This window comes from Hibiscus syriacus, unplaced genomic scaffold (genome assembly GCF_006381635.1).
Source record: "Hibiscus syriacus cultivar Baekdansim isolate YM2019G1 unplaced genomic scaffold, ASM638163v2 tig00110933_pilon, whole genome shotgun sequence".
NCBI classification, from domain to species: domain Eukaryota; kingdom Viridiplantae; phylum Streptophyta; class Magnoliopsida; order Malvales; family Malvaceae; genus Hibiscus; species Hibiscus syriacus.
In genome coordinates this window covers 168,865-289,954 of record NW_024062919.1, presented here as the reverse complement: position 1 = coordinate 289,954, position 121,090 = coordinate 168,865, and the positions used below count along the sequence as shown (strand labels likewise).

At 34.5% G+C, this 121,090-nt stretch overlaps 13 protein-coding genes, 1 long non-coding RNA gene, 1 other non-coding gene and 3 pseudogenes across 15 annotated transcripts; 10 read left to right on the top strand and 8 right to left on the bottom strand.

Annotated features, from left to right (window-relative positions):
- Nucleotides 1-24,030: 24,030 nt before the first annotated feature.
- Nucleotides 24,031-25,968, top strand: LOC120147149 (40S ribosomal protein S26-1-like). The gene is made up of 5 exons (XM_039160589.1): nucleotides 24,031-24,137; nucleotides 24,244-24,336; nucleotides 24,422-24,506; nucleotides 24,603-24,736; nucleotides 25,756-25,968. The coding sequence occupies exons 1-5, from the start codon at nucleotides 24,135-24,137 to the stop codon at nucleotides 25,825-25,827; spliced, it is 387 nt and encodes a 128-aa protein (XP_039016520.1). The 5' UTR covers nucleotides 24,031-24,134; the 3' UTR covers nucleotides 25,828-25,968.
- On the top strand, nucleotides 25,518-25,618 carry LOC120147250. Its single transcript, XR_005518275.1, has one exon. It is a non-coding gene; the product is annotated as a small nucleolar RNA snoR99 (small nucleolar RNA).
- A 3,170-nt stretch (nucleotides 25,969-29,138) lies between the features above and the next one.
- Nucleotides 29,139-33,825, top strand: LOC120147143. Its single transcript, XM_039160583.1, has 9 exons — nucleotides 29,139-29,513; nucleotides 30,458-30,637; nucleotides 31,262-31,354; nucleotides 31,729-31,911; nucleotides 31,987-32,089; nucleotides 32,173-32,358; nucleotides 32,444-32,955; nucleotides 33,041-33,432; nucleotides 33,512-33,825. Exons 1-9 carry the CDS (start codon nucleotides 29,202-29,204, stop codon nucleotides 33,564-33,566), a joined length of 2,016 nt encoding a protein of 671 aa, XP_039016514.1. The 5' UTR covers nucleotides 29,139-29,201; the 3' UTR covers nucleotides 33,567-33,825.
- A 750-nt stretch (nucleotides 33,826-34,575) lies between these two features.
- Nucleotides 34,576-36,192, bottom strand: LOC120147071 (WRKY DNA-binding transcription factor 70-like). The gene is made up of 3 exons (XM_039160530.1): nucleotides 35,836-36,192; nucleotides 35,174-35,275; nucleotides 34,576-35,002 (listed from the first exon to the last, which is right to left on the bottom strand). The coding sequence occupies exons 1-3, from the start codon at nucleotides 36,180-36,182 to the stop codon at nucleotides 34,576-34,578; spliced, it is 876 nt and encodes a 291-aa protein (XP_039016461.1). The 5' UTR covers nucleotides 36,183-36,192.
- Nucleotides 36,193-38,916: 2,724 nt separating this feature from the next.
- LOC120147070 lies at nucleotides 38,917-40,887 on the top strand (annotated as a pseudogene).
- Nucleotides 40,888-43,390: 2,503 nt separating this feature from the next.
- Nucleotides 43,391-45,925, bottom strand: LOC120147145 (beta-glucosidase 44-like). Its single transcript, XM_039160585.1, has 11 exons — nucleotides 45,700-45,925; nucleotides 45,535-45,593; nucleotides 45,385-45,460; nucleotides 45,232-45,303; nucleotides 45,071-45,158; nucleotides 44,730-44,982; nucleotides 44,543-44,658; nucleotides 44,238-44,455; nucleotides 44,038-44,069; nucleotides 43,846-43,948; nucleotides 43,391-43,761 (listed from the first exon to the last, which is right to left on the bottom strand). The coding sequence occupies exons 1-11, from the start codon at nucleotides 45,923-45,925 to the stop codon at nucleotides 43,484-43,486; spliced, it is 1,521 nt and encodes a 506-aa protein (XP_039016516.1). The 3' UTR covers nucleotides 43,391-43,483.
- Nucleotides 45,926-48,238: 2,313 nt separating this feature from the next.
- LOC120147152 lies at nucleotides 48,239-49,862 on the top strand. Its single transcript, XR_005518266.1, has 2 exons — nucleotides 48,239-48,384; nucleotides 49,739-49,862. It is a non-coding gene; the product is annotated as an uncharacterized LOC120147152 (long non-coding RNA).
- Nucleotides 49,863-51,057: 1,195 nt separating this feature from the next.
- LOC120147146 lies at nucleotides 51,058-54,638 on the top strand (annotated as a pseudogene).
- Nucleotides 54,639-54,922: 284 nt separating this feature from the next.
- LOC120147148 (thioredoxin H4-1-like) lies at nucleotides 54,923-56,040 on the bottom strand. The gene is made up of 4 exons (XM_039160588.1): nucleotides 55,904-56,040; nucleotides 55,407-55,556; nucleotides 55,191-55,313; nucleotides 54,923-55,105 (listed from the first exon to the last, which is right to left on the bottom strand). The coding sequence occupies exons 1-4, from the start codon at nucleotides 55,922-55,924 to the stop codon at nucleotides 54,965-54,967; spliced, it is 435 nt and encodes a 144-aa protein (XP_039016519.1). The 5' UTR covers nucleotides 55,925-56,040; the 3' UTR covers nucleotides 54,923-54,964.
- A 492-nt stretch (nucleotides 56,041-56,532) lies between these two features.
- On the bottom strand, nucleotides 56,533-59,197 carry LOC120147144 (probable inactive receptor kinase At5g58300). Its single transcript, XM_039160584.1, has 2 exons — nucleotides 57,542-59,197; nucleotides 56,533-57,408 (listed from the first exon to the last, which is right to left on the bottom strand). The coding sequence occupies exons 1-2, from the start codon at nucleotides 58,749-58,751 to the stop codon at nucleotides 56,792-56,794; spliced, it is 1,827 nt and encodes a 608-aa protein (XP_039016515.1). The 5' UTR covers nucleotides 58,752-59,197; the 3' UTR covers nucleotides 56,533-56,791.
- Nucleotides 59,198-62,526: 3,329 nt separating this feature from the next.
- On the top strand, nucleotides 62,527-70,743 carry LOC120147151 (chaperone protein dnaJ 10-like). Its single transcript, XM_039160590.1, has 11 exons — nucleotides 62,527-62,698; nucleotides 63,050-63,109; nucleotides 63,277-63,359; nucleotides 63,470-63,629; nucleotides 65,100-65,229; nucleotides 65,751-65,824; nucleotides 69,224-69,308; nucleotides 69,525-69,703; nucleotides 69,798-69,878; nucleotides 69,999-70,160; nucleotides 70,340-70,743. Exons 1-11 carry the CDS (start codon nucleotides 62,612-62,614, stop codon nucleotides 70,421-70,423), a joined length of 1,185 nt encoding a protein of 394 aa, XP_039016521.1. The 5' UTR covers nucleotides 62,527-62,611; the 3' UTR covers nucleotides 70,424-70,743.
- Nucleotides 70,744-72,437: 1,694 nt separating this feature from the next.
- Nucleotides 72,438-73,123, bottom strand: LOC120147147. Its single transcript, XM_039160587.1, has 2 exons — nucleotides 72,573-73,123; nucleotides 72,438-72,527 (listed from the first exon to the last, which is right to left on the bottom strand). The coding sequence occupies exons 1-2, from the start codon at nucleotides 73,060-73,062 to the stop codon at nucleotides 72,505-72,507; spliced, it is 513 nt and encodes a 170-aa protein (XP_039016518.1). The 5' UTR covers nucleotides 73,063-73,123; the 3' UTR covers nucleotides 72,438-72,504.
- A 440-nt stretch (nucleotides 73,124-73,563) lies between these two features.
- On the bottom strand, nucleotides 73,564-77,286 carry LOC120147069 (putative disease resistance protein At1g50180). Its single transcript, XM_039160529.1, has 2 exons — nucleotides 76,248-77,286; nucleotides 73,564-74,006 (listed from the first exon to the last, which is right to left on the bottom strand). Exons 1-2 carry the CDS (start codon nucleotides 77,284-77,286, stop codon nucleotides 73,564-73,566), a joined length of 1,482 nt encoding a protein of 493 aa, XP_039016460.1.
- LOC120147150 lies at nucleotides 76,076-85,277 on the bottom strand (annotated as a pseudogene).
- Nucleotides 85,278-94,201: 8,924 nt separating this feature from the next.
- On the top strand, nucleotides 94,202-95,392 carry LOC120147068 (G-type lectin S-receptor-like serine/threonine-protein kinase SD2-5). The gene has a single exon (XM_039160528.1). The coding sequence runs from the start codon at nucleotides 94,202-94,204 to the stop codon at nucleotides 95,390-95,392; it is 1,191 nt and encodes a 396-aa protein (XP_039016459.1).
- Nucleotides 95,393-96,897: 1,505 nt separating this feature from the next.
- Nucleotides 96,898-99,778, top strand: LOC120147212 (protein TRIGALACTOSYLDIACYLGLYCEROL 4, chloroplastic-like). Its single transcript, XM_039160646.1, is given in 5 exon segments — nucleotides 96,898-97,609; nucleotides 97,939-98,296; nucleotides 98,528-98,642; nucleotides 98,644-98,857; nucleotides 99,350-99,778. Coding segments are annotated over 5 exon segments (1,392 nt in total). The 5' UTR covers nucleotides 96,898-97,102; the 3' UTR covers nucleotides 99,548-99,778.
- A 1,739-nt stretch (nucleotides 99,779-101,517) lies between these two features.
- LOC120147025 (CBL-interacting serine/threonine-protein kinase 1-like) lies at nucleotides 101,518-105,425 on the top strand. The gene is made up of 12 exons (XM_039160496.1): nucleotides 101,518-101,736; nucleotides 101,824-101,886; nucleotides 103,103-103,174; nucleotides 103,256-103,363; nucleotides 103,463-103,543; nucleotides 103,626-103,805; nucleotides 103,882-104,094; nucleotides 104,190-104,294; nucleotides 104,364-104,480; nucleotides 104,638-104,700; nucleotides 104,829-104,903; nucleotides 105,125-105,425. The coding sequence occupies exons 1-12, from the start codon at nucleotides 101,536-101,538 to the stop codon at nucleotides 105,197-105,199; spliced, it is 1,353 nt and encodes a 450-aa protein (XP_039016427.1). The 5' UTR covers nucleotides 101,518-101,535; the 3' UTR covers nucleotides 105,200-105,425.
- A 2,438-nt stretch (nucleotides 105,426-107,863) lies between these two features.
- On the bottom strand, nucleotides 107,864-112,540 carry LOC120146959 (histone-lysine N-methyltransferase ASHH3-like). The gene is made up of 13 exons (XM_039160433.1): nucleotides 112,519-112,540; nucleotides 112,215-112,272; nucleotides 111,652-111,781; nucleotides 111,362-111,470; nucleotides 110,291-110,390; nucleotides 109,826-109,904; nucleotides 109,548-109,719; nucleotides 109,376-109,456; nucleotides 109,036-109,211; nucleotides 108,665-108,694; nucleotides 108,493-108,583; nucleotides 108,025-108,073; nucleotides 107,864-107,947 (listed from the first exon to the last, which is right to left on the bottom strand). Exons 2-13 carry the CDS (start codon nucleotides 112,230-112,232, stop codon nucleotides 107,876-107,878), a joined length of 1,107 nt encoding a protein of 368 aa, XP_039016364.1. The 5' UTR covers nucleotides 112,233-112,272; nucleotides 112,519-112,540; the 3' UTR covers nucleotides 107,864-107,875.
- Nucleotides 112,541-121,090: the final 8,550 nt, after the last annotated feature.

Below are 121,090 nucleotides of genomic sequence, written 5' to 3'. Positions count from 1 at the left end.
TGAAAAGAGAAATTCTTTGCTAGTGGTTCAAATTAGGCGATGTGTTTTTGTTGTTATATATGAAAATGGGCCCTGGAAAGCGAAAGGGGAGAAGTAAACACTAGTGTCAATTCTGAAAAAATTATCGATCGAGTATTCAATTATAAAATGATATCTTAATTATAAAATATTTTTATAAGTTATTCAATTATTAAAAATTAAAATAGTTATTAAATTATTATATATTTTAAATTCGTTCTTTTCTGTTAAAAATTAGAGACCGTCTGAGTTGAATATTAAATTTTATTGAATATGATAAAATTTGTTCCCGAAACCGTTTGAGGTATATTTTGTGGATCAACTCTATATTTACATTATGTCATAAAATTAGTGCTTAAAACTTATATCATCGAGCCAATATTTGAAAGAAACGACAGTGTCAGTAGATATCATTAAAACATGATTTTATCATATCATAATGAGTAAGTTAACGTCTATCTCAGACGATCATCATTTTTCAAAGGAAAGTGAGTTTGGAACATATAAATATCGAGTGATCATTTTGTAACTTCGATAGTTGGAGGATTCAACAAACTCGAGGGACCATTTTGTAACTTTTAATAATCGAAGAATTCACAAAGCACGTCTATAATTAGATACCATTTGCATTATTTATCCTAAAAATTAAATTTCTTAAATTAATGAATTATATTATCACCCAAATATGATTTAAAGTTTTATAAAGAAATAGTATCAATTAAATAATTTTATTTGAGTTAGAACGAATATTTAATTATATTAAATATGATTAAGTGGTCCTATAAATTCTTTTACATGTTTGAGAGTCCAATTTATAAATAAAAATCATTAATAGCATGAGATATAATTTTAAGTAGAAATTGCTTAATGTAAGTTAAAAGTAATGGATTTAAGAGGCTTTGATTTGTACACGATTATTATCATTTAAAAAAACTATATTTTTATACTTGGTTTGGAGTAATTCTTATGAGGGAAAAATCATTATCAATAATTAATTGTCAAATTATCTTTGAAATAATGAATTTTATTTGTATTGATCTATTTGTTGCACATCTTTAATTAGATAACTAATTATTTGGAGTATAAATTTATTAATAAATTTATTTTATATTATTTTAATATTTAACGGTGTTACACATTTAAATCTAGGATGAACAGTAGGGTGGTGGGGCATATGCCTCCTAAAAATTTTATAATTATCATATATTTTAGATTTTTTATGTATTTTCTATTAAAAATATATTTTTACCTCTCAGGATTTAATAAGTTGGCCCTTAACAAAAGTTGTGCATCCTGTCCCTGGTTTAAATAATACTTTGATATTTTATTGATATTGTATTTATGATATCTATTTTTAAATATTATTTAAATGTTTAGGTCATAATGTAAATTTAATTAAAATATATGAACTTATTCAAGTTTGAATTTTATTTATTAGACGAGCGTTTGACTTGTAACTATGACAATGAAATTGTCGTCTAAGGTAAATTTCAACTCTAAAACATTTCTTCAAATAACTGAAATAATTATTTCTTCAATATTTATTTATGTAATTTAAAAAAATATCATTTAATATACAAAATTATATTACTAATATATATAAATATACTTTTCTAAACATACATTTATTGTATGATTGAAGACAATATTTATACACGTACGTCGTTGTTGCTGTCAGATCAACTCGTGCAAATACATGTCAAAGACCCGTACTGCAGGGGCGAAATTAGAAATTTATTAAAATGGGGTTAAAGTTTTTATTTTTCATAATCTGCAAGGTATTTAACTTTTAAATGATTAAGAGTCTTGCGAACGTATATTACGTTCACCTTAACTATTCATTTTTTTATATATAGGTTTGTATTATATGTTTTTTCATTGCATTATTTTTTAGATTTTAAATACGGGTGACAAGCACAATATAAGAGAAAAGAAAGGTGGCTAAGAATTTTTATTATTATTACGGGATCCGATCCCACATTAATTTAAAAAATAAAATAAATGCAATTAATTTATGAAAAGCATTTTTTTTAAAGAAAATTCTTATTCTTCAGCACTAAATCCTTCTCCACTTTCTCTTCGTAGTTAAAAGTTGAAGCAATTTGATTATTCATTTAAGCCTAATGCTCATCTTTATTTTCAGATAATGACAAACGTGTTTTATTAACTTTATACTTTTAAATAAAATAAAATATAATGCTATTTAATATTTTATTTAACATTTACCCATTTGAATAATTATTTCATCAAATTTTATTTTCTTTTTCCTTTTACCAACTTGTGGTAAGATAGTAATATGAATTTAGTGAAATTATTCAAGTTTTTTTAGTTCATTTGAATAATTATTTCGCCATTTTTACCAAGTTCTACCCACTAATGAGAATGATAGTGAAATTATTCTCTATATTTTTATAAATATTGTTTAAAGGTATAATGTCAAAATTAACTCTCAGAGTTTATTAAGATAATCATTTTAACCCTATTTTTTGACCCATAAGATTTTATTTTAGGGCAAAAGGCCTCGAATATTTATTTGGATAGTCATTGTGGTTCTTATTCTTTTTTTGAGTATTTTAACCTCCGGTATTTTATTTTAGAGTTAAATACTCATACTTTCAAGCGCTAACCGTTTATTAACTAATAATTTCCACCCACATAATAACATTTTTGTCTCAAAATAAAATATTTAGGGTAAAAAATATAAACCAAAATAATTATTTTCGTAAACTTTGATAGAGTTAATCCTGACATCACATGTTTTCTAAATTATTATTAAATTATATGTAATAAATATATTATTTTGGACCCTAACCTATGTTTCACACAACAAAACACTTGTCCCTCTTGAATTTGATACAGACCAACTGCACCAATTGATGTTTTTATGCCCCTCATCTTAGCTACTCATGGACTTGACCATTGCCAACCTCAAATTAATTATGTTGATGGAATATTTATCCATGCTTTAAAATACAAGTCTCGTGTTACATTTATTATCTTATTAATGAATTAGTTTATTAAATTTAAGTTTGGGTTGAGAATCACTTTGATGATGATGACTATCTTTATATTTTCTTTATTAATCGTCAATATTTAATTTGAATCAGATATTGTAAAGATTCATTATAAAAGTGGTCATTTTATGTAATCTTACGACCAGTATACTTATACCAATACAGGTTATAGATATCACACGATCTACTTAAAACATTTCTCAATTCAAAAGTGGTTTGATTTTTTTTCTAATAATAATAGAAAATATAAAATAATAAATCACATAATTTTTTTATATAATATTTAAATATCATATATGTCCATTTACAAAAGTAATACTAAATAATAGCATCCATGATGAAATAGAGTAAAATAATTTAGTTTAGTCATTACAACAATTTCCAAAATAGTTACCAAAACAACTAGAACATTTATAAGTACATGCCACTAAACAAGTCAGAATTACATCAAATGATGTCTTACTGGTATTGTATTATACTCCTCGATGCTTGATGTTGCTCAGTACTCCTTACTTCTACTCCTGACGTTTACCTACGCGTGAAAATCATCACGCTAAATATATACTTAGTGAGGCAATCAACAGTAATAAATCGTGCACTACATCATTAATATACAACCATATGTCATAGTCAATGTAGCATGACCACTTACCTGTATAACCATTTAATTACTATAGAAAACATGGTAATAGTGCATTATAAAATATTTTCAATAAACCATAGCATAATATGTAAACCTTGGGGACCCTAGGTACACGAGTCAATATAAATAAACACCGTAGTGCTAACCCGAGTGTGATACATAAAGTCGTGTCCACCATCTGTACTAGGTATACTTAAGTGCAGTCTCGAATATGACACATAAGATTGTGCCCACTATATACACTAATTATACTTTAGTGTAATCCCGAATATGCAGTCTGCTGCTGGACTCTATGGCATGCCAACTATACTCCGTCCCTCAATAATTCACTTGGGCTTATAGTCTATTCTTGATTCATCCATAATAATATATCCATCACATTCACAAATTGAGCAGTTCATACCCAAAATACATTCACATATATGTTTCCACAAGTGATCAATGCATTATGACTTCACACTTTGACATATTAAGGTCATGTCGATATTATGAAAAATGACATAATAACATGGTGATATAAACAAGGTAGACTCATCGCAAGTCTTTCTGATGATGTATAAAACATCCATGTATAATGTCATGCATGTATTGCACTCACCTTGACACTTTAAAATTTTCAAAAGATTTTTCCTCACTATGCTCCAATTTAGTCCTTTTTATATTCGATTTGCTTTGAACCAAAGTCAATCACGATCTGTACAAAATTATAAATTCATATTGATACATATGTTAGTATTGTACTAACATAAATACATTTCCAAAATAAACTCCATAATCATACATTTAAACATTACTCTTCAGCTTCTAATCTATTTCCACTTAAAATCTAAAATTTTCATATTCAGACAACTCACACCACCTTTAAAGAATCAGTAACATGTATTTATATACACACTGAAATTTAATTTCTTTTCTTCCTCTGAAACCTAGACTCGAATACGAATCTATCCATATAAATAACTCCTTCAAGTTCATTTTGTACAATTTATGGTAAATTTTCAAAGTTGATCGACCGAATCTGTTTTGTGCAGAAACTGCTGCCCCGTTTTCTGACCTTTCATCGGTTAAAATCCATATATTTTTGTATATACCTTGAAATTGATTCTCGTTTGTTTCAAACAAAACTAGGTTGATATAAGAACACGATATATAAAAATAAACTCCAAATCATTGTTATATAATTTCTGGTGAATTTTCAAACTCACTGCCAGATTAAAAAATGTAAACTGTTTTCTTTAATTTGCATACTTAGGTTCTTCATCAATTCTTACAACCAATTCTTTAAAATCACTAAACTCTTTATAGCCCCAAATCATAAAATCTAATCACATATTTATCTTCACCATGAAATTTTGGTATCAAATGATAGAGAATTTAACGTAGAATAATTTTTTATTTTACGGCATAACGTGAAATCCAAAGAAAATTGCTCAAAAACGGAAAAGAATTTTTTTTCTCTTACCTTTGAGATAGCTCACGACAGGTGCTGATGAAGATTAAGAATTTCTTTTGAGAATTCTTCATCTTTCTTCATAATTTAATGAATTAAAAATTCATTAAATGCTAAATTACCAATTTACCCTTAAAATTAAAATATCTTTCCTAATTTACCCTTAATGAACTTGATATTTACATTAACACCACATAAACCTTATCATCCTCCACAGTTAAAGATGAATCAATTTGACTTTAACTTACGAAATTTCCCATGTAATTTTCAAAAATTACATTTTAATCACTAAATTCAACTGTTTCGGTCAAATCTGAAAAAATTGTACATTTCTGAGCCAAATTTCTCTGATCTAAAATATTAAAATAATATTTCCTACCATTTTATAACATCCTTCAAATTTTTGTAAAATTCCAATTCGATCCGAATATTCTATTTCAATTCTGAACTTTACTGCTTTATAGCTTTTAACACAATTCCCATACCAAAATCTGATTTCCTACTAAAATCTCTGTTTTAATCCAAACTGTTCAGGCTAAAAGAATATATATAACTTTTAAAAATTACAATTTTGGTCCATAAACTTTTCAAAGTTTATACTTTAGCCACTAAACTTTCAAAACTTCACTTTAGTCACTAGAGAAAATTTGGGGTATTACAATTTAATTCAGTTTGTTCTATTTACAACATTATAATATGAATTTATGAACTTACTTAAATAATTTAATACTTCATATCACTAGACGAATTGATTGTTGTTATGATTAATTCCTCGATAACACAATATGGACTCAAATCACATATCCAAGAATAAATTACACTCATGACCCTTTTTATGGAGAGATTTTAGTTTGATCATAAATCTTTTAATTTTGTTAATAAGGTTATTTAAAGATTTAAATGATATCAACCAAGTTATCTACCGTTAACATTTAATAGAAGAGTTAAATTGATAATAAAATCGATATATTACATATTTTATATTTATTACTTATATATTCTACCGACAACAATAAGGTTATTTGATCTTGATAATTTAAGAAAATAAACAAAGTTGTAAAACAATAATATCGATTTAAGGATATAGTTTACACTATATCTTTTTGGGTAAACTACGTGTTTAACTACTTAACTATCACTTTGATTCTATTTTGGTTATTTAATAATTTTTTTTAAATTATACATAATATTTAGTTTTAGCTTTATTTTTATATATGTTGTAGACATTAAATTTTTGTCTATTTTATTTTTATTATTATAATTTTTATAATTGTTATAATTATTATAATTATTACTATTATTATTATATTTTTATTAATAAATATTATTATTACATATTACAGGCCCAATACCTGGAGCCCAATTACAATAGTACCCAATATTCCAGACCCAATACCTATAGCCCAGTTTTGGCCCAACTGAGCTAGCCCAATGAAAACCCTAAACTGATTAGGGTTTGATCTCAGCTCCAGCCACCAACAATCATCCACCGTTGGATCTGATAAGATCCAACGGTCCAGAAGCCTCCAGCTGAAACCCTAGGGTTATGATACCCTAGGGACACGCGGCCGCCGCCTCTATTGCCGCCGCTCTACTCCGCTTCATATACTGCCACGACGCCAGCCGAGAGCCTCCAGAAGATTCAAAACCAACCGTCCACGTTAAAGGCCAGTGTGAGTCACCACTAAAGTTTGGTGACTCACCAAACTGCCACTCTATTATCCGGTCCAAGATGAGCGCCAGTGATGGCTATAAAGCCATCAACCGAACCTGCAAAGAAAAACCAGAGAAGGAATGAGCAACCTAGCAACCATAAAACACCAAAATAGCAAGAAAAATACGAGGAAGCCCCGCCATTCACACGAGCCTCCAAGCATCACCAAAGGCCTTCGAAAACCCGAAGGTATTTTCGTAGATTTGCTCCAATCGGGAGATTTTTAAGAAAAACGGTCACCGGAACCGTTATTAGGACGGTCCGACATTTTGGTGTAAAATAAAATTTTCCGGCCACCGCTGGTCAACGCCGGTAGACGGCTGCCGGCCAGTGTCATATCTCTCTGTTTTAGAGAGAAGCGAGAGAGAAATTTATTCTCTCAATTTAGAGAGAGAATGAGAGAGAAGGAAATGAAGGCTTTGGCCTTAAGGCCGTTTGGTCTTGGGTTTAAATACCCCTCCCCGAACGGCGTCGTTTTGGGGAGGGGTATATGCGTAATTACGTAAATTGTTTTAGGTAAAATTGTACCCGCTGCCATCACAGTTCTCTAATCTTACATTTTAGTCACTAAAGTAAATTTTAGATCTTCTTAATTCAGTATTTGAATTTTATATATATTCATTTTAGCCCTTTACATAAAACAATATATATTTTAGGTAAATGATAAATTTAGTCCTTTGATTTTAATAATTAATATTTTAACCCCGAATAACATGTTTTAATTTATTTTAATTTGATATTCGAATTTAATATAATTTTATTTTAGTCCCTAAATTAAATAAATGAAAAATAGCATGTTTAATCCCTGTAATTTTAAATAAATTAATTGTAAATAAGATATTTAATTTTAATATATTCTAATTTAATCATTAACTTTAAATTATTAGTTTTTATTATTTTTACTTTCATTTATTATAGTTATTGTTTAAATTTTATATAATTATTATCAATATATTTAAAATATTATTATTATTATAAATATTTATTTATTTTATTTTATTAAATCCTTTATATAAATTATTTTTATTTTAATTAAAGAAAAGGGTTGTATTAAAGCACCTAGAAGTCCGTTTTCTGACATTTTTATCTTATAAACTATATATTAATTGTTAAATATTTTATTAAAATTTATTTATTTTTTAATATCGAAGAAAGGAACTGTCTTAAAGCACCTAGAAGTCCTTTTCTGATATTTCTAAATAGATAAATATCTTATTTATATTTAAATTAATATATTTTCATAAAATTATAAATTTGAAATAACAATATTATAAAATAAATATATCTTTGAATTTTTAAATTTCAGATAATAGAGACAATTTATAATTAATGAGTACCAAATTTTAAGCGTTATAGGGGTGCTAATCATTCCCTAAACGTAATCGACCACGAATCATATTTTACTAAAATTTTTGGTTATACGCATATCAATTTTATCTTTTAAATTATGTTTTATTCAAAACTATTTTAAAAGATTATTTTTAGGTATTTGACCTACCTAACCCTAAAAAGCCAATGGCGACTCCAAAAATATTTTTTAAAATCATTTATTTATTTGTTTTATTTTTTTTACGCCAAGGAAAAATTCGTTCCCGGACGAAAACCCGTTACGACAGCTTGGCAACTCCGCTGGGGACCGGTCAAGCTTTAAAATCAATTATAAATTATCTCTATTATCTGAAATTAAAATTTCATATATTTAATTTATAATTCTTTCTTTTCAAAATTTTTATATACTTATTATTTTCATAATATTTATATGTATATTATTTTAATAATGTTTCATTTTATTTTCAAGTATTTTATTTAATTATTTATTTTTCTGTCAGAGGTTTGAACATTTCTCCTCACACACAACACATGCATTGCATAACATAAGCTTTTTAATCAAGCTTGTCCCTTTTAAGTGAGAGTGAACGCGACGTCTTCGTGGTTCATATGCTCTATGTCTTCGTGGGAATTTATTCTCCGTGTCAGGCATAGAGAAGTGTATCCCCTCGAATTGAACTCGATTCACTTTAGTCTGCGATGGACTAGGATTGAGGGTTAGCAGTCCAATGGGGCACTAACAAGGACAATTCGGGTACCTTTACTCTTAGAACTGAAACTCTACTTATAGTAAACCTTAGAAACTCTTCTGATCTGAAGCCATGTCGAAATTTTGTCCAAAATAGGCGTACACAAAGGAGAAATGATTTCTAACTTTTTCCTTTATTTATTTATTTTCTTGCTAAATAAATTGCATGAAAATTTAAATTATTTTAAAGCATGTTTAATTAGAAATATTTGGATAGATGTTATTAAATTAATTATGTGAACTAATTCATTTCTTTTTGTGTGTTCTGTTTTCATAACATCATACAAGATTAAAGGTATTGATCCTAATGTTAATCGTCTCATTGGAAAACCTTTATCTATGAATAAAAAGTGTTCAAATCAAATAATTCCAAACTCAGAAGTAAGACAGTGGGCTGAGGACTTACAAAGACAAGGGGGAGACAGTCTGCAAGATGACTATGTATCTGAGTTAGCCAGTTATGCTCCGGTTTCGCTAAAAAAAATGATATGCAAGATTTGCGAGGCATTTGGGAGAGATGAGACTCAAACAAAAAGTTACAGTTTTATCAGACTTACGGGGACATCCCATATTTGCTCTATGTCGAAGTTGATGATGACTTACTTCGAGCCCTAATTCAATTCTGGAATCCCGGTTATAATTGTTTCACTTTCAATAAAGAGGACTTGGTTCCTACTATTGAAGAGTACACAACTTTACTAAATATAGAAGGGGCTTTGGAGAATCGAATTTATTCAAGGTCAATTAAAACTCAACCTTTTCGAGTTAAATTAGCAAAGATTGCTGGAGTACAAGAGGAATGAATGGTATCCCATACAAAACAAAAGGGCGAAAGCGAAGGCATTGCTTGGACCAACATTAAATAACTTATTCAGAGTCATCCAGATGATAAAGTATGATTCGATCTCTTTGCTCTGGGTATATATGGTATGGTCATCTTCCCGAAAGTATTGAGATATATTGAAGCTGCAGTAGTAGATTTGTTTGAGCAGCTACCAAAAAGGGTCAATCTTGCTTCTGCAATTCTAGCAGAGACTTTCAGATCGTTAAACGCTTGCAAAAGGCTAGGAGGTGGACGATTCTCAGGATGTGCCCAATTGTTATATGTCTGGATCCGTAGCCATTTTTGGAGGACATAAAAGGTTTCATACCGGCGCTTTAGTACGTACTACACACCATTGAAAGAATTTCTGGAGCAAGAATGGCCCAAAGAAATTACGAAAGATATGTGGATCACTGCCTTTCGAAATCTGCAAAGCGATGACATTGTTTGGCGAGCCCCGTGGCAAATCCAAAGGGAATTGTTTTACAAATGTGGTGATTACAACTGGGTGATGTTGCTCGGATTATGGGGAGGAATCGGATATGCACCATTTCTGGTTATAAGGCAATATGAAGGTCGTCAATTTATTCTTGTTACTGCTGTATTACATTTGTCTGAGTTCGCATTCCACAGCAAAAATTATAAAAGAAATATCATGGAGGCCTTTACAGCCTGGAAAACAACTTTTTGTATTCGAACTAAAGCAGCAAAGGTAATGTTAACTCCTGATTATGAGGAATGGAGATCTGTCAGGAAAAATGAAAATATTCCCATACCAGACCAAAATGAGGATATCTCTATGGAAGATCGCATTAAGGTGGTTCCATCAGAGATTGAAATCCTGAGAGCTGAGTTTGAAGCATAAAGAGAAGGTTGGTCAAAAGAATTAGAGAAAATGAAATGAGATAAAGCTATGTTGGGTGTTGACGTTGACTTTCATTTAGCACAATGTGCAATGCTGAGGGAAAACAAAGAAAGAGTTGATGGTGAATTCAGAACGTTAAAGAAGAATTACCATGAGCTACATAAATCCCGGAAAGCATCAGGACCGAGCAGATCAATAGTATAGATGGCCAAAGAATTGACATCGAGAAAAGCCGAGTTGAAAATTTGAAAGGAAAGAATAGCCGTCTACTCAAAAGCCTCGATAAAGGAAAGCAGAAAATGGAGGATTTTAAGGTTGACTGAAGGGAGCGAATTATAAAGCATAAAGTTGAAAGCCGCGAGATCATGAATGAAATACAGAGAGAAAGGGATCGAGCCAAAGAATTAGAATATATGAAGAACGGCATGCATGAGAAATTTGAAGATGAGAAAAATACCATGTTCAAGGGATTTGAATCTGAAATGAACAATTTGATTGCCGAACTTGAAGTCAGGGGCCAAAGGATTGAAGAATTCAATGTTGAAAAAGAAAAATGAGAGCTGGAAAAGAAGAATTTCAACACCAGACTTGAGGTAGAGAAAGAAGTGGCTAGCATTTGGATGCAAAGATGCAGAAACAAGAATGTTCAAATTCAGAAGCTTAGTCAAAAGACGCAAGAAGCACGAACAAAACTTGAAGAAGATCTGGATCAGTCTAGAAACAAAAACTCAGAGTTTAATGCTTATATTTTGCAACTTGAAGAGTCATTATTTCAAGAAAAGGTTCGTCTAGGACCTAGTGATCTTAAAGAAAGTTATGAGGAGAATGCTTCACTACGAAGACGCATTAGAGATCTTGAAAAAACTCTGCACAATTGTCAAGTCAGAATCACTGAGTTAGAGCAGACTCTCGGGGGAACTAATGAACGATGGAAAAAATCAACTGATTTCTATGTAGAAAGAAGTGAAAAAAGAAGCAATATGGTATTCGAGGCCATGGTACAAATGAGTGAAGTTGCCAGATATATTGGGGAGTTAGCTACTGAAGTAAATATTATTGAGCATCACGTTGATCCAATTTCTAAGTTCGGAAAGAAGATGTCATGGCTGATGAAAGAAATAATAGAGCTTAATAAGAAAGCTACGTCGTATATGTAGTTATGAATTATTATAAAGAAACTTTTGTATGCCGATGGAAGTTGTTCTATGACAGTTAACTTTATAGGATCAATACCTTTTACATACATGCATTTTGCATACATTCATTATTCATTGCATTATTTTCTTTATGTATAATTTTTATTTTTCATTAAGATAAACATTCATTAATTAAAATTTGAAAAAATAATATCAAAAGAATTTTCAATCGCAGTTATTCTGGCCAAACGAGAAATATAACATCACTACGGTACTAGACAAGCTACTAAGAAAATCATAGAGGATAAAATACAACGTATTGATGAACAATATAACAAAGAACAAGAAGAGATGGGAATGAAGCTAGAGAAAATTGAAGCCAGTAATGCAAACTCACAAGACAACATGATGCAGAAAATAGAAGACATGCTCAAAAAGAAGGCTACCATTGGAAAAATTCATGAAAATCCCGTATATTTCGACCAAGAACCTATGTATCCTCTAGGTTTCCCACCGGAACCAATTTATCACTATGGTACTACACCTATACAAATCCATGCCCGCACATCAACACTTCAAGAGGCCAAACCACATGAAAATCAACAAGTGGATCATGCATCTTCAAGCAAAAATCCACTTATATCAGATGAGAAAACAGGGGATTTTAATGCTGAGCATCTAATCCCAGATTTGAATGAGCTGAATGAGAAAGAAAAAGTAAATGAAGAATTGATCAGACAGATCAGAAGCTTAGAGGAACGAATGAAATCCGTAGAAATCACTGAATCATTCTATGGGTTTGACGCTAACGAGTTGAGTTTGGTTCCAGACTTAATCCTCCCCATCAAGTTCAAAGTTTCTAAATTTGAGAGATATGACGGTACCACATGCCCTTCATCCCACATTACTATGTTTTGTCGCAGAATGACAGGACATGTGAAAAACGAGAAATTGTTAATTCACTGCTTTCAAGATAGTTTGACAGGACTAGCTTTAAAATGGTATACTCAACTGACCAAAGCCAATATTAGATCCTGGAAAGATCTGGCAAAGGCATTCCTAGAGCAGTACCGCCATGTGACAGATATGGTCCCTGATAGATGGACTCTCCAAAATTTGGAGAAAAAGAATAACGAAACATTCAGACAGTACGCTCATAGATGGCATGACACAGCAGCACAAGTTCAGCCACCTCTATCAGAAAAAGAGGCCACATTAATGTTTGTCCATACTTTAAAGGCTCCTTATTTAAGTCATCTAATGGGGAATTCAACCAGAAATTTTGCAGATCTGATCATTTCTGGAGAACTCATTGAAAATGTCTTGAAAAGTGGCAAAATTGAATCCAACGAGGGGACTAGTTCCAAAAGACCTATGTATCGGAAAAAAGAGAACGAAGTCAACAATGCAAACTCTTATAACAAGGATACTTCGAAAAGTGTTACAATAACCCAGCCAAGGGTTAAGAAAGAAGAAACAAACACTAATCGAGTAGAGTCCAAAGGATCTCGAAGGGAAACTGAAAGGTTGTCTTTTACACCTTTACCAGTATCCTATGATGAGATCTATGATTCTCTGTTAAAATAAGATGTCATACGACCCTATCCGTTGGTTCCCATCCAACCACCATTCCCTCCATAGTATGATATAAAAGCGCATTGTGTTTACCATGAAGGAATTACGGGTCATTCTATTGAAAACTGTTTGGCATTCAAAAGGGTGGTCCAAAATTTGATCAACACTGAAAAGTTGGAATTCAATTCACCAGCTACATCAAATCATCCGCTGCCAAATCATGGAGATAAAAACGTTAACACAATTCAGGAAGAGAATAGAAATAAAGCAAAAATTGACGTTTAGGAGATTAAATCTCCTTTTGGTTGGATATTTCAACAACTCTCCTTATCCGGTATGATTCCACAAGAATTCAAGCCAAAGCATAAAGAAGGCAATAATTATTGTGAATATCATCAAGAGAAGGGACATGAAATTCAACTATGCCCTGAATTTAGGGATTTGGTGCAAAAATTAATGAATAACAAAGAGATAGAATTCTTTGAAGAATAACCAGGGAAAAGAGAAGATGACGTTTGCTCATCAAAAGATTCTAAACCTAATCAGAGAACAAGTGATCCCGTGATTATTAATGTGAAATCATCTACAGTGAATCCTGCACCAACAAAGCCGAAAGTGGTTATCACGACTCCTTTACCATTTCCATATAAGGATACATGCAGGGTACCTTGGAATTATACTACCAATGTTTCAATGGTAGGAAAATATGTTTCTCTGGGAAAAGCAGAAGAGAAAATACAGAGTGTGGATTCGACGTCTGAAGCAGCGAGTGAAGTCGGATTCTTTACAAGAAGTGGGAGATGTTACTCTCCCGAAACATCAAATGCATCAGAACAGGTAAAAGCAAAAGAAAAAGCTACGATAATACCCCAAAAGGTATTTGATGATGAATCCCCTCCAGCATTCAATGCGCCTGTAACAGAAAAACAAGCGCAATAATTTTTGAAATTCCTGAAACATAGCGAATATAGTGTAGTTGAACAGCTACATAAATAACAAGCGCGAATTTCTATTCCTGATCTATTGATGAATTCAAAAGCACACAGAAATGCCTTGATGAAAATGCTTAATCAAACCTTTATCCCTGAAGATATATCCCTCAACAAGCTTGACAGAATTGTGGAGCACATAGCCGCTGATAATTACATCACATTCACTGATGATGAAATACCAGAAGGTGGAATGAGGTCAGTGAAAGCTTTGAATATTACCACACATTGTCATGGTCATGTTTTGCCAGGAGTATTGGTTGACAATGGATCTGCCCTTAACTTGATGCCTCTGGTCACACTTCAAAGAATGCCGGTGGATAAATCGCACAAGAAAAGCTATCAGAATGTAGTGCGAGCTTTTGATGGAACTCAAAAAGAGGTGCTTGGAAAAATGGAAATACCACTGTTGATAGGACCAGTTGTGTACAATATTAATTTTGTGGTAATGGATATCCACCCTACATATAATTGTTTATTAGGAAGGTCGTGGATTCATTATGCAGGAGCTGTTCAATTCTTCATTGCATCATAAATTGAAGTTTGTTGTTGATGGACAACTAATATGCGTAGGAGCTGAGGAAGAAATTATTGCGTCTATAATAAGTGATGTTCCGTATATTGAAACCAATGATGATGCTCTCGAATGCACCAAGATTGCTTTGGAATTTGTTAATGCAACCTTTATTGCTGAGGGAAGAAAAATTCCACATCCCAGATTGTCTGATTGCACCAAGATAACTGTACGACAGACTTTAGGCATTGGACCTAAAACTGGGAAAGGTTTGGGAAAAAATCTTCAAGGGAGTTCAGTTCCTGTAAGTATGAAGATGAAGAAAGATCGTTTTGGGCTTGGATTTAAGCCTAATTTTCAGCAAAAGAACAAAGAGATGAAAAGAATATGCGAAGATAGAAAAGCAAGGTTGAAAGGAGAAGAAATCCCTTGGGAACACATATTTTTCCAGAAGTTGAAGACCACGTTAAGATCAGGAGAAACGGTTAATGTAGAACAACAGCTTGTTGAGGCCCTTAAAGAAGAAAAGTTGACAAAAGATCAAAGCATAGTTGAAGAAGCTATAGAAGGATTATTTATCAACATGATCATGAATGACAACAAGACTGGCAAATACTTGGCTAAGATTCTCCCTTGTTTTCCTGGAGAAACACTCAACAATTGGACTGCTGAAGACCTCCATGTAGTTTTTAGTATTAACACAGAGTAATATTCAGAACTAATCTTTATGTTTAGCCCAAGAATATGAAAACTTTTTGTTATCTTGTAAAGGAAATTATGTTAAGTTCACCTAATATCAAATATAAGAAGTTTTCTTTAAAATTCTCAAATGGCAATCATTCTTTACATTTTTACATTCATTATTTTTCATTTATTTCAAAAATTTACTATATTCTTTCGGAAATATGTCCGATTTAAATTTGTAGGTGTCACAATGTTAATAGCATGTTTATTCCTAAATTTAATCAAGAGATAAATTTAGAGCAGCCCATATGTCTGAAGGAAATCAATGAGTGTGAGGGTGAAATAGAATGTGATGTTCCTACTGAATTGTTAAGACTGGTAGAAAAAGAAGACAAACAAATGTTACCTCACAAAGAAGAAGTTGAGAATGTAAATCTGGGAGCTGATAAGAAATGAAAGAAGTGAAAATTGGTACTACTTTATCAGCCCAGATAAAACAAGAATTGATAGATCTTCTCCAAGAGTTCAAAGATATCTTTGCCTGGTCTTATCAAGATATGCCTGGTTTCAGTACGAATATAGTGGTCCACAAACTTCCAATCAGTTCAGAGTATAAACCTGTTCAACAAAAGCTCAGACGAATGAGGCCAGAAATGTTGTTACAGATCAAAGAGGAAGTAATGAAGCAAATTAATGCAGGTTTCCTGCAGGCAGCCAAATACCCAGAATGGGTAGCCAACATTGTTCCAGTACCAAAGAAAAATGGAAAGTTCGAATGTGTGTGGATTACAGAGATCAACAAAGCTAGTCCGAAAGATAGCTTTCCATTACCTCACATAGACACATTGGTGGACAATACTGCAGGACATGCATGGTTTTATTCATGGACGGTTTTCAGGATATAACAGAAAAAATGAATCCTGAGGACATGGAAAAAACAATATTTGTAACCATGTGGGGCACTTTCTGTTACAAAGTAATGCCATTTAGATTGAAAAATGCAGGGGCAACATATCAGAGAGCAATGGTTACTCTGTTTCATGACATGATGCACAAAGAGATTGAAGTATATGTGGATGACATGATTGCCAAGTCCCGAATCGAAGAAGAACATATTCAAAATTTGAGAAAGCTTTTCAAAGATTGAGAAAGTATCAATTAAAGCAATCCCGCTAAATGCACTTTTGGGGTGACATCAGAAACTTTTGGGATTTGTAGTCACCAAAAAGGAATCGAGATTGATCCAATAAAGTAAAACAATTCAAGATCTTCCCCACCCAATACAAAAAAAGAAGTTTCGAGGCTTTTTGGGAAGATTAAATTATATATCTCGGTTCATTTCTCAATTAACTGACAAATGTGATCCATGTTCAAATTACTCGAAAAACAATCCTGAAGTCTGGAATGATGAATGCCAAGAAACTTTGGATATTATAAGAAATATTTATCTAATGCTCCCATTTTAGTGTCACCAGTGCCTGATAGACCGTTAATTCTTTACTTAACAGTCATTGAAAATTCGATGGGATGTGTACTGGGACAACATGATAAATCTGGAAGAAAAGAGAAGGCCTTTTATTATCTGAGTAAGAAATTTACTGATTGTGAAATTCGATACCCACCAATACAAAAATTATGTTGTGCCTTGGTGTGGGCTACTCGAAGGTTCAGACAATACATGTTATATATACCACTTGGCTGATATCTAGATTTGATCCTTTAAAGTTCTTGATGGAATCACCAGCTTTGACAGGCAAAATGGCTAGATGACAGATGTTATTATTCGAGTTTGATATTGTATATGTCAACCAAAAAGTAATAAAAGGAAGTGTCATAGCTGATTTTCTGACCATTCACGTATCCGATGATTATCAGTCTCTAAGCCTTAATTTTCTAGATGAAGATTTGTTGTGCATATCCATGAATGAAGAATTCAGAACAAATGATGAATCATGGAAGCTTTATTTTGATGGAGCATCCAATGCCTTGGGACGAGGAATTGGAGCATTACTAATTTCTCCAGAAAATATTTATTATCCTTTCACAAGCAGACTGGAATTCTTTTGCACCAATAACATGGCAGAATATGAAGCTTTTGTCATGGGATTGAAGGCAGCCATAGAAAGGAAAATTAAATTTCTCACAATATACGGAGATTCATCATTAGTGGTGTATCAATTACGAGGAGAATGGGAAATAAAAGATCCCAAATTGCTGGAATACCAAAATTTTACCCTCGAATTAGTGAAATAATTTGAGAGAGTTACCTTCAATTATCTCCCTCGAGAGGAAAATCAAATGGCAGACGCTTTGGCTACATTAGCTGCTATGTTTCAGGCAACTAAGAAAGTGGATATGATGCCGATCAAAATGCAAGTATATGAAGTTCCTGCACATTGTTACAGTGTGGAAGAAGAGGCAGATGGCAAACCATGGTATTATGATATCCTGCAATATATCAAATATCAAAGTTATCCACAAAATGCATCTGAAATTGATAAAATAACCTTGAGAAGAATGGTTGTTGGATACTTTCTTGATGGCAAGACTTTATACAGAAGAAGCAATGACCAAATGCTATTGAGATGTTTAAATACTAGCGAAGCCAGAAGCATTATTGAGGAAGTCCATAGTGGGATATGTGGTGTCATAAATTCCAAATATATGCAGATAAGATTCATGTACCCCCATCGCCTTTCCATGTAATGACAACACCCTGGCCATTTTCTATGTGGGGAATAGACGTCATTGGGGAAATCACACCAAAAACATCGAATGGACATTGTTTCATCCTTATGGCAATTGACTATTTTACCAAGTAGGTTGAAGTTGCTTCATATGCCAATATTAAGAGGTCTACAGTCTGCAAATTCATAAAGAAAGAAATAATTTGCTGGTATGGGCTACCAGAAAGGATCATTACAGATAATGTTTTAAACCTGAACAATAAAATAATGACTGAACTTTGTGCACGGTTTAAGATCAAGCATGCAAACTCAGTAGCATATCGTCCAAAGATGAATGCGGCAGTTGAAGCGGCAAATAAGAACATAAAGAGAATCATTACAAAGACTACTGAAACTTACAAAGGTTGGCATGAGAAATTACCTTTTGCTTTATATGTATATCGAACTACTGTGCGAACATCTACTGGGGCAACGCCTTTTTCTTTAGTCTATGTGATAGAAGCAATCTTACCGATTGAAGTTGAGATTCCATCACTTCGAATTTTGAGAGAGGTAAAATTGGATGAGTCTAAATGGATCCAAGCTCGATTTGATCAATTGAACCTTATTGAAGAGAAGAGATTGAAAGCTATTTGCCATGGACAGATGTATCAGAAACGGATGATGAAGTCTCATGACAAGAAAATACATCCAAGAGAATTCCAAGAGGGTGATCTAGTGCTGAAAAAGATCTTGCCTATACATAAAGATTTCTGTGGGAAATGGATGCCTAATTGGGAAGGGCCATACGTTGTAAAGAAGGCCTTTTCCGGAGGAGCGTTGATCTTGGCAGAAATGGATGGAAAAGTTCTGAGAAACCCAATAAACTCAGATTCTGTCAAGAAATATTATGCTTGAAGAAGAAAGAAAAAAAAGAAAAAAATGAAGAAAGAAGAAAAAAATAAGGGAAAAAATGTTGAAAAAAGGAAAAAATATAAAAGGAGGGTAAGGATGAAAACCCGCAAAGGGCGTCTTGCAACCAAATGAAGAATTTTAGTTGAAAACCTGAAAGGGCTACTCAAATGCATGTTGGTATTAGGCATATGGAAATTAAACCTTCTTCAGATTTTGATAGTTTGGGAGAAACTTCACATCTACAAGCATTCTGACAACGTTTGAGATCTTACAGACAAAAGCTTACTTCAGTGCTCTAAATTATATCAAGTTGATTAATTTAGAAATACTTGTGCTAATAATTTGTTGAGTCATTTGAATTTTTATCATTCCTATGATTGTCATGACTTTAAATATATTTATCATTTATTACAAGTTTATCTTTTTGAAATTCAATTTATTTTTAAAATTCAATTTGTTTCACATAAACATCCTATAAATAGATTAATATAATCTTAAAAACAAACAAAATATTTCTGGCTATTACTTCATGATTAATACTTTTAAGTACATGGAATCTAAAGTAAGTCTTATCGACATTTGCAATCACTGTTGAAAAGCAAACAAGTTATGTCCATCATAGAGTCATTTGGAAGCGGAACAAGAGGAAATATGTTATCAATTGTCAGATTATGAATATAGCCATTTTTCCATGCAACACTACAAAAATGCTTCGAATCTACAAATTCTGGCTCTACATCGTATAAGTACTGTGACATTTCAGCCAAAGTACAACTGGAGTAAATGTTACATTCTCGTAGTAGAAATAAAGAGGCCCAATAGTATCTTCTGGAAGTGTTCTTTGGGTTATCTGATCTGGTTCAGTAAGAACTCCAAAACCAATCATTGGATTAGGAAGATGAACTACATGATCATCTTCATTAAGAAGCTTCTTTTCAAGTTACGTATGTTTCTTCTTTTTCTAAGAAAATCATAGCCCAAGTTTCGCCTTTTCTTGTAATTGGGATCATTGCATAATGGCTTCTTATCTTTTACCGGAATAAGTGCGTCGGCAGCCTTAACCATTTGAGCAACACATATAAAATCTGTCAACTCTACAATTGATGAATCAGGACCACATCTCTATAACTATTGAAGACTTAGCATTTGAGTATCCCATTTTCGTCAAGTATAACAGTTTACTCTCCTCATCAGAATTAGAATTCAGGATTTCCTCGGTATCAGAATAACTATCAATATCTGTGAAATCATCTTGAAAGATCACTTCATAATCAGATGAGTAGTTATCAAAATCAACATGTTACATGAGTGCAAACGTTTCAAGAGCCTGTGCCATTGAGTTTTGTTCTCAAGGGGTTTTGTGACATTATACAAAAATAAGGCATATCTACATCTACACTCTTCAAAGATGATAGATTCTCCGTTCGAAGAGGAAAGATTTATTGGATTTCTACACAATTGAAGAAAGACTAAGTTCGCCTCTTTGAAATTAAATAAAGATGAAATTAACATTCATGCATCATATTTAGGCATTTGCAAAATAGGTGCATTTTCATCCATGTTAAATATTTGACAGGAAATTCAAAGATTTTAGCAAAGATTCGAATCCATCATTTGATGGATCAACATTTCCAGAAAGAGTTCATAATAAGAAGAACTCGTCTGAAGAAGGAAGAAGAAATTCATAATGAGAAGAATTTGTTCAAACCTTTTGTTTGAATTCATCATTCGATGGATCAACTTTTCCAGAAGAAGTTCATAATAAGAACTCATCTGAAGAATGAAGAAGAAGTTCATAATGAGAAGAGCTTGTTTAACCTTTTTGTATGACTCTATCACAGAAGGAGATAGATCAACATCAACTTTTCCAGAGAAGTTCATAATAAGAATAACTCATCTTAAGAAGGAAGAAGAAGTTCATAATGAGAAGAGCTTGTTCAACCTTTTTGCATGACTCTATCACAGAAGGAGATAGATCAACATCAACTTTTCCAGAGAAAGTTCATAATAAGAAGAACTCATCTGAAGAAGGAAGAAGAAGTTCATAATGAGAAGAGCTTGTTCAACTTTTTGCATGACTCTATCACAGAAGGAGATAGATCAACATCAACTTTTCCAGAGAAAGTTCATAATGAGAAGAACTCATCTGAAGAAGAAGAAGAAGTTCATAATGAGAAGAATTTGTTCAACCTTTTGTATGATCTATCACAGAAGGAGATAGATTAGCATCGAGAAGAGCTTGTTCAACCTTTTGTATAATCTATCATAGAAGGAGATATATTAGCATCCACATTTTCAGAAGTGTTTATAATGAGAAGAACTCATCTGAAGAATAAGGAGCATAACTTGTTCAAACTTTTTGCTAGATTACATCACAAAAGGAGATGAGTTGACATCCCCATTGGAATAATTCATAATGAGAAGAATTTGTTCAACATTTCCATCTTAATCAAGAGAAGTCAACTGAACAAAAATTTATTGTCTTTTCGTATTTGCCTTATTCTTTTTAACACAAGAATGTACAAAGAGGGGCAGCTGTAGACATTAAATTTTTGCCTATTTTATTTTTATTATTATAATTATTATAATTGTTATAATTATTACTATTATTATTATATTTTTATTAATAAATATTATTATTACATATTACAGGCCCAATACCTGAAGCCCAATTACAATAGTATCCAATATTCCAGACCCAATACCTAGAGCCCAGTTCTGGCCCAACTGAGCTAGCCCAATAGAAACCCTAAACTAATTAGGGTTTGATCTCAGCTCCATCCAACGGTCCAGAAGCCTCCAGCTGAAACCCTAGGGTTATGATACCCTAGGGAGACGTGGCCGTCGCCTCTGTTGCCGCCGCTCTACTCCGCTTCATATATTGCCACGATGCCTGCCGAGAGCCTCCAGAAGATTCAAAACCAGCCGTCCACGTTAAAGGCCACTGTGAGTCACCACTAAAGTTTGGTGACTCACCAAACTGCCACTCTATTATCCGGTCCAAGATGAGCGCCGGTGACGGCTATAAAGCCATCAACCGAACCTGCAAAGAAAAAACAGAGAAGGAATGAGCAACCTAGCAACCATAAAACACCAAAATAGCAAGGAAAATATGAGGAATACTTACCGAGGAAGCCCCGCCATCACCGGAGTTCACACGAGCCTCCAAGCATCACCAAAGGCCTTCGAAACCCGAAGGTATTTTCATAGATTTGCTCCGATCGGGAGCTTTTTAAGAAAAACGGTCACCGGAACCGTCATTAGGACGGTCCGATCTACATTTTGGTGTAAAATAAAATTTTCCAGCCACCGGATGTGGTGGCAGACGGCTGCCGACCGGTGTCATATCTCTCTGTTTTAGAGAGAAGCGATAGAGGAATTTATTCTCTCAATTTAGAGAGAGAATGAGAGAGAAGGAAATGAAGGCTTTGGCCTTAAGGCCGTTCGGTCTTGGGTTTAAATACCCCTCCCCGAACGGCATCGTTTTGGGGAGGGGTATATGCGTAATTATGTAATTTTTTTAGGTAAAACTGTACCCGCTGCCATCACAGTTCTGTAATCTTACATTTTAGTCACTAAAGTAAATTTTAGATCTTCTTAATTCAGTATTCGAATTTTATATATATTCATTTTAGCCCTTTACATAAAACAATATATATTTTAGGTAAATGACAAATTTAGTCATTTGATTTTAATAATTAATATTTTAACCCCGAATAACAGGTTTTAATTTATTTTAATTTGATATTCGAATTTAATATAATTTTATTTTAGTCCCTAAATTAAATAAATGAAAAATAGCATGTTTAATCCCTGTAATTTTAAATAAATTAATTGTAAATTAGATATTTAATTTTAATATATTCTAATTTAATCATTAACTTTAAATTATTAGTTTTTATTATTTTTACTTTCATTTATTATAGTTATTGTTTAAATTTTATACGATTATTATCAATATATTTAAAATATTATTATTATTATAAATATTTATTTATTTTATTTTATTAAATCCTTTATATAAATTATTTTTATTTTAATTAAAGAAAAGGGTTGTCTTAAAACATTTAGAAGTTCGTTTTCTGACATTTTTATCTTATAAAATATATATTAATTGTTAAATATTTTATTAATATTTATTTATTTTTTAATATCAAAGAAAAGAACTGTCTTAAAGCACCTAGAAGTCATTTTCTGATATTTCTAAATAGATAAATATCTTATTTATATTTAAATTAATATATTTTCATAAAATTATAAATTTGAAATAACAATATTATAAAATAAATATATCTTTGAATTTTTAAATTTCAGATAATAAAGACAATTTATAATTAATGAGTACCAAATTTTGGGCGTTATAGGGGTGCTAATCCTTCCCTAAACGTAATTGACCACGAATCCTATTTTACTAAAATTTTTGGTTATACGCAGATCAATTTTATCTTTTAAATTATGTTTTATTCAAAACTATTTTAAAAGATTATTTTTAGATATTTGACCTACCTAACCCAAAAATGTCAATGACGACTCTAAAAATAATTTTTAAAATCATTTATTTATTTTATTTATTTTTTTTACGTCAAGAAAAAATTCGTGCCCAGACGAAAACCGGTTACGACATATGTCATTGAAAAAATTATAGTAATACTGATGTGTTATCGTAAGATAATACAATTTAATCGTTGAAAAAAATAAAAGCTATCGTGTCATTTTTCAAGTATGTAGATTATGTATAGCTTCAATTTACATTCAACTATGACTTATTACGTTGATTTAGATTATCTTTGTACTTATCGATTCTCAAGTACATGTAGATTATGGTTATACTTGTACTTATATCCAATAAAAAAAACTCGAATGGTTTAGAATTAAATTCATTCAAACTTTTGGGGGCACATTTGAAAATAAAAAAGTACAAAGGTCTAAATAAAAGTTTAGGGCTTCAAGCTTCATCACTATACTCGCCTATAAAGGCATCATTTTTGTCAAAAAAAACCTAACTTTCGGCAGCCGGCAGAAGCAAAGAGCCTACGCTTAAATCTCAAACCATGGTTAGATTTCGTTTCATCTGTATTGTTCTGCATTTGTGTTCACTTCAATGTTTAATATTTTTTTTTAAAATTTGATCTCTCTGATTGCGGTTCTTTTTGTATTTAGACTTTCAAGCGTAGGAATGGTGGTCGCAATAAGCACGGCCGTGGCCACGTCAAGTTCATCCGCTGCTCTAACTGTGGGAAATGCTGTCCCAAGGTAATTAACACATAATATTCGCATCTGGGTCCCTGGGTTTTTCTACATTTTTGTTTTCTATTGATTTTTTTGGGGAATGTAATAGGATAAGTCAATCAAGAGGTTTCTTGTGAGGAACATTGTGGAGCAAGCTGCTGTCAGAGATGTCCAGGAAGCCTGCGTCTATGACTGTAATTTCCATTTAGTTTCTCAATTATATGCTTAGCTTAGTTTCTAATACTATTGCGTGTAGTTGGATTGATGATTGATTGGTTGTTTTTATGTAGCCTACACCCTGCCGAAGCTGTATGTGAAGATGCAATATTGTGTTTCATGTGCCATCCATTCTCATGTTGTCAGGGTTCGATCCCGCACCGACAGGAGGAACCGTGATCCACCCCAGCGCTTCATCAGACGCAGGGTATGCCCTTTTATAACCTATGATTTGATGCTTGTTACTGTCAGGGATCTATTTTGATGTGAATAATAGTTCCTCTAGCTTGCTTTGATTGTACATCATTTCCTTGTATTGGATGATAAAAGCTTTGAAAATGTCTCATTTAAAGGTATGCTTTTGTTATCATGTAGTGTAGGGCTGTAGATGGAATTTGAATTACTGAAATCCTTTGTAGATTTATTGATCAATGTTGTATAGAATGATAGAAGGGTACTTTGGCAATTCTTCAGGTTTGCTCCATAGGCAGAAGTTTTCTGTTATATCGATGCACTAGTTCCTAATAGCTATCCGAATCATATTGTTAGATGCCCCCTTTGGTGGTTTGTTTTGATTATTATGGGAGTGAAAAATGCCTTGAATCTAATAAAACTGATATATGGGAGTCCTTCATAGGTGCGGTAGTACTGTGAACATTTTGCTTGTTTTGCTCTATGGCCATCATTTGAATAATTCTCTAGACTTATTTTATAGGATGCAATTCATTAGGAACTTATGCTAGCCAATTCTCCAGGTTTTTTTAGTGCTTGAAGGATGAACAAGTCCCTCATGTTCAACAACAATATAAATCTATTAGTTGCATTTTTGGTGGCTTATTGAGCATTATGGGTGGGAGATGCCTTAGAACTTGAATGTAAGTGATGTGGACTGTGGAGGCCATCCAGAGAGTAGACTTCAGTTACAGCTGTAACCTAGAGAGTCACTTTTCTAGGGACCGCATATATTGTCCCTGCAGCTGAAATTTTAAGTTCTTTAGGGATACACCGGTTCCTTATATGTAATATCCATCTCTCACTTTGTCAGCTGCCTTTTTGTGTGGCTTGCTGATCATTATAAGGTGGAAAATGACTGACTTGAATGTTATTATTCCTTTGGGTTTCTTAGAGGTTTGCTTCTATTTGTTTGTGTTTATTTGTTTTTATTGTTGCTGAAATGCTTCCTTTCCATTCAATAGCTTCATTAAAATATAATCTTTATTTTATCAGGATGATATGCCAAAGCCTGGGCAGCCTGGTCAGGCCCCACGTCCAGGTGTTGCTGTTCCTCCTCGTGCTTAAGGCTCTTCAAGTTTTGGATCGATTTCAATTCTGTGTTTTTCTTTAAAATATGTACTTGAGTTTGTAGACTTGGAGTTGTGTAGGGAGGTTTTGACTGGTTAAAAACTTGACTTGTTAAGCTATAAATTGTTGAGATAACTAGTTGGAATCTCGTAATTTTCTATTCAGTCTCTGTTTCTCTATACTTGAACAGCACTTGCCTATTGAGATATAATAAAGTGCTACAAAAAATTTACGGTTCATCTCAAATTTGAACGTTGCTGGCATCTGTATCCTACATGCTTGATTCTCATCGGTAACACATTAGTTCTGTAGAATGCTCCCGGGGTTTGGAGCTTCAGTACCGATAGATGTCTGTTCAGAAATCCGATGAATTCACCTGCCATGGAAATTTGATTGCATCGGAGACTGTCTGTTGCAGCATAACCTGCTGCTGGTTTTCAGGGAGGGGGGAATTTCTCATTTTCTACAATCATTATCGAAAATTTTCAGTGAACCAAGTTAACAGATCATCATCCTGCTTAAAGCTCTTGCTTGCCTAAGCACTATGCCTTAGCTACACCAACTTTATTTTCTTTTCTTTTAAGATTTTTGGTTTCCGGTAGCTAAGTAAGACGGAACTACTTCGAAGGATGTACTACTGTAAAGATTTCCGATATCTGATAATTAAAACTACATTGAATTGAACTCGAATAGAAAAAAAACCTCTTCTAACGATTAGTTCCTTCATTTACAAGATTAAAATTCGAAACTTGACCAAGAAAAAATGAAATTATTTACCCTTAAGACAAAAAGTTGTTGCAGGGGAACAATGTTGGGCTTCGAAGATCTTGCCTGGGTTCTACTGTTTAGATACATATGCAAAACACGTGGAAGTTTCTTTCATTTGTTCCCATGGGAGAATGCCATGTCATCACCCTCCCAATATAGGGAGGCATGTTAGGTGTTGGTTCATTTCCATTTCTGTTTTTGGAAAGGGTTAGGGTTTGCTGTTTGTTGATAGATAGATTTATTGACTGTAGCATCATCATCATCTGTGTTTTTGTCTTAGCTTGAGACAAAGAATCAAAGTTTATCCTTTTGTGGCTTCTTCTTCTTCTTGCCTGGGTCCAGTGCAGTAAACGGAGAAACAGTGTTCAAGCAGTTTCCCATGAAGCAAACCAGAAGAAAGAAAGCAAGAACCAATTTGATAACTTTCTTGAGGTATTGATTAACAACTTTGAGACTTGTCTTATTAGATTGCTGTCAAAACTGAAACTTGATGTTTTTCTTCGAAGTAGTGTGAATTAGTTAGGTTGAAGATGCACTCTGGTTTCACATTTACATACCTTTCACCTGAAACAAAAAAGATGTCCCCTTGATTTTTGATTGTGTCATTTGCAGTTTCACCATTGCTTTGATTGCTTATGGTGTATGATGAAAGATTCAACGTTTATCTCATGGAATTGGTATTAGGATAGATCTAGTACATATACTATGTGGGTAGGGATGTGGAAACGTAAGAATAAGGAAATGACATGCACCTTCGGTACCGGAACTTGGATCAATCGATCCTTAGCGTTATTTTTAAGAGACGACATTTAATAGATTTGAAATCAAAATCGTATCATATTTATGTGAATGACATAGTATTAGGCTTTGTCCATTTGGCATACCATTATGTCCATTCGAACACCTACATTTGATTTTTCAATCAAGCATACATAAGAGTCTTGCCAGGCATATATTTTTAATAGTTTGGGCGATTAAAAGGTAGTATTTGTTCATAATTTTTTTTAACCTTTGTCAACACATACACATCCTTAAGACGCAACATTCCCTTTTTTTCTGAATAGTCTTGTCAAACGTATTACGTTTTTTTTAAGTTACGAATCCGAGAAAATATTTTTGAGATTTAGGAATCTATTTTCCGTAAGTTTGCACAAATAAGACCAATAGTGTGATTACTAGGCAGGATAATATAGTACGGAATCCCGTGGAAATCAATGCAGTCCATTGTGATATTGGTAATAAAAAGAGGGTATACCACACTTATAGGTAACCATTGTGTTTGACTTAATTATATAACTAGGGGCTAAAATGAAGAATAGTCAAGAATTTAATTTTGTAATTAATACTGGCTATTACTTTGATCCCTATATGGCACTATTATGATCTTTCTACCTGTTTGACCAATTCCCTGTTTTGGCCTCATTACTGAAGAAAAATATAATTTTGCCAAGATAAACTCTGCAATTTGGAACAAATTCATATGGTTTTGGACCCTTTCCATTGAATAATAAGTGTGCTATAAACTGCTAGCTGTATTTACCATTTGTTCTACCCCCTAGTTTTTCTCCACTACTGATCCCTTTTTGGAGCTTCCTTTAATGGTGAGATTTTTTGCTATTTATTTCCATATTTGAAGAGTCTTGACCAAACTTTCTCTTTTGTGGAAGAACCTAGTTTTGTTGACTTCCCAATTATTTAATTTTTGAATTTTTCATATGTCCATCTAATAATTTGATTTTGTTAACTTGTATAAGCACATACTAATGAGGTTATGCATCAATTTACTAACTGTGATGAAAATATTGTAACAATTTCTCTTTATTACCCTGACTTAAATTTGAGTATTGGATAAGGATATGTTTTCTTTTTGAAGTTTTTATAGAATGTATTGAAAAGATCGGATCTTTATATCCATGTTCCTATCGAAAAAGGAGAAACTTCCCATAGGATCACTTAGAAATATGACTAAAATCCCAACCAAAGGCGAAGAATGCTTCCATTATAGTGTTTTATATATGTGTATATATATCAATTTACGAACTTCAATTTGAAATTTAAAAACTTTGATTGTGTAGTGGATAAATTTCCTTATTTTTCTCCAATGTCTTATTTTACGCAAAAGGTAGAATATTTTCATTTGGCCAAACTGGTCCCAAAATTATGCATGAAATTGCAGTTACGCCACAAATTTTGATTTTGTATAACCCCTTTCGTGTTTTCCAGAGTGCTTTATGAAGAGGACAAAAGAGGTTTTCAGGGTGTGGTCACACTAGATGTCAAAACCGCTTTGCAACATATGTTTCAAACACAACTGATGCTGTTTTTTTTCTCTTTCTTCCTGTTTCATCTTTCTGCCATCTATGCACATGGTGCTGCTCTACTTTGTCAACACTTCTTAATGCCCTTTTTGCTCATTTGAACGGAAATAACATGTCTTGCTTCTACCCTTCATTTGTCTCCCCATGTCACAAAACTCCATGCCATCGGTTTCTTGTTTTTCCCTTTTGATTCTTCTCTAAAATTGCAAAGATTTGCAGATTTTGGTTCCAATGGTGGATGTTTTCATGTTGTTTTGAGAGAAAGTTGATTTCTTTATTTTGAGAATGGATTGTTTTCAGGAGTGTCTGTCACCTTCTTCCTCTTTGTCTCTGTCATCTACTTCCTCTTCATCGCCTGTTCCTCACCCATCATCACCTTCTTCTTCTTCTCTATCTTTGTCTTCTTCTTCTTCTTCATCATCTTCTTCATCTAACAGCCCACGTCCATTGTCAATTGATGATGAACTCTGGCTTTTGGCTGAGCAAAGAACCCAAGAGATTCTTTGTGTCATTCAACCTGCTTTGGGTTCTGAAGAAAATCGAAAAAGTATCATTGCTTACTTTCAGAGGCTAATCAAAGGTTACTATGGCAGTGAGGTAAACTCAATTTCCTCGGATTTTTAAGCCTTAGAGAGTAAAATTTGGACAAGTTCTAGCAAATGTTGGTTCTTGTTTTTCAAGTGCCTGTTTGAATTCTTAGGAAAATTGTTCTAATTTGATAGATCACTGGAAGGGTTTTATAATCTATGTTTGTTGCTTGGTATATGTTGTATCCCTTTTAATGTTTAGCAGGAATGGGGTTTCCTTTGGCTGTGAAACCATTTAATGAGTAAATTTTGCTTTGTATCTGACTAACGTTCCTTGTTTGGTGTTGTTAAAGACTAAAACTGAAACCCCAAATCTCAGTGATTGTTTAGAAGTGTGATGAATTAAGATCGATTTCGTTTTAAGTCTTTTCGAGTTAGATTTGAGTAGCTTCTTAATGCAGTTTAGCATGTATCTTATGGTCTGCTAGTGATGGTTGGACATAGCTTGGCGATTGATTACTTTATGAGAGAAAGGTAGCTCGTGTAGCTTTGGATTCAAGTGCTCGGCTCCAAAGAGTGTGGCCGTGTCGGATTTTATCTAGTCATATAACTAATTGTTTCCTTAAGTTTTGATGCAGTTTGGCATCAGTTCTCAAACCTAATAGGCTGCCTTACTCCTTTTAATATCACTTGCTTTTGGTGAAGTAAACTTGCACTAAAGAAATAAAAATGTACAAGTTTTTGTTTACAACGGTATAATTCGCACTAAAGATAGGACAGAAAGAAAATAAAAGTCATAACTAGTATAACTTAGTAGCGGAAAGATAAGTCTCGCTTTTGATAGATTGAGCTGCGTCTTAGTGCATATATGTTTTCAATTGTACCTCAATTTATCACAATTTTTTTACGGATTCAAAGGAAAATAATCATTGGAGAAGAACAAATTGTAGTTTGTTATATATTTACAGTTTTTCATTCTAGTGCAGTTCTTTTACCTTCCTACTCGCTTTTCAGGTGTTCCCATTTGGCTCAGTTCCCTTGAAAACCTTCCTTCCTGATGGAGATATCGATTTGACTGCTCTTAGTCATCAAAATATGGAGGAAAATTTGGCAACATATATCTGTTGTATCTTACAAGATAACCAGCATAACCCTGATTTTGTAGTGCAGGATGTTCAATATATACGTGCTCAGGTTTAGTTCTTTCTTATCGATTCTCTCTCTCTCTCTCTCTCTCTCTATATATATATATATATATATATATATTGTTTTTAGTGATATTTAATAATTCAAATAAAGATTTAGTAAAACTTGCTCTTTGATAATCTGCATTTTTTGTCGAATTTGCTACTTAACAATATTCATTGTTGTCCCTTGATGTTAAGTTGACATCGCCATTTTCATTTCTCCAATCTTTCAAATTTGAAAGATTACTAGACTCAACATATCCGGTTCCATGAAAAAATGAACCCGGATATATGTAGGATTGTTCATCATAGATGAGTAAGTAGACAAGAGACCAACCCATGCTTTGTATCTAAACTCAGGTAGTATCTTCTACTTAATGTACCTAGAGCGTACAGTTAGGTGCTTAATATCCTTTTATGCGTATGAACTTATGTGGGATAACACTACATGACAGCGATTCTCGCAGATGCATGACATCGACCACTTTTGGTGATACGATGCCGATAGAAAAATTATAATACTAGGATAGTGATATATTGTTTATAACATATTGATATTGATACATGTTGTTCCTCAAATCACCTGGTGTTGATTCCTGTTTTTTGTTGCTGTTGGAATTTTTTGTGTCAGGTTAAGATAGTGAAATGTACTGTCAATGATATACCTGTGGACATCTCCTTCAATCAAATGGCTGGTCTATCCGCACTATGTTTTCTCGAGAAGGTATCGTCTATTTCTATCTAAAGTTGCGATGTTTTGAAATCGTTTCCAACTGATGTAAGATTGGACAATTACACCTGTGAAGTTAATTTAAACTCTAGTTTTGTAAACTCAGCTCAGTTGTCCTGAACGAGATAATCCAAATTCATATAATGGACTCGATGCAGAAGACAGAAGTAAAAAATAAAAGTGGGTTTAGAGTTTCTTAATATATTAGTCCTGCATCATATTTCGTATAAAATCCTCCATTTTACTTTTTCTCACTTACTTGCTTGAATTTACCTTCTTTTTCTGCACCCTTGAGTAAATCCTGTAGCAATGTCGAGGGCGACAAGTTTATTTCACCTGTGACTTCTTTTTAACTGTTTCATTTTCAGGTTGACCAACTTATCGGAAAAGATCATCTTTTCAAATGCAGTATCATCTTGATCAAGGCCTGGTGCTATTATGAGAGCCGAACTCTTGGCGCACACCATGGCTTGATTTCTACATATGCATTAGAAACAATGATCTTGTATATCATTAATGTCTTTCATTCGTCATTATGCGGTCCACTCGCTGTGAGTTATTCTCTAGCATTTTCCCATATCATCTTCAGGAATTTGAACAACTAGACCTTTTACGTTTGTTTACAGGTCCTTTACAAGTTTTTAGACTACTACAGCACATTTGATTGGGCAAATTACTGCATCACTATAACCGGTCCAGTTTCCATATCCTCCCTTCCAGCAGTTTTCGGTGAGGACTAACTAGTTCATTATTCTCGGTTCATGTAAATCTAATCGGTTCAGTTATAATCTAACATTGTTTTAATTTTGCAGCTGAGACTCCTGAAACCGATGTGGATGAACTACTGCTTAGTCGGGACTTTTTGAGTTATTGCAGAGAAACGTATTTCGTGCCAATGCAATCCAATGAGATCGGGGCCAATGTTTTCCCTGTCAAGTATATGAACATTGTGGATCCTTTGAAAGTAAACAACAATCTAGGCCGAAGCGTTAGCAAAGGTATAATGATTTATTTCGAAAAAATGAGCGGTGTTTTGGTAGTCTTTTAATAAAAAATATTAAGCAAACATGTATTCCCCTGCAGGTAATTTCCACCGAATTCGATGTGCTCTTACCTATGGGGCACAGAGGCTCGGTGAAATCCTGATGCTACCCGGTGAGAACATGGGTGTGGGACTCGAAAAGTTCTTTGTTAATACTTTGGATCGGAATGGAAGGGGACAGAGGCCAGATGTACAAATTCCGGTGCATGCCTTTGGCACTGGCAAATCTGAAGTTTCTGATCTGAGTGGTGACTATGACGGTTATTGTAACGGTCTGCTATATAGTCAATGGTATCATTACTATGCCGTGAATGTTCCTGTGCAGCCAACAACCACTGTATCATCATCTTCTCAGACACAAAAGCACAGTGCATGGGATGCCCTACGACGTCTTGTTAGGTGCAAACGTAACATCTCTTATCGTAAGGGGACGAATGTTTTTATCCCGAGACAACCATTCTCTCATCCTAGTGCTCTCCGGTTACCAGCTGCTGCATATGGTATTGAAAATATGACAAAGTCGAGAGGAACCGGCACATACATCCCCGACATGGTACGTTAGTTTCAACACTAGATCTTGTTTGCTAATAAGTTAATGGCCCAAACTGAAACTAATATTGGTCGAACATTTATTGCAGACCCATCAGTCTTATAGAGAGATGCAAGCATGTATAAGCGCTCGGAATCACGAGTCTTATGCTCCAGATTCTTTGCAGAACTCCCCGAAAGAAACTGACCTCATTGAAAATGATTGTGGAAATGGCAACTGTCATGGTCTTGACCTTTCAACAGAACAATTCCCTCTTCTTCCATCTACCAAAAGGGCCACAAAAAACTGTCAATCTAGTCTGCCTGCACCAAAGAGTCCAGAGCTTGAGAATGGCTCTCAATGCTCCGTCATTAAATTCGGTGCTTATGAGTGTCCATCCCCAACAGGTATGCATTCACCACCACCTCTGCTGACTGAACCCGGGTTATGCATGCCTTCGATCGAAAAGCAGAAGCAAAAGGAGTTTTGCGAGCTTAAAAGGTAAACACGTCATAGAAAATTCGAGGCAGTCGTCAATTTTTATTTTTCATGTCCTAACTGCTGACCTGGTATACTGCAGGGAACCTTTCCAGCTGCAAGACAATAAAGACTTCCCTCCTTTACTATCTATGTGAACAAACATTCACCGGAGACTGCAACCGCAGGTCGATTGAAGGAACAATTGACGTATGAGAGTGGTACCTCCGTTTGCGCTATCACAAAGTTGTAGACACACAGTTTTGCTTACCTCTTTTGGGTAATCTGGAGGGACAAAACCAATGATGGACTTTGTTCATCATAAACTAGGCTTTTAGGGTGATTTTAAACAGACACTAACAGTTAATAACTCTTTTGTTTATTTAATCTGCTATACAGATTTTAGTTTGATTATCAGTTAATAACCAATATTGTATGAAAATGAACTTTTGGATATTGGGGATATGGAGTTGCCATGCATGGCTTAGGGGTTACATGCATAGCCCCAAACATGGGCTATGTCTTTCCATGCATCCTCATCCCGTGGATGCCATGCATTGGCTGTTAGCCTAATGAAAGTATCTAATTAAAATGATATTGGTTTTTGAAGGAAACCATTAGAATAATTTGAAACTAGGGAATACTTTATAATATGGACAATAGTTTGGGAGCAGCCGGTTAAGTTCCTCTCCTGGCCCCCTTCCGGATGTCATCGGCTTTGCCTTGGTTGTCTGAGGAGCTGCAGTGGTTTCCCAGGGATCATCATCGTCGACTGCTCCACTCGGTTTAAGCTGTGATGCGGGATGCTTCTGAGCTTCCTGAATTTTTGCCAAGGCTAGAGATGGCTTCGGCTCTTCGAGAGGTTGGATACCGTCCCATCCGTCTTGTTCTTTGTTCTCAAACACTCCGCATGTTTTGTTGATGATAAAATGTAGATCATGAGATAATAGATGATTCATCTCTTCTGATTTGGATAGAGAATCGTAGTTGATAATTTTTATAGAATAATATGCTCAAGATGATGAGTAGTATAAGGATGATAGAAGAAAAGAGAGTTCTAGTCCCCTTATCCAGGGATAGAGAATTGTTCTCAAATATTAATAATCATTTATCGAAAGAGAATTTTGATTATTGACGATATTAACTTTACAATAAGCCAAGAGTTTATTACACAAACTCACAATCATCAAATTCAAAACCATCGTCAAGCCCTCTAAGTTCCAAATTCAGACAACTGATTTCATTGCAAGAATACATGTTGGAAACAACATCTCCACACCCGGATCCAAAACCACCTACTGTTACATCCTCCCACATTGTCATAGAATCCAACTGTGTAGCATAACTCGGTGTCATCTCTTTCTCGGATTCACGCTTTAATGTCGGATTCGAGTCATTGAATGTGCTCGAATGATGTTTCTCGAATGGGATTTCGGAGTTGTTTGAAGGGATCGTACCATGAGGGGATGAATCTATGCAAGTGTGGGTGTCAATATAAGTGATGTGATACATTAGAGAACCATCCTCCATTTGTTGGACTTGTTTCACAGCCCGGCAACCTTGGTCGGACTTGTGCGTGCATCTGAAGTAACTCCTGTCGACGGTAAACGAAGTAAATCATTAGTTTCAATTTTTCTATATATAGTTATTTTGATGATGTGTCACTCTTATATCGAATTTCATAGTTCATATCATTAAAATAATTAAAATTTTAAATTTAGTGATCAAATTGAAAAATATCGTCTTTTAATTTTTGTCTGAATACCTTGGATGTTTACAATTAAGGATACTTTTTTGTCCATATTTCCTCCATGCATGACCATCTTCCATTTTATCAGAAACAATTCTCCATGTATCAGCACCCCTCCTGCAAACAAAAACATCCTGTTATTACCAGAAATCTCTGTAAGAACATTCAATAATTTACTTTGGCTATAAGGGAGATGAATGGGAAAATTATAGTTTTAGTCCCTTTACTATGATCAAATTTAAGATTAAATCTCTATACTTTAATTTTACATAATTTAATCTATATACTTTTATAATGTCATTAGTTAGCCCAAATAGTCGATCTTTAATTATTTCATGTGGCAATATAAAGATCAAGAAGCTATGTTAAATTAAAAGGTAAAGTACACTTGATCATTGAAGTTTTAAAAGTTATAAAATGATCACTAAACTTTACCAAACTATTACAAAATGGTCATTAAAACTTATCAAACTATTACAAAATGATCCTTATACTTATCAAACTTTATTATTATTTTACAGCATGTAAGGACTATTTTGTAACAATTAAATAAATTTAATGACCATTTTGTAATGTTTGAAACATCAGTGACGAAAAATATTATTTTTGCTTAGTATAATGACCTTTAAGCATACTAAAAGTACCAAAACCATAATTTGACCATAAAAGAAGCTTACTTTCTCTTATAACAGCCTCTTCCTTCCTTAGAAACTGCAGCAGGAACCTTGCTGCTCTCACTAGAATCTTGAGACTGGCAATCATCCCTGTTCTGAGAACCGGCAACATCCACGATCAGCATCGAAATTATTTGATCTAACGATCTCAAGATCCTGTGCACAAGTTCCTCAGCCGATGAGCCTTGTTGACAGTGCTTTTGATTAACAATTGTTTGAAGCTTAGCAGCACATTGTTGCCCTTCAACAAGCTCTTCTATCACCCTTCTTCTGTTGCTCGACGGTGTTTGATCACGCCATGCAATACCAGATCGAGAGATAGTTTTGAGGGTCGGTTTACTTATAGACATCTTTAATCACCTTTTGATTATAATTTATATACGAAAACATAATCAATAAAATGAATAGCTAATGGTAGAAAATTCAAATTTCAGAAAACACACTTACCTACACTGAATTAAACATGCATCCGTCAGGGTTTATAATTGTCTATAAGCTAGAACAAAACAACAAAAGAGTTAAAACCCACTTTTTTTTTGGGTTGCTTTTCTCCTAGTTTGGGTAATGTGTGTGTATATATAGATGTGTATATGTGAAGATGGAGATGAAATAGGGGGCATAAGAGATAAGACTGTAAGCAGCCTTTTAAGAAAAGGAAAGAAAGAAGATAGGGATGGAATGAGGAGAGTGGGTGACGACATTTATTTCTTAAAAATTAAAATTATCGTATTTTTTTTATTTTTTTATAAATTTTTTATTAAAAATTTATTTTTATCATCTAAAATTTTATAAATCGTCACTTCCTCAAATTTTAGAAATTCATATGTGAGGAAGGGGAGGAGAATGTTGTTGGAAATTGTGTGGAAAAGGTTAAATAATAAAAGGAAGCTCTTCTTCAATGATCATTTTGATGACAACACCAACATGACGTTTCAAACATGATGGAAGGTTGATGCTGACTTCTTTCACCCTCTCAATTTTTATATATTTTAAGATTAAAATACATGTTTAGTATTTTCACTATTACTTTTGGTTCATTTTAGTCATCTAACTATTTTTTTAAAAATCATACCTAACGTTTAGTTTTGGTTTCATTTTGGTCACCCGTCGTTAAAAAATTAACGGTGATGATGATGTATCACCATAAGGTAATGTCATATCATCATTGAAAAAATAAAAATACCACATTAACAGTTCTATTAATTTTTTAACGGTAAGTGACCAAAATAAAACCAAAACGTAATGTTACATAAGATTATGAAAAAAAGTTAGATGACCAAAACGAATAAAAATGATAATTGAAGTACTAAATGTTTAGTTTACCCGTTTTTTAATTATCATATGAATTTTATATTTTAGAAGTAACTAAAAATAATTAAAAATCCAAAAAAAATATAATTTTCCAGATTTAAATTTCTTAAAATTTATTGATATTTTAAGAAATTTTAGATTTTTTCTTTAGATTTTTTAAAAAAAATTTAAACTCATAATGTTTAAAAATTATTTTGACACGTGATAATATCTTATTGGATCAAAATAATTTTTTGAACGACTGCAACGAGAGATTAAAGTGATAGATAAAATAAAAATAGAGACATTAAAATGTCTAAAAATAGTATAATTAACAAAGAGATAATTTTACTACAATACATGAACTAAAATAGATAATAAACCTATTTTTTTAATTAATCACTGGTATCTGATCTATTGATAGACTAATCCAGTTTGGGTACGACAAAGGCGAGGGCATCCCTCCCAACCCAGTTTGCTCCCTTCGCAAACGTTAGGATTCGAACCCCTGACCTTGCTTAAGGGATTTAGTGTCTCATTGCACCAGACCAACAATGTTATTCATTGTTATAAAAAGTATTGTTTTACTAAAAAAAAAAAAAGTACTCCAAAAATATTAGTACTAGTTGTATATTAGAGTGACTAATGAATCAATCGTACAAGAAAAAGAAACTTAATGCAAAGGCTCATTGAAAAGTTATATCCCAATGATAATCTTTTCCCTGTACCATGTAGATATTGTACGTGGAATTTAATATTATAATGAAAATATCTTGAACACATGTGACTCACGAGCATATGCCATAAATGAATACCAGTTGATATTGAATATGACAATATAAAATCAATGAATGTTGGTTGAATTATTTGATTGCTCACTGTGTTTTGTTTATTTTAGACTGTTAAAATTTTAATTTCTGTTTTGTTTATTTTCAATCAAGTATGACAGATGATGTTACAACTTCACTCGATCTGGTTAAGAAGAATGGACATTTGGACCTATTAATCTATAAGCCAATGGTCTGAACGGTCCAACCACCTTTTAAGTTGAGAACAAATCAAACTATTAATCCGTCAAAAATAAAGATTATTCTAATACTATAAAATTTCATTTGGTAATTGATTGACTTGATCAAATTCTATTTTTATTTTGATTCACTTAGTTAATATTATGGTTATTTTTACTTTATTTTCATTAAGAAAAATTATTTGATATTAGAATCCTCATCCTTCACATCTATAAATACGTGTTGAGAACAAAGGGTTTATATTCATTAAAAAACCAAAGGTTAAGCTGTTTGAAGATGTTAGTTATTTCACTAATTTTCACTCTTTAGGCATAGCTTTGCATGGAAATGCAAATGCCAATGCCAATGAACAACAACACTTTGACACCGGAGGGTTGAGTAGGGATAGTTTTCCCGATGGCTTTGTGTTCGGAACAGCGGCATCGGCGTATCAGGTGGAAGGAATGGCGAGCCAAGATGGTAGAGGGCCTAGCATATGGGATGCATTTGTTAAAATTCCAGGTTAAAAATTAACATCAATTCATTTCATTTCTTTTCCTTTAATTTGTGAAATTTGTTACTCTGTTTAGCTATGAGTTTAAATACTAACGCTAAATGAGGTGATATCACATGAAATAGGACACATTGCGAACAATGATACCGGTGAAACTTCTATCGATCAGTATCATCGTTATAAGGTATAATCGGTCCTAGACCTTAAAACCTTGAATTTCTAATCTTAATACTATTCTTGAGTTCTTCTTGTTTGCAGGAAGATGTTGATCTGATGCAGATGTTGAATTTCGACGCGTACCGGTTTTCGATCTCATGGTCAAGAATTTTTCCAAGTATATAAACTATCTACTCTTATTATATCAACAATTGAAAATGATTATCATATACATTTGATCCATCATTTGGGGTGTAGATGGAACAGGAGAAGTAAATTGGAAAGGAGTTGACTACTATAATAGATTGATTGACTATATGATAGAAAAAGGTACATATCTTAATTTACTACGCTATTGTAAACTATGAGAAATACATACATGAGTTGTGTGGAATCACTGCAGGAATCATTCCCCATGCAAATTTGTATCACTACGACTTGCCACTTGCCCTTCAGGAAAGATATGGAGGTTTGCTCAACAGACAAGTTGTGTAAGTTCAAATACAAACAACATTTTTTCAATGAAAAAGAACTCTAAACCCTATATCGTAAACCCTTAATTTGTTTGCAGGAAAGACTTTGGTGATTATGCAGAGTTTTGTTTCAAGAGATTTGGTGATAGAGTAAAAGAATTGGATGACATTCAATGAACCAAGAGTGGTTGTTGCTCTTGGTTTCGACAATGGCGTCAACCCTCCTAACAGATGTTCAAAGCAATTCGGGAATTGCACTCATGGAAGCTCTGCCACTGAACCTTATATTGTTGCACATCACTTGATTTTGAGTCACGCTGAAGCTGTTAAAAGATATCGTAAAAAATATCAAGTAATAATCATTTTGATTTTTATTCTGTGTATTTATATATACTTAATTGAATGATTTGGATCTTTGTTTAGGCTAAACAAAATGGAAGAATCGGCATTTTCTTAGACTTTGTTTGGTATGAACCTTTAACAAGATCATTAGCAGACAACTACGCTGCACAAAGAGCAAGAGACTTTCATATCGGATGGTAATTACCCTTTAATATCACCAAAGGATATTGTTGTTAAAAGCACAATGCTCAAAGTATATTTGATATTATTTATGAAATTTATAGGTTTTTGCACCCTCTGGTATATGGAGAATATCCAAGAACCATGCAAAAAATTGTGAGAGAAAGGCTTCCCAAGTTCACCAAGAGTGAAGTGAAGTCAGTAAAAAATTCATTTGATGTTCTTTGTCTCAATCATTATACATCATACTATGTTTACAACCTACGTCTGCCTCCAGCCAATGTCACCGGCTATCAACAAGATTGGAATGCTGTGTTTGAATGTAAGTCACCATCCATTCATGATTCATGATTAAGAGTTTACGGTTTTAGATTGTAGGATTTAAGATTAAAATCGAGTAGATTGTGGACTCTAAATTTTACGTAAGATTGTGTATTAAATGATTTCCCTTCCATGATATATATTTATCAACTTTTGTTTGCAATTAACAGATAAACGCAATGGAATGCCAATTGGTCGCCGGGTAATTATTATATCAATCATATCATTAATTATGTCAAACTATTACTTTTATACGACAATAAGTGTTAATACTAATGCATAAGAATCGCAGGCTCATTCTCCGTGGCTATATGAAGTTCCATGGGGTATGTACAAAGTTGTCACGTACGTCAAAGAACGTTATGGAAACCCTAACATAATTCTCTCCGAGAATGGTGAGATAACAAATCTAGCGACCCCTAATATAATCTTTTCACTTTGCCCTATTTTTCTCATTTTGTTTTGTTAATTAAGCGCAGGAATGGATGACCCTGGCAATCTAACATTTCCTGAAGCGTTGTATGATATCAACAGAGTAAATTTCTATAGGAGTTACTTAAAGGAATTGAAAAGAGCCATGGATGACGGAGCCAATGTTAAGGGTTACTTCGCTTGGTCGATGTTTGATAATTTTGAATGGTTATTAGGATATACATCAAGATTTGGGTTGATTTATGTTGATTACAATGATCTCAAGAGATACCCCAAGTTATCAGCATCTTGGTTCAAACAAATGCTTGAAAGAAAGAATACATAGGATTAGTTAAGACTGTTTTTTAGTGTGGTTTTAAGTTTGTTTGGATCATGCTTTAGGGTTTGGTATTTTGTTGTCTAGAACAATTCATCTAGAATAATTGTTTTAGGGTTTTTAGAATAAAATTATTTTGTGAGACAAAGTCTTGTAAAGTTCTCGCTCGTGCATTATTAGATTTTAATTATTTTTTATTTTATTTAATATTAAATATTAATAAAATTGTCATATCGTATTAAAAGTAATAATAAAATAATTCATGTCATCAAAGAGAGATTAAAATAGAAATAATTATAAAGTTTAGTAATCAAATTTAAAAAAAATTAAAATTCAGTGACTAAAATAGAAATGAAAACATAATTGAGTGATGAACAGTGTAATTTATTTTATAATATAATGCCAAACGGGGGATCTAGCCTAATGGTTAGGGCGCTCCAACTTGCCCTCAAGATCCCATATTTTATTCCGTTTATTATCATTCTTCTTCATTTTATTTTGATCTATTGTGACCCGTGTCTTTATTTGATTAGAGAATTATATTTATTAAATTAAATTAAAATTAGGATCAAATCAATAGAATGTGTAATTGACATGGGCCAAATGTGTAATTATACCAAATTGTTTAATTGCCACATCACTCTCTATTAAATGTTAATATCCGGTGCCTTGATTTACATAATTTAATTAGTCAAACGGTTAGATTACCAAAACTAAAAGATCAATGATCATATTAGAATTCTTCCATAATTAAGTAATCACGGGTGTAGTTTGCCCTAAAAATAAAATTCCTCTTTCAAAATCCATTGCCCAAACATGTTGCTTCATCCCAAAGTGATACCTTAATTATGGTTCATGGGATAAGCCCATCATTCACTTGTGTTCAAGATTCTTTTTTCCAAATACAATATTGAAGTTTCTATTGTAATACCTAAAAGGAATTGATAAAAGAATATGTGAGAATCAAACTGGATAATGTTATTTTCAATAGGACTGATGTTAATAGACAATTATATATAAATTCAGGGATCAATAAATTAAGATTGTTGTGTATCAATTTTTTTGGTATAATCATCAGTATCCGATCTATTAGTCAACTAATTCAGATAAGATATTATAGAGATGAGAGAAATCCTCCTAACCTAGTTTGTTCTATTCACGAACGTTAAGATTTGAACCCTGACATTTCTTAAGAGATCTAATGTCTCATCCTATTTATTAGGAATAAATCTAATGTATTTTTTTATATATATAATATTAAGTGTTAAGAGTAGATAAAGTGTTAGGCTGTTAAGGTTGTCTATCATTGAAGATATTACAGGATTTGTTAATAAAATAAATGGAGCATTGCTCCTCTTTCCTACACCTTTCTTCATTGATTCTTCACTCTCCTTCTCGTCTCTATTTGCTTCATAACCTTACTTTTACTCTTTGAGATTCATCTACAATCTTGGTCCTATGCGAACTCTTCATCAGCTTAATTTGGATCGAATCTTCTAGAAGAGCAAAATCAAAGGAATGATTCCGAAATTAAGTCTAATGTCTGATCACCAGTATTCTATCTCCACAAATATAAATATTTTAATAGATTAGATAATGAAATAATCAAATTAGCGCTCGACAAGTACTATCATTTTTGTATTTTTAAAATTTTATGTTAAAAAATTAAACTAAAATCATCAATTTTCTAAAAGATCCCACAAATACATAATCTCTCATCTTTAAATCCTGTATGCCATTACCGAATTAAACAACATCGGTCACCCCTTCTATTGTAGTACTCCCACCGGTCAATCGTCCCTTTGTAGTCGCCCGAAATTGTATGTCATAGCACATCGTCCTTAAAAGCCGTCACAAAAACCATCGCCTATTCATTGTTGTCACTTGTCAGCTAGGCTAGACCATCATCAAAACATAAACCGAGCCGCTCATACCTCCGATTGTGCGCTCGCCACCTGATCTTCGATCTTGAAGGGGATTTTGAGATTAAGGGAATTTTGAGAAATTAGAAATTTTAAGATTTTTTTAATAGAAATTTAGTGTTTTTTATTTTTAAAAAAAATAAAATTAATCAAAAATTAATAGCACGTGTCAAGAAATCATTAGTTGAAGGATGACCTTAAAATGGTAATGGAATGAAACTTTAACCACTTTAAATGGTAACATTGAAAAGCGTTAGGTACTCACTTTGAGGGGGGGAAAAGATTAGACACCTAAAATCAACAAAAGCTAAAAATAAACTATAATATATGATACAATTTAGTTTCTGCTGAGACTAACATAGGTAAAATTTGAAGGCTTAATTCACAATTCGACCCCTCAACTTGATAAATTTATTTTATCAAAAATTTAACTTTAGAATTAATTAAAAATTAGTTATTAACAAAACAAAGTAAGATTATTTAACCCAGAAGTTAGGAGAACACGTGATAGGAAAAGGAAGTAAATCTTGCTGAAAAACATTTTTATTTCATTAACTTTGTCTCACAAAATAATTTTATTCTAAAAACCCTAAAACAATTTATTCTAGATGGGAATTGATCTAAAAAACAAAATATCAAACCCTAAAGCATGATCTAAACAGACTTAAAACCACACTAAGAAACAATCTTAACTAATCCTATGGATTCTTTCTTTCAAGCATTTGCTTGAACCAATATGCTGATAGCTTGGGGTATCTCTTGAGATCATTGTAATCAACATAAATCAACCCAAATCTTGATGTATATCCTAATAACCATTCAAAATTATCAAACATCGACCAAGCGAAGTAACCCTTAACATTGGCCCCGTCATCCATGGCTCTTTTCAATTCCTTTAAGTAACTCCTATAGAAATTTACTCTGTTGACATCATACAACGCTTCAGGAAACGTTAGATTGCCAGGGTCATCCATCCCTGCGATTAATTAACAAAACAAAATGAGAAAAATAGGGCAAAGTGAAAAGATTATATTAGGGGTCGCTAGACTTGTTATCTCACCATTCTCGGAGAGAATTATGTTAGGGTTTCCATAACGTTCTTTGACGTACGTGACAACTTTGTACATACCCCATGGAACTTCATATAGCCACGGAGAATGAGCCTGCGATTCTTATACATTAGTATTAACACTTATTGTTGTATAAAAGGAATAGTTTGACTCAATTAATGATATGATTGATATATGATTACCCGACGACCAATTGGTATTCCATTGCGTTCATCTGTTAATTGCAATCACAAATGGATAAATATATATAATGGAAGGGAAATCATTTGATAAATAGACTGCATAAAATGTAGACTCTGCAATCTACTCGGTTTTAATCCTTACTCCTACGATCTGAAACCTTTAACTCTGAATCATGAATAATGAATAGATGGTGACTTACAAGCAAACACAGCATTCCAATCTTGTTGGTAGCCGGTGACATTGGGTGGAGGCAGACGTGGGTTGTAAACATAGTATGATGTATAATGATTGAGACAAAGAACATCAAATGAATTTTTGACAGACTTCACTTCACTCTTGGTGAACTTGGGAAGCCTTTCTCTCACAATTTTTTGCATGGTTCTTGGATATTCTCCATATACCAGAGGGTGCAAAAACCTATAAATTTCACAAATAATATCAAATATACTTTGAGCATTGTGATTTTAACAACAATATCCTTCGGTGATATTAAAGGGTAATTACCATCCGATATGAAAGTCTCTTGCTCTCTGTGCAGCGTAGTTGTCTGCTAATGATCTTGTTAATGGTTCATACCAAACAAAGTCTAAGAAAATGCCGATTCTTCCATTTTGTTTAGCCTAAACAAAAATCAAAATCATTCAAATATGTATATATAAATAAACAGAATGAAAACCAAAATGATTATTACTTGATATTTTTGACGATATCTTTTAACAGCTTCAGCATGACTCAAAATCAAATGGTGTGCAACAATATAAGGTTCAGTGGAAGAGTTTCCATGAGTGCAATTCCCGAATTGCTTTGAACATCTGTTAGGAGGGTTGACGCCATTGTCGAAACCAAGAGCAGCAACCACTCTTGGTTCATTAAATGTCATCCAATTCTTTACTCTATCACCAAATCTCTTGAAACAAAACTCTGCATAATCACCAAAGTCTTTCCTGCAAACAAATTTAAGATTTACGGTTTAGGATTTAGGATTTAGAGTTCTTTTCCATTGAAAAAAATGTTGTTTGTGTTTGAACTTACACAACTTGTCTGTTGAGCAAACCTCTATATCTTTCCTGAAGAGCGAGTGGCAAATCATAGTGGTATAAATTTGCATGGGGAATGATTCCTGCAGTGATTCCATACAAGTCATGTAGTATTTCTCATATAGCATAGTTATACAAGTAAATGAATAAATGTACCTTTTTCAATCATATAGTCAATCAATCTATTATAGTAGTCAACTCCTTTCCAATTTACCTCTCCTGTTCCATCTACACCCCAAAAGTATGGATCAAATGTATATGGTAATGATTTTCAAATGTTGATATAATAAGAGTAAATTGTTTATATACTTGGAAATATTCTCGACCACGAGATCGAAAATCGATAGGCGTCGAAATTCAACATCTGCATCAGATCAACATCTTCCTGCAAACAAGAAGAACCCAAGAATATTATTAAGATTATAAATTTAGGGTTTTAAGATTTAAGATCGATTATACCTTATAATGATGATACTGATCAATAGAAGTTTCACCGGTATCGTTCTTCGCAATGTGTCCTGTTTTATGTGATATCACCTCATTTAGCGTTAGTATATAAACTCATGGAACAAATTTCACAAATTAAAGGAAAAGAAATGAAATGAATTGATGTTAATTTTTAACCTGGAATTTTAACAAATGCATCCCATATGCTAGGCCCTCTACCATCTTGACTTGCCATTCCTTCCACCTGATACGCTGATGCCGCTGTTCCGAACACAAAGCCATCGGGAAACCTATCCCTACTCAACCCTCCGGTGTCAAAGTGTTGTTGTTCATTGGCATTTGCATTTCCATGCAAAGCTATGCTTAAAAGAGTGAAAGATAGTGAAATCACTAACATCTTCATACTGCTTAACCTTTGGTTTTCTTAATGAATATAAAATCTTTGTTCTCAACAATTATTTATAGATGTGAAGGATGAGGAGTCTAATATCAAATAATTATTTAAAAAAATTACTACTTTATTCTTTCAAATTATATTTCTATTTAATAAAATTTAAAACAACCATAATATAATCAAAGTGAATCAAAGTAAAAACAGAATTTGATCAAGTCAATCAATCACTAAATGAAATTGTATAGACATTAGACATCTTTATTTTCGACGGATTAGTAGTTTGGTTTGTTATCAAATTTTCTTTACTGCATTGTATGAAAATCATGAAAACAATAATATCCTAATCATTTTTTTTTATTTTTGTTCATTTTTAGATTCATTGACTTTTTTCAATCATTTTATCCTATCAAAATTGAACAAAATTTCAAGATTTTTAAACTTAGAACGGTTGTCAGACAATTCAAACTATTGGTTCTCATATTAATCGATCCAAATATTTAATATTCTTAGTCAAATATAGTAAAATTATAACATCTCTTATTCATATCAATTGAATATCGGGCGGGAGATATCATCTCATACAAATAAAAACTTCAACAATTCGAATAAATAAAACATATTGAGGAATCAAATATTCGTCGATATCGGATTATCATATTCTATATCGACTGATGTTCATTTTGCAAATGTGGGAGTATTCTTGGTGGTTTAATCCATAATAGGGGATAGTTAGGTACCTTTGACAAATGGTTAAGTTCCTTTATATAACCTTTCATCTCTTCAATAGACGGTGTAGATTAGTTTGATCCTACAATCCATATTTCGTTTCTATAAATTTTTATATAAATCTAGAATAATTTATGCCTGGAGAATTCTCCATAAACTTTTAAAATCTTCCACGAGTCTCTTCAGTATTTTAGAATCTTCTTCATAGTTCTAAAATGTTCTATGATGTTTCAAAACCTCCATAATATTCTAGAATATTCTATAGTATTCTAAAATGTTCAAGAGTATTATGAAACTTTTCATAATATTCTAGATAATTCCACTGTGTTTTAAAAATTTTCATTGTATTCTAGAACACTCTACCATCATCTTCATTTTTTTAGTTAATCATGAAAATATAGATGAAAATATTTAGTTGTGACATTATACGTTAATTTATCTTAAAATTTAGATTTTATTAAAAAATAAATGTTTAAACTATACATCTTGTTTACTTTAGATTTCTAAAGTTTTTATGTAAAAGTAGGTGTTTAAAGTTTTCAAAGTACCATTTTAAGGTCAATTCCATCATGGTCATTCAAAAAAGTGTCACTTACTCAAAATGTGACGCATATCACATTTATAATTTTTTGAAAAATTTATTTTTTAAATTAAAATTATTATTTTAAAAAATCTCATATTTCTCTAAAATTCAAATAAAAACTCAAAAATCTCTAATCTCAAACTTCATTACCACAGTCAGTCACCATTGTCTTTGCCTAATATCGACCTATCTGTTGTTGGACCCCTACTATCGACTAACTAAATTTTATCGTCCCAATCTCCTAGATCCTTAAAACTTAAATCCATAAATCCCCTAAACCTTAAACCCCTAAATTATTAATCTCTTCCTCCTATAGTCGTCCATTCTCTCCCTGAAAACTCGTCGCCAACGAGACTCTTCACCATACCCTATTGTCGATGCACCCCTATTTCGTTCACCCACATTTTTCTCTCTCTCTCTGTCATTGATTGTTTGTCTGAACCCATCATGAAACCAACGTCATTGCCCTTCTCCCTCTTCTCTTTGCACTGTCAATCGTTGTTCGATCTACACCATTCACGAAAAGGGTGCCAGTGGTGGTTGATTAGAGATTTAGGATTCTATAAAATTTGAGTTATTTGGTGAAAAATAGAAAAAATAAGTTTTTTTCAAATTTTTTATGAATTTTATTTTTAAAAATGTAACAAAAATTAAAAATTAGGTCATGTGTCAAACAATGATTGATTAATTGATTTTTAATAGATTTTTTAACGATTGTGAAAGAATTGAACTTAAAATGACGATTTTGAAAGCATTAGCCCATATTTTGACTAAAAAAACTTTAAGCACTTAAAATAGATAAGAAATATAATTTGTACACTTATTATTCAATTAAACCAAAAATTTAATATTACGTTTCCCACCGTTGACGAGAAACTGAAAGAGCCAATCGTAGGGTCCAAAACAATCCCTAGACTAAAATCCAATGAGGGAGCAGAATTGAAACATTGACATTCAAGCATTTCAACAAAGGGATCATTTACAAAAATAGTTGGGGTTTTTATTTTGAAATCGAATTCGTTGGGATCTTAAGGATATGGCAGGAGAAAGGGCTTTGTTGAAGTTTCTTAAGCCTGGGCTTCGTCCACACCCCGCTGATGTCCAAGCCGCCGCCATGTGGGGTGTCGCTGCCACTACTGGCGCTCTTTGGTTCATCCAGGTTTAATTCTTTTTCATAGATTTTTTTCTTTTATTTCTATTAGATCGATAGAAAAAAAAATTAACGGTCTATCACTAGAAAAAAATATCTGTTTATCACTAGATTTCCCCCTTTTATTGTATAAATTGGTTTGGGATCTATTTTTGTGATCAGCTTATCTTAAAAATTAGACCTTTGAATTATGATATTTGTTCAATAATGAAGGAAAAAAAAAATCTTTGCACCATCTCCCTTCGATCTTTTGAGCGAAATGCGGCAAAAATGGAAGGAAAATCCATTGACAAATCCCATCGTCACCGCCTACAAGATCATCCCAAGGATCCCTTGGGTATGCAGGGATCGTTGACGGGACATAGAATTCTGTTAAATTAAGTGGAATGCATTAGCTGTCTGCTTTCATGTCTGGCAGTTAGGGTTGGAGAAGAGCAATAAATACACTTGATGCATATCTTATTTTACCCATAGGTGCTATATTGGATTTGAGTTAGATTTCGGATCAATCCATCTTGATTGACCGCTTCATTATGTTGTTGCTAGCGAATGCCGCTATTTTTGGTTTTCGATCTTCCTAACATTACTTGCAGGATATTCGGTCCCTTTTTTCTGATCATTCCATAAACATTTTTGGAATATTAGGAACCTTACTGCCTTGAATAGTGACTTAAAAGTTGAATTCGAGGCTTTGTATCTTAGATATGGTTTAGTTTCAAGGGGTTCATGATTGAACATGGATTGCTCTAAACCACCCATGGAGTGCAAATTCTCTTTTGTATCATATTTTAATTCGGAACAGTTTAACATCATCGCATACTTTTGCCCACTTTTTGTTGTCCTTACTGATGCAACACCCTTGTTTATCCTAAAGCATCATCTTTGGTCTTGTGGTTCCAATCAGATAGTAATATGTTTGTTTATCATTAAACATTTGATCTACAAATACAACAAGGTTATATACGATCTGCTTACATTTGTTGATGTTTGTTTTATAAAGGTTGTTGTTAATTTGAACATTCAATCAATTAAGTGAAACTCGTTGCAACGCTGTATTTGGTTGGTTAACTAAGTGGATCCTTGTATGTTGGAAAAATTCTGGATACTAGTACATCTTTCGAAGTAAAACCTGTTATTTAAGATTTTATCATTTGAGAAATTCGCTCTATACGAGTGGATTTATGAGTTATGACACAGCTAGAGTGTTTTTTTCTACGATAGTGAATTGCTTCATTATTTTACGAGAAAGAGAACTTGATGTTCAGAGTTCTGCCTGTTGTTGAATCTGTCATTAGATTGCTGTAGTTTTATGAGTTAATGAATCGTTAGCTAATGCTTTAAGAGTTTCTTTTGTCTTTGGCAGCCGTTTGATTGGTTGAAGAAGACCTTTCTGGAGAAACCAGAGTCGGAGTAGAAGCGAACGGGACTTCAATGTCTTCTAACTTGTTGCGGTTTTGTAGGTCAGGTTTTGCTGATGAGGGAATCATAAAAAGAATAAAAACAATAATATTGTAGTAAGTGTAGTTTTGTGGTTTATTGTTATGAGAATGAGGCTTCTTTGCTGTTGGCATCATTTACAAGAAGTTTTAGACCCTTCACCTTCATTTTGAACTGAATTCATGCATTCATGAAGAATTTTAGCTGAGATTCTAACTGAAATGTAAATCAAAAGGGAAATGAATGGTATTAATAATCGAAATTCAGATGTTTATTTTAAGTTTGTTGGTGTTATGTTTGAAGTTCGAATCTTGTGTATTAAATATAAAAATATATATTTTTGTTTAGAGAGACTTGACTTTCGCCACTGCACACTCATTATTTTGATAAAAATGTTAAATTTAGTTTAATTTGTTAATTAAAATAAAAAAAATAAAAAAATTTACATACCCAAAATTTTTAGAATATGAGCATTAAAATTTTGGACCCCCATTTTTTAATTTCTAGATCCGTCACTGATTGGTAATAAAATATTACCGAAAATGATATTCCCGGCCAACCAAACATGTTCCTTGAACCAAACACCCCCTAAGATCAAACGTTAATCCATAGTTTATATTTTATTTTAATTATAATCATGATATATTTATATCAGTATGATTAATGGTTTTATTGGCATTCGTTTTAATTCTCAATTTTTGAAGAATTTTTTCCACAAATGTTTTAAATTTATAATATGATATCTGGTTTTTTTTAATCTATAGTGATTAATGGTTTTATTAGTATTTTTTAAAAAAAAATTTAAATGTTGGCCAAAAGTTTTGGGAAGTCAAACGATCAACATATGTGGGCGTTTTGTGTGATAAAATGGTGTCAAGTCACCGATTTAATATGCCACATGAATATTTTGTTACCTTTAGTAATTACTGTTAACGGCAAGTGATCAATTTGTTATAAACCAATAACATTAATGATCAATTCTTCAGTTTTAAAACTATAGTGTAGAAAACAAAAGTTTATTTAAAAATTATTGACCGTATATCATATATGTAGCTTACCCTTAAATCAAATATTAATTCAGTACTGTTGGAATATGCCCATATTCCTTAACGCAAAGCCTTAGAATTCTAACTTTACCTAGACCAACCATTAGAAAACTGCCACGTAGTGTAAACTACAGCAATCAGATCGAAGCAGGTTTTCATTTTAGTACATAAACACGGCACGTTTCTCTTCAAAAGTTCCCTCATTTTCTTCCAAGGAAGAAGCTTTCGTTTCGTCTCCTCGTTGTTGCCTCTGCAGCCCACTAAAGGTCTCTCCTTTTTTTCTCTGCTTCTCTTAATTTACATATATTTTACTCTCTTCTTCTTAGTTTTTGTTTATTTCTTTGCTCAATTGTTTTCTTTTGTGTGCGGGGGATTGGAAAATCACGTATTGATTCAACTTTTAATTTATTTTCCGATTTTTCATTGGGATTGGTGAGTTTTATTTCTTATTTTATGAATTATAAATAATAATGCTTTTTTAGACGAAAAAACTGGGCTTTAAGCTGCTTAGATCTAGTTGTTATTTCGTTGGTTCTTTTTGCATGTTGAATCATACGTCTTTCAGTTGGATGTGTTAGATTGGTTTTGGATTGGATCATTCTGGGTCGGCATAATTTTGGTTTAGGTCAATTTTGGTTACTTCGGGTCATATTCGGGTTCAGGTTCAATTGTCCGGGTTTAGGGTTGTTGACTTTTATGAATAAAGCATGTTGGGTCGGGTTTGGATTTCAGGTTCGGATTGGTCTAATTATTTGTGACGCTTTTCCTTGTTTTCTGCATAACTTTTAAGTTAGAGCTTTGAGTTGACTTGAATTTTTATCTAAATCAAATAGGGAAAAATGTGGTTTTGTGTGAACATTATTTGTTAGATGAAAAGGTATATAAATGATAGAAGTTGATATTTAAGAAGACGCTTTCACTATATATGCAATTATTGAAGTGAATTTTGCTGGATAAACTCGTTCGGTTTGTTACAGTGTTTTGAGTTTTGGAACTTAGTAGACATATTAGCTACTTAATGTCTGGTATTCACTTCTTCACTTCTTTGTTTGTTGTTCTAAGACGCCATCATGTGTGCGTTGTCATTCTTTTTATGTGGAATTTACCTTCCTCTGATGCCACCTTTGCTCTATTATGTTTAGGTGATTATTAGGACTTTAATTTTTAGCTGGAACTGACTTTGTGTTGCCTTGGGCTGCAGCTTTGTGAACCAGATCTTAATGAATTCAAGAAGAACTGTTGCATCCACAGTTTCCTGCAAATCGGGAAACAAGAACGACTTTCCCTTCTGGATTTTGGCTTGCTTGCTTCCTAGTTTCCTGGGAACCCTTGTTGCATATGTTAACTTTCAGCTTTTTAAGGCCATTGTACACTTCCCCTCTTCATCTATTTGTATCTTGGAATCTTTACAACCATAGCCTCAAAGCCTTTTTAAAGTAATCTTGCCTCTTTTCTTAAGAGCAGCATGGTTTCCTCTCGCTTATCTAGTTTAAATGGGTCCCGCATGCACAAAGGCTTCCAGAATCAGTTGCTTTTTCCCAAGGGACAACCTGAGACCCCGACCTCTGATCATCTTGAGTTTGATTTCTCTGATGTGTTTGGACCTGCTCCGGTTCAAGCATCAATGGAAATAAGCACAGAGAATCCTAAAAATCTGGCTGTTGCAACTGAAGCAAATGAACTGCTTTATGATGATCCAGCTGTCATCTGTAGTCGCTCCCACTCCTTGGTTGGCCCCTCATCTTATGTTAACCAGTCACTGAAACTTTGCAAGCTTACATTACGTGAAATTGGGGAATCCTTGGAACTCGTTGAAGGAGTTAGGGATGGGGCTCAAAATGAGTTTGGGAAACCATTGATTGATGATGTTATTTCGAAGAGCTCTCATGGTCATGCAGAGAGTCATCCCTTGGAACATCAGCTTGTAGGACTCAAAGATTTTGAAGTTTTGAAGGTTATTGGCCAAGGTGCCTTTGGAAGGGTTTATCAAGTAAGGAGTGGTACCTCAGACATATATGCAATGAAAGTCGTGCGCAAGGATAAGATTATGGAGAAAAATCACGCTGTATATATGAAATCTGAGAGGATATATTAACTAAAGTGGATCACCCCTTCATTGTGCAGCTCAGATACTCGTTCCAAGTACTGATGTTCTCGTAGAATAAAGTTTGATATTTCTGGTTGCTTTATTCTCTTATATTATTCTCATGTTTAGATGGTCCCATGTGGCAGTCCAATTTTTTTGAGTCTCATATTTAGGATAAATACAAATTTATTCATTTATCATTGCCTGCAGACCAAATATAGGATGTACCTTGTGTTTGACTTCTTTAATGGGGGGCATCTTTTCTTCCAGCTTTATCGCCAGGGCTTGTTCAGGTACTCCATTGTAAGCTGTGACAGTTTTTTGTATTTCTCTTTATGTTGTAAATTTCTGGACTTGACGAACATTTTGCATTTCCATCTCTAGGGAAGATTTGGCTCGCATATATACTGCAGAGATTGTATCAGCTGTTTCTCATCTCCATGCAAATGGCATAATGCACAGGGATCTCAAACCTGAAAATATTCTTCTAGGCGCAGATGGACATGTAAGAGTGCAAAACACCGTTTGTGCTTGTAAATGGTTGGTTTTTGTGGTTGTCACGACCTATGTGATTGCATGATTGGTCATCTGTGTGCATTTCTGACTCATGTTTAACATCGCTTTGATTGATCTCTAAACTATTTTTATGGTGGCTGGTGCTACCTGTCTTTTACCAGGTTATGCTGACTGATTTTGGCCTAGCGAAGGAATTTGACGAAAATACAAGATCCAATTCCATGTGTGGAACTTTAGAATATATGTCACCAAATTGTTCTTTGCAAAGGCCACGACAAGGCTGCTGATTGGTGGAGTGTAGGAATTCTACTGTACGAAATGCTTACTGGGAAGGTTGTTTTTGTGATTGAAGATCTCGATTTGTGCTTACGTCCTCTAGAAGTTCAGGGGTAGTGGCCTGTGCTTCTCATCCATTCCTGAGTCATGCTTAGCTTACTTTTTGTTTCTTGTTTACTATTTTACAGCCACCCTTTTGTGGTGGAAACAGACAGAAGATCCAGGAGAAAATAATAAAGTAATAGATAAAGCTGCCTGCATTTTTGTCGAGTGAAGCACACGCGATCCTCAAGGGGGTAACTCACTTTCTTACATACTTATGCCTTTAAGCTCTAACCTTTACCGTATGATTCCGTGCTCTGAAATGTGCAATATTTGCCTATCGGCAAACTTAGTTTTTCTACTTATACAGAAAAGTGTATAAACTTGTACTGCTCTAGGTTGATGCTGCAAATAAATAAATTTAAAAGAATTTTGTTATTTCCTTCAGCTGCTGCAGAAACAAGCAAGTAAGCGTCTTGGCAGTGGACAAGGCGGTAGCGAGGAGATCAAATGGCATAAGTGGTTCAAGTCCATTAACTGGAAGAAATTAGAAGCTAGAGAGATAAGGCCAAGTTTTCTCCCCGAAGTTGCAGGGAACCAATGTGTTGCAAATTTCGACGAATGCTGGACTAACATGACAGTTCATGATTCTCCGGTTGCTAGCCCAACTTTCGGAGATAATCCGTTCAAGTGGTTCACTTATGTGAGGCCTGCGGCTTCATTTCTTAAATAGAAATGCTTGAGATCCGACTGTAGGGCCATCAGCAGGCTTCCTATTATGAACTTATATGTTTCTATCTGTTCTTTCATGTTTCTCTAATTAGAACACTATCTGCAATTAAACATGTTTGTTGAGATGACACCAAAGGAACTTAATATTATTTTCGTCGAAAGTTTTTTATTTCTAATATATTGTCCGACATTGTTAATTACTCAAAACTCAACATGTATGATCTATGTTCGGTGCGTGTAAGTGAATCTGTTCGATGTGTGTGCCACAGATAGAACAGGGATCAGAAACATTAACTACGAAACATAAAAAATCCTCAAACAAATACAGTAGTAGCATTAGGATGATACAAAATTAGGGTTAAAAGCTATTCAAACATAGGGTTAAGAGCTAGTGAAGAAACAATTAGGCTAAAAAAACAGACAAAACACCACGGTTGTGTAATGGAAAATGTGGTCAAAACTTGCTGGCAGCAACTGCTGCCATCTTCTTCTTGAGTTCTGCCTTGTCAGCACCCACAAATTTGTCCACTTGCCTTCCATCTTTAATGACAATGAATGTTGGATTGACACTTACATCCCATGAATTACTAAATTCCTGTATATTGTAACTCATCAATGACCGTTTCATGCACAAACTTGAAAATATTCAAGAAAAAAGAAGGGTTTCTTTTTTCACTTACTGCAAGTTCGCCGACATCGACAGTTACGAACACGAGAGAAGTATATTTATCCGCAAGTTCGCCGTAGACTCGTGCTATTGATCTACAAGGAGCCGACCATGGTGCACTGAAATTTGCAACGAGCTGTACAAGAAGCATGCATGAAAGCAATGAGGAACACACAATGAAGGACACTCGATGCATATATATTGATCCGAAAAACGTAAAGGGGCTTACGATCTTTCCGTCTCTAGTTGCCTCTGTTAGTTTTTCCTCCCAGCTCTGTTTGGTAGTTATATGGTGAACGTTTTTGCTCGTGTGTTCCGGACACAACGCCTGTTGATCCTTCGTGCCTTCTCCTTTACGACACTTGAAGAACTGCAAGAACTGTACACCACAAGTGATTAAACACGAATTAAGCTATATATATACACGTATATATGCACCATCTTTACCACCAACAATCATCTGAATAATGATTTAACAACATTCCTGCAACCTACATGCCCTTTGCCAATCATATCCGTCAATATACAATTGCAAGGTGCACTTGACAGGATCGGTGCCATTTGGGAACTCGGGATTGTTCAACATACATACACAATGCATTTGTATATATGAACGAAATTATGTGAACGACAAATGATCGGCGGTCATAATTCCGTAGCATGTTATGTTATCGATGAAAAGCATTGTTTTCGGCACCGTACATGGTTTGTTTTCGAAGGATTCACCTTGCTCCACCACTGTCCCATTTTCCCAGCTGACCCTTATCGATGAAGTTACAGCAGGCCTCTACAAATAGGACGAAAATCAGTTTATATGACTCGAAAAGGAGGAAACGAATCCAGCATGCAAGAACATCATTCCTGATTTCAAAGCTCAAATATCCTACAATCTCTGCATATATTTCTGCATTAAAATTCTTGATCTTTCGGTTATTCGATCTATCTTTTCCCCCTCAGATTACATTTGATGCATGTGTCATATCACATGGTCCAACAACAATGCGAGGAAAACAAGATATTTGCAAGCAATCTACATTCGACCAGAATTGATTAAATTTATCATTGTATGAAGAATCAATTGAAAAAAGGAAGAAAAACATATACCTTGGGATCCTACAGGGATTTGATGTTCTATGTAATCAAAGCATTTTGATGTTCCATGTGATTACGGCTGTTGAAGCCGAAAACGGAAAAGAAAGAAGAAGAACAAAGAATATGAAGGAGGGAGACAAAACAATGGATGCGAACCGAGAATATAGGATATTGAGATGACCATATGAGTTTGTTATTATTGTTAGTTATAAGGAAATCTTTTATAAGTAACAAGGTAAATTTGGCATGGTGTTACAATCATGTCTATGGGACATAAGTTTTTCCATTGAAATCAAGCTTTTTGGACATGTTATTATGTTTTGCATGATTTAATAAACTTTTGAGGACATTGATGAATGCAAGTCAAGGAACATATGGAGATATCGGAAAAGTAATTTCCGAGCTAATCGAAGAAACAAAAGCTTATTGTCCCAAAGGTTTTCTAGACAAGCAACCTTAAGAAGGACTAGAGAATTGAACATTTGAAATCCAAAGAGAAACAAGTTTTTGCTTTGAAGCAAATCATGGTGTTTGGATGTTTGATTCGGCCTCCGATGATGTCCGGTTCTTGGATTCGGACTGCCGAATGTCTTCTATCATTCTAACGGTTTCATCCATTGTTGGACGCATATCAGGTGTTTTCGCCACACATGCTAGTCCAATCTGAAGCATCTGCACCATCTCTTCTTGGAAAGTTTGGTATCTCAACAGCTCTACATCGAAGACTTCAGCGGTCCATTCCTCCCGTACGACGGAACGGACCCATCTCGGAAGATCGACCACATCATCATGCCCTGATTGCTGGAGAGGAGCTTTTGCAGTCAACATTTCCAAGAGGAGCACACCGAAGCTGTAAACATCGGACTTTTGAGTTATCTTGCGTGTTTCAATCACCTCTGGAGCACGGTACCCAATGGTGCGAGACATGGTTCCAGGAGCATTCAATAGAGGAGCCAAGCCAACATCGGAAACACAAGCCTCGAGTTCATCAGTGAGGAGGACATTCGAGGACTTGATGTTGCCATGGGTGCATTTACCACCACCCTCTGTATGAATGTTTGCAATCCCTCGAGCAGTTCCGAGGGCGATCTTCATTCGCAATTCCCAGTCTAATGGTGTTCTCCCTGAATTCCTATTTCCTACCATTGTTGGAGACAGATAAATAGGCCTAAAACGTAAAAAAAATTTCCATACCAATGTAACAAACAACCATTCTACTTGGCAAACTAATAGGTCCAATATGATGTTAATGGAGATAAGCATACTGCATACCGTGCAAAAGTGCAAACAAGCTACCGGCGGGCATGTAGTTGTAAACCAACAGCTTCTCGTCCTTCGAATAGTAATAAGCACGAAGCGGTATGACGTTTGGGTGTCGTCCGACCCTCTCAACAAGTTCCATTTGCTGCTCAAACTCCTTTTTACCAACTGCAACTTCCTTCAATCTTTTCACCACCACCTGTGTCCCTTCCTCCAAAGCAGCTTTATATGTTGTTCCGTTACTCCCCTTACCGAGAACTTCGGCTGAAGCCTTCAACAAATCCTCGAGATCGAAGTTGTAAGAGCATCCTTCGAAGAAAAATAATTTGTTCTTTTCAGCTTCTTGTACCCCACTTCCGAAGTCATTAGGCTTCTCATTCTTTCCAACTCCAGAGATTTTGCTCTTCAACATCCCTCTGCTGCCACTATTTTTCATCTTCAAACAGCATATAAAGATTACGACAAGCACTAGAAACACAAATGCTAAGCTCCCAACGACAATTGCAACGATAGAGCCAGTGCCTAGTTTGTTTTTCGATTTAGTATGTCGGCTTTGAGAAACTATTTGCGGGATTGATGGAGAAGCGGAAGGTGGAGAGGAGACTGTGGAGCAAGGCCTTAGAGGCGAACCGCATAACAACGGATTCCCGATGAATGCAGAAGGGAATCTGTTGAGTGAACTTGGAATGGAGCCACTCAAGTTATTATAGCTGAAGTTCAAAACTTTGAGCCTCGGGAGATTGAGACTCGGGATGGTCCCGGATATAGAGTTGTAGGAAAAATCCATAACTTTCAAACTCGGAGAAAGAGACGTGGGGAACAAGATACTAGACAAGTTGTTGTGTTGGAGAAACAGGAACTGAAGTGAAGGAATGGAGGGGATATCAGAAGGCAAGCTTCCATTGATGTCGTTGGACCGAAGGCTAAGGACCCTCAGATCATTAAGCTTGCCTATGGTCTTGGCTGGTATGGTGCCATAAAGTCCAATACCTGGAAGCCGTATGGCAATCACACCAGTACCATTTGTATTGCAAGTTATGCCAACCCAAGATGTGCAAACCGGTGTCTCCGCATTCCAGTTCAGTTTTCGAACATGTGGAACTGCAGCTGCAAATCGAAGGAGAGCTTGCTTATCGGAATTCAGATCTGCCACAACATGAACAAACACATACAGGGGCAATAACACAAGCAAAAGGAAGGCAATCAAGGGATGGAACTTCATCGAACTTTCGAGTATCGTCTCTCTGCTGCTTTTCCTCCTGGATTCGGCTATAGAACACAATGCAACATAGTATGAATCAGAATTCAGAGCAGGCTCATACACTAATGCAAATATAATAAGATCATTGACATAAAAGAATGGAGTTTCTATTGCATTAGTACAGCAAAGCTCTAACAAGAAACAAAGTAAACTGGCCCCAAATTTAAAGCATTTACAGGTTTAAAAGATGTAAAACAAAGGGGTGTTTCAAATTTTCAAAAGCAAACTGGTAAAGCAAAGCATCCAAGGGGGGGGGGGAGAAAGATAAAGCAAATTCATAAAGAAAAAGCAAAAGTTGCAAGCATTATTCTTTGTTACACTGCACTGGAAAAAAGCAACCCTCTTTAGCTCTCAGGCAGTATAGTTGTCACCAACTTATGCAGTATCTGTCATTATATTAACATATATGTATACAAATATATAATTGATTCATTTTACTAGCTTTTGAGATGATATCTTCCAGGTTGGTAGATGGAGTGGACTGGAGAGCAAACTTCATTAGGAAACTTCAACTGCAAGAGGTTTTGCCTTGAAAATATATAGGGATCAAATGTGAGAATAACTCTTGCAATACATGCAATGATTAGAGATGGTCAAAATATCCTACGAATTTCAACCCTACTTTATAAGGTCGCTTTTTCAATTCATATTCAAATCAAGTCCGATCATGAGGGTTTTGTAGGGTTGAGTATCAAGATTGGGGCAGAGTCGGTTTTAAGTTGAAAGAAACATTACCACATGTCGGGACAAGACAAGAACAGATGAAAAGCTTTAATTTTCGAGTAAGGGTGGGACGACTAAAAGTTGATCCGCCTCATCCATGTCCATCCCTAACAATGATACATCTATCAATAGGTCTAGTTTTAGTTTTAGTCCCTTTAATACGATAGAATTTGAAACTTAACCCCTCTACTTTAATTTAGTCCTTCAAAATTTTATTAAATGTGTAAACTAATACAATAAAAAATTAAACTTCGACTCCCATTAAGAATTTAAACGTAAACTTCACACCCTAAAAAATTATGGATTCTCGAAATTCGAGGGACTAAATTCATAACCCTACCAAACAAATGGTGCTGTGGGGAGGGCCTATTAAAGGGTTTAAAGGTCCATTACAATGGACCGTTGGTCATAAAAGCTATGGTTGCTTTCCCTATCACTACATCTTTTGTTTGCTTTTACATGCATGAAAGCTAAAGGGGTTTTCTTTTTCTTCTTTATTTCTTTTTAATGGATCAAAAGTGAACCAATCAGGCAGGGATTTAACCTAGAAATTTAAAATTAGAAATAAAATCTTGTGTAATTAAAATAAATTGGACTGGGAGAATCATCGTATAAATTTTTTTGTAATATCAGATTCAGATTAATTGATTAATGAATCGGATATTATTAATTAGATTTAAAAAATATTACTTGTTAAGGTGTTGAATTTGAATATAAGTCTAGGAGATAATGATGAAATTTATAACACAAGGAGAATTTATTATGATTAAAGGCTTGGACTTGGAATTAACTTTGATAATCAACAACAAATGTGCTAATAATTCAAAGGGACACTTTCATTCACGGGGTGCAGTCCTTTTAGTTTCTTTGTTTGTCTTCAACTGTAAGTTGTTTGACATAATTCTGGATTTGACTCCCCGGTTTCGATTCAAACTCGAAAGTCTTATTCGATTAATCTAGTTCAAACATAATCTAACCTAATTTGATCATTTATGGCACATTTTGCTTTGGTGTCTTTAGTAGGAAACCATTGGCATCCATAGGATGTGTTGGTAGTGATGGACTCGACCAGTCCTGGACCGGCTCGATCATGTTCGGGGCACCAAATTCGCTCCGATTTGTATAACTGCGTTCTTATTGTTCATTATGCACGGTGCTTCAAAGGTCAGGTTTATTTGCTTCAGCAGGGACATTTGTCTGCAATGCTTTAACTATTTGGCAACAATGGACATTAGCCACAACTCACGAGCAGTATATAATGTCGGGTCAGTCCTAGTCGAATTGAGCCATCCGGCATTATCAAACCTCAAGTGAAACCTTCAGGGCGAGAACAACACCTAGCTAGCAATCATCGATCGACATCGTTTTTGAGCTTCTCAGTCTCTTCTCCGTGCGTTCTTTCATCCTCTTGAAGTTGTCGTTCGACATCCTCATCGTCCTCTATCTGGTCACGATCTTCGAATTCTTCGGTTGCTGTCATTTCTCTCACCACGGGATCTATCTGGTCGGGTCTTGATGCCATGGGAATGTCTACTGCTAATAGTTTCATATCATGCTGCAAATAAAGATTACATAGACTGGGATTCGATGATCATCCAAGGATGAATTCATTATTAGCCATGAGTTGACATTCACATTATTTGCATTCTAATTTTTCGTTACCGATCCACATTTATGGTAAATTTTGTTCATACAAATAATGATCTGAATTATAATTTTTCGTTCTTAATAACTAACTGATCCATATTCATGATAACTTGTTCATATATAGTACAAAATCCACATTCATGATGAAATTTATTCATATAAGTATCTAATTTTTAACTCTTAGTATCAGACCGATCCACATTCATGATAAAATTTGTTTATATGGGAGGCGATTGGCATTCTAATTTTTTGTTCCTGGTACCAGACCGACCCACATTCATGATAAAATTTGTTCATACAAATAGTGATTTATATTCTAATTTTTCATTTCTAGTACCGAATCGATCCACATTCATGGTAAAATGTGTGCATACGAGTAATAATTTGTATTCTAATTTTTCGTTCCTAGTACCTATCCACATTCATGATGAATTTTGTTTATACAAACGATGACTTACATTTTAATTTTTCGATCCTAGTATCGGATCGATCCAAGTTCATGATAACATTTGTTTATATGCATTAATCGAAGAATGTATGGACAATCAACTCAACCTCAAGCAACCCAGAAAAACAGAACTCGACAGTATCAGTTCCTCTATAGTAAATCAATTAAAATCCCAATAAACAATCCAAAAAAGATTGCTTACAGCAAAAGCAGCCATTGAAAGGTAAAGAGCAAGAAACCAAAGCTTAGCCAAAAGAGGCCAACAATTACAAGAGTGCTAGAAACACCACACATAATCCTCCATAAAATGTTAATTTTATATAATCAAATATGTTTTATCCTAAAATAAAATGTTAGATGGCCAAAATGCTTAAAAAATAGAAACCAAAATAACTATTTTATCAAACATTAAGGATTAATTTTATCATTGTACCAACTATTTTGGAGACCTAAGAACAAAAAGCTCGAAAGTATGTCGATTCTTTAGTAGTACATAAAGGATTACTAGTCCGATATTCTTAACAACACATCATATCTAAATCAACATTTAATGTCAAACTGAAGTCGATACAATTGAAAGGATCTGATTGAAAAGCAAAAGATTTAATCAGAACGTTTTGAAATTTTAAAATCAATTTAGAAATAGTTTGGGGACGTCTAGTGCGATTTACCCCAGAGAGGATAGTGGCTGTGCTGCCGCGGCAGAGACGCAATAGTCAACGCTGCAAAGGAATTGAATTTGGGATGAGATCGAGAGGTGTGAGGCTGCGCGTGGAATGAAGCCAAAATTCGCGGTTTTTCATTTCCATTTCATTGAATTTTGGAATATTTCTTCTCCTTTCTCCATCGTTTTCGCATTTTTTTTCATTTTTTGATTCTGTTTTTTCATTTTTTTTTCAATTTCACATTCATTCCGATCATAAAACCAAACCATTTCTTTTGAATTTATATTTTTTCCAGAAAAAATTACTAATCTCTGCAAAATTCTGGATATTGATCGGCAATGGTGAAGGAGACTGAATTCTACGATATCTTGGGTGTCAGCCCTTCTGCTACAGAGTCCGAAATCAAGAAAGCTTATTATATGAAGGTTTAATCTAATTTCCCGTTTCTTCAAATTTCATAATCTGTTTTAATTGGGTCGTCTATTCAGGATTATACATGTCTCATTTGGTAGATCCCCTTCCAATTCAATCTGATTGTAATAATCACAGTTTCTTTTATTTATGGAATGTCCATCAATTCAAGTTTCCCTGTTTCCTTTACAATTTTCGAATTTCATAGTCTTGGGAACTTTGAGGAATCAAATTCAAAATCTGGGTCTAGATTTATTCTGGGTTTGTCTGTTTAATGCGTATAAAGTTTGATTCTGATAATAGATTGTGACCTTAAAGAAGAACAAAAAGAAGACAAACAAATTCAATTTCTTTATTGTATGCAGGCAAGAAAAGTGCATCCGGATAAAAACCCAAATGATCCTCGAGCAGCTGAGAAATTTCAGGCAAGCCTTACATTTTTATTTCTGAGGCCATTTGTGATTATTCGAGGTTCTCTTTAATTAAGCCTATATCATCGAATCCTTTTGAACATTGTAAGTGTTGAGGTGCAAACTACTTGACTCTGTCTGTACGATATGTTCATTGCATTGGATCTCGACCATAAGTTCAGGTGTTGGGAGAGGCTTACCAAGTATTAAGTGATGTGAAACAGCGGCAAGCATATGATGTTCATGGGAAATCAGGAATCTCGACGTTAGTTTCCTACTCTGACTCTATGAATATATCAATTTTCAAGGCTCATACACATTTTTTTAAAAATTGAAAGGAATATAACCTTCTCTCATTCTGTTTATTTTTTGCAGTGAGGCAATTATCGATCCTGCAGCAATATTTGCAATGCTTTTCGGTAGTGAACTTTTTGAGGAATATATAGGAAAACTTGCCATGGCATCAATGGCCTCACTAGACATTTTCACGGAAGGGGAGCAGTTTGATGCTAAAAAATTGCAGGAAAAAATGAGGGTAAAAATTCTTTTCTATCTATATATGTAGATGATATAGACCTTTTTTTACTCAGATTTTGATTGTGACAATGAGTGATTGAAGGAAAAAATAGGCAAAAGAGAGCATTAATTCAGTAAACAGTGAAATGTCTTTTGCCTTAGTTGTAATTCTCAAAAGATAGAGTTGAAATTCGTTATACAAATATATGGCAGTTTTCAAAACTGACTCGCAGTACTTTCACCTGGATTAGGATAATCTCAGGGGGATCATGTACTTTATCAAAGACAAATGATTCAAATCTGACGCAGGACTACAATTGGACGTTATATGGGGGACAAATAAGTTGTTAGAAATGAGGTACAAGGTTTATGGAATTTTAGGAGTGACAATCAAACTATTAATAGAAACGTTTAATTTGGTGAAGCGAGCAGGATGGTTTTTTTTAAAGGGTTACAAAGGGTTGTGTGTCATGTATCATACACCCGTCAACTAATTCCCTGTAATCCATGGTTAGTTTAGTGTTGTAGATAGGGGCAAACTAATTTTGACTTCACAAGTTTTCTAAATCCACCCAAAGTTTTCAAGGTGACACATACACCCATTTTGTGTCGTGTTTTGTATATACATTGGGACTGGGTCCTAATTATTTCATGAAAAGGCAAACAGGCTTTGATATCCCAAGGGATCTAGGTGATGGACCCTTTTCTTCCCCCCACCCCCCTTCTTATATTCCAATTTTAAAAGAGGAAGGAAGGGGTGATTATTATTTTATTACCATATTCTTTATCTTTTGTCAATTTTAAATAATAAAATGGATTGCTTGATAATAATTTTTTTTGGGTTTTGATCACAAGGTGCTACTAAATTTTTACAAGAGGTCACTGTTATCATAGGGTTACTTCCACCTTTTTGTTCTTGATCTCCTTACATGGTTTTCTCAAAGACAATAAAAAAGGCTGTAGGAGTTAAAGTTAATTTTGTTCTGTAATATTCTATATGATTTGGGGCCAAATTGCTTAAAGCCCAAAAATTTGGGGGGGGGGCGAGGCTTAATTTGATTAAGATCTAAATTGAAAGGGGCCTAAAATTCCATTTGACCATTTTTTGGTGGGGAGGGCCCTCCCAACCTCTATATAGTTCTGTCCCCGTCTTTCAGTTACAAGAAATGATTTATTTACCTCTATTCCCTTTTTCATGTGAAATTGATCTACTTAAAGTGGATAAGTTATTCTCAGTACAAGGATGAAACTTTGGTTTGATGGTATTCTTTCTTTTTGATCAACTTCGGTAGATAAATTATTCATTAATATTACCTCTTGGCCTTCATCACTTTCTTCCTATAAAATTTATTATTCTGAGTATTGTAGCACCAGTGGAAAGTAAAACATAATCTTTTAACCAGTGGTATGAGTATTTTCTGTTGCTTGCATCCTTTCATTGTATCAGAGGTTATAAATCATTTTTTAATGTAAATGCTTTTGGCTACAGGCTGTTCAGAAGGAAAGAGAAGAAAAGCTTGCACAATTATTGAAAGATCGACTAAATCAATATGTGCAAGGAAACAAAGAGGATTTTGTTAAGGATGCAGAAGCTGAAGTATCAAGGCTCTCCAGTGCAGGTACAATATCTTCTCTAGAAATGATGCATAAGGGTGAGAGAAAATCGAAAATCCTTTTTCGTCTTCTTGGATGAATTTCTGCCAGTAACCAGTCACTATTCTTCGTCACTCATATGATTTGACATTCTGAAATATTACATGAACTGCCTAAGTAGGCTGTCAGAAATACCAAATTTAAGACAAAATTGAACTGCCATATGCTTTTGGAAAAAAAAGGGACCTTCTGTCAACTATTACAGTTGAAACTTACATTGGGGTTCCATCTTTTTTCTCCATAAACGAAAAATTATAAAATCTGATGATTTAATCTAGTCCGGGATCTTTTTAGCTTGCTGAAAAGCACTTATATATATATTGGTTTTCTTGTATATCTATTTTCCAGCAATCTTAATTTGGGATAGGTATATCTCCTTTGTATTTCTTGTTCCCTCATCTTAATCTATTTCTTGTTCCCTCATCTTAATCATCATCATCGTTATTTAGTTTGAGTTGTGATAGATTTTGTGGTATATGTTTTACAGCTTATGGTGTTGATATGTTCAATACAATTGGTTACATCTATTCAAGACAAGCAGCGAAAGAACTTGGGAAGAAAGTGTTATGTCCCTTGAGAAATAGAGAAGTTGAGATCGAAGAAAAGAAGTAGAATAGAAAAGATTAACGAAGCAGAGGAAATATTGAAGAAGAAGAGATAAGATTTCATTCATAAACTTCCATGATTTGTGCATTACAATTCCTAGCCTATATAATCTACTAATGGGACAAAGCCTATTATTTTTACACAGCTGTCCTAAATTGTCTGCTAGTGCAACAACCTAATCATCAACTACTGCCCGGTATAATTCTGCTTATGGGCTTCTCTGAATGGATCTCCACCTTTGGGTCATTTGCTTTCTTCTCAACTAGATTCCTATCTTCACCAAATGCCCAACGTCGTCGTTTTTCCTTTGGTAATTTAACTCCACTTTCCCAATTCTCATTTTTTCCAATTTCTGTCCATAAATCCCTAACCCTTGATTTGTCCCCATTTCCGTTTCTCTCCCAACTTCGATCATAACAATTCCTCCCCCTTAGACGATCCTTGTCCCCAAGGATCAAATACCATAATTTTTTTTTTTTTTTTTTTTTTTCCTGAGGCCAGTGTTGCAATTCCAAGTGACGTTCTCAGGCTCCCAGTTCGCCCGCAGGACTAGTAATGGAGTGAAAGCCTGATTGTTCTTCTCCACCCTCATGCGTTGTAAAACGGTGTAAGGACCATAGGACCTTGCTGCAAGCTTTAATTTCCTTCGAAGAGCAAGTGACGTTTGGTGATAGGGCTGAAACTTCAGGTAAACTCTGTCCCTGACCTTCAGATATTTGTTTCTCCTTTCTTTATTTGCATAAAACCTCATCTTACTTTGCTTGATTTCCTCCAGTAGCTTCTTCAACCTTTCTTCAATGATCTTGTTTGTCTCTTCGAACTTTTCCTCCGTTTCACTAATTTTGCTTTCCAACGAACTCACCATTGCCTTCAGTTTTCTATTCTCACTAGTCAGCTTCTCCAACATCATGTGACCATCCACTAGAACCTCCTGAATTACAGGGACCACCTCAGCTGCCCTTCTAGCATCCTCACGTTCCTTGGCTAGCAATTCTTTGGTTTCTTTAAATTGAAGTTGCATGTCTTGCAAAGCAGACTGTAATTTTGTGTTTTCTTTTGTTTTGGCCTCTTCCATGTCAACCCTCATACGTTTCTCCAGCTGTAATCTCCATGTCAGTTCCTCAATTTGCTTTTCCAGTTTGTTCTTGGCAGCTTGCAAAGTTCCAATTTCCCTAGCAGTCATCTTAAGCTTCCGCAGTTCTTTTTGATCAACTCTTACTCTCCATGCACATCGTGTAGCAATTACCTCTTTCTTCAACCTCATATAATGCAACTGAGACAAGAACTTGCGACATTGGCTCAGAATTATAATTGTTTCTCTGGTCTGCCTTCTAAAGCATAACTTATTGCAAGTAGCCAATATATCAGAAACCATCACCTTTATGGCTTCGAATAATATTTCAGTCATCTTGTAATGTTTGGCTTTGTAGTCTAGCAGAATGGATTGACATATTCTATACATGGAATTAGCATCCAATACCTTTATAGGCCACTTTGAAGGGTCATCCAGTAGGCACAAATTAGCAACATTACACTTCTTGAATTCCATGAATATGTTCTTTGCTGAATCAGTAAGTATTTCTTGTATTTCATTTGTGTTTTTTCCTTGGAGAGATAATTTCCAAAGGTCAACATTTAGCCATCTATGATACAACTCGACTCCTAGCCACACAACATTCGCAGCCTTCCTGCTGTTTACCATATTTCCTTGCATGTTCTCTATGTTTCCGACATACACCAAACCTTCATTTACTCCAGCTATAAGACATTTGATTGAGCAGCTTTCGATGTTAGGAATAGATTTTTGGCACTGTAGAAATTGATTCACATTTATCGTTGAAGGAGATTCGTCTAATTGTTTTGCTGCTGTTCGAGTTTCATAGTGGTCCACCCTCCATCCGCCATCCAATGCACTGTAGGAAATTGTTGACTGAATTTGAGTGTAAGTTGCGACCGAGCTGTCAACCCCATGTTCCTCGACATCTACTCGCGCATCTTTAAGATTGATTCCCATTAGCAATAATCTAAACTTGTAAGGGTCATCATCTTCTACAAGTTTATCCCTCCCAACCTTGACAGAATTGAACTTACACCCATCAACAAACATAATCTTGATCGAGCCAAATTTACACCCCTCGACCAAAACACTAGTAATTAGTTGATAATTATATTTATGCATCATCATCATACCTGCACCTTCCTGTCCTTGATGCTGGAATGAAGCTTTGTGATTTTCAAAGAAACTTGGTGGTGCAAACCCCGGGGACGGTTTTGACAGAGATAATGAACATGGTATTTTAAAGAAATTGAAGGTTGCCGCATTTTGGTCCCCTACAAACCGAGTTTGCAGCTTGACATCCACGTTCACCGCACCATCATCACTTCTATTTTCACCATCTATCACTTCCTCCAATTGTACAAGCCTTTTACCAAATACGGAACATGTGTCATCTTCAACATGGTTCTTTATAGTCTCAATGACATTGAAAGAACCTAGACTCACTGTTTCATCACTTTGAAAATCAAATCCCTCGTAACTTTGATCTGTTTGGTCTCCAATATTCTTTACCTTTGGTGTTGGCAATTTATCGAACACCTGCGAATCATCATGTTTTTGCTCACACTTTTTACCAGTCAGAATATGTAAAATGTGCTCCACATCTCTCTGCTGCAACGCCATTTTGAATTCCATCATACTCAACCTATTGTCCTGCTTCTGCCACCATTTAGGAGGGGTGGACTCATCGGTTGTTTGCTTTACCAGCTTTGTCAAGTAATCAATCTGTTTTTGTATTGCAGACAAATCAGTGGAATCACCCATCGTTTGGTTCTTCTTTGACATACCCAAGCTTTAGAATGCCAGGAATAATGGCTCTTGATACCAATTTGTTATGTCCCTTGAGAAATAGAGAAGTTGAGATCGAAGAAAAGAAGTAGAATAGAAAAGATTAACGAAGCAGAGGAAATATTGAAGAAGAAGAGATAAGATTTCATTCATAAACTTCCATGATTTGTGCATTACAATTCCTAGCCTATATAATCTACTAATGGGACAAAGCCTATTATTTTTACACAGCTGTCCTAAATTGTCTGCTAGTGCAACAACCTAATCATCAACTACTGCCCGGTATAATTCTGCTTATGGGCTTCTCTGAATGGATCTCCACCTTTGGGTCATTTGCTTTCTTCTCAACTAGATTCCTATCTTCACCAAATGCCCAACGTCGTCGTTTTTCCTTTGGTAATTTAACTCCACTTTCCCAATTCTCATTTTTTCCAATTTCTGTCCATAAATCCCTAACCCTTGATTTGTCCCCATTTCCGTTTCTCTCCCAACTTCGATCATAACAGAAAGCGATATACTTGGGTGTGCCATTTGTCGCTGAGTGGTTTAGGGTTAAAGGTCATTTTATTAAATCCCAAGTAACTGCTGCAACAGGTTAGTAAATGCTGCAAACTTCAATCGTTTGTACTTTGTACACGATAATTATGATTTGTTGTTAATTCAATTGACTTTCCTGGTAACTAAAAGGTTGGATCATTCATTCAATACTTACCAAGGATAAATCAACTGTGCTGTTAGTGTTTCTTAGAAAGAAGATATTTTTCAGGAAGAATTGTTCCATTGAATTATTTTTTTCCCTTGTTGGTGTAGGTGCAATTGCTTTGCTTCAGCTGCAGGAGGACATGAAGAAGCAGCTAAGCGCAGAAAGAAATTACAGTGAGCAGGAGCTCGAGGAGTATATGCAATCTCACAAGAAGCTGATGATTGATTCATTATGGAAGCTTAATGTAGCCGACATAGAAGCTACTATTTCTCATGTTTGTGAAATGGTTGTTTCATCAATCTCTTCTTTTATGGCTGTTAGATGATAATGGTTTCAATAGTTGTATTTTTCCTGTAATCTATTAAATCCTTGTTTTTTAGGTTCTCCAAGATAATACTTGCAAGAGGGAAGAGCTTCGAGCACAAGCAAAAGGGTTGAAAACTCTTGGTAAAATCTTTGAGGTATGTATGTGTGATTTTTCTCATGCTTTCTCTCTTTTCTCTCTTTTCCATCTTTCCCACCTTCTTATCACTTCTTTAATTGTTCTGACCTTTCTTGGAAATACTATGGTATGAATATAGAGGGTCAAGCCAGCAAATGGAAATGAAAGTGATCCTGTGCTTAGCAGTAATGCTAGATTGGATGGAACTGAACCAAGTCATTACGGCAATCCTCCAGATGCATCAACAAAGTCTCCAACCAAGGACGACTTGTCTCATTCTCCATTCACGTCACAGCCACAGGTATGGTTATTAAGCTGAATGATAAATTCTTTTTATCCATGTGACAGCTACAGGTCCTTTTTCCAGATTCCATTCTGTTGCACTACTAACCATTCATGATTAGTTGTTCCGTAACTGAGATATGGTCTAGCTTTATGTTTGTTTATATTCTTCTGACTTGAAACAATTTTACATTGTAAAGCCAGTATGTGGAGGACCCTAGCGTCGCTGATGCTCAATTTCCAAGGCCAACAGCACCACCTGGTGCACAAAAACATCCTTGAATTAGAAGAAGAGAGACACTCGATTCGTAAAGGTATACGATTGTATTGTACAGCTTTCATTTGTATCAATATTATGGGTGCAGCTGCAGCTGGAAAAGGTTATTTTTTTACGTATGTGTTAGAGTGATTTGAAGACAACGTCCTACCCTGTAGCGAGCATGCGTTTAACTCCTCTGACAGATTAGATTTCTATTAATATCGTATAGAATGATATGTACTATTTTCATTGATCTGGGCTGATTGAGATTGCCTACATTGCTTCTTCAATGGCAGTTGTTTTTGCATTTGTGTTTGGTTTCACATGTATATCAATGATGTGAATACTCCCAGTGATTGTACCATACGGTTCACGTCGATATGTGGGTATATTCAATTTTTTAGAAGAAATTTATTGTATTTGAAGGGTTATATTTTTAATATTCGTGTCTAGATATGCATTTAACTGAAGATAATGTATGTTTAGAATCTTTTTAATTATTGACAATGCACGCACATATTGCGGACGCAGTTACTTGAAGCTCAAGACTTTTAGGAAGAACAATACTTCCCTTAATCACGAAGACTACTATAAATTCTGAATAAGTCTTTTAAACCTTCTAAGTTCTAAATGGCTTGATAAAGTATGAGTAATGTATAAATTATGTTCATCTGTCTGTCCAATTATTTGATAGGGAACATATTTAATATATAAAAATTATATTGTAAATATTTGCATTTATTGTGTTAATTGATTGGTCTAGTACGATAGAGAAGAAAGGAATAATTGATATTTGTATACATATGTCAATAATTTGATTTACGTATTTTATATAGTCTTGAGAAATGAATCGATATTTGATGTCTGAATTGACGAGACAGATGAAATTTTTTGATTAATTAAGCTATCACTGTTGTGAGGATTAAATTAGAATGCTTCAAGTGATATTTAGAGAGATGATAAAATTGTTCAACTGTAACTTAGTATACTCGAAATATCGTAGTTATACTTTTCGGTTCATATTATACATAAATATATAATACTACATTTTACACAGTCTGCTAACATAATTATTCGAATATATTATCTTTAAAAAAGAATAATACTTTTTTAAATTATTGAGATCACTATATGAATTCAATTAATATTATTATTGATTAAATCCAAGCGTAGAACAGTTATCTTATTATGATGGAAGCATAAAACAGCACGATTGCCGAAGCAAGCATCTGTACAGGAGGTTTTATTTGCAACATCAATTATATATATATATATATATATATATATAGGCTAAACTCACGATATAATGCACTCAAAATAAATAATTCACGAAATAACGTTATCCCAACATTATTTGCTGAAATAGGGCGAAATCAACAGTGTGGCCGTAGGTCGCCATGCCTTCCGGGCGACCTACGACGTGGCTTGCCATGCACAACCCAACCATAGGTCGCCATGCACTCCCAGCGACCTCCTAGGTCGCCATGCACGCCCGGCGACCAAGGAGGTCGCCATGCACTCGGGGCGACCAAGGATTCATGCATGGGGAGATCGTGCCATGCACTCGGGGCTCGGTTCATGCATGGGGCACTCGAGGCGACCAAGGATGACCAAGGAACGATTCATGCATGGGACACTCGGGGCGACCAAGGATCGGTTCATGCATGGGAAGAATGGGGAGATCGTGCATGTGTAGGTCGCCATGGAGTCCCGGCAAGGTCGCGAGCAGGCGAGCATGCAGCAGGGCATGGATGGGCGTGCATGGGCGTGCTCCTTTGGCGAGATGGGCGTGCATGGGCGTGCATGGGCATGGAGGTCGTTGGCTGGTAGGTCGCAGGGCATGCATGGCGACCTACCAGGTCGCTGGGCGTGCATGGCGACCTGGTAGGTCGCCGGGCGTGCATGGCGACCTACCCCCGGTACTGTAGAGGGCACCACTTGAGCAATTAATCTGGCGATCCCACTATTTCGTGAAAAAAAAAAATTCAACGCACTATCAACGAGATTTTGCCTATATAGGCTATATATATATATATATATATATATATATTACACACTGACATTGACACAAACTTTATTAGAAACTGCCTCTGAGTCGGGCTTCTCATGGTAGCTGGTCTTCCTCTTCCACTTCCTCTTCCTCTTCCTCTTTCTCGTCTTCCTCTTCCTCGTGGCTGAAGATGTCAGCCGTCTTCTGGTAAACTACATTCTTATAACTTTTCAGCAGCAGAAGACGAGGACAAGATGATATAATGTCGTCCCTCATGTTGCGAACAATATGAGGATCCAAGGATCCGACAAAAGTTGAAAAGGAAAGATCACGGAGGTTGCCGAATGCGATGATCGGGGACATGAACATCATCCGGAGACTGTGGAGCGAGTCATTATCATATGCTACAATCTCCAATCTCCTAAGATTGGTCAGTGTGGTCAGGTCCTTTATGTCAGCACAATATGCTGGAAAATTTACCAGCATTCTTAGCTCGGTAAGATCCGCAAACTGTAGCCTTTTTGTTGTCTTTTCGATCCGACGAGGAAGATATAGGTGCCTCAATCTTTTCAACTTCCAAAAAACATTCGGTAGGGTAACTACTTCGGTAAAATCTATCCTTAAGGTCAACAAGCAACTCAAGTTGCCTATTGAGGAGGGAAGTTTTTCCATCCGATGACCAGTTCCAAAATCCAGGAGTCTGAGGTGAATCAACTTTCCTAGTTTTTTGGGCACTTTTTTTCTTTGAGTTTTACTATAAAAAAAAACTTTGTGCATTGTTGTACGAGGAGTTAACCGGATTGTTTTATCGATTAACCTTTTTGTTTTCTTGGGTACCTTAACATCAAAACTTGGAGTTGGAAGATCTAGGATTCTAAGCAACTTGAAGCTGTGGACCAATGTTGCAGCGAGCCTCTTGCTTAGGCCACTGGTTTTATCCAACGAGAAGCATAACAAGGATTTGACTGGGGGATATTCTTCACATTCCAAGGCAACGTCTCCAGGAAACCTATTTAAATGCAATGACAGTCGACGAGTTCTACCTGTTACCATGACCGAAGAAGAAGAAATATTCAGACTCTTGGCTTGTGCGCCATAGAGTGGCACAACTTGACAGAAATTCTCCTCTTCCGACTTGGACAAACAAAACTCCCTCATAAGATCGTGCATTTGTCACTTTTTGATTCTTCCAATGGAATCTCTTTCCGCAACAACAATCATGTACCTCTCTGCCAACTCTGTCAGGTAACGATATCCAATATCCTCCAATGCTTCCTCTCCTTGTCTCTCCACTCTTGGTGGATGTATCATTCCTTCGGCCACCCATAAATTGATTAGTCTATCTCCGGATATCTGAAAATCCTCTGGAAACATGCCTAAATAAAGGAAGCAGGGTTTCAGCTCATAGGGTAAATCATCATAGCTCAAAGCTAATAGCTGAAATATCATTTCTCCCTTTAAATAATGCTTGATACATTGACGTATCGTCTCCCATTCAACAATAGTTTCTTTATGTTTGAGAATCCCTCCAAGAACAACGATGGCCAAGGGCAGTCCCCCACAATGTGTCACCATTTCCTTCCCCATAATTTCCATGCGCTCATCAATTTTGTGAGCTGAAGGAGGAGAAGAAAATATATCAGTGGTTGATTCAATTTGCAAATGATGAAGACAAGAAAGGAACATTTGTGGTGAGAATGTATTTATCGCATTAATGGGTCGTTTATCAGGAGCCACTGAGACTTATGTGAGAATGTATTTATCGCATTAATGGGTCATTTATCAGAAGCCATAGCAATGATTATTTCTCAACGGTTGGATCTCACATGCGTGTTACTCCATTAAAGGCATAGATTAGAGGTGCGAATTGCAATCATTAGGAAGAAATGTCAATTCTTTAGCTATTTAATGGGGAGTTAGGGCGAAACTCCTAATTCCATTTTTTGGATTTGATTTTTAGACTATCGTATTATCTTTTATGGAATTTCTGCAAAGTTTTCTTCTTTTTTCTTCAAAATTTTTTCTTGTCATGATGAAGAAGAGTGTCATGAGGGGAGTGAAGAATTTGAAGAAAGATAGAGGTGGATCGATTTTCCCTGGTGGTCGGTGGTTCTTTCGCATACAAGACTGGTCAGAATGAGGCTAGAAATATGCTGTTGAGTCACAGATTGTGATGAGAAAACTTTGAATTTGAGTTTGAAATTCTTTTAGGGTCGTGTTGCCTGAGTGACTGTAGCGAGGTCTCAGTCGGGTATGAGAGTGGCTCTATTTGTCTTTGCTCATTTTGAAAGTTGTGTTCCGTCTCTTAGCACACAATTTTGTGAAGGAAGTATCAAACACTTATGGGGTGGCTTTTGGTTAGTTAATCAAAGTTTCTTGATGGATCCTTATTTGCTATCTTATCTTCTGTCGGTGGAGGGAGGGAGTATTATCAATGGCTATATTATAGTCTTTTTACTCTTACTGAAGTGGCTCAAAGGACCTGTGGAGGCCTTCTGAGTTTTATATGAAGGCGTGCAAAAGGGCTTGAGATAAACGAGCCAATTGTAGGTTGGAGCAGTCAATAGAAATTGGGATCGGATCATTCCAAATTTATTAAGATGACCCACAAATTACCCTAAGGCCTAAGGTTTTCGTTTTCCTCTACAGTAGAGCACATCTGGCCGGAAGATGAGGACTACTATTCCTCGATTAGAAGGGGAGGAGGAGTAATTTGCTTTATTGAAAAAGGTGGGTAGCTAGTTGTTTCGGAGAAGATTTTTGTTCATAACGTTTTCAAGATATGCTTTGAAGGAGATAGCCCTAATGGGTTCAAGACCAGAGTTGTTACGATTGAATGAGTTCGGCATTTGGGTGCTTGAGATTAATGTAGGAGTTTGTGGCACTATAGGGCACAAAAGATCTGGAGAAGGTTTTGTTGGGGAAGATGGTGAAGGAGGAATATTCATTGCTTTTCTTTTGCAACTGCCCTCGTAGGTTGTGGTCAGACAGGTGATCATTGAAGGGGTCTACTAGTGATTTTGGGCTTAATGATGATGATGGTATCATAGACGGAGGTGAAAGTAGTGCAGAGGTTCGTCTTAGGTGAAGGCAGTGAGGCGGGTAGGATGCTTTTGCAAGATGTGTCAGAGTCATCTGCTACTCTTCCAACGTAGTTGCATGGTAGGACCATTGCTAATTTTAATATTTATCCTTACATTAATGTGTCGTCGAAGAGGGAGAAGGAGGAAGCTGATAACCTATTAAGGACTTTAGACGTTAGTCCTTTGCATGTTGTTTCTTTGGATGACGACTATTTTCTAAGTGGATCGTTAGATGAATTTGGAAGAGAGAAAGAAAACTTCTACAGACTTTATGGAAGGGACCCTTTTTCTTCGTCGCTTTTCTCCTCTGACTTAACCTCGTCTAACGACTCATCTAGTGGTATGCTTTTGTGTATGTTATTTTTTTTTTCGAGCTATTGTTATTTACTTCTTAGGTAGAGCTACAGACTTTAGTGAAATCTCCATATGAAGTTGTTATTGATATCCTCTAAAAGGTTGAGGTAACTCCCCCTGTAAAGACTAAAAGAAAGGTGATTATGCAAACTAAGAAGATTGATACCATTCTTCTTGTAGTGCCCGAGATATCTCTTTCAAATGAGGTGTGGCTTGTGGGGGAGACATTTCTAAACAGTTTAGAGAGGAAAAGGGAATTCACATGGATCGAATAACCATGGACATGATCCAAATAAGAATCAATACTTCCCAAAACACCACCATTAACCAAGAATATTAAGAGAAACTACAAATGAGTACTTTCTAGGAAGAACTCATCAAAGTTTTAACAGTTTGTAGGAGAGAGAAAAGATTGTTTACCTGCTGGTTTGGAATTTCTAATTCGTGTGGGTATTGCAGTCTTTGTAAATAGCTCCCAACTCTCATAATCATTCAGACACCTCGGTTCATGGATGAACCCTTGAGCCAAGCTCCTATTGCGAGTGGTAATTATAAATTTGCTGCTTGTCTCCTCTGTTGGGAACCCTGGACTTAAAGCATTCCAGGCGTTGTCCCATATGTCATCCAGCACCACTAGGCATTTCTTCTTTCGTAGTTCACCGTGAAGCATTTTGGCAACACCATCATCATCCATTCTTTGAATCCTTTTCCATTGTTTTGCAAACTCCTCATCTCTTGAAGACCATTCAGGAGACAGAAGCTCGTTTAAACATTTTTCCCAAATGTTCCTTTTTCCCCATTGCTGAGACACGAATATCCAAATGAAGAAACCAAAGTAGTGTCCTACTTTACATTGATGGTAAACCTTCTTAGCAAGGGTGGTCTTTCCCAGACCGGCCATGCCACATATCGACACAACTTTACAATCAGTACGTTCGAGTTGTGTCAACAGTAATTTTGCATCTTCTTCCAACCCGACTACATTTTGTTCAATCTTGTAAGAATAAGATCGACGGATGACACTTTTCTCTGAAGAGCTTCGGGCTCGTTCTCCGTCATTTAACTCCTTTAATCCATAAGCTGGTAGCCTCGATGTTAACTTAGTAAGCTTGGCTTCAATATCATCAATAGCTGCTCCAACCTTGTACACCGAGATCGGATCTCTCCGTCGGATTCCGCATGTAGAAAACACGTTCCGGGATGCATCTTTCAGCGCATATATCTCGAGGACGTCTTCTGCATCGTAGGCGATGTCTCTGATTTCTGCAACCCAATTGCGTATGCTTCTTGAATCTCCCTGTTTCGACTCGGCGTCTCTTAGGAAGCAACGCATGCGTGTTAGTTCAGCTTGCAGTTCTTTGACTTTACCGCTCACCGAGCTCAGGTACTTTGCTTGTTGCAGGATCAGATCACCAGTTTTCTCCACAGCGAAGGAGATGACCGCATCTGCCACCGCCATTCTTCGAGAAAGTGTGGTTTTGGTTGGTATTTTAACTTAAAAGAACAAAATATTAATGAAATATGTGTTTTGGTTGGCGTTTTAGATTAAAACCTTCCCCATGTTTTTTCATGCTTTTACCCTTTCTACGAAGAAGAACAGAATATTATTGTATTTATCAATTAAGGAAAGGTAAGCATATTATATGTGTAGATATAAAGTAAGGTATTTACAGAGTAAATAGAATAACTGCACGATTTTAATGGTAAAAAAAATTGTTATCTTAGATTTCAAGTTAAAAAAATTATGTTTGTAAAATGTGTGTTGTTAAAGAAAACTTTTGAACTGTCCATATTATATAATAAGCATTACTAGTCTATTGGGTCACTAAATTATTTCTAAGAGTTTTACTATGGACTAATTACTATATTTATAGGTAAAATACACAAATGGTCCCTTGACTATATGAAGCTATTTTATTGAGTTCTCCAACTATTAAAAGTTATAAAATGATCCCTCAATTATAGGACGTTACTTCGTTGAGTCCCCCACTATTAGAAGTTACTAAATGATTATCTGGTTATTAATAGTCGAATGACTATTTTGTAACTTTTAATAGTCGAGTGACTCAATAAAGCAACATCTTATAGTCGGAGGATCATTTTATAACTTTTAATAGTCGATGGACTCAACAAAGTAATAATATTTTATAGTCGGATGACCATTTATGTACTTTGCCCTATATTTATTTATTATCATAAGATTAAGGTTAAGTATCTATGAAACATTTTTTTTATTATTGGGTAAGTATAAGACAATATATATTTAAAGATAATTTTCAACATTTGGCATTGAACTCTTACATCTCTTGCTCTTGATTAGAACCTATGCAAAGGATAATATATAAAGAAAAGCAACGTTCTTTTTTATTAATATGGGGTATGCACAAGGCAGTATATGTTCAAAGATAACTCTCAATCATTTGACATTAAATGTTCACACCCCCAGTATTCATGGATTTCGAATTCGAGATCTCAAGGAACAACAACAATTTCTCTACCACCGAGATCGCTCGGTTAAAAGAAGAAGCATATCCTTTTTTTTCCATTTTCTTCAAGATGATGTATTATTGAATACGTTTACATTATTTTATTTGTTTATTTATATAGAAGTAAATTAAAAGTCAAGTATACAAGTAATTCTCTTAATTTTTTATTATTATTTTGACATTAGAAATCTTTACCCATATTTTTAAAAATAATTTTACACATAAAATTTTGATATTCTTAAGGGTGATATTCTTAGCCGAGGAACAATTTTGAAACTACAGTTGTTTTTTATTGTTTTGAGACTCTTTAACCTAAGTTATCCTCTTGAGGTACCCAAACCTTCTATGATGATCCTATAGGATTGGAATGAGGTTTCGAATCTTTGAAGACAAATTAAAATATCCTTATAATTTATGAATTCGAGTTTAACATTTTTTTATGATTTTGTGATAATCAAAGAATTATTAATGTGTGATTACTTGATAAATCTTAGTGGTGTTGTTATGGTCCTTTGGCCTTAATGGAAGTGTTTTTTTTTATGGGACCTTATGGATATTGGCATACTAACGATCATGTGTGACGATCGAAAAGTATTTATTATGCGTTACCTACTTGCATTTATATGTCTCATGTAATATAGCTGAGTAATTAAGCATTATTTTTTCCTAATTGTTTGGAACGCGATTATAAGGTAATGTTTGATTTAGAATTTTCTTAATCTACTGATAATGTATATATATTTTGCTTACGCAACTGTTCGAACCTAAGATCTTTAGGAAGAACAACGTTCTCTTTTATCATCAATGTTACTTGATGGGTTTAATAATGAGACATTATTGAGCTTAATAAAGCCCAACATTTAGAATTAATTTTTTTCATACACAAGTCATTAAATTTTGGTGTATAACTCAGTAATTTTATAACTCAAAGTAGGTTAAAACCATAAGCATTTGAGTTAAAAACTATTAATACAAAAATTAGAGTTTTAATATTAAAATAGTGTATAAAATGATAAATATTTATAATAAGTTACAGGACAAAACTACACAAGGTTTCAACAAATGCATACACCCACTAAAAGTGACAGTATTTTACTCTGATAAAATATTGTTAGAACTTATCCGATAATGCCATTGTCTTGAGTTAAATTCATTAACTAACAACCCATCCACATAAAAATAATTTTGAATACTAAATTTTACTAAATTTTACAAAGTTCAGTAATACACGTCTACTCTATTATACTTCATAATATTCGTAAACATATATATATACAAATTACAACATAAGCAAAGAGTAATCAGAGCACTTAAATAAACTATAAATTAGGCGTAGAAAAAAAATATATAAATTATATCTCTTTTCTCATTTAAGTGTTTAACGTTACAAACGTTATCACTTTAAATATTTAAGTCATAATAATAGTTAAAAAATACCCGTTAAAAATCAGCCTAAAGTTTACATTTATTTATTTTTAAATAGTACAAATATACATTTATGAATTCTTCTTCTTTATTTTTATTCTATCACTATTATTTTCTTGAATAGTACAGATGTACATAGGATTACGAAGAAATATTGGGTGTAAAGTCATATGGATGAGGCAACCTCCAATATAGGGCAAAAATGAAAGCAAGTACTTCAAATCAAACTAGACGAAGGGCCAGAAAGAAAATGGACTCATAGTCCGAATGGGAACGATTCCTTGTCAGGCAAGGAACGTACGGTTATAGTTTCAGACATCCGCAAGTTTAATAAGCTGATCAACAACACCGGGATCAGCCAGTGTGCTCGTGTCTCCGAGTTCATCCAACTGCCTGGACGCGATTTTCCTCAGAATCCTCCGCATTATCTTCCCACTCCTTGTTTTCGGGAGGCCAGGTGCCCAGTGTATTTTGTCAGGTGCTGCAAATGCTCCTATCTGCAAGTCACCCACATCGATTTCTTCTTGTTACCACTACATCGAACACCTTTCAACCAACCAATATTTATCTAACCGGGATGTAAGGATACCGCTAGTTACAGCAATAGTCTAAATTTTCATTTCGACGATTCAGTGTTAAGGGACAGTTGAGATCATAGCATATATCTAAATTCCTAATTGTTTCTTTCTCAAAGACCACACACTAAATGCCACAACCAATGGGAATAAATTCTAACCTGTTTTCGCACAGTGAGTATAAGGCTCTTTCGGAGTTCGTCGCTGTAAGAAATGCCTTCCACAGGAGTTACAAAGGCATATATGCTCTGTCCTTTAACCTAAGGCCAACAGAAAATGAAACCTTAAGATTACTGACCACAAGCATGTCTCTTGGCTACTTGATATATAATGCATCAAGCCCGTTGCATACCTCGTGTTCGACACCAACCACAGCAGCTTCTGCACAATGAGGATGAGAAACTAGAGCAGATTCCACCTCCGCTGTGCCAATACGATGTCCGCTGCAAATGTTAAGATACTATCGCTGACAGGCAGTTGGAAAGAAACAGGTATGGAACCTTCAACAGGCTGGCTAGTTTCCAGATAACATACCTAACATTAATAACATCATCGACTCTTCCCGTAAGCCAGTGGTAACCATCCTTGTCCCTGAAACAAAGATAACAGTAATGTACCACTCAAGCAGTTAGGATGCGATCAGTGGATAAAACTACGGGTGGCTTAGAATCAAATGTCGTACTCGTATGCTGATAAAAGTGCAAACCAAAGAAACAGGAATTTCAGTGTATACCAACGTACCTGCGGCAGCCATCACCAGTAAAATAATATCCAGGGAATGGCTTAAAGTATGTTGTCTCGTATCTCTCATGGTCACCATAAAGAGTTCGAAATGCACCGGGCCATGAGTTTTTCACACACAAGTAACCACTGCACTCACCATCAAGCTCAACTCCTTTCTCATCCACTATGACAGGCTGCAGTTATACGATAAGAAGAGATTAATGGAAGGGGGGATGCTAATTTTCTATAACAGCAGTGTATTAAACCTGAACTCCAAAGAAAGGAAAGGTTGCAGAACCAGGCTTCTGTGGCCAGGCCCCTGGTAGAGGAGTAATCTGCCATTCAAGACAAAGAAAACAATAATTAAAATATAAAATAGCATGTACAGCAGAGAAAATTCAACCAAATTTCCCAGTGAAAAAAAGTTCTGATAATATTTACACGAGGAGATGCTACCAAAATATGTAACAAAAAAGAAAAAAAGAACTTACCATAAAGCCACCTGTTTCTGTTTGCCACCAAGTGTCAGAAATAGGGCACCTCGACCCTCCAACTACATTAAAAAACCACCTACAGTTACAGGATCATTTTAGACCAAAAACAGTTTTTTACATATAAAACGAGATAGGAGACAAAAAAAGAAAGAAATTATGTAGTTGAGAACCTCCAAGCCGTTGATTAATAGGCTCGCCAATGCTTCCAAGGACGCGCAGGGACCTCCGTGAGTAGCGAGTGACATACTGCAAAGTCAGTAATAGTGATATCAATAAAAATTTAGAAATACATCAAGAGGAACTCCATTGATTTTCCAAACACAAAAGACCAGAAAATTTTATTTTTGCAGGGCAAAGAATAGTCTCATAAATCATCCAAACAAGTAAATCTTCATGCCAAAATCAAACAAAATGACTGAATGCTTAAAAAAATTCGTTGGAGACCCTTTCTTTATTATTCCCTCTAATTTTTAGCCAGCAATATTCAATGAGAAATCACAGACAAAAAGTATCTTGGGGCCGTGGAAATTATGAAGGTGAGTGTCAAATATCAACATAAAAGAAGCAAAATTGTAACAAAGAGCTCTTTTTATTCACAAAAATTTCTTATAAACAATATGAACCCATAATAAACAAGATTTAAGAAAGAACCTTACCTCATCACCATCACGCATGAGAGAGCGCACCAATGTAGGGGCAGTGTAGAATATGGTCACCTTGTATTTGTCGACAATGTCCCAACATCGTCCAGGATCAGGGTAATTTGGGGCCTGAATATAACAAGAGATCATGTTGCTATCTACTCAAACATATAAAATATATCAAGCCAAAATATGTTGTTTAAGTACGATAATAATCTAACACTTATTAATGGCTCGTCAAACCTAATTGCTCTCTTGATAAACTCTCAGGAACACCTTATGACTTGTCAGAACCTTCCATATACCATTATGTTTCACCCAATATGTTCTAATTAATCTAGATTTGTTGCCAAGATTTTTGTTTCTCCTTAGTCCTTGATAATAATTTAAAGTTGGATTAATTGAAAATCTTGGAAGCTTATAATCTCTTTTTCTGTGTCAAAGAAGAATTGTTAATCCTTACCCCCTCAAACACAACAACTGTTGCTCCATTAAGCATGGGTCCATAAGTAACATAGCTGTGTCCGGTAATCCAACCACAGTCAGCCGTGCACCTAAATTCAAGGAAAAGGCATGTCAACGAAGACACAGCATCAATAGCATACTAAATGGAAAGAATTTATAAAATGGTAAGAACATAAGCATGAAGAGTGTCCAAGGTACCAGTAAACATCAGAGTCCTTGTAGTCAAATGCATATTTAAATGTTGTAGCTGCGTACACCATGTATCCTCCAGTAGTATGAAGTACGCCCTTTCAAAAGTTCATATTAGAGCATAGGAAAGGAAAATGAGAAACTAAGTAGAATACTTCAACCAAGCAAAATAAATACCTTTGGCTTCCCAGTACTCCCACTAGTATATAACAGAAAAAGGGGATCTTCCGCATCAACTCATTCAACGTCACAAGAAGTTGGATATTTTGGGACAACATCCTATGAAAAAAAGTATGCAATCATCGCTTCAAGGTAAAATTATGGTTACTGGAAACAGGAACCACGAAATGCCCAATAAAATTTTCATATTTTACACTAACCTCCCACCACACATCTCTTCCTTTCTCCCATTTAGTGCTTTCCCTCTTCAGTGCTGATCGGTTTTCATAGGTTAAGCATACATCTGCATAAAAGAAAGATATCAATATAGATAGACAGCACGAGTCATAATAATAACAAAAAAGTGTCAATGGTGATAGTGATCAAAGCAAGTCAAGCTAGTTGTTCAAATACAAAGCATAGGGTGTTGGTAGCTAAAAGTTAAGTATTTAGAGACTAGATTAGCATCCATAATGCTCAACATGATGCTTAACATCTGGTTATGTTAGGTCAGATCCGACAAACATGTAAGAATGCAATTCGTCAGTTCAATCTTAAAATATCAAAAACCAGTTAAACCTACATATATATCAAAACTGACATTTTCTTGGCTATTAAAACGTTCTGAATGAAATCGAAGGAACATTAGAGCAAGGGAAGATTGTTGCTTCAAAAATTTGATATAGAAAACAAATTTGAGGTTAAAGATAAGTGCTCCATTGTTTAGAACTAGGCAACAGTCGTACAATTAAATGGATTTGGCCCAGTCTAAAATTCATGAACTGCAACAGAGAAAACTATGCTTAAAAAAAACCAATTTCTTATATTTTACCAACCTACAGAGATTCCGTTATTGGCAGATTCAATAAGGGCAGCATCAACAATGTCCTTGAGGTGGATGGTCTTAGGACCTCTTTTAACAGCATTACAAGTAATAACAACTTTTGGTTTACAGTCCACAATTCGTTGGGCAAGAGATTCTGCAGAGAATCCAGCAAAGACGACCTGAAAGGAGAACAAGGTTGGGAATTCGTCCAATGAAAATGTAGAAATAAGCAAAGTAATTTCTTATTGTGCATCATTTTTCATGTGCAAGAAAAGGAATCATGTACCGAGTGAACTGCACCAATCCGCGCACATGAGAGTATGGTGATAGGGAGTTCCATTAACATAGGCAAATAAACAACAACAGCATCACCCTTTCTAACTCCGATACTTTTTAGGTAGTTAGCAAGCTGCAGAGAAGATGAACCAACTAAGAAGCGATTCCGATTGAGGAAGTTATAAACATACAGCAAATAATACAAAGTTGAAGAGACCTGGCAAACTCGGTCGAGCAATTGGGAATAAGTTAGAGTGGCATCAAAGCCAGGTTCATTGGATTCCCAGTAAATGGCAATTTTGTCTCCAAGTCCGGCATCTATGTTTCTATCTAAGCAATTGTAACACACATTAGTGATACCGCTTTTGAACCACTGGTAAGGCAAGAAACAAACAAAGAGGTTACAGTTACAAAATAACCCATATGTTAATCTAAACAATGCAAAAAAAAAAAAAACGTAGAGACAGACAAAGACCTCGATATTGATATTCCCTTTCCTCACATCGAGATTCTCCGAGTAAACCTGATCTCCCCATCTTTGTTTCCAGTAAAACTCCGATGATGCAATGCCTGACCAAAATTTAGCAGGGTCCTCTATTGATGCCTTGTACATCTCCAGGTACTAATCTCATCACAACCCACAATTTCAAATTTCCCAACAGTCATATAATCAATCATAATTCAATCACTTAGATCAAGAAAAATGACAGAAACAATAAATACCCATCATTTTGTTTTTATATCACTATTCTTCAGCAGTACTACAATTCAAAGGAAGCCAAAGAATATGAGAATAAACCTTTTGTGTAGAAGGAACCAGAGCCTGGCGAGAGAACTCATGGCTTGGGACAACGACGTCGTCGTCTCCGGACGCAGGAGCCTCCCCCAAGACGACGGCTTTCAAGTGGGAAAGCTTGGCTGCGGCGGAGGAAGGATGGGGCGCCATGGCGTCTACATGTCTGAAATGAGCGGTGGTGGTTGGGAGATTGTTGGGAGAAACCATCAGAAGAAGCCGACGTCTGCCGCCGCGCAGGTGAAAATGACGCAACCGGTGCTTGAGGCAAGATATTTCATAGCGATCAAGCTGTGGCACTAAGCGGGGAATGATGGGACAGGGGGAAAAGCTCATGTTGAGCATTCTATCTTTTTATATTCTTGGTATAATCTAATTCCAAATCTTCCTAGAGAAATTATGTGAATTTATTACCTATTTTACTCTACACTTTTGGATTATATATGTAAACATATATGATATATATATAGAGAGAGAGACTATAACAAGGTTACCAAGCAATTATGGTAAGTTTTTTATGCATTAATTTACGGATAGTTATTTTAGTTTATATCATAAATATATACGTATCAAGTTACTCAATGATTAAAGATATATTGTTATTTTTAAAAATTTCGAGTTTTAGCACCATGTCGGTAAAGTTATTTGAGTATTGCATTATTAAATAGTTGTGAGTCTTTTGAACATGCATTATCTTGTAATCACCTCATACTGATAAAAAAAAGTTTATATTAGAATTTATATCGGTTCGATTTAAGTTTAATTATATAGATTCAGTTTTCATTCAATATTGTATTTTGTTATAAAAATTGTGCATGATTTCTGGTTCAATATCCAATGATATATATATAAATCTTAATTTTAATTTAATTCGTATTTTATAAAATCATTTAGGATAAATAATAATTTCATTTATCTAATATGAAAATGAATGGATAAATTTATTTTTTAAACATTTTTACAAATAAATTAAAATTTGATACATACATATAAATTAGAATAAAGATTTACGTGTATGATTACATCATGTCAAAGTTTAAGTATAAATCTAAAGTTTAACTCCTTTTAATTTATTGAAATTAAAATATTGAGTGATTGTGGTGACTTTTATTAAGGAACGCCTTTAATATATTGATTAATATATATTTGGTAACTTTTTAATGTAATTTTATTATAGTTACAATTGTTTTAGGTAACCTGTCAAAATCATTTACTAAATGTTTCTGGTAGGCTAAACGGCCAGGTTAATGCAAATGGGAAACGTTAATTCCCAAAATAATGTTGTAATTCTATTATTTCCCCAAATGGTGTGTTTGCTACAGACGACATGCAAATGCTTGGATCTCTCGGCGTCATGCTTGGATCTCTTTGTGTTATTAGGGTTTTGTGGGTTTAGGGTTTTTCGACGTCTTTCAAAATAATTTGTATTCTAATATGGAGGTCTCGGCGTCTTCAAATTCCAACTTGGAGGGCTCGGCGTCTTCAACACATCTTCCATTCTAGTTGGATCTCTCGGCGTCTTCCATTGTGGAGCAAAACGAAATGGTTTGTAATAATGAGGAAGATCATGAGTGTTAATGATTTTAGTGCAGGTTGGCCGCACAAAATAAAGAAAAAGTAAAAGAAAGGGTAATAATGCATGTGATAATAGACAATCCAGCTAAAACAGAACACAAAACAACTTTTCATGCAAAATTGTGTTGAAGATGCCATGAAATCAGCTTTGTTATGTTTGTTATGTTTGGCAGCCATGAAATTTGCAGCAAAATCAGGAAATCATGAGAATAATGCACGTGGGGACGGGATTAGATTTAAAACAAAGCAAACTTTGATCAAAGTGAATCAATAATTCATGATAAGTGGCATAAAATAATACTTATTTGATTTAAAACAAATAAAAAGCAAAAGAAATGGATTGAAAACAATGCAAAAGTAAAAGAAAGGTGTTGGAATTGCATGCATATATTACGTTAACAAAAGTAAATCAATAATGCATGAGGTCGGATCACTTCATTCTAAAGCAATTATAAATCAATGGTGACATTGTGAAGCAACAATGCATCAAATATGATTTATAAAATGGGGAATAACTGAGTTCAGGGAGAAGATAGAAAAGAAGAGAAGTTTGCATGTTCGAGAGTTATTTTAGAAAAAAAATGGAGAAAAAGTTCAAATAAAGGAAGAAATAAATCGAATATTTGGTAAGTTTTATGTAATTTTTATAATTGTTACATTATTATAATTTTAAATATAAATTAATTAGATTGATTTTTTATTTTAAAGAATGAACTATATTTTAGATTTTGTTATTGAGTAATATAAATTGTGAGAGTAGTTATTATGATTTAACAGATTTTAAAGAATATTTTACGTGTAGAGAAAATGAGCAACAAAATTTTCACGATTGTCCATTACAATAGACATATGATGGAAAATGAGGCCGGAGTTATTTTTCAGTTTGAAGCACCTATAAGTATGATGTTTAAAAGAGACATCACATTTGTAGAGATGAAGGAGAGGATAGAAAGAAAAATCCGTGCTAAAGTTGATGGTTTGAGGTACAGATTTATTGTATGTCCCAATTCGGTCAGGTATGCTGCAGTACCACTTGAAGACGATGATGATATTATAAGTATGGTTGAATTACATGACTCAACAAATATTCCAATTATTGAGTTATTTGTTGAGTTGTGTAATATATCTAATGTGTCTGGGTCATCAAGAAATGCGGTTGGAACTTCATCTCAAATGGGTTTTGAGAGTCATTTCAGCAACTTTGTGGCGATGTTGGAAAGTGCAAATGAAGTTGGTGGAATATCTGGAGCCGCAGAGTATGACGCTGAAAACCGCTGGGAAGAAATACTTGAAGATTCCAGTGAAAATGAAGAAACTGAGGAACCTTCTTTGGCTGAGGATGACGCCATGTTTGATGGCGATGAAGTTGATATCAATATTGCTGAATATTCGTCGTATCAACCTACCCCTCACATGCAGGAGATTGATTATGAAGCAATGAGGGCACCTGAATTCCTGGAGATGCCACATTTAACTTCAGGCTACATGAGTGAATCTTCCGATAACTCTGGTGAATTATTAGTTGGGAACCAATACAGAGGAAAAAAAGAAGCTACAGTAGCGATTAAAGAGTATTGCATAAGAGGCTGTGTAGATTTCAAGGTTGTAGAGTCCAACCAGAAAACTTTGTACACGAAGTGTGTTAAATATGGGCCTGAGTGTAAGAGGTTGATCAGAGTGTCGAAAATACAGAGGCAAGATGCTTGGGTCATCATAAGGTACAATGGTCCACACACATGTTTGCAAAACTCTATCGAACAAGACCACCGACTATTGGACTCCAATGTAATTTGTCAATAAATGAAGGTTTTGGTTGAACAAAATCCAAGGATCTCTTGCTCGGTGTTGGCTGTATCTATTCGAGACCAGTTCGGATACAATGTAAAATATAAACCCGTTTGGCATGCGAAAGAGAAGGCAATGAGGTTGATATATGGTGATTGGGATACATCATACAATGAGTTACCTGATTTGTTACGAGCTATGAAACAATTCATTCCTGGAACCATCGTGAAGTCTCAGACCATGCATGCATACAACCTAGAAGGTCAACTTGTTCAAGGGAAGAAAATATTCCATAGACTCTTTTGGGCATTCAAGTCATGTATAGAAGGTTTTCCATTTTGCAAACGTATGGTCCAAATAGATGGTACGTGGTTATACGGTCAATACAAACATATATTATTGATAGCAGTTGCGCAGGATGGTCAACGAAATTTTATAATTTACTCTTATTCCTTAAATTTCTCAAATTTTACAAAACAATCCCTAATTACTATTTGGTTCTCAACATTTTCAAACTTTGTAATTTAATCCCTAAATTTATAAATTCTTACAAATTTAACCAATTAAGCATACTAATACTAAATTCCAGCATAGTATACCAACTTTTTATAATTTACTCTTAGTCCTTAAATTCCTCAAATTTTACAAAATAGTCCCTAAAACTTTACAATGTTCCAAAATGGTCCCAACCTTATTTCAAATTATGTAACAACATATAAATCATTATTTCAAAGTGTAACAACATATAATCACAAAATTAATAAACTTATGAAACTAAAATTATAAGATCAATATAAAACCCTAAACCTTTAAAACAAGAATCAAATGAGATCTAGGGCTTGAGTTTAAATTACCTCAATTTTTCGACAAAGATTATGGCTATGCTCTGTGATATTGCTTCTGCTGATCGATCTCCCTCTCAGGCTCTCACTGCTTCTGTAATTGAAAGCTCACAATGAATTGCCTCAGCCCCGAGCAGTCTCTTATAAACACATTCGTAACTCATCTCGTGCATGCATTATTGGATTTATTTGTTAAGAAGACGCCGAGATTTCCACGAAAAAGCCGAGAAATCCTTACCCAAATGTGAAGAAGACGTCGAGAAATCGTGTAATAAATCCAACAATTGCATGATACAGACGTGCAGGCCCCCCCACATGCAGACGTGCAGGCCCCCCACATGCAGACGTGCAGCCCCTGCTCAACCCTTGATTTATGTGCTCACCCTGGGACATGGAACGGCATCTCCCTGCACAACCCGTGATTTCTCACGTCCAATCCCATGCACAGCACTGAAGACACCGAGAGTTCCTATAAAGAATCCAACTGAAGACGCCGGGAGATCAATCACACATGCACAACTCCCACATATCCATCATGCATGGAAATTGTGTTAAAGACGCCGAGAGATCCAACCTTCCATGCAAAGACGCCGAGAGCTCCAAGCTTCCATGCAAATCTGCTGAAGACGCCGAGATATCAAACTTAACTGTAGCAAAAACCACATTTGGGGAAATAATAGCATTACAACATTATTTTGGGACTTAAACATTCACATTTGCATTTACGTGGAAGTTTTGCCGTTTCTGATAACCATAACAACTAAGTAATAATTTCAATATCTATAATTGTATATGATTGGAAGTTATATGATTAGTGTACCGTTAGGGGAATTAACTGTTAATATCTATTAGTTGATTAGTTGTTAGGTAGCTAAGCCTGTTGTAATGAATTATTTGGGTACCTAATTTGTTAACTCCATAATGTTGGTTGATGGGTACTAGTATAAATAATGTGTCACTAGGCAACCAGACTTATAATTGGGCTCTACCCACAGATGTCACGATTAAACATCTACTGGATTGAATGTATCAATGTCGGTTCGGATTGTTTTTTGGTTCAACTAATATACGGATCTATTTCGATTCGATTTGGTTTATTTTGGATTTTGAATCATTTTTTCAGGTCTATATATAAGGTCTTGGATTGGGTAAATTGGTTCAACCAAGTTAATTTATTTATTATATTTTGATCAACAAAAATAATTAAAATAAATTGTAATTATAATTAATTACATATACATTTATGAAAATATATTAATTATAATATAAATAATTACAATTATAGTTTATAAGTAAATACATTTCTGCCCTAATGACTTGTTTAGTTGTAGGAAGCGTTGATTGTTAATCAACTAACAGTTTCTATTCAACCAGGATGCATTTTACTCTAAAATAAAATGTTGGATCAAAGTACTCAAAAGAATAAGGATCAAAATTATAATTTTATCAAATGTTATGAATTAATTTTATCGTTATACCATTTAAATTTAAACATAATAAATGGAACAGAATCATATGTGAGCCGAAATTTCCAATTGTGACTTTACATAGACCTAGGACAACTTTTTCTTGTTGGACACAACCTAGGATAGTTTATATATATAATCATAAGCATTTGATCCATTATCCATAGGTAATTAATTGGAATTGAATATTATTAATGTCGGATCTAAAAATATTTTTGAGGATAGACACACATGTATTGATAATACATATTTTTCGTATGGGATGGACACTAATAAAATTTTAAGATGGACTCAATCAATAAAATATGTAACTAACCGAAAAATTCCATATTAAGTGCCTACCCTAAACTAAGGGGGGTCCGCCCCCGAATATTATAAATATTTACTATAAATAATTATTTTATTCTAATTTACATTTTTTATTTTATTTAAAAGATCTAAAAACAAATTTGATACCATGAACAACTTTTAAGATAAAATAAATGTGTTTTTCTTTTTTCCTCTCAATTCTACGTATCGTATACGTTTCTGCATGGTGAATCCGTGTTCCTGTTCAGCTTTTTAGCCATTCGTGAGTTTGACATGTCATTGTGGAATACTTTTTAGGTTTAATATATCATTTGATACCCGGGGTTAATTTTAATGTTCAATTTAGTATTTGAATATTTTTTATTTCACTTTGATACCTGAATTTAACTTCGATGCTCAATTTGGTACGAGACCAAACAACCTAATGAATATTTAGAACGTGCACTCGCAGTAGAAAGAAAAGAACTCGATCAAATTAAACAATGAACCCGAATTAAAGTATTTAATTGCGCCAGCAAAAAGGTTGAGTATTAGATCGAACATACCCGGGTACCAAATTACACATTAAAACCAAACTCGAATACCAAATCGAGACAAAAACAACGACGATGCCAAATTGAATGTCAAACCAAACTCATATGTCAAATAGTATATTAGTCCTATGTTTTCAGCTCTAATGTCTCATTGTGAAGCCATTTCCCATCCCAAAGAGCATTGGTTAATTGGCATTAGTTCTGTTCAATAATAATAATATTTGGCATTAGTTGAAAACATATATTGAGACAGAAAATAATTAACATGAACATAAAATATATGCGAATATCCATTTTTTTTAGGATAAACTACATATTTAGTCATTCAACTATCACTTTAGTTTTATTTTGGTCACTCAACTATTATTTTTTAAATCATACCTAAAGTTACGTTTTGATTCCATTTTAGTCACTCACCATTAAAAAAGTAACAGTAATGTTGATGTGTCATCCTAAGCTAATATCACATCATCATTGAAAAAAATTAAAAAAAAATTGTCACGTTAACAATTGTTTTTTAACAGTAGATCATCAAAGTGGGACCAAAACGTAACATTATGTATGATTATGAAGAAAAATAGTTAGGTGACTAAAATGGACCTAAAGTGATAGTTGAGTGACTAAATACGAAGTTTACCTTTTAATAAAATGAATAATCATAGATAGTGCTTATGTTTAGGGATGGCAATGGGTCGGGTCGAGTTTTTGGGTCACCCGACCCGACTCGACCTGAGAAGAAAGGGTCCTCCACCCGTGACCCGACCCGATCCGAATATATGACTTAGAAACCCGACCTAACTCGACCCGAAATAATTAAAAAATATATTTTTATTCAATAAAAATAGTGACTTATTTGAAAAAAATTATATATAGAAGGGTAATATTGTAATTATCCTTAAATATATAGATAAAATTATATATATTTTTCTGGTCGGGTCGAATTTTTTTCACTCTAAACCCGACCCGACACGACCCGAACAGTGTATTAAAAAAAACCGACCCAATCCGAATTTTTTTAAAAAAAATCCGATCCGATATCGGATCGGGTCGGGTCGAAACCTGTCTGTTCGGGTTGAGTTGCCATCCCTGCTTATGTTGCAATCAATTGAGAAGTTAACCAATCGGGGCTTTGCATAGGACTTGGGGAAAGCTTTTAAGGATTGTTGTTCCTTTTTCTCTTTCAAGGCTGCTATAATACACGATCTTGCATGGTCAATCCGTGTTCCTATTTCCCCTTTTTGACCACAAATACTACTCAATCCTTTTTCCCATTTACCCTTTTTGACCAAAAATACCTAATTTGATATTTGTACTTTAATAAAATATTTAATACGTTATTTATACCTAATTATAAAGTATTATTAGGCTCGTGCCAAAAGATACGCTGATCTTGCATTACTTTTTAAAATGAGAGCCCTAAAATATTTTATAATAACGATTAATTTATAAAATTTAAAATTATGAGCGATCTATAAGATCTTTTTACCATTTATAATGAAAAACGATTAAAGATATTATTAAAATATTGTTTGCAATTTTTTTTTGACACTTTTTGAAGAACTAAACGGAAAGTTTATTTTTTCTTCAAACGAAAATGTTGTTAAGCCACCAAGGTTATTTATAGATGGGCTTGAATGATATTCATGCGTGGACCCCTCAAATGTTGGGACCCTACGATGTGTCACGTGCCATACTTGTACATGGACGGGCATGTGTAATATATTCATAATCTTTCTTAACCATTGACAACACACATACCATAAGAATGAAGTTATTCAAACATAAAACTTTTAGGGAAAACAACACTCTTGCTAATCACTTAGGCCATTTAATGAACTCAATCAAATATATATTGTTATACGTGTATCTTTAAAATCTTTAAAATGCTCAATATGATACTTGAATTGTACCTAAGTTAATATTGTTAGTAAATGACATACTCGTCAATACAAATTCATAGGTACTATAATAATACACTAGATAATAATTCAAGTATTATATTAGATATTATTTTAATATATACATATATATATTACATTAGATATTTTCAAAGCACAAATATCATATTATACATTCTGTCAAAGTATAGATACCAATTATGACATTATCCCATTGGGAAGTTGTAATATTGTCCTGCACAATTATGCAACTATAATCTATTTTTGCTTTAGGATCATCCTAAAATCCTTTTATTCTTTTGGATATTGATAAAATCATGTCACATCATTACTTTAAAAAGCATAGAAATGTTATTTTACTCACATAACTCAACATTAATTGACGGGTAACCTAATTTTTGGTTACTTAATTTTACTCGTATTTCTATTTTGATCATTTAGATTTTTGTTGTAGTATCCACCTTCAACATCAATTCAAATTCTTTTATATTAATTATTCATTTTATTAATAGTATCTATCATGAAATTTTATTTATGTTGATTTTATAATTTTTTATTATTAATATATATATCTACTCTCAAAAATATTTTAAAATCTATTAATCTTTAACCTAATATTCCTTGAGTTTAACGAACAAAACACTGTCCACTGAAATCGGTGATTGACGAGAAGTAAACCATTTTACAGATAAGTCTGATTCAATTCTGACAACTAGATATAGCCATATGTTTCCCAGAGAAAATTGTCGATATTTGCCACACTTTTCCATCTACCTTGTTGGTTTCTGAAAAAGAAGAACATTCAACACACGATAGCATGAATATTCTCTAGGCTTAGTCAAGCTTGACGCCATTGTTGCATCTTATTTACTCTTTTCCTGCAAACCCATTGTTCCAGTTTTAGAGAGCAAACGATGAAGGAGATGAAAGCCCGTTGCTACTTTCTACTTACCACACTTATCGTTCTACTCATCACATCGATTATTGTTGGCGCACTTGTTCAACTTTATTTCCTGATTATCTCCGCTTTCATTTTTGTAGTTATTTCAGGGGCTTTGATTAATCTTTTTTGCACTAAAGGGTCCCAAGAAGTTGAGGAAGATGATCTGGACAATATGTTTGGAATGCCCTCTAGATTCTCTTACCAAGAGTTGAAGAGCATCACCAAGAATTTCAGCAACAAGCTCGGTGAAGGTGGATTCGGGTCGGTTTTCCGAGGAACACTGCCTTCGGGTTCCGATGTGGCGGTGAAGCATCTCGACGGCTTCGGTCCGGTTAACAAGTCATTCATAGCCGAAGTCCAGACGATCGGGAACATCCACCATTTCAACTTGGTAACCCTGGTGGGATTTTGTGCCGAAAAATTGAACAGGCTTTTGGTTTACGAGCACATGGCGAATGGATCGCTAGACCGATGGATCTTCAACGTCGACCTTGCTCTTTGTTGGCAAATCAGGAAGAATATCATCTTAGACATAGCCAGAGGACTATCCTATCTTCATCAAGATTGCAACCAGAAGATAATTCACTTAGACATCAAACCCGAAAATATCCTCTTAGACGAGAATTTCATTGCCAAAGTTTCGGATTTCGGGTTATCGACGCTGATAAGGAAAGACCAGAGTCAAGTCATTACAACCATGCGAGGAACCCCAGGTTACATGGCTCCCGAATGGTTGATCTCCGTCATAACCGAGAAAGTAGATGTCTATAGCTTCGGCATCGTGGTCCTTGAGATTCTATGCGGTCGACGAAACATCGATGGGTCCCAACAAGAAGAGAACGATAGGCATTTACTGGAACTGTTTAAGAGGAAGCTAGAGGAAGGACAACTGGTGGAGTTGGTCGACAAGCGCAGCGACGATATGCAGTCGAATGCGGCGGAAGTGGTGGAGATGATGAAGGTCGCGGCATGGTGTTTGCAGGCTGAATATGGAAAGAGGCCTTCCATGTCCGCCGTGATGAAGCTGTTGGAGGGGTCGGTTGATGTTGTGATTGATGTTGTAGGTAACATGAATGAAGATTTTCTAAATGGATTGGCACCTGAAGCTGCAGAGACCTTGTCTTCTTTAGTTTTGCCTTCTATGTTATCTGGGCCAAGGTGATGAATATGGAATCAATAAAGATGGGATGTAAGCTTGTTTTGTTTCATGTACACATCTTCTTTAATGGTACTATGTTGTTAAAAACATAACGGTGACGTGTTATCATAAGATAATATTACATTGTCATTAAAAAAATTAGAAAAAAATTTAAAATGCCACATTAGTAAATTTTTTCAACGATAGATATCAAGTTGAAACATAAACTAAATGTTGGATATAATTTTGAGAAAAGTAAAATTTAAGTATCAAAATAAAACAAAAGTAATAATTTGTATACCAAACATATAGTTTACCCTAAAGAATATTAGGTTAATGTATCTTTGGGTATTAGGTTGCTAGGGATGATTATGGAGAGGACGTGAGCGGATGTTGATAAATTAATTGTCGTCTTAATTTCTCTTCAGTTATCTTTATTAAGGGTAAATTACATAAGATGTATATTTTTAATTGTTTCAATTATAAGATTAAACTTTTTACTTCAATTATACTATATGATTATTAAATTTTGAAGGCCGATGACGTGGATGGATATTTTCGTCATTGTGATGATGTAGACAAAATGAAGTCTCTTTGATGCGGCTATTAATGCCCAAAATGATATTGGTTTAGGCGTTGAATTTTAATGGTGTATCGATTTTGTTAATAAACTTTAAAAAGTTTAATTTTAAGTCGTAAACTTTTTCTACTATCATTTGTAGACAATCGTCGTCTGTCATCAGACGTCTTTTGTAGTAAGATTCGTATTAAAATGTTCGCATTTCACTCACTTTCTTCTTTTATGATTGGTTTTCCACTAAATTTACCCAAAATCAATAAAAACACATTTAAAGGTTCGATGTGCTAATTCTGTGATATCCTCCGATGATCATCTGATGAAACTAGTTTTCATATATACTATTCGTCTTCTTAAAATAATGTCTCTCACCGTTCGGATTTTCAGACAAACACCACAAACTTCTCAAATTTGAGAAAGCCTTAAACTCTTAGAAATGATGATTTCTTTTTATTCAATTTCGTCGATTTTATATTTATTTTCTGAAAAATCAATCTTAAAAGAATGAAGAAGAGGGAATTTTGAGAGAATACTTTTTTCTTTTTCTTATTTTTTTTTACTTTTTTTTTAAAAAAAATATAAAATTTCAAAAAAGTATAGCAACGATAAGTGTCACATAAACTTTTTTAATAGTCGTCATAGTCCAAACATGCAACATCATGAATGTTAAATATATATTTTTAATAAAAAATTAACAATTAAAATTAATAATTTAGCATATAATTTGGGTATTTAATTTGTATTAAAGACTATTTTTTATTTTAGCATTTTTATTAATTATTATTATAATTACTTTGAAAAATTATCATAGCCCATTAGAGCATAGAAGCGTTGTTACTGGGCTTTTTGTTTGGATCCGTATTTGGTACTTTCGAATTGCAATTCACTTGATTTCTATTTTTTTTTTAAATAAAAATAAGATTCTGCTCAAAGTAAAAAAAATGGAGAGGGTTTAAAGTGTGGAATTGCTGCTGCAGTTGCAAAATTGAAGGTGATGATTTCGAAATTGAAAGGGTTAGGGTTTCGGCAGAGTAGATGGTCATGAATCAGTAGCATTGTCAGGCAGCAAGTGTTGTAATTAGTATACATTTTTCTTTCTTAAACTGGCCACAAGTTTTGGGTTTAGGGTTTCAATTTTCTTTTCTGGGTTTAGGCCAATGAAGAAGCTCCGATGGGCAAGCGATGGTGATTTTTGGGAATTGGATGCCTCCACACCTCGGACCCTTGAAGGAGCGGCTCGTGCTGTCCCTGGGAATGCTTTACCGTTGGGTTTATCGAGAGGGACCAGGCTTTCCAGGCCGAATCAGATTGATTTCATGCAGCGGTTCATGGCCGCTCCTTTTCTTCCCTCCTACACCAATCACTTTGGCATCACTCTTCAGCGAGTTTTGAGCATTCCTTTCAGTGAGAATTGGTCTTCCCTTTTGCTGGGCCAGTTCAACCTGCGCAAGTTTTTGTCATCTTTAAAGGAAAATGGAGGAGCTGCCATGTCTATGCGTGACCTCAAATCGGTCGGGAGGCTTCTTCTTGACAAGTCCTTGTATGCACTTGGATTCTCTTCTGAGGTCTTATTAACCCCTGATGACACTTTGTATATTAGCTCTGATTCATATTATGCTCACAACCCTTCCATTCCCAGAAAGAAAGCAGTTTACCGTCATAAGGCTAGTACTATTTTGCCTTTTCTCTGGTTAATTATTGGTCGAATTATGAATTTCACCAAAATTTAGAAGTTTGAAGTTAGTCCCTCTACTTTAATTTATTAGAATTGGATGATTCATTTGTTGGTAAACACATGAATTACTGATTTTTACTGCATATAAATTTCTGAACTGTTATTTTTTTTTTGCTAATTCTGTGCATATAATTCGACAAATTAAAATAGAGGGACTAACTTCTCAGTTTTAGGGTTGAAATTCATAATTAGACCTATATTCCCTGCTACTACAATGTATACTAAGTAGAACACATGTATGCTTTGCTTCTATGGCAGTTTTTGCAACATAATTTGACGGTAGATGCAGCTTGGCCAGCTCTCTTTGTGGACAAAGAGACTGGTGATTACTGGGATGTACCCTTCTCCATGGCACTTGATTTGGCTTCTCTTCCTTCAGATTCTGGTCCAAGTTATCATTTGTGCCTACACCATAACCATGGGTCACCAAAGCAATTTCAAGGTGATACCATCGCTCGAGTCCCCGCTTCTCTACTTCCTGGTTTTTCTGCTAAATGTGCCTTTTCTTACGAGAAGAATGTTGACATTTGGAGGAGCCAAGCTCAGAAACTCAAGATGGTTCAACCTTATGACATTTTCCTTTCAGATCCCCACGTTTCAGCATCGGGAACCATTGGTAAGATTTAACAAAAAGTACCCCAAAGACTCCCTGAACTTTTCGTAAACTAGATGTTTATAGTGGAAGGGGTTCTTATCACTTTATCTCGATTTATTATAATTCATAATTTAAATATCTATTGACATCTTGTTCTGGCACTATTGTTGCTGTGTAGTTCATGAATGGTTCTATAGTGATGACTGCAGCTCTTGTGAAAATAATAGAAATATCCTTGTTTTATATGCATAGGTGCTGCTTTGAGTGCGAATTTTGGGGAAGGTTCAGCCAGATTAGTTGAAGAAGCTAAAGATATTAAGCAGTTATCATTGCATCATCCAACTCTAAAATCTTCCTTTCTAGGGGATATTTGCATCCATGTCATTTACAGCCCAGCATGGGAACTTCCAACGGCTATTTTCTGATCTTACAAGATTTCACGCTCGCATGGATTTCCCCTCTGGTTCTAAATTCCTGATAGGTGCCACACAATTAGCTCAAGATCTTTTGAATTCACACCAGCCTAGTTCCGAAGCAATAAAAACGATCTTCCCAACTACCACCCTTTCACTTCAGCAGCAGGTATTTCTTTTTAAATAATTCTTTTGTCATACTGATTTAGGATGTTAAAAATAATGGCAGCTGAAGCCAAGGTAGTATTTTCTGCTATTTTTGTGATAACACTTTATTGACTTTCATGCATAGCTTGGAATAGGTATGTAAATGAGCCACTTGTACAATTGTGCTCATAAGCTATCCAAGTCCCAGGTCAAGCTATCAGGCAAACCGAGTTTGAGTATCTTAATACTCTATTCGAGCAGCTCGCAAGCCTAATATAGCTTTTTATTTGTAAATATTTCTTTAATATTTTGATATTAAAAAATAGAGTATAAAATGTGCTTGAACTTGAGTTTGAGTATATAACTTGTGTAAACGAGCATAATCGAGCCAAGTTTGAAACTTTGAATAGCTTGATTTTTTTTCAAGCGGATCTTGAGCTTTAGATATTAGTATTGGATTCGTTTGAGCGGAGCTTTGAGCAGCAAGTTTCATTATTCGTTATTTTTATTACAGATTGCCGGACCTTTCAGTTTTAGAGTTGATTCGGGAGTCTTAATTGATTTCAAGGACAAAAGTTGGCGCATACAGGCAGACCAGCCTGTGTTTGCAATCGAATATGCATTGCACGTCCTCTTTTCTGCAAAGGCTGTTGCTTGGTACTCCCCAAAGCATCAAGAATTTATGGTGGAGCTTCGTTTTTTCGAGACATAAACCGACATACCATCGGCCTTGTGTATTTTTTAGAAACTCCATTTGTGTATCTTCTACTTCCTTTGTTCAATTCAAGGATGTTCCTCATCTTTGCACTTGTTGTACTTTTGGTGGTTATTCAAGAAGCAAAGCTATTCAAGTAGGAAAGGGAAACATTGAATTTTATCTGAAAATAACCTTTCTTTTCCATGGTTATTTTATATGATGTATTAAACATTATTAAATAAGATGATGTCATTAGGGTTTTTTTGTTCATGGATCAAGTTACTTATTAAGCTTATGAGCTTGGTCAAATTGGGAACAAAATTGTTAAACTCAATTCAATTTATAATTGTTTTTAATGATCGAATGATTATCTAATATTTCTTTCATGTTTATGTTATTTATCAAATGTGACCCCCAATTTTTTATTATGCATTATAGCATTTTATTTATCCTTCGATGTATTTTGATCTTCAACATTTTTTAATTTAGAGCCAAAATAATCCAAACGTTTGACAATTAATAAAAACCAATATAATTACACATTTAATATCCATTATTTATATATTCTAGGTCAAACTACATGTTTAATACTTCAAATATCATTTTTGTTTTGATTACCTAATTATTTTCTTACTTTCAAACTCATACTCAATATTACGTTTTAATTTCATTTTGGTCCCTCTTCTTTAAAAAATAATAGAGCCGCTGAAGTGTTTTTTTTTTAAATTCAGTAATGACTTGACATTATCTTATGGTAACATATTAATGTTACCAATAATTTTTTTACGTTAGGTGACAAAAATAAAATTAAAATCTAAAGTTATATATAATTTTAAAATAAAAAAATAATTGGATAACCAAAATGAAAAATGTGATAGTTAGAGTACAGAATGTGTAGTATACCCTATATTCTAATGTGAAATTTACCTTTTTTAAAGTTGTATTTTAGTTTAAGAAACTGGTGGCAAGAATTACATAAAAAGTTGAAAAGTGAAAAATGACACGAGTGGAAGCTTTAACTCCACAACCATGTCACGACAAAGCCGTGAGTGGTGGCGGTGGAAAGGTAGCAGAAACGATTGCTGACCAATGGTAGTGACATCATTGGTTTCGATATAGATTTGTATGTAATGAAAATCGGTGTGTATTAAACAATATGGACACTTGTATGATATTAGGTGGTGTTGAATATGTGGAAAATTGTGAGCCTCGACTCCTGAGTAGCACATAAAATATTTAAGGTTAAAAATATTTAATAATTAAATTAAGAAAATATATTAATTTTATTATAAAATTTAAAGTCAAGTAATAATAGTCCGATTTAATGTTAATAATAGTCCGTCTTTCATATCATTCTTCATCTTATACACACACATATATCCCTGATCAAACTTGAAATTCGTGTCGTTAAGATTTGACATCAAATCTTTTATTTTTGTGTTAATATAAGATCTAATTAAATCTTTGGGTAAACTCGTATTTAGTCACCAAATAATCATTTTATTTTCGTTCCGGTCACCTACTATTATTTAAAAGAATCATAAATTTACATTTTGTTTCTGTTTAGTCACCCATTATTAAAAAAATAAAAAAATTGTCACTTTAACAGTTCTGTTTATTTTTTAACAGCGAATAAGTAAAATATAACGTAAGGTATGATTATGAAAAAAAGTTAGATGATCAAAACAAAATTAAAATAATAATTGATGACTAAATACATAGTTTACTCTAAATCTTTTATTGTTTTGTAGGTATCTAATTGAATTTATACATTAGAACAGACACGTTATTTTATGTGGAAAAATATGTATTTTATTATATTAAAATATCAAGAGAGGTGAAATTATAAAATCTTGAAATTAAATTACTAATAAAAAATAAAAAAATACATAAATTATATAAAAAGTTTAAAATTTTCAAGGAATACGACTTCATGTATATATTGTTACGTTATTATTTATGAGGTGATTGAGATTAAGAGATGAAATAAGGTGGAGGAGCGAATGAGCAACAGAAAGAGAACAACAACAGAGGAGGAGAAGAAGAAAGGGATTCTGCAGCTGGGGAATTACGAGTTAGTGAGAACACTAGGAGAAGGAAACTTCGCCAAAGTTAAATTAGCTAAGAATCTCCATTCGTCTCTTCCTTTTGCTGTTAAGATCATCGACAAATCCAGGCTCATTCAACTCAACATCACCGATCAGGTCTCCCCTATTTCATTTCAAATTTTCCATATATACTTATTCTCTTCTTCAATGGGTTATCGGTTTCTTAATCATTTTTTTTTGCAGATTAAGAGAGAAATCTCCACCTTGAAGCTGCTCAAACACCCCAATGTGGTTCGTTTACATGAGGTAGTATTTTAATGTTTAATCATGTTCCAAGTCCCTGTATCAATAGATAAATGCTGCAATTAGAATAGAGGGACTAAATTTAGCATGTCTTAAGAGTAGAGGGAATAGGCGCAAATTAGACCTATATTGTTACTATCGTGCTTTTCTTTTATTGCCAAGTTATTGTTATTATCCACTAAACCAATGTTTTAAGTATAATACTGATGATTAATTATCTGGGCGATCATGATAAAGATTTAAAGTTGAAAGATATAGATGTCGATGCGGTTTTCGTTTTTCGTACTTCCGGAATTTGTTCCCTCTACTTTTAGTTACAAGAATCGAGTTACTCTTCTTCGGTTAAATTTGAATAACTGTTATCAATAAGGCTAGACTTTGTTTTTAAAGTAGACAAGTTGAGGGATTAAATTTATTAAATTAGAAAAATATATGATTAAATTTCGAAAGTTGAAAGATTACAGGGACTGAATGCATAATTATACCAAAAATGCATGGTTCAAAAGTTCTTACACCACTTACCACCTCTCACCCCTAAGATTTTTTCATATCATTTACATACAAAAACAAACACACACACATATATATATAGATGTCTCGAACTATTATGCTTCTGAACGTGAAGTGGGTGTGCCACAGTGAATTGGGTCCATAAATCTGGTTCGGTGTTATTCACGAGTATGGGGGCCATTTCTGGCTAATGTTGGCCTGGCGTTGCTCTTTCACTCTCTGTGCTCCATGGCCACATCAATTGAATCCCACATGCCCCAGCTAGATTTCACGTGATATCGGAAACGGAAATTGAGAAGCGAGGTGTTTTCTCCGAGAAAAATTAAAGAACGAAAACCGAAAACAACCAAAGAGACGAGATTTTATTGTAAAATACATGCAGAAGGATCCAAGGCTAGCTAGGTAGTGCAAGTGGAGTAGTTGTACTTGATATTGAACTATATCTTCTGATAACCAGTACAAACTCCTAAATGTGTCTAGGCCAGTTTTTTAGCTTCGAGTTCTGGGTTAATTCATCACTGTCCTCTCTATTCTTAGCGAGTGTGAGACTTGAGATTTGCAAATTAAAGACGATTCGAGTATGAAGAATGCGGTCTGATCGTCGGAGTTTTAGCTTTTCAACGTGTGTGTGTGTGCGCGCATGCTTACCTCTAGCTAAGTTGAACATTCAGCTAATGACTCTAGTGATGCCTTTCCTTTAAACTTGCAGGTTTTGGCAAGCAAAACTAAAATTTACATGGTCCTAGAATATGCAACCGGAGGGGAATTGTTTGACAAAATTGTAAGTGACTCGAATTTCCGGGGTTTCTTCTGCAGTAATATTAAATTTAGTTGCATTCTTTAGCAGCGTCTGGTATCACAGGTCTCCGAAGGGAAGCTGGAGGAAGCTGAAGGAAGGAAGTTCTTCCAGCAATTAATCGATGGTGTCGGTTACTGCCACGACCAAGGTGTTTTCCACAGGGATCTCAAGGTCATTTCCATGTCCTCTAAATATGTTAAAGCAAAATCAAACATGATATATGAATTTCATGAAGTTAGTCTGCTAAAATCTGTTCTTTCTATGTTTCAGCTCGAAAATGTACTTATCGATGCAAATGGTAACATAAAGATATCTGATTTTGGCCTCAGTGCTTTGGCTCGACATATTAGGGTAAAGTACTCTTTTAGAGAAGAAATTCATGAGAAAGAAAAAGATTTTATGTTCTAGTTTTGAATTCGATTAGAAATATCAGGAGGATGGCTTACTGCGTACAACATGTGGAAGTCCTAACTATATTGCACCAGAGATTCTTGCTAATAGAGGGTATAATGGTGCCACCTCAGACATATGGTCATGCGGCGTCATCTTATACGTAATTCTCACCGGATATCTCCCTTTCGATGATCGAAATCTTGCAGTTCTCTATCAGAAGGTATTCGATGGCCATAGTTGGTGATTTCTATGTCCTTGTCAACTCTGATATCTAATCCTCTCTAGTGAGATTTCAGATTTGCAAAGGGGATACTCAGATTCCTAAATGGTTGTCATCTGGTGCTCGGAACATGATAAGAAGGATACTTGATCCGAATCCGGATACCAGGATTACAATGGCGGAAATAAAAAATGATGAATGGTTTAATCAAGACTATACTCCTGCTGTACCTGATGATGAGGAAGAAGATACATACATTGATGATGAAGCCTTCTCAATGTCTGAAGTGGTATGAGCTCCCTATAATTGCGTCTGTAAGTCTGTAACGAGTCCTTCACTTGGAAGTTTCAAACATAACTGATCGAAGCATTATTTTTTATGAAGGCATACGATGGAAGTACAAGTCCTGAATCACCTACGCTCATTAATGCTTTTCAGTTGATAGGCATGTCGTCCTTCCTCGACCTTTCCGGTTTCTTCGAGGAGGAGGTAAGTGGTGTGATTTGTATGCAATATGATTCCTATTATATCATTCTAATTCACACTTTTTATGCACAGGATGTCTCTGAAAGGAAGATCAGATTTACATCCAATCATTCTGCTAAAGATTTGCTTGCAAGGATCCAAGACATTGTGACAGAAATGGGATTTCGAGTCAAAATGAAAAACAGAAGGGTTAGTACATTGTATAGTCTCGCTCAACGCTTTAGTGATACCGGAACACTAACACACACCGATGGGTGACATGTAGTAACGTGCCTGCAGTTAATTTGGTCTGCCTCGTAACGACGGTAACATATAGTGCTAAACTTTGTAAGCTCCTTTATTTCAGTTGAAAGCAACACGAGATCACCGAGGCCAGAAGTGCATCGGCAGTCTTTCGGTTGCAGCCGAGGTAATTCTTTTGTTGTCTATTTTGACTCGGAATGTGTGTGTGTTTCAGCAGTTTCTTTCCTAGAAATTTGCACAACCAAGCTCCTGCGCCTGTATTGATCATTGTTGGTATAAATATTTCATTGTCAGGTGTTTGAGATAAGTCCATCATTGCATGTGGTTGAATTAAGAAAATCGTATGGCGATTCTACGGTTTATAGACAGGTGCACCATTTCTTTCCTGTTTTCCTTCGCTCGATCACTCCGATTCTCTCGTCATATTATTTGTCATTCTCGGTTGCAATTGAAACGATGATGTACTCAGTGATGAAGCTAGCAAGGGAATGGAATCGGCCCTGCCCCCTACAATTTTTTTTTTGTCTAGTCTCCATTAACTTTGATCTTCTATTATCTAATCTTAGTTCCATCCCTGAATGTATCCGCAGTTATGCACGAAGCTATCGAGAGACTTAGGCGTTCCTCGGGGTCAAGGCCAAGGGCTGGTGTCTATAGAAGCTTGATGGACTCGTTGCTGGTTTGGCTTGCTCAAGCAAACATTAAAGTATCTTGTAGTCAACTACGCTATTTATGGTACAAATATGGTGTTCGTATTTAAAGAAAATATAAATAAAACTTAGGTCGCTTTGTTTTATTGTAATTGGTTTTTAAAAAAAAATGTTTTTTTTCATTTTCTAATATTTAGTTGGCGGTAACAAATGGTCAATATAATTCATTTCATTTAGCTAACAGAATTTCCTTTGCATTTTTAAGAAAATGACTTGCAATTTATTTTTTCGTAAATCATTTTCTAATTTTTTTATTCCAAACTATAAATACCTGAAATAATAATATTTTATATATTTGATATTAATATGGAGAGGAAGCAACAATTAGACATTTTTACGACTTTTAATTAATTAGTGTTTAATTAATTTTGTGATATTAATTCAGTAGGAAGTTTTATAATAGGTTTAGATAATTATTAAAAATTGGCTTGTTTGAAAAAGAAAATTAGTGAGTACTGATAAATTGTGCCAGTAATTTAATTAGGCACTTTATAATATATATAATTGTTATTTATATAACTTTTATATAAGGAGAAAAGGAAGAGATTTTTGAAATAAAATCTATGATCTAATATCAATTATGATTAAACTAATATGTTTTATCAATACATCATAAATTTAATCGATTATGCATATAAATATTAAATTTTTAGGACTAAATAAAGTAAATCTATGGGGAAAAAAAGGAAGGTAAGGGTTTAATTATGCCTTTAGTTCTTGTACCTTTTAAAATTCTAAAGCAAAGTAGAATTTAAGGGAAAGAAGACGTATAAAAATAGCAATAAACTATACAAATAATCACTGGAGTATGAGTAAGTTTCTGTTTTCAATATTAAAGTTTTAAAAATAACGAAACAACCACTAATGTTATCGTTTTGTAACAAATCATTCACTCGACCATTAACAACGTTATACAGTCACAGAAGTCTACTCTGGCACATTTGGTGGACGATTGAGTTAATACTATTTGGCCATGTTGATACCATTTGATCAACTACATTAGTTACCTTTAACTCCACTGTGATTCTGTCGACACCAATAAAGACATGAAACTTACTCATTCGAAAAGAAGTTACAAGCTTCAACATCTGCAGTGAAGAAATCATGTTCTTCCATCTTCACGTGCTGGTGTGGTTGATAGTTGTTTTAGAGAGATTCATTGTCATGTTCAAGGATTTAAATAACATATCGTTAACAGAATAACGGTCTGTTATCATAATAACGGTCGTTAAATAACAAATTTGATTTCGTTCGAAATTGTTATTGCACGATTGCTATACTTGTAATGATTGCAATAGTATATGTTATGTTCACAATCGTGATAAATACAACGCAACTAAAACGAAATGAAAATTAAATGAAAGTACATAATTGGGATTGTTTTATTGGACCCGTAGTTGAACAGATGGGCATCGAAGCACCAAAAGAATCTGAGCTGTAAGTGATCTATTCATGGTTGATGAGCATTGGAATTTTCAAACAGATCTCTTGCTGTTTTAAGAAAAGGGTGTCAACGTGGTCAAATAATACCAAATCAGCCGTCCAAACATGTTATATTAAATTTCTATCATTGCAGCAACGATGGTTAATGAATAAGTGACCGATCTGTTACAAAATGATAACATTAGTGACTGTTTCATTCCTTTTGAAACTTCAGTACTAAAAGTAAAAACTTATTCATATTTTAGTGACCGTTTATGTAGTTTACCCTAAATACAAAATAATAGTAGAAGTCTACGGTAATAGGCGTCATCAGTAAAACTCGACGTCGTTGATGAGGACATTATCGGAAGTGTTTCTTGATCGTCCGATCCTTGTGAAGCGTCTTCGTCTTTTCAAAAATTGAGAAGATGAGGAATTCGACCGCGGAGAAAGTGAGCCCCGTACAAGAGCAGCAGGTCGCCAGAGTTGGCATTCTCCTTCAAATTATGATGCTCGTTCTCTCTTTCGTCATCAGTCACGTTCTTCGCCGTCGCAAATTCTATTATCTTCCGGAAGCCAGCACTTCTTTGCTTATTGATAAGTCAAAATTTTGCCTGATTACCAGGTTTTTTTTTTATATAAAAAAACCGGTCTTTCAATTTTGCAGACTGAAGATTATGTTTTCATTGCAACAGATCCATTGACCTAATGGAAGATTATGTTTTTTTTTTTCTAAACAAAAATGAAAGAAAAATACATCCCTTGGCCTCATACAACAAAGATGGAGAACACTTGTAAAAGAAAAACCACACTGATGTGTGTCTCATTGTGCAGGAAAAAGAATACAACATTAGTACATTGCATATGAATGCTACCGAAGCCAGCCATTTTCTCGGCTTATATCAGGCTTTCCGCTAGCATTTCTTCTTCAACAGCGGTGTACCTGCAAGACAACCGATTCCGGACATAAACGTTCAGTCACCATTGTTACCAAAAACAATATGCTAAAATTCATCTCGATGGCGCTAAATCAATCTACAAACACTTGCACAATTCTCTGTTAATTTCCAATATGCTAAATTGTAACTCAAGCAATTGCATGTATCTCCAAGCACTAGACCAATGGTTTCCTAAGAGTCTTAGTGGCTGCCAAATTGTTTGGCGAAATACTCTATATCAATTTCCAATGGTACTTACCTATGGTTGACCTTACAAAGCGATGAGCTCCCAATCCTCTTTCGATAGTTCGAGAAATTCAATGCCACCATTTTCGAACATGACCTGCAACCACATAAAAGCACTTAACTTGCATATTATCGTTGTACTTGAACAAAAAAAGGAAAAGAAGACTTTCTTACCGTGTGCTTTTTCGTATACTTGTCGAATCGTTTAATAATCCCAAAGTAACTGAAAGTTTTCAGTCAGAAATGAAATTTATAAGAATCTATACGAAACAGGACCAGGAACCTACGGTACTTAACAAATACTTAGCCGACTAACGGAAGCAATTCAAAATATTTACCCGACTTTAGAAAGATCCAAATGACTTGTTTTCTAAAACTGTATACGATTCGGACTTAGTTTCCTAGTTTCATCTTTCTAAGCCAACTGGTAACTTCTTTTGTGTACCCTATTGTATTCCTTACTTGAAATATATGAAAATGAATTTCCCTTCGTCTACAAAACCGTCCGAAGTTCTTCCAAGAAAATTTTACTTTCATTATGATATTGTAACTTAATTCGGGAAAAGAAATTAATCATACGTACAGGCCATTTAAACAACTAAACCTATCACAATATTTGAAAGTCGAATCGATCATACATACCTATCATTTATTGGACGAGACATTTTTATCACTTCACCGATGCAACATCGAAAACACATTTGCTGTTGATTATAAGCATGCCGAGAAGTTCCTGAAGTTAAGTGCAGGCTTTAAACATTTGATCCACTCAAAGCATTTAATATAAAAAGAGGATAAAGAACAATTCACTAACCAACAGGCAAACTTCCATTCTGCTTAATCCAAAAAAACAAAAAAAAAAGGATAATTAGTTCAAGTTTTTTTTTTTTGAAGATGACAACAAAGAATAACCAAAAAGAATAAAACAACTCGGTTACAATCGAATAAAAACGAGTCGTAGATGTATACATCATGGATATGAAAAGCAGATAATTACAAAGAATCAAAGAATATATGAAGGGAGAGAGGGAAGGAGTGAATAGGTCAAAAGGGCTTGAAACCATAACCAAATTGCAAAACATAGAATTAAACCATAACCACAAAGTAAATAGAGAAGGCATGTTTGAACTTTGAAACGCATCTTGTATTCTTGATATTGAGAAAAGGCCTCTTAATACGTGCATCTTTTTCCGAATAACACAGATTTCAATGCCAGAGAGGACATTACCACTTGGCATGCTACTAGCTTTAATGCTGCAGCATCCGATGACATCTTTGGCTTGCTAGGTTTGACCCCCAGCTTTCGCCTGCAGCCAGACGAACCACAGTGACAATCTTGATCTGCACCAAATTGAACAAACCTGCTAAATTTGTTAGACTGTTGTACTAAGAGTAATGGTTTCAAAGGAGCCAATACCAGTGGCTTCAGCATTTTATATGGAAAAGGATCGATTTTATTATCCGTGAATGAAATGACACAAATATATTTCTTTTCACATGCAGAGAGTCAGGCAAGCACTCATACTGATAATCATAGGTCAGAGGCTCGCCCTTTTTTATATCTCGCAATGCAAATATGCCAATCCTTGTTTCACCATCAATTATCCTGACAAAGGTAAAATAAACAAAGAAAGAGTGTGAGATTAGCATATCACTTGATATTAATGCAAGTCTACTAATATGGATTGGTAGAGAACCATTTCTGCATCTCAGTATTGGGGCAGCAACTATGGTTTATATATCTGGATTTGTTCCCCTTGTATGTGGCATCAATTACCATATCACGATTGATTTCACATAAGTAGAAATTGGTTTCTCCACGGTGCTTCATCTTCCAAAGTCTCTCCTCGCATGTTTTGTCATCAATAACTACAGTGGCAAAAGACCATTAAAAAATTACAAACTCCAAAAAGTAAAATATGAGCTGTTTATTATAGGGATAGCAACTACAATGGATAGGGCCAGAGTTACTTACCTTCCCCCACGTATTCTATTACAAACTCTCCATGCTTAATATCTTCATCTGCCACAATGCCAGCCCCACATTTCTCGGTCTACAAGTATTACCTCATTTAATTTCGCATTTCAAAGTGTACAAACAAGAAAAGTCAATTGAGAGTAACCAGTTTCCAACAAAATGCACAAATCGTCTCTTAGCATATGGACACAAGACTTTTTATTAACAGTGTCATGTGAACAAATTCATGTTATACTCTTTCAATAAAAAAGGGAAGGTAAAATAGGCAAGCGTAGCCATTATTCGGAAGAGATCAGCTCTTTCCCGTATGCTTCTACAGATCCTAAAGGGTTTCAACACTTGCATTAAAGAATACTTACACTAAAGAATACTTACTCCCTTTAGACATGGATAAAATCCCAGTCTGATGAAAACTTCAACAAAACACATAGAATCGAGATTAAGAAAAAATCCAAACTATACCTGAATCAATTTCAAATTTTTTATAGGTCGGTTTTGGAATGGTTTATTGAGGCAAGAACTCCCACAGCTGCAACCAGAAGAGCAACTAGACAGTAGCATCCTGCATGTAACAAAAATATTACATACACAACTCCATGGTACTTGTACAGAGCAAGAAGATATGTCATGATAAATGCATAACAAATTACCAAATCGCATGTTATGCCTCAGCCCAAAAAATATTCTATTTGGCTTGTGAAGGTAACATTGACATCAAGTTCTAAAACAGTACTGATTTCAACAAAAATGTCTTGGAATTTTTTCTTTTTCTTGTTTGTTCATGACAACTCTCAATTCTCTGCTGACATGGTAGATCAGGCTGATGTCCACAACACCAAAAAGTCAAAAAAGGATTATCTACATAATAAATATTTATAATCTATGTTACTCAAACTAGTGTGAATGTTGGATACATAGGTTTTTCCATGTATTTGGAGGGTCTTTTAAGGGTCACATCCCAAATTCATGTTCGTAATGTATCGAGCACAAGTGTAGAACAGGGTCCGAGTAAGGTACTTTATAAGAACTGTATACTTTCAAAATTCTAACCCCTATCACATGAATGCTATCACCAAAGAAAACATCACTAACAGGCAAACACCTATCTAGCTGCTGCAAAAAGTTCCAGGAATCTTAGCCACAGACACTATAACAACCCTAGTTTATACCAAGCTGATAAAGCATAAGTAGAGATTTCCCCAAACTTACCCCGCTACAAATCTATAAAACGAGGTTATTTAAACCTCTCACATGGTATAATGTAAAAGAAAAGTATACAAGATAAAAGCATCTTCTGGAAACAATTTTCGGGGTGCAGTAGTCTTGCACTGATATGAGGTTCTAATCCAACTATAACATACCATTTAAGGCTCAAGATGAAATTCACTTCAATAACTTTCTGATAAATCAAAGTAACACATGCGCAAACCAAAAATATAAAATATGTTTACACTTATAAAATCCAAAGACAATCACTTAAAATGTAGTTCAATCGTGAATTCTGATCAATTAAGAATTTAAGACAAATCTTACCCACAGTGGCAATCTCTGCCACAAACAGAAGAACCAGAGGATGAAGTGCAAGAACAGAAGATGCCATCATCATCCAAGCGCCTTTTAATCCTCTTTGTGAGATATATATCTTAAGTTGTTAAACCAACAAAATCAGCAATCCATAGACATATATAATCAAAGGAAAGTCAAATCTCTTAGAAACAAAATGGAAAGCACAAGATTAAGGTAATAGGGCATGAAAAGAGCCATTGAATGATAACATAATTCTCAATGAAGAACAATTACAAACTTTTGAGAAAAAAGGATACTGCGCCTTATCAAGGTGTATGGTGTAGGTTTCCACTTATTAAACCAATCTGGCAGTTCAAAATCAACTGGATGTCCAATTTGCTTCAACAACTTGTCGAATGCATAGCCAATGTGACTGCAATCAGAACTCTGGTAAACAAGGAAAATCCAATAAGAAAATTTACCATATCTTGAGAAAACCTAATCGCTTCAAAATTCAACAGAACCACAATGTACTGAGTACTGACCACTAAAAATTGTAAAAAAGAGAGAAAAACCCAAGAAAAACTGTAAGATGTAAAGCTACTTAAAACTTAAAGTAACAATAATAATAAACATTAGAGCAGAAAGAAGAGAAAATTTTGAAAGACATAAACATCATACACCATAAAAATCACATCCAATCTATTGCACTACAAGAAAACAGTGACTCTTACATATTCAACAAAATAATCATTTGCATAAATGAAACAAAATTACTCAATGCAAATAAATTTCACAACACACACCTCAACAATTTAAAAACAAAATTACTATAAGAATGAATGAGACCCATGGCAGGCAGGAAGGATGTAAAGCAAACCTTCTTTGAAGCAGGCATGGTCTATCAAGCATCGCAAAGAATACCTGACGATAATTGCCTACACAAACCAACATGGAGGAATCAGTATTCAATGGCAAAGTAGAAAAAATACAAATAGTGGCTACGTGACTCAAAATCAATCATTAGATGTTCCCACAACAGAATTCGGTTTACCTTGCAAAAAAAAAATCCCAGCTTTTTAGTTTAAATTTACACCCAACAGTGCTTTTTTAACATATAAATACCAAAAACCATGAGAACAAAAATGCAAAAAAACCCAGAAAATAGTGGAGATGGAACTAACAGTTGTAGGAGAAATTTGGAGACGCTCAAATAGAGATTTATTTACTCAAAGCAGGCATTTGGTGGGGAGAGAAGAACTGGTAATCAGATGAAAATAACAAAATAGGACGACAGATTCGAAAACAGAGTATTTTGGAGCAGAAGTTTTATGGGTAAAGTTCACAGATTGTCAGTAAACTATTACGAATTTATCTTTTTGGGAACTTAACTTTCAGAAGTTACAAAATGAGTATTAAACTTTGGATTTTATTATAAAATGGGATATGACATGTTAAATTAATGGGTAATATCTTATTTGGTCCCTCAACTATAATTAAAATTTTATTTTAATATCTTTAAAAATATTTTTGTTGAAACATTTTAATATTTCGATATAACAAATTAAGTTAAATGGATTTTAAGATTTTCCAAATGATTTTCTAAGTATATTCGATATAACTATTCGAATATCAAAACATTACTCCAAATATTTCAAAAATCATTTTTGATCCTTACTTTAGTGTAAAATTAAGTTTTAATCATAAAACAATTTCAAAATAATTTTACAAAGTATTTCGAACCAATTCAAAGCCAAAAATTCCAGATTGCTCAGAGGGAACCGATTCCCCCCCATAGGAGGAACCGATTCCCCCCTGAATGGTTTGGCTCCGAGATTTCCAGAATGCTCGGAGGGAACCGATTCCCCCCAAGGGGGTACCGATTCCCCCCTGTTCAACGGTCGAAATATTTGAATTTTACACTTAGGAAACCGATTCCCTATGAGAGGGAACCGATTCCCCCCACGCTCCAAGCTGTTTTATTAAATGTTTTCACACTAAAACGGCTATAATATCTTCTCTAATCATCCCCAACGTTCAGAAGTGATCCAAGGTGTATTTAAGCAAGCTTAGAAGCCATTGATCAACAACAAGAAACATCAAGCAACTAGAATCAAGAGAGAATCAAAGAGAAAGCATCAAACCTCAAGTTTGAGCATTTCAAGCATATTTTCATTCAATATTCATTTTGCTTTCAAGAACACTTTTTGTGCTCAATTGTATTCATCTTTGAGTGTTCTTTTCTTTGTTCTAGAATTGTGCAAACATCTTACCTTGTGAGGTTTTCTTGTAAGTTTGCAAATTTGTAATCTTCTCTTTGAGAAAAGAGTGTTCTCAAGAGTTGGGGTATACTCTTGAGGGAATTGTAAGGTTATCTCTTTGGCCTCAAAAGAAAGAACAAATTAGTGAATTTGTTGTAAAATCCTTAGTGTGGATAGCTAAGGTAGTGGACGTAGACTTTGTTTGAGAAAGTCGAACCACTGTAAATCGCTGTGCAATTACTTTCAATTTTCTGCAAAAGCTTCCACAAATTTTTTATTGCCAATTCACCCCCTCTTGGCCAATTTCGTCATTCGATTAACTCAACAATTGGCATCAGAGCCTAACTCATTTGAAGGTTTTATCGCCTCTTGAGTCGATTCGGGAAGAGTTATATCGATTATTAAAGTCATCAATGGCCTCCGCTTCAAACTTCGACTCCGGTCTCGATTCGATGCCCGTCAACAAGCCTCCTTTCTTCAATGGAGCTAACTACGCCTATTGGAAGAATAGAATGATGTACTTCATTCAAGCAAGTGACATGGGAGCATGGAATGCCGTAGAAGAAGGATACATTAAGCCTATCACTCATCCAAGGTTGTGGAGTGAAGGAGATACAAAAATGTTCCAGCTCAACTCCAAAGCCATCCATATTATCATTTGTGCTCTTGGACCAGATGAATACGGAAGAGTTTCATCGTGTACAACCGCCAAAGAAATATGGGACAAGCTTCAAGTCACACATGAAGGTACCGATGAGGTAAAGAAATCAAAAATTAGTATTCTAACGCATAGCTATGAAAATTTCAGGATGAAACCAAATGACGACATCAAAGCTATGACGGGTAGATTTTCAACGATTGTCAATGGTCTCAAATCATATGGAGAGATCATCTCAAATGAAAAGCTTGTGAGGAAGTTAGTCTACTCCCTCCCAAAATCATGGCAATCAAAGAAGACGGCAATCATCGAGTCTAAGGACCTATCGTCCTTAACTTTTGAAGAACTTATCGGTTCACTCCTCACTCATGAGATGATGCTTGAAGATGAGGTGGACCTTGATAAAGTTGAAGAGACACCAAAGGAGAAGGAGAAGAAGAAAAACATTGGAGTTGCTCTCAAATCCACAAAAGATGAGAGTGATTCTAATGATGATGATGATGACGAGGAAATGGCATTGTTTGCCAAACGGTTCAGAAAAATGATGAGACCTTACCAAGGAATAAAATTCAAACGAAACGAAGGCCTCAAAAATGAACCAAAAGAGAAGGACCCAATCATTTGCTATGAATGCAAAAAGCCGGGGCATGTCAAATATGATTGCCCACAATTGAAGAAAAAGGGTCAATCAAAAAATAAGCACAAGGCTCATGTGGCTACATGGAGCGATGAAGAAGGTTCCGATGAAGAAGAACAAGAAGTAGCAAACTTGTGCTTAATGGCATTTGGGGAAGATTCTAAGGTAACCTCTAACTCATCTGATTTTGATGATTTATCTTATGATGAGCTATTAGAGGAATATAATGGGTTGGCTTCGGATTATGAGAAATTATTTTTAAAATATAAAAATGATGTTTCAAAGTTGAAAAATGAAAATAAACTCATATCCAAAACCAAAAATGATCTTGAAAGTAAAATCAAAGATTTGCAAATCAAACTAGAAGAGTTTGAAAAGAAAATTTTAGATTTGCAAAATTTACTTTCAAAGGTCAATGATGATCATCAAAAGAAAATTGATGATCTTAAAACTTCTTTTGATAAAGTTGGAACAAAACGTTTTGAAAAAGGAGAAAATTCAAAATCCAACTTTGTTAGAAAAGATTTTAGAAACTACAATCATAGAAATCCTCAACGAACCTTAAATGGTAAAATCTTTAAAAGTATATGGGTTCCTAAAGGACTCATTACTACTAAAGATAAAGATATCCTACACAAATGGATACCTAAGGGAACTAGGATTTTGGAAACTAATGAATATGGACCCAAAAGAATTTGGGTACCAAAAATCAAAAATTAATCTATGTTTGTAGGGAAAGGAGCATTGCTACAAGGCACGGGAAACAAATTCAAACTCATGGTACCTTGATAGTGGATGCTCAAGACACATGACCGGAGACAAAAGCCGGTTCATGGAGCTTAACGTCAAAAATGGAGGAGAAGTGACTTTTGGTGATAATTCAAAAGGTCACATTGAAGGTATTGGTACAATAGGTAATACCTCTTCCATACAAATTAAAAATGTTTTATATGTGAATGGATTAAAGCATAATCTTTTAAGTATTAGTCAATTATGTGATAAGGGATTCAATGTCTTGTTTGAAATTAATGGTTGTAAAGTTATTGACATTGCATCTAATCGGATTATGCTTATTGGTCATAGAATAGGAAACATTTACATGGTGCATTTAGATTCTATTGATATGACTAATTTATGCCTAGTTGCTAAGGATGAACATGATAGTTGGTTATGGCATAGGAAACTAGGACATGCTAGTATGAGTGTTTTGCAACGGCTAATTCAAGGTGATTTAGTTCGAGGGTTGCCTAAGCTTAAATTTGATAATGATAAAATCTGTGATGCTTGTGCTAAAGGAAAACAAAAACGAGTTTCTTTTAAATCTATTAATGATGTATCAACTAGTAGAGTATTACAATTGATCCATTTAGATCTTTTTGGGCCAACTAGAACTACTAGCTTGGGAGGAAAACAATATGCATTTGTCTTGGTAGATGACTATTCTAGATACACTTGGGTTCTATTCTTAAGTACTAAAGATGAAGCATTAGAAAATTTCATCACATTTTCAAAAATAATCCAAAATGAAAAAGGTTACTCTATCACTAGTGTTAGAAGTGATCATGGAACTGAATTTGAAAATCTTGGATTTATTGAGTTTTGTAATTCTAATGGTATTAGCCACAATTTTTCAGCACCTAGAACCCCTCAACAAAATGGAGTTGTTGAGAGGAAAAATCGAACTTTAGAAGAAATGGCTAGAACCATGCTTTGTGAAAATAATTTGCCAAAATATTTTTGGGCGGAAGCCACAAATACCGCTTGTTATGTTGTGAATCGAGTAATGATTAGGCCAATTTTAAAGAAAACTCCATATGAAATTCTCAAAAATAAAAAGCCTAACATTAGCTATTTTCATCCTTTTGGATGTAAATGTTTTGTTTTAAACAACGGTAAAGAAAATCTTGGTAAATTTGATGCTAAAAGTGATGAAGGAATTTTTCTGGGTTATTCCTTAAATTCTAAAGCTTATCGTGTATTTAATAAAAGAACTTTAGTTGTAGAAGAGTCTATACATGTTGTTTTCGATGATAATCCCCTTCCGAGGAAGGATTCTTCTGTTAATGATGATGTAGGTATTGTACAAGCAAATGACGTTAGAAATGACGTTGGAGAATCATCATCAAAGGAAGAAACAAAAGATGAGGAAACTCATGATCCCCTCGAGAATCCAACCATTGAAGAAAGGGATGTATCTTTTCCAAGAGAGTACAACTATGTCAAGGATGGTAAAATTATAGGTGATCCATCAAAAGGGGTAACTACTCGATCTTCTCTTAGAAATATCTGTAATTATGTTGCATTTATTTCATGCATAGAGCCTAAGAACATCAAAGAAGCATTAAAAGATGAACATTGGATTATGGCTATGCAAGAAGAATTAAATCAATTTGAGAGAAGTAAAGTATGAACATTAGTTGAAAGGCCTAGTAATAAATCTACTATAGGTACTAGATGGGTTTTTAGAAATAAACTTGATGAAAGTGGTAATATAGTGAGAAACAAGGCTAGACTTGTTGCTCAAGGGTATACTCAAGAAGAGGGCATAGACTACGATGAAACATACGCTCCCGTAGCTAGGATGGAAGCAATTAGAATGTTATTGGCATTTGCATGTTTCAATGAATTTAAATTATATCAAATGGATGTTAAAAGTGCATTTTTAAATGGTTTTATAAAAGAAGAAGTGTACGTGGAACAACCTCCAGGTTTTGAAGATTCAAATTTTCCGGATCATGTTTTAAAATTGACAAAAGCTCTTTATGGTTTAAAACAAGCTCCTAGAGCTTGGTATGAAAGATTGTCAAATTTTTTAATTGAAAAAGGTTTTTTAAAAGGAAAGGTTGACACTACATTGTTTTTAAAGAGAAAAGGTAAAGATTTATTAGTAGTTCAAATTTATGTTGATGATATAATATTTGGTTCTACTAATGATGTTCTTTGTCAAGAATTTTCTAAGCTAATGCAAAGTGAGTTTGAGATGAGCATGATGGGGGAGCTCTCATATTTCTTGGGGCTCCAAATCAAGCAAAGAAAATATGGTATCTTCATCAATCAAGCTAAGTACGTCAAAGATATGCTCAAGAAGTTTGGACTGGAAAATGGGAAACCTCATAACACTCCAATGAGCTCTTCAACAAAGCTTGACTTAGATGAAGGAGGTAAATGTGTAGATGTTAAATTATATAGGTCAATGATTGGCTCTTTGCTTTATCTAACTGCAAGTAGACCGGACATTATGTTTAGTGTTTGCTTATGTGCTAGATTTCAATCATGTCCTAAGGAATCACATTTACTAGCTGTTAAGAGAATCTTTAGATACCTTAAGGACACTCCTAGTTTAGGACTTTGGTATCCTAGAGACTCTAGCTTTAGCTTGCATGCTTTTTCTGATGCGGATTATGGAGGATGCAAATTAGATAGGAAAAGCACCTCCGGTACTTGCCAATTCCTTGGAAATATGATGATTTCTTGGTTTTCAAAGAAACAAAATTGTGTTGCATTATCTACCACTGAAGCCGAATACATTTCAGCTGGTAGTTGCTGTGCACAAGTTTTATGGATGAAACAACAACTTTTTGATTATGGAATTGAAGTAGGTACCATTCCTATCAAGTGTGACAATACTAGTGCTATTTGTCTCACTAAAAATCCCATCCAACACTCTAGAACTAAGCACATTGAAATAAGACATCACTTCATTAGAGACCATGTCACTAAGGAAGATGTAGTTCTAGAATTTGTTGATACTTTGCACCAATTAGCGGATATCTTTACAAAACCCTTAGAAAATGAAAGATTTTGGACACTTAGGAGAGAATTAGGTTTGACCAACCTATCTTCACTTAGTGTTTAAAATAATTTTAGCACTTTTAATAAATCTTGAAAAATGCTTATAATAATAATTTTTGATTGCATTCTTGCTATTAGTTAGGGGGAGTTTGTGATTCTTAGTGAAAATTAATTTTATGTTCAAAAATCGATTAAATATTAATTTAATTGTTTGAACATAATTAATTTTTGATATATGAGTTGCCAATACCACTAGAAAAGATTAATTTAGCATTTTGTGCTTAAAAAATCGGATTTTAGCATTTTGGTGCAGAGGGAATCGATCCCCCCCTGAGGGAACCGATTCCTCCTTTGAAGGGGAACCGATTCCCCCCACAGGGGAATCGATACCCCCCTGGGGTTCTGTTAAAATCGACAGAACACCCCCAAAATCTCAAACCCTCATTTTCTTCTCTCTTCCGCCGTTCTTCACCTCCTACACCCTCAAATCTCCATTTTTGTCTCAAATCGACGATATTAATCGGAATTTACTTCATATATCATCTTCTAAACCTGTTGAAATCATTAAAGTCGTGCAAACAACATCTAAATCCCCTCAATCTTCATCTTTCAAGGTAATTTTTCTAAACTCTTTATTTCATTATTTTTGAACATAGGATTAGTTTTAATTAGTTCTAGGTTGAAATAGTGATCGGACATTGATTATTTAGTAATTAGAAACTAGATGTTACAACTAATTTCATCAAAAACACAAGAATTTTTCAAATTTTTTTAATTTTCGAAATATAAAAAAAAATTATTATTTTTCAAATTATTGTGTTTTGATTAAATTATGTTGTTATTATGAAAACTATACATATATTGTTTATCAAAAACATATTTTTCAAAAGTTTCTCAAAAACTTTGCCCATTAGGATTGATTTAGAGAACCTTGAAATATTGAGGACTCAATTGAGTTTTGGGATTAATTGAGTTGCATACATTTGTTTTAAAATTGCAGGTTATTCTATCTATTCCGATTTCCTTCACCATGTCAAATCCTAAACGTCCTAGGTCTTCATCTAGTCGTTCTAGTCGTCAACCAAATCCACCTCCAAATCCTCCTTCTATTCCAATTTCTAATCCCAATCCCACTGATCCTAACTTGACTATTCAAAATTCGTGTTTTAATCATCCTGGGTCTAGAAATCACCGATTTTGGTATTATCAATATTTCGATTCTTACAAAATCCGGGAAGAACGTATTCCTTCTCGTCAAGCTATGTTAGCTATCGATTTTAAATATCTTCCCATTTTACAAGAATGGAAATTTGATAAACTATTTGATCTTGAACCCATCGTTTACCATCAACTTGTTCGTATATTCTACTCTAATGCCGTATGTGTTAAAAACCAAGCTGAAACCGAAACCATAGGAATTCGTTCCTACCTCCTAGGACAATTCTTATATATTGACCCGGCATATATAGCCAATACATTTGGATTAGATAATGATGGTATTTCGAATGAAAAACAAATTTTAGGTTCTCGTTATAAAAGAAGAGATAGTGCGAGTGTCTTAGACCTACATGAGCGTTTTCTTCATCTAATGATTTCTTGGTGGTTTCGACCATCCGGAGGTCGTTATTCTACTCTTAGAGCTTTGGATCTTTGGTGGTTACATTGTTTCGAAAACCGTATTAAAATTAACCTACCTCAGATTATTTTTGCTGAAATTGTTGAAACCATAAATCTTGTTCCTAACAAGAAACACTGTTCATCTCTAGTTTACGGTTGCTTTTTGAGTAATCTGTTTTCCAAAGCTGGGCTTAGAGTCGGTCTAGATGTCGTTTTTCCTCTTAAGAAACAAATAAATCTTCTTTCTTTAACGAGAGCGGGATGGGTAAAGGACAAAGAAACCGGTGAATGGGTTCGATCTTCTACTCCGGGAGCTAGTTCTTCACAAGCTCCACCCGAAGCTGACGAAGATCCCGAGCTTGAGCAATTAATGCACGATATTGATGAAGCCGAAGATGAGCCTGATCAGCCCGAAGAGCAGCCCGAGGAGCAAACACAACAAACGCATCAAATGCCTCCATATTTTCAATCCTTTATGGAGACATTCGATTTCCGATACGCTACCATGGACTCGCGCTTTTCCTCTATAGAGTCTCATTTATCCACAATGGGAGCTCAACAATTAGAGATTCTTCGGGAGATGCGTGCAAACAATGAATCAACCAACGCTCGTATCAATGAACTCACACACGAGATGGCCGCTATGCGAGCCCGTTTTCCTCCTATCGATCCGAATGCTTAATTTTATGTTTATCTTTAAAACTTTGAACAAAATGAATATTGTTTCAACATTTTGAATTGTTTGATTTTGTGGATTGTTGGATTTTGGATTTATGAATGATGTGAACTTA

What these genes read in the sequence shown, in the direction of transcription:
- LOC120147143 (XM_039160583.1), top strand. Translation starts at nt 29,202, where the DNA reads ATGGATTGTTTTCAGGAGTGTCTGTCACCTTCTTCCTCTTTGTCTCTG. An exon ending in TTCAATATATACGTGCTCAG is followed by an intron (nt 30,638 to 31,261) that starts GTTTAGTTCTTT and finishes TTTTTGTGTCAG; the next exon opens with GTTAAGATAGTGAAATGTAC. An exon ending in CATTATGCGGTCCACTCGCT is followed by an intron (nt 31,912 to 31,986) that starts GTGAGTTATTCT and finishes GTTTGTTTACAG; the next exon opens with GTCCTTTACAAGTTTTTAGA.
- LOC120147151 (XM_039160590.1), top strand. Translation starts at nt 62,612, where the DNA reads ATGGTGAAGGAGACTGAATTCTACGATATCTTGGGTGTCAGCCCTTCT. An exon ending in AATTGCAGGAAAAAATGAGG is followed by an intron (nt 63,630 to 65,099) that starts GTAAAAATTCTT and finishes TTTTGGCTACAG; the next exon opens with GCTGTTCAGAAGGAAAGAGA. An exon ending in CGAAAGAACTTGGGAAGAAA is followed by an intron (nt 65,825 to 69,223) that starts GTGTTATGTCCC and finishes TCATAACAGAAA; the next exon opens with GCGATATACTTGGGTGTGCC.
- LOC120147025 (XM_039160496.1), top strand. Translation starts at nt 101,536, where the DNA reads ATGAGCAACAGAAAGAGAACAACAACAGAGGAGGAGAAGAAGAAAGGG. An exon ending in AACTCAACATCACCGATCAG is followed by an intron (nt 101,737 to 101,823) that starts GTCTCCCCTATT and finishes TTTTTTTTGCAG; the next exon opens with ATTAAGAGAGAAATCTCCAC. An exon ending in CTTTGGCTCGACATATTAGG is followed by an intron (nt 103,544 to 103,625) that starts GTAAAGTACTCT and finishes TAGAAATATCAG; the next exon opens with GAGGATGGCTTACTGCGTAC.
- LOC120147149 (XM_039160589.1), top strand. An exon ending in GTGGGAAATGCTGTCCCAAG is followed by an intron (nt 24,337 to 24,421) that starts GTAATTAACACA and finishes GGAATGTAATAG; the next exon opens with GATAAGTCAATCAAGAGGTT. An exon ending in AGCGCTTCATCAGACGCAGG is followed by an intron (nt 24,737 to 25,755) that starts GTATGCCCTTTT and finishes TTATTTTATCAG; the next exon opens with GATGATATGCCAAAGCCTGG.
- LOC120147069 (XM_039160529.1), bottom strand. Translation starts at nt 77,286, where the DNA reads ATGGCGGTGGCAGATGCGGTCATCTCCTTCGCTGTGGAGAAAACTGGT. An exon ending in TAGAAATTCCAAACCAGCAG is followed by an intron (nt 74,007 to 76,247) that starts GTAAACAATCTT and finishes CTCCTCCTTCAG; the next exon opens with CTCACAAAATTGATGAGCGC.
- LOC120147144 (XM_039160584.1), bottom strand. Translation starts at nt 58,751, where the DNA reads ATGAAGTTCCATCCCTTGATTGCCTTCCTTTTGCTTGTGTTATTGCCC. An exon ending in CTTGTTTGCACTTTTGCACG is followed by an intron (nt 57,409 to 57,541) that starts GTATGCAGTATG and finishes CAACAATGGTAG; the next exon opens with GAAATAGGAATTCAGGGAGA.
- LOC120147148 (XM_039160588.1), bottom strand. Translation starts at nt 55,924, where the DNA reads ATGGGACAGTGGTGGAGCAAG. An exon ending in TGGGACAGTGGTGGAGCAAG is followed by an intron (nt 55,557 to 55,903) that starts GTGAATCCTTCG and finishes TGTGGTGTACAG; the next exon opens with TTCTTGCAGTTCTTCAAGTG. An exon ending in TCGATGTCGGCGAACTTGCA is followed by an intron (nt 55,106 to 55,190) that starts GTAAGTGAAAAA and finishes TACAATATACAG; the next exon opens with GAATTTAGTAATTCATGGGA.
- LOC120147147 (XM_039160587.1), bottom strand. Translation starts at nt 73,062, where the DNA reads ATGGAAAAACTTCCCTCCTCAATAGGCAACTTGAGTTGCTTGTTGACC. An exon ending in GACGGCTGACATCTTCAGCC is followed by an intron (nt 72,528 to 72,572) that starts ACGAGGAAGAGG and finishes AAGAGGAAGTGG; the next exon opens with AAGAGGAAGACCAGCTACCA.
- LOC120146959 (XM_039160433.1), bottom strand. An exon ending in ATACACCTTGATAAGGCGCA is followed by an intron (nt 111,471 to 111,651) that starts GTATCCTTTTTT and finishes TAACAACTTAAG; the next exon opens with ATATATATCTCACAAAGAGG. An exon ending in AAAATTTGAAATTGATTCAG is followed by an intron (nt 109,905 to 110,290) that starts GTATAGTTTGGA and finishes TAATACTTGTAG; the next exon opens with ACCGAGAAATGTGGGGCTGG.
- LOC120147071 (XM_039160530.1), bottom strand. Translation starts at nt 36,182, where the DNA reads ATGTCTATAAGTAAACCGACCCTCAAAACTATCTCTCGATCTGGTATT. An exon ending in AGAGGCTGTTATAAGAGAAA is followed by an intron (nt 35,276 to 35,835) that starts GTAAGCTTCTTT and finishes TTTTGTTTGCAG; the next exon opens with GAGGGGTGCTGATACATGGA. An exon ending in CTTAATTGTAAACATCCAAG is followed by an intron (nt 35,003 to 35,173) that starts GTATTCAGACAA and finishes TACCGTCGACAG; the next exon opens with GAGTTACTTCAGATGCACGC.
- LOC120147145 (XM_039160585.1), bottom strand. Translation starts at nt 45,925, where the DNA reads ATGAAGATGTTAGTGATTTCACTATCTTTCACTCTTTTAAGCATAGCT. An exon ending in TTGGAATGCTGTGTTTGCTT is followed by an intron (nt 44,070 to 44,237) that starts GTAAGTCACCAT and finishes TGCAATTAACAG; the next exon opens with ATGAACGCAATGGAATACCA. An exon ending in CATAATTCTCTCCGAGAATG is followed by an intron (nt 43,762 to 43,845) that starts GTGAGATAACAA and finishes AATTAATCGCAG; the next exon opens with GGATGGATGACCCTGGCAAT.
- LOC120147068 (XM_039160528.1), top strand. Translation starts at nt 94,202, where the DNA reads ATGAAGGAGATGAAAGCCCGTTGCTACTTTCTACTTACCACACTTATC.